Source organism: Phragmites australis, chromosome 17 (assembly GCF_958298935.1).
Source record: "Phragmites australis chromosome 17, lpPhrAust1.1, whole genome shotgun sequence".
In the NCBI taxonomy this organism is placed as follows: Eukaryota; Viridiplantae; Streptophyta; class Magnoliopsida; order Poales; family Poaceae; genus Phragmites; species Phragmites australis.
The window spans coordinates 28,378,699-28,519,320 of NC_084937.1; the positions used below are offsets into that span (position 1 = coordinate 28,378,699).

General features: G+C 45.8%; 13 protein-coding genes, 1 non-coding gene and 2 pseudogenes across 16 annotated transcripts; 9 read left to right on the top strand and 7 right to left on the bottom strand.

Annotated features, from left to right (window-relative positions):
- Nucleotides 1–12,490: 12,490 nt before the first annotated feature.
- On the bottom strand, nt 12,491–13,430 carry LOC133897861 (ethylene-responsive transcription factor 4-like). The gene has a single exon (XM_062338690.1). The coding sequence runs from the start codon at nt 13,361–13,363 to the stop codon at nt 12,683–12,685; it is 681 nt and encodes a 226-aa protein (XP_062194674.1). The 5' UTR covers nt 13,364–13,430; the 3' UTR covers nt 12,491–12,682.
- A 3,523-nt stretch (nt 13,431–16,953) lies between these two features.
- LOC133897704 (flap endonuclease GEN-like 1) lies at nt 16,954–20,822 on the bottom strand. 2 transcript variants are annotated; one of them, XM_062338512.1, is made up of 8 exons: nt 20,450–20,822; nt 19,964–20,164; nt 19,403–19,573; nt 19,130–19,311; nt 18,781–19,027; nt 18,373–18,484; nt 17,736–18,247; nt 16,954–17,386 (listed from the first exon to the last, which is right to left on the bottom strand). In XM_062338512.1, exons 1-8 carry the CDS (start codon nt 20,651–20,653, stop codon nt 17,120–17,122), a joined length of 1,896 nt encoding a protein of 631 aa, XP_062194496.1. In that variant the 5' UTR covers nt 20,654–20,822; the 3' UTR covers nt 16,954–17,119. The 2 variants fall into 2 exon arrangements, with proteins under 2 accessions (XP_062194496.1, XP_062194494.1); XM_062338510.1 differs by having other exon boundaries at nt 18,373–18,490.
- A 7,814-nt stretch (nt 20,823–28,636) lies between these two features.
- LOC133896780 (ATPase GET3A-like) lies at nt 28,637–32,336 on the top strand. Its single transcript, XM_062337408.1, has 7 exons — nt 28,637–29,015; nt 29,899–30,020; nt 30,233–30,383; nt 30,863–30,973; nt 31,474–31,612; nt 31,876–31,991; nt 32,070–32,336. Exons 1-7 carry the CDS (start codon nt 28,740–28,742, stop codon nt 32,244–32,246), a joined length of 1,092 nt encoding a protein of 363 aa, XP_062193392.1. The 5' UTR covers nt 28,637–28,739; the 3' UTR covers nt 32,247–32,336.
- Nucleotides 32,337–32,883: 547 nt separating this feature from the next.
- LOC133896779 (hydroxymethylglutaryl-CoA synthase-like) lies at nt 32,884–36,649 on the bottom strand. Its single transcript, XM_062337406.1, has 12 exons — nt 36,325–36,649; nt 35,628–35,734; nt 35,295–35,427; nt 35,021–35,164; nt 34,746–34,904; nt 34,510–34,583; nt 34,334–34,409; nt 34,127–34,182; nt 33,844–33,931; nt 33,624–33,764; nt 33,388–33,537; nt 32,884–33,279 (listed from the first exon to the last, which is right to left on the bottom strand). Exons 1-12 carry the CDS (start codon nt 36,388–36,390, stop codon nt 33,061–33,063), a joined length of 1,413 nt encoding a protein of 470 aa, XP_062193390.1. The 5' UTR covers nt 36,391–36,649; the 3' UTR covers nt 32,884–33,060.
- Nucleotides 36,650–43,376: 6,727 nt separating this feature from the next.
- LOC133897059 (uncharacterized) lies at nt 43,377–44,697 on the top strand (annotated as a pseudogene).
- Nucleotides 44,698–44,888: 191 nt separating this feature from the next.
- Nucleotides 44,889–46,216, top strand: LOC133896781 (transcription factor PCF2-like). Its single transcript, XM_062337409.1, has one exon. The coding sequence runs from the start codon at nt 44,971–44,973 to the stop codon at nt 45,940–45,942; it is 972 nt and encodes a 323-aa protein (XP_062193393.1). The 5' UTR covers nt 44,889–44,970; the 3' UTR covers nt 45,943–46,216.
- A 4,861-nt stretch (nt 46,217–51,077) lies between these two features.
- LOC133896707 (3-ketoacyl-CoA synthase 4-like) lies at nt 51,078–52,607 on the bottom strand. Its single transcript, XM_062337304.1, has one exon. It carries the CDS (start codon nt 52,605–52,607, stop codon nt 51,168–51,170), a length of 1,440 nt encoding a protein of 479 aa, XP_062193288.1. The 3' UTR covers nt 51,078–51,167.
- A 1,571-nt stretch (nt 52,608–54,178) lies between these two features.
- Nucleotides 54,179–65,511, top strand: LOC133897060 (alpha-L-fucosidase 1-like; annotated as a pseudogene).
- Nucleotides 65,512–74,459: 8,948 nt separating this feature from the next.
- LOC133897198 (DEAD-box ATP-dependent RNA helicase 7-like) lies at nt 74,460–78,881 on the bottom strand. The gene is made up of 14 exons (XM_062337837.1): nt 78,307–78,881; nt 77,690–77,824; nt 77,471–77,611; nt 77,267–77,378; nt 77,005–77,075; nt 76,751–76,905; nt 76,555–76,666; nt 76,109–76,210; nt 75,968–76,028; nt 75,718–75,889; nt 75,535–75,631; nt 75,360–75,454; nt 75,149–75,282; nt 74,460–74,926 (listed from the first exon to the last, which is right to left on the bottom strand). Exons 1-14 carry the CDS (start codon nt 78,796–78,798, stop codon nt 74,697–74,699), a joined length of 2,109 nt encoding a protein of 702 aa, XP_062193821.1. The 5' UTR covers nt 78,799–78,881; the 3' UTR covers nt 74,460–74,696.
- A 7,667-nt stretch (nt 78,882–86,548) lies between these two features.
- LOC133897916 (probable sodium/metabolite cotransporter BASS5, chloroplastic) lies at nt 86,549–90,242 on the top strand. The gene is made up of 8 exons (XM_062338745.1): nt 86,549–86,824; nt 87,033–87,133; nt 87,240–87,370; nt 88,016–88,209; nt 88,297–88,549; nt 88,717–88,970; nt 89,046–89,128; nt 89,470–90,242. The coding sequence occupies exons 1-8, from the start codon at nt 86,686–86,688 to the stop codon at nt 89,533–89,535; spliced, it is 1,221 nt and encodes a 406-aa protein (XP_062194729.1). The 5' UTR covers nt 86,549–86,685; the 3' UTR covers nt 89,536–90,242.
- A 155-nt stretch (nt 90,243–90,397) lies between these two features.
- Nucleotides 90,398–101,537, top strand: LOC133897917 (uncharacterized). Its single transcript, XM_062338746.1, has 5 exons — nt 90,398–90,705; nt 90,797–90,875; nt 92,541–92,609; nt 92,858–93,010; nt 100,210–101,537. The coding sequence occupies exons 1-4, from the start codon at nt 90,476–90,478 to the stop codon at nt 92,963–92,965; spliced, it is 486 nt and encodes a 161-aa protein (XP_062194730.1). The 5' UTR covers nt 90,398–90,475; the 3' UTR covers nt 92,966–93,010; nt 100,210–101,537.
- Nucleotides 101,538–102,013: 476 nt separating this feature from the next.
- On the top strand, nt 102,014–102,755 carry LOC133897918 (protein LITTLE ZIPPER 1-like). Its single transcript, XM_062338747.1, has 2 exons — nt 102,014–102,204; nt 102,330–102,755. Exons 1-2 carry the CDS (start codon nt 102,095–102,097, stop codon nt 102,535–102,537), a joined length of 318 nt encoding a protein of 105 aa, XP_062194731.1. The 5' UTR covers nt 102,014–102,094; the 3' UTR covers nt 102,538–102,755.
- A 504-nt stretch (nt 102,756–103,259) lies between these two features.
- LOC133897915 (bZIP transcription factor 29-like) lies at nt 103,260–106,473 on the bottom strand. Its single transcript, XM_062338744.1, has 4 exons — nt 105,220–106,473; nt 104,996–105,128; nt 104,829–104,913; nt 103,260–103,924 (listed from the first exon to the last, which is right to left on the bottom strand). Exons 1-4 carry the CDS (start codon nt 106,218–106,220, stop codon nt 103,683–103,685), a joined length of 1,461 nt encoding a protein of 486 aa, XP_062194728.1. The 5' UTR covers nt 106,221–106,473; the 3' UTR covers nt 103,260–103,682.
- Nucleotides 106,474–117,466: 10,993 nt separating this feature from the next.
- LOC133897703 (probable 1-acylglycerol-3-phosphate O-acyltransferase) lies at nt 117,467–125,543 on the top strand. 2 transcript variants are annotated; one of them, XM_062338508.1, is made up of 9 exons: nt 117,479–117,795; nt 118,721–118,957; nt 119,430–119,476; nt 119,813–119,931; nt 120,010–120,170; nt 124,279–124,388; nt 124,478–124,577; nt 124,937–125,060; nt 125,155–125,543. In XM_062338508.1, the coding sequence occupies exons 1-9, from the start codon at nt 117,608–117,610 to the stop codon at nt 125,281–125,283; spliced, it is 1,215 nt and encodes a 404-aa protein (XP_062194492.1). In that variant the 5' UTR covers nt 117,479–117,607; the 3' UTR covers nt 125,284–125,543. The 2 variants fall into 2 exon arrangements, with proteins under 2 accessions (XP_062194493.1, XP_062194492.1); XM_062338509.1 differs by lacking the exons at nt 124,279–124,388; nt 124,478–124,577 and having other exon boundaries at nt 117,467–117,795.
- LOC133898027 (small nucleolar RNA Z107/R87) lies at nt 122,522–122,622 on the bottom strand. The gene has a single exon (XR_009906046.1). It is a non-coding gene; the product is annotated as a small nucleolar RNA Z107/R87 (small nucleolar RNA).
- A 5,156-nt stretch (nt 125,544–130,699) lies between the features above and the next one.
- LOC133897959 (pentatricopeptide repeat-containing protein At2g36980, mitochondrial-like) lies at nt 130,700–132,789 on the top strand. Its single transcript, XM_062338793.1, has one exon. It carries the CDS (start codon nt 130,833–130,835, stop codon nt 132,699–132,701), a length of 1,869 nt encoding a protein of 622 aa, XP_062194777.1. The 5' UTR covers nt 130,700–130,832; the 3' UTR covers nt 132,702–132,789.
- The last annotated feature ends 7,833 nt before the right edge of the window (nt 132,790–140,622 follow it).

Here is a 140,622-nt window from a genome sequence, read left to right on the forward strand (position 1 = left end):
CCATAATCATTATGCTCAAATAAAATCTCAAATCAATTCAAATCACATCAAAACTCATGCAAAACTGAAGATCATCAAACCAAATAAATGACAATATCAATCACTCATCACAAGAAAACCAATGCATATTTCAACTTGGTTTCTCAGGTTCACTACTCGTTCTCAACACCGGTGAGGACGCCAGAGAGGCCAGGAGGCGGCAACGGAAGAAACCCTAGGTGAGCAGTGCCCATGCTTAAATTTTCACTGAGATTACTAGGCTGGTTTACATTTTTAACTAAAATCTAGTATTTTTATAAGGAGGTAAAAATCAAGAATATATAGAGTAGTTGGTTACCTAAGAGGGCAACGCTTAGAAACGTTTCTCTAATGAACATAGTTATTTGCATTCTTCCATTATTAAGAAATCAATAATATATAGACTCGTTGGTTACCTAAGAGGGCATCGCTTAGAAAAAGTTTGTATTGGCAAAATTAACCGGTACACAATTAACTTCAATGTCTTTGAATTTACATGGATAGTAAAGCAGGCGAATTTACGGGTTCGTTTCGTTGCCTGTATATGGTCCAGCCTGGCACGTGAGATGTAGAGAGCAGATGTTTAGTTGCTTGCATGCACTCTTGGACCTAGCTCACGAGATGCAAAAATGGCTTTTGAGCCTGACTGAGTGAAAACGTAGAAATTGACCGTTTCTCTGGTGCCAGACTAGCAGAATGCAGACATACACTTAGCTAATGATGGTATTAGAATATGATTAGTGAGTATTAATTTACATTAGTATATTTAAAAATAGATTAAGGTTTAATATGATAAATTAAGTACTATATAGTGTATTTATGTAAAATAACATCATATTAACACTTGCTTTTTTTATTTTAATATCATGCAATCAAACATAATTTCTTTTTAACCAAATTGAATACATAAAGTCAATCAAACAAAATTACACTGTATACACGTAACCTAACTCAAATGATCCTAGCTCATTAATAGGAGCCATGCACCATGCTAGGGGCATGCGGTCAATACACGAGGGACATCGTGCATTCCAAGAGCTTCGTATTTCACAGGCATTTGCTTCGGCCAGCCAAGAGTATGTACTCTGTCGATAGAAGAAGCTCATGTACGAGACTCTGCCGTGTGGGCCAATTGCTGACACACAGCTCGCACTTATTGTGCGTCTCCTAACTTTGTCGGTGTCGTCGAGCTCGATCGATCGCCCGGCCGGCCCACATGCCCCGTATTCACTTCGCTAGCCGCGAGCCCTGCGCCCCTGGCTGCCTGCCCGCGCGCGTCAGCTCAGCCGCATCATCATCATCGCCTGCGCCGGCAAGTACACACCGCTGGAGCTCCATTTCCGAGATGAAAAGTAACATGTCCCAGCACAGAAAAGAATGGCCGCGCCGACGAGGGCAGGGCGTGCGTGTGCATGCTGTAGCTGGAGTGGCAGCATGCATGCAGTGTGCGCTTGCTCGCTAGCTTGGCCCAGGATTCACGTGCACCCGGCCCGGATCAATTCCCCTCCCCATCATTGCCGATCCCGCACGTGTTGCCGGCACGTACGCGCCAGGTCAGGCGGCGCGGCGCCCTTTCCCCCCGCCCCGGCGACAGCTCGGAGAGCTGCCGTGCCACCACTTCTCTTTCATGCCATCGTCTCCGTTTGCTGATCGAGCCTGATGCTTCGACTGCCCGAGCTAAAGTTTTTTTTTTCATTTCATTTTTCTTCTTCCTGAAACGCCTGGGGAAGTTGGACCTTCGCATTCATGCTCCGGACATGTCACGTTTCAGCGAACACCGAAAGAAACACGACCGTCACAGCCCATGTGTTTGGCTTTGATCTGGCACGGCACGGCATAGTACAATCGCAGCTGGTGCAGCTGCGCTACGTACTTGAGCAACGATTGGAGTAGCGAATCACGCATGTCTTGATGGGCTTTGGCATGCAAAGTTCATCATCTACCCCGCCAAGCCATGAGATTGAGGACACTGCATTATTGCACTCCTGTTTCTGAATCACGAAGCAATCGTGAGCCCAAATCCAAAGATATTAAGCGATAACATGACGTATCACCAGTGCCTGCGTTTTTAGGATCTGGCATTTGATTTCGTCGACAGAGCACCTATGAACTTAAAATCGATGCAAATTAAGTATGAAACACTTACGAGTTCACAACTGATCCCGATACGGGAAAGGTTACTGTATTTTGATCTGAACTGCAGTCGCAAAGGCTGCTTGCTTGCCAACACGAGGCACCTGTGAACACGTCCTATTCATGCTTCCGCTTTCAAGTATTCGCCCCACATGTGAGTACTAGGTGCGTGAGCAACGATTTTTCAATCCCCTAAATTAAGTACGTACGAGTATCTGATGAAGCAGCCATGATTAAAGAAAAAACATAGGAGCGTCTGATTAGCCCCTAGTAGCTAGCCTTTGCACCACATGAGCCATGAGACTATCAGTGCCTTCTAATTTTCTGATAACCCCAAGGGCCGTTTTAACGCAGAAATTCCCTTGATTATGAAGCTCTGGCTCGTACGAATGACGGTCCTTGGTCGATGGAGGATTCAGGGGCCATCAGCGGCGGATCCAAGAAGAGAAGAAGATGAGGAGTAGAGGAAGAATAAGAGCGAGCGCCTCTAATTTCTTGGTTTTGGATCTGTCACTGGGCGTCATCATTGGCTGTAAAGACCAAAGGAATAAAGACTGGAGGCGATTGATTAGTTCATCTTTTTAATGGAACCTAGCTTAACTAAGGACACACATGAGCGACCCAGAGCGCCGCAGATTAATCTAATGCCTGCCATGTCAGCACTGAACTGGCAGCCAAAAAGAATATATCTACATATACATGTATATATATACACACTATGTGCCTAGTCACACTGTAGTTCACTCTTATGTCACCCTTAATTATAATTAAAAACAATATAATTATGATCCACGACATAAATCAGTTACTACAAATATATATAGTTATAACTTAGTAACTTCTATAATCGCAATTATGTAATTTTTGTTATATGATCGTAACTTATTTACCTATACGCTCATCATCAGTTACGATCCTAAAAACAATATAGTGTGATCCACAAAATAAGTCGGATACTATAAATATATATGATCTTAACTATACTATTTTTAAGATCACAACTATATTATTTTTGGGATCATAACTAACCCAAAAACAGTATAGTTGCGATCTACAAGATAGTTCAATTATTGCAAAAGCAGTATCATGTTGTAACTGTATAACGATTCTAAAACTTTAATAAAATATAGTCTTCATAGATCTTATTTTGTTAAGCGTATTTTTTTCAACAATATACTTCAAACGGATCAAAAATTGGATTTGTGGTTCTAGAGATATTGTATTTTAACGATTCGAATCAACAAAAAGAATATTTGTTGCAAGCTTTGGTGGGTGGAGTTTGACATCAGCGGATTAGCTCTCTTGGTTTGTTGACTCATAGAAAGAAGGCTCAGTTGGCTTAATCGGTCATAGTGGCGCAACGTAAGTCTGTTATACGCTTAAACACAAAATAGACTTATCGTGTGTGTATATATATTGTAGTGCTATTATATATATATATATGGTGTAGCGTATTATTCTACGCATACTGAACAAAATTTCAGCTAGTAACTAGGATGACAATCGGGTACGAATAGTGCTCACCTATACATGTACCTGCCAGTTTTTTAACCCTCCCACAGGTATACCACGAACGTCCACGGGTAAAGAGCCAGCCCCAAACCCATTACCCACAGGTATACCCGTTTACCCGTGGGGTGGCGCAGCGACGTGACGTGACAAGGCGGCGACGAGATAGGCAGTGGGGTGGGCCGGGTCGGGGTAGGGTGACACGACATGCTGCCGTGGGGAGGCACGGGGCGACAGCGGCGAGATAGGGCAGGCTGGGGCGGTGCGACGCGGGGCGGCAGCAGTACGACAGAGTATTTATATGATGTAGAACGTTAGGTTTGGAGGTGAGATATTTATATAACGGGTATATAGGTTTCACGGGTATGGGTATGCCTTACCATACTCGTACCTGTTTATCCGTCTGGTAATATTTTTTACCCATGAATATACATGTGGGTATCATTTGCTACACATACCTTACCCTATTTGGGTATTTACCCACGAGTAATTAGGATAAATTATCATCCCTAGTAGTAACTACTGAATCATATTTTACTACTGAAATTTTATTCGATAGTACTGAAATTTTGTTCAATAGATATAGAATAATATGTTACACCCCTCTCTCTATGTTTGTTTCGGCTCAAGATTATAATAAACGGCTTATGGATAGTGGATTATAATAAGTTAGATTATGATAAGTTGGAGGGAAATAAACTGTGAACTGTTTGGTAATCTAGATTACTGAAGTTTGTATTATTGGTAAAAGTCTGCAATGATCTTAATAGGGGGCGGGGGATTCGGGCGTAGGATAGAGGGAGTGTGTAGTATAATAAAAGACCAAAATAAATTGAAATAAGCTCTTTCTATAACTTATGAGATTATTTTAATCTAAACTTCAGCTTATAATAATCTGGATATGTAACTAGCTGTTTATTTCAGTTTAAAATAAATAAGTTAGTTTATTATAATTTTAAGCTAAAACAAACAGGATCTTAATTAACATATTAATTAGCCCAGCAACTTGCAGATAAACTAGTCTAAAAGAGCCCCTTAATTACTCTTTAATTTCCTGTTAACGGCGCTTGTACGAGACGATGAGCCATGCATGCACGGGTCGCTGCGTACGACGAACGAAAGATCTCCAGCCTAGCTCGCAGAAATGCATGATTTGAGCACGCAGGTGCCCTTCACTCTCACTGCTCCTACGTCTGTTGGTTGGTCGGTTAGTTCGTTGCGACGGGCTGGACGCATCGTGGATTAGCGCCATGATTAATGAGCTAGCTAGCCTGCCCACGTGCAGCGCATGCACGCACCTGGCTCGTTAATTTCGATCGTTAGCATAGCGCGCGCTAAGCTGGAACCCAACTCGACCGGCTGGCCGCGGTTAGCTAGCCCATCCCTGTCGTCATCCCGCTGTGCCCTCGCGCGGGGCGCGCATGGTCCAGCCGTGCCGTGCGGCCGGCGCCGAAAGCTTGCATGCGCGCGGGGAGTCCGTGCCCTGCCCACGGCACAGCACAACCGCACAGCTCACCCGGCCGTCTGCCGATCGCGCGCGGGCGCGGCCGAGCAGGCTAGCTACACCAGCGGCCAAGGACCAAGATCGAACGTGCGCCTCGGCGCTCGCTCGCGCCTGCCTGTCGTGGCCTGCGTGAGTGCGTGGGGGCGGAGCGAGCAGCTCAAAGGGCGCTACTATACGGCGGGCAGGACCATCGATCGCATGCACGCCCGCACGGGCGCGGCGCGGCGCGGTGTTTTGGGCCAATGGTGCGGCACACACTAACGGACCACGGGCTAATAAATGCATGGGTTATGTGGGCAAATTTTATAGGATCTAATACATGTTCACTCTCTCTCCTCTTCAACTCAACTATTATATCACGAGATAAATAATATAAATAAAATCTCACAAATATCTTTCTAGATTGAGCCTACATGCATGGGTTTGCATGCCCGGCCAGTTGGGATTTTTTTTTAAGATAGGAGGTGCCACAGTCCCGCTTATATTAAAAGTGACAGAACAATTGGAGCATCTATATGACTGAGGATACCAGTTTAACCAAGTACATCTAAAACCAAAGTTCAAAACAAGAGCTAAATGAACATGCCCGGCCGGTTGGGATTCAGACAGGGATGTGCACATGCACGAAAAGATTGTGTAGGGAGGGAGGGGGCTCCCTCAACCAAGGACACGGCTTCCCCAGCCTTGGAGAGTGACACGGCATCTAACACATGCGCGCGCGGCCCCTGCTCGTCTTGTTGGTGGTCTGCGGTCTTTCGACACCCTGGAATAGTACGCGCTACTCAAGCTCAGTCCGCGTTGCACTCTTCAACTTGCAGCCGGTCCAGAATCGGATTCGTCTCCAGCATTGTTTTCTACTGCCTCGACAAGATCATGTAACACAGGTACGTAGGAGTTAGGACTCGATCGTCTGGTTGGTCGTTCGCATCTCCATCGGTCTGCCGCGTTCACAACTTGCAGCACAAGAGGGATCGGAGCAGTAAGCAGCGAGTACAGAATTGTCACCCAATGACCAGGCCGGCCGTGCGATGCGATGGCATCAATGCGGCAGGTGAGCACGAACGGTGGGCCGGCCGCGCGAGCTCTGTTGGTGTCGGCACCCGGCAGATTGACCGCAGGGGGGAGGGGAGGGGCGCACCGCGCACGGGGTTTCGCCCACTTATTTTTCATCGCATCCGCGCGCCGCACGCGCGCAGGGGCGGGGCGCAGATCTATCCATCCCTCCACGCACTCGTCACCAACCAGCAGCGATCATGCATGCAAGTTGGGAGACGGCCCAATGGGACGGGGAGCTGCCTTAACTTCCTCTCGGCTCCATCCACCATCGTCCGACCGGTTCCTGCACGGCTTCTGAACTACTCGTAGTAGTAGTAGTAGTATCCAGGGACCATGTCATGACGCGACGCGTCAGTGGCGGTGGTTGATTAAGGGGCCGATTTGGAGTTAATGGCAGGCTAAGTGGGATAGGCAAGTAGCCATGTCTTGCCGGCGAGGAGCAGGGGGTGATTTGACCGGGAGCCGTGTCACCTGCCGCCCCGGCTGCATCAATAATACGGGGCCGTGCTTAATTTGCAAACGCCGTCACCCATCACAATTCACATTTAAACTTTCTAAACTTGATCATTTCGAAAAAGAAAAAAACTTTCAAATCTTGTTCACTTTCACTATTACACGGAAGAAATGGGTTTCACTGGATATATAGTTTCTCCACATTTTCAACGTAGTCCGATCCATTCAGTATATCTCTAACAACAACTATGAAAAGGTGACATACTGACATACAACCCGAGATTCGGGCAAACAATTATGAATTTTCTCAGCTATCTCTAATAACTATTAAAGAGCACCCACTAGAACTCAAGTCATCGCCTCCTCTAGGATCCTATGCAACAGTATGTCTTTCATGAGTTCTTTACCTTGAAAGATCTGACGATTTCTTTCTTTCCACCACTCCCAGAGTGTCAAGATGATCAATGTTTTGACGCCTTTCTGCGAGCTTCTTGGTTGGTGGACACACCCAACCCACCAAGCCTCCATCGAGCCCATGTTGATCCACAATCTGGATGCAAGAAAGGCAGATGTAGCCACTCGGCTATACGCGACAAAAGGCGTTCAGTGGCTAGACAGTTGACGAAAAGATGGATGACGGTCTCTAGGTTACAATACACACTGGGTAGAAATATTGTTTCTTGCAATGCCGAAGCTGCAAGCGTTATGTTATCCATACCCGGTCCTGGATGAGGAGCCATGCAATTTTTTTTATTTTTATTTTTTGCATTTTGGTGGTGCCCAAACCTTCCAAATTAGTTTCTTGTACCCCTTGTTCGGCAAGCCTGCGAATTGAGCTTTATATGCCAATCGCGCAGTGTAAGATCCATGTGGCGTAAGTGTCTAGGTTATTGTGTCCACCGCTTGGCTTAAGTGCACTTCACTGATCCTATCCCATATCTGCACAAATTCATCGATTAAATGTGTGGTCCGATTGTGGTGGAGATCGCAAATCCAGTTGTTGTCTTCTAAGGCATTTGCAACCATGATTCTTTCTTATTGAGTGCAAGTGCAACGCTAGGGCTATATCTTTTGGGGCCTCCTTGTCCAGCCATCTAGCACACCAGAAGATGTTTTTCTGCTGTTACCAAGGGTGATCTTAGTGCATGAATGGAATAAAGCCATGTCTCTCGAGTCAGCATGGCACCGGGTATCCTATCCAAGGGCTCTTCAGCTTGTCCCACTCAAACCACATACACCATTGAAGTGCTTGACTTAATTTTTTTTGGTCTAGAATTCCTAGACCCCCTTCTCTATCGTCTGACAGACTTTGTTCCATGCAACCTTACATGCTACCCCACTGCACTCCTCATTTACAACCCATAAGAAACCACATCAATATTTTTCTAGCACTTTGTAGAACTTTTTTGGTGGCTTGATGGATGTGAGGAGATAAGTTGGCAGGGAGGAGAGAACTGAATTCACTAAGGTCTGTCTCCCAGCTGAGGTTAGGAGTTTCGGCTTCCAGCCGGATAGGTGATAAACATCCTTGTCTAGTATGGTTTGTAGCTGCACTAGGTGCAGACGTCCTAAAGTAAGTGGAAAACCAAGGTATTGTATTGGTAAGCTTGCCACTATCCCTGAAAAAATTTGGAGGATCTCATCTAGGTCTATGCGTTTGAAGCTAATAGTAGCAATAGAGCTCTTCTGAAGGTTAACCTGCAACCCTGTGGAGTCTCCAAAATCACATAAGATAGCAAGTAGGGTTGCAAGCTCGCGCCGCACCATGTTGAGAAAAAGGGAAACTTCGTCTGCATATAAGGATAGGTGTATGCAGTCGATCATCCTTGCAAGCAGGACAATCTTCCCATCTCAGTAGCTAAGTCCAAGATGCGTTGTAGTAGGTTAATTGCCAGGATGAAGAGGTATGTCGATAGCGGATCGCCTTGTCGTAGACCACGCCTATGCAGTAGCTATTTCCCTAGGGCACCATTAAGTAGTATGAAGGACGAGAAGGAGGCTAGTGTGATGGCAATTCAGTAATGCCATCGCACACAAAGCCCTCTCCTGTAGGACCTCAAGGAGGTACTCCGTGGAGACCGAATCAAAGGCTTTTGCAATGTCCAGCTTTACAATTAAGGATGGGTTTCTGCTACAATGATAAGCCCTAGCTCGATTCCGCACCAGCATAAAGTGGTCCTGAATACACCTACCCTTAATGCATGTGCTCTGTGTGAGCGGGAAATGAGGTAATCAATAGTCTTAGATAATCTGAGGACCAATACTTTTTCTAGTAGTTTTGCGAAGGAGTGAATCAAACTAATTGCCCTAAAGTCATTTGCAGTGTCAGGGGTCTCCTTGTTTGGTATCAAGGTGATTATGGCAGTGTTTAGAATTCCAAAGGCATGCGCTAAGAAATTGTGTATGCACTGGAAGACCACCATCACGTCATCCTTTATGATTAGCCAGCAAATTTTGTAGAAAGTTCCGGTGAACCCATCTGGCCTAGGTGCCTTTTCTACCGGCATTGCAAGTATAGCGTGCTAGACTTCTTCCTCTGTGAAAGTGCCTCTAGGTCTAGGTTGTCAACTTGAGGTAACTAGAGGAGATCCCAGTTGATAGAGCGCATTCAACGCTTCTTTGTGCCTATGAGCTCCTCGTAGTGGTGGTAGAGAGTTGCTTCCATCTCCTCATGAGACGAGGCGATTTCTTGTTGAGTTTGCAACGAGTGGATGAAATTCTTTTGCCATCGCCCATTCATTTTTAAATGGCAGGTAGGTAATCCAAGAAGCTTGCCTCTTTCACGTCTTTTCTATGGCTGCTAGGCCTAGGGCTTGTAGCTTCATGTTGTTGCGGAGGGAAACCTCCTCCGTCGTGAGCATCCTAATCTCTTGAGTTATGTCTAACTGGAGTATCATATGGTTTCCTATAGTTAGTTGTAGCCGCACATCACTAATGAGTTGCTTGCTCCAAGCTTGAAGTACCTTTGTCGTTGCACGTAGTTTGGCAGCCAAATGACGCATTGGGTTTGTCTGTTGCTGTTGAGATCCCCAAGCCGCTTGAACGACATCCATAAAACCTAGGATGCTTGGCCAAGTTTTTTCAAACCTAAAGGATGGCTGTTTACAAAGCCTTTACCTCCCTGTTCCATGCCTCCGGAGGCCTCTACCTCGGGATGATCGGGCTACCTTCCCGAAGGCAGCGGGGTGAGTCAGCAGACCCTAGGAAGATCTGCCGAAAGGGGAGTGCCAGTCATGCTTTGCCTGCAAGGAAGTGATCAGTATTAAAGGCCTAGGCTAATGGACGCTACTCTGACACGCCGGCGTGATGAGGGCTATCCTGACACCCCTGACAGTGCGGCATCGGGCCACAATTGGCGACCAGCTCGCCCCTTCAGGGGGCAGGCACTACGATAATTACCACGGTGGATATTTATCTCCCAACAGGATAGAAGGTAGTTATCCGAAATAAGTCTCAGTAATTTGATCAGATCCCGGATATTTTTACATTATAATAACTTGTATGTCAAGCTATACATGACCCTATAAATAGGAGGCCATGCTCCTCTGGGCAAAGGAGGGGCACAGCGGAAAAGAATACACATCACAATGAACGTTGTGATACTCCTCTCAGAATGATACATTTTTCTATCATCAATATACTCATGGTGTTACTTCCTCTCAAACTTCGTCTCCAAGCTTAAGTCTCCTCTTTAGAAGAAACTCTCGTTATACTTGCTGGGGCAAGACGAATTCTTGCTCTAATATAAATGTTAGAAGAAATTATTTTAGATGATCTCTACATGTAAAATGCTTTTCTTAGTAGTCTATATATTATAATTTTAATTTTTTAATATATCACCGTTAGAGGTAACACATTTTTAGTACCAAAATATTGTATCTGCAAGTAATATATAAATATTTTAAAATTTATGTTTAATAAGATCTATTTTTAGTTTCGCTCTGAACCATTAAAATATAAGACTGGCACTGGCAGATGGTGGATTAGGAATGAGAGCAGCGGCAACAGCGGGAGGAGGCTAGCCGGCGGAGTCTCGTCGAGACCGGATAGTCTCAGCGAGCACAGCTGGGGTCGCCGGGGCTAGAACGGCCATGGTGCGGAGGGGGTGGGGCGCTTCTGCGGGGAAAGTAAGGTGCGGGAGCGGCCATCAGTGTGGGCTTCACACACTAACTGTCCTCCTTTCCAAATGCTTTTTTTAAAACTAAATGTGGAGTGTTACAGAACGGAAGAGTGAACATTGTGCTCAACAAATGCCTACAATTATTAACCTTCATTATTATGGCACTGAGATTTGGCCCTTCAAGAGCTCTAAACCCACATTACCCTCATCACAATTCTAGGTTTTGAAGGCGCTCGAGCAGTACTCATCTCAACATCTTGACTCTTGAATATATTGATACAACTTGTTCTCGACTATATTAATACAACTCAACTGTAACCTCCTATAGCGTTGTACACCAACCTGCCCTTTCTAGTTCTTGATAAGTCGCATAAAGTCCAAGAAGATTATTTGTAGGGCAATAGTTGACCTAGGTAGGTACTTTACACGACCACTATATTGTGCGAATCGAAGTCACTGATCGCCTGCAATTTAGCTTCTCGGCTTGACTTCTCTCGACACATCTGAAGATGATCTCACGGGTCCCAGAAATATTCCAGCTCCTGCCAATGAGCGGCTCGCATCGCAGTCATGATTGATCCCATGATCTCGTAATTAAGTGCCTGTTTCATAGAAAAACTCGTCCACGATCTTGTAAACAAGTGTTGTTGAAAAGAGAAAACTAGACCGTCTCAGAATCGGATACTTCTGAATTCAGGGTGTGACTACCGATGATAATGACTCTACGACGATGCATATGGCTATGACAGCGAATCGGATTTGGACGCTTGCTAATGAAACAAAGGCTGGGTGCATGCAGTTTTGTAAGACAACTAGGCTGGCTGCTGGTCTCCTGTCATTGTTAATCAACACAGAGCAGAGATCATCTCAACGACGAGTGCACCGCACTCCTTAACACAGCCCAGCATCACATTGTTTCACTCAAGCTCGCTCGGTTATAACGCTGCAGATTGCAACCACATGCCGCCCGCGATTCTTCTTAGTTCTTGGCGTTTCGTAAAGCGAGTAACTGTTCGTCCCGCAGATTGGCATCTCGCTGCAGGATACTCATGCACAGATCGCAGATTGGGCGTGATCTTGCAGGCGGTTCCAGGGACACGGTGGTGACAGGTGACGGCGACTGCAGCTTCACGCCGTATATTCTTCCACGTTGTGGAGGCCCTGGGACAGCGATTGATGCCGGAGATGTTTTCGTGGATACACCGCTTCGTTCTTACCGTGAATGTGTTGAGTTCTCCAAGTGTTTTTCTTTTTTTGAGACTAGAAGTTTTTCTGGCTGAATGTCAGAGAGTTCGGTTATCACTTTAATCTGATCACCATCCTGAACCATATTGCGGAGTATGAACCATATGTGTCGCTTTTTTAGAGAGAGAGAGAGAGAGGGGGGGGGGGGGTTGTAAAAAAATTTGAAGGTCTAATTTACGTGAGCCGGTCTTGGGACGAAAAATAAACATGGGCCGTTTAAGGCTGGCAGCAGATATGTCCAGTCAGCCCAGATGAGCCCAGTCGATCTTAATATGCTGGAGAACGGAAGCGGCCTGCTGCATATTTTCTTTTGAAAGCCACAGCCCACATGTGGACGATTACATCAGAAAGAAGAGAGTAGGTGCTATCCAAAGTTCAGTTACAGGCATGCCATGCGTTCCTTTGCTAGTTTGTATTTTGATTTTTAGTACATGTGAGCGAGATAATGATGCTATATATCTGATTAATTGAACTTGATCATCGTGCTTTAATTTGTTCCACTGAGCCTGAACATCTCTTCCTTGGGAAGTACAGCATGCAACACAGCCACACAGGGCACAGGCAGCACGTCGTCTGCGCAATATCTACACGAACGAACCAAGACGGTGCAAGAGACGTTTCTTCTACAGTTCCAGTTCCACTAGCTACAAGTCCTCGAGGCTGAAAGACTCCGACGAAGCTGCGCTAAACGAGGGCGGCACGATCACAGACGAGGACACATTGAAAGACCCCTCCTGGACGCCCGTCTCCACGGCCTCGTCGACGTCGTCAGCGCCCCAAATAATGTCTCCAGCTTCAAGCACCGATGGCGACGGCGGCGCCTCCGTCCGCCTCGGCACGACGAAGCTCGGCTGCACCGCGCGCTTCACGTGCATGGTCTCGGCCTCAGCGCCGCCGCACTGCTGAGGCGGCGCGAGGGTCGGCTGCTGCCAGTGCCGGAACACCGCGGCGAGTGCGAACTGTTCGCCCACCGCGGCGCATGCCGATGCCGTGGCCCTGCCCGCGGCGGCCGCCCGCGCCATGACATGCTGCAGGTTCTTGCTCAGCCTGGCCCTGGCCACCCCGGCTGATCCATGCCGGCCGCGGTCCGCGAAGTTGGTGCGCGTGTTCTCCCCGCGCAGCGCACGGGCCGCCTCGTCGTAGGCGCGCGCCGCCTCCTCGGCCGTGTCGAACGTGCCGAGCCACAGGCGGCCGTGCTGCGCCGAATCTTTGATCTCCGCGACCCACCGCCCCGACGGCCGCTGCCGGACGCCAACGAAGCGGCGCTCGCGGCACGCTGCCGCGGCGGTCGCAGTGGCTGTCCTGCCGCTCTCCTGTGCCGCCATGCGCGCGTCCTCGTCGGATATATAGCGATCTAGCTAGGTGGAGCTACCTCGAGAGCGCCTAGCGATATTGTCTCGATCGAGTTCACACTCCTGCTATCTTTTCTCACCTCGTGCGTATATATACAGCTGAAGGAAAACATGTGTGCAAGTCCACCAAAGAGTGGGAAGGTATCTACAACTTAGCTCAATTTCCTTCGATGACTTTGTCGTTTCCCTGGTTCGTTTGCGCATGACGCCTTGCGACGAGCTACTAGCTCCTGGTCGGATTGGCGTGACATGGACATGCCGCTTCTCGATTAACAAGTTAACCGCATGCAATTATTGGCCATTTGGATGCGAACAGAATGTTGTTTAGTGAGTTCAAATCTTCGTGTTTATTGCCCACATGATTGCCCACCCGTGTTCTGCGGTTTTTTTATAGCACCACACTAGCTTGTCGTGCACTTGTGCTCGATGAAGTGAAGCCTTGTCATCTTCCGGTGTTAGAGGCTCAACAAATTTGTGCGCATGTACTCAACAAATGACTCCAAATGATCTTCATAATTTTCAAGCTGTGGCAATTTGTCATAGTCTCCAGATTCAATAATTTTAGCTTGTTCAACATGTGGATGTTTGTCCTTAGCTTCCTTCTCCACATTCTTGCTTTTAAACCTGAACACATCAACAATCATCGAGTTTTGTGAACGCATCTCTCCTCTGATCCATCCAACAATGTCACACTGCTCCCGCAAGGCTATTTTGAATACCGCAACATCATCTCCTAAGTCATACGACTGGCAAGCATTGTGTATGCCTGATAACACAGTCACCCTTAACTATGGGAGGTTTTAGGAACCGATGGTGCCCTATTCAATCATGGAAACTCTCTGCCAACTCATTGTTTTCTATATTTCTCAACAACTCATCAAACTCTCGAAGATAGGGAACCTCGCAGCCATGGGAAGAAAACTTTGACGGGACTCAATCTGCAATAGTGATAAAATCTCTCTCCAAAGACTTTCTCAACTTATATGAACCTGACCGGCCTATTGTAAACTGTTGTGAAGGTTTTTTATGATGAAAACGTCCCATTAAATATCTTAATATCATAAGTAGTGAAACTGTCATTCTATGATAAATCAATCTTGTGTTTCCCAATCTTATGCCATAGAATCTCTCCTGCAACAGAAGGGTACACTCGGTGTACGTACGATTTTTAATGATACCCCTGGCATTCCATAGACTTTCATTGCTTAAAGAGTAGAAATATGACTTAGATATTGTTTCAACATTTCGTGGCTGCAAGCATACAAATTTTGTCAAGACATTTCCCTATCATGCTAGTTGAGCTAAACAGGTTTGTGCACTTACCTCAATGGAAGTTCAAGGAATTTCAAAGTAAGCTTAGGATTTAATTCGGTTGGGCATGACTGCTTCATGAATGCTCTCGCGGCTGCTGCCAACCTCTTCTAACCTATTGCGTGAGAAATACAGTCTTGAGCATCCAATGGAATAAATTGGCTAAAAGAAATCAATTAAAAAAATCACCTCTTGTAGCCATGACACACTGACATATCAAGGTTTCTTTAGTATTGTCGAATGTGTGAATAGGGCATATGCAGTACATAAGAAGATGAACCACTACTGAGAATGCCCTTCAACTGGTAGTGATAATATGCTTTGCTTTCTCCATGACATACGAACCTAATCATATTTGTAATGACAATGAGAATTATGCGACATATGTGTTAGGGAATGGTCTCACAAGCCCCTTTTGGAATGTGAGTTAAAGATCCCGGGTAAACATTATTTACTAACAAAGTATACATTTGTGTTATTTCAGAAAATGCTTGATGACAAATGGACCCTTTGGGCAAGCGACTAAGTCCTCCAGAGTCCGATTGAAGGCCTCCCCACGTCGCCGCGAGGAAATCCCCCGAAGAGAGCGCCAAAGCTATCATCACAGGCGAAGCCTCTAGTGGGCCTTCGGAAGGTCAACCGAAAGCCAATTCGTGACGCCACGATGAAGCCAACTAAAGGTACGTACATCGAAGGTCCCATCTGCAATAGACACTCGGAAGCTCGGGCGAAGGGGCGGGTTCGCTGGAATCCAAGGATAGTGAAGGGTACAGTTGTAAATGTGCTAATGTATTTAGGATTGTACTAAAATACCCTCGAATATGCCGGAAATATGACAGATAGAGGAGTAAAGTTATAAATTATAACTAGAAGTGATTGAGTACGGGCTATAAATAGGTAGATTCTATAACTGAAAAGACAAATGATATTAACGATGTTGCATAATTTTCCATAAGCGTGTGCCACATTAGAAAGCCTTTGGTTCTCTCTAAGAAGCCAAAGGTCTGTCCTCGTGTTCTGTAACCCTAGTTCCTAACAGTTGGTGCCATCCGTGAGGACCGAACATTCCGAAGTCATGCCACCCAAAAACAAGTCGAATCCACTTGGTACATCAACAACATTGCCGGAGCAACTGATTCTAGTGGGGGCTTTGGACGAAACACACCCTTCGGTGGTGTCGGAGCCGGTCAACACTTCGATTAGTGGAGCTAACGGCAACCAACAGGGACATGATGGTGTGAATGTGGTGGTCTCAGGCGATGGCGAAGCTCATCACAAAGAAGCTCTCTAGGAAGATGCAAATGCAACAATACGAAGGGTAGAAGCTAACCCTTGTGCCTGCTTTGAAGCTTCGGCAGAAGAAAGGGGAAGACACATCTTGTTGAAGAGCTTGATGACTTCGATAGCTTGGGAGAGTACGAAGACGAAAAAGAAGAAACTGAGGAAGAAAGGGCGGCTAGGCTAGAAACCAAAGAATTGGAGAGACAAATTGCGTAGAAAAAGCGTACGCTGGATGGCTCGATAGTGAGTCGGAAGGCCACTGAGTATCACCGTCAATCTGACAAGGCCAGAAGAACTTTGGACAAAATACAAGAAGAAATCAACAAGTTGCAGCCGAGGGGCGAGCAGACCCTCATGATCACTCCGTCAGCATTTACAGTATGGCTAGTGCAAGACCTCCAGCATAGGCCAGGCACTGGAGATCTAGAATCATCACTCTCCGTCAGCTTACAAAACCAGCCATACCCTTCAGGCTTCAAGATACCGAGGGTGATGATGTTTGATGGGGAGTCATATCTAAAGGAATTCATTATGAGTTTCAAGGCAGCAGTTGAATCCATTGGGGGAGATGACACAACGCTGACGAAGACCTTTGTTTTGGCGGTCAAGGGGATAGCAAGGTTGTGGTACTCCACTTTACCTCTAAGATCCATTTACTCATGAGAGCAGTTGCGTAATGCCCTTTATAGTAATTTTTAAGGCAATCGAGTAGAGAAGATCACAATCGGTGACCTCTTCGTAGTCAAGCAATAGCCAGCAGACACGCTGCAGAACTATATGCATCGATTTGTGCATGATCACTGGCAGACGAAGGGTTTGAGCGAAGATACTATCATCGATGTCGCTATCCAGGGTATCATAGGCTTCTTACTATGTGTTCAGGCAATCAGGCTTCGGCAAATAGAAGATAAACATAATAGAAGAGAAACATAAAAACTCTAGCTAAGCCCCGAAGCGGCAACAATCCTGAATCAATTTGAAAAACATCTGTTTCATTTCCTCAGATAAAAAACATGATGTTGTTCTCTGTACAAAAATGGCCACATAATTTACGCCGGCCAAAAGATTAAGACATTCACTATATCATGTACAACAGTGGCAGAAATATTGCGAGGCTGACCACAGGCCGGCTTTCTGTCAGTCGAAAAGGAGGCGGCGTCGAACAGACTTGGGCAGCTTCTCGTTGAGGTCTCTATCTGAGGATTTTCGTGAGGCTTCCTTCGATGTGTGGCCTTCTCCAACCGTCTCCTTCCCAGATTCGATGTTCAGGCCTTTCTTCGAGCGGTAGAAGTCCTTGATGCTAAGCTGAGCTCCGCTAGGTCTTGGGCCTTTAGGTGTTTCGCACACGCTATTTGCTAAGTTCAATTTGGATTTTCGTGCTCTTGATTCTGCTTCTTTCAGCCTCTGCAACAATTAAGCGTGTGTTAGCTGCAGTGAACCCAAATTAGACATAAACATGGCAATCAGGGCCTAAATTAGAAGCCATCTACATGCATTGTTAACCTAAATACATGTATGCTTACATTTCATATGGCATCACTACTGTCTAACCTACCCAGATAGCTCGGAACGCTCTAACAAGACCAAATGCACAAAGACATAACTAAAACTTGGGTCTACGTTTTAAGATAAACAAATTGCAGACCCAGACCCTTTTACAAGAAAATGATTTCTGGAACAAAGAGTTAAAAGTGTCCTGGAAGTGTAATGCATATTTTAAATCATCATAGTGAAGAAAACAACCAATGCCCACCTGTTCTTCCTGAAATCTTGCTGTTTCCCTAGGAAATGCAGCACTGACAAGTTGAATGTCTTCATCAGTCAATAAAAAGGAGCAGTTATTATCAGTTAGCACTTGTGGAGCATCTGGCTCGTCTAACAACTCAGGAGATTCATTAACTACTGTAGCATCCTCGTCGTCATCATCGTCCAACACCACTACCTCGCTACTCACCTCCCCTTCCATTTCTGGCTTCTTGGTGGATACATTTGAAATCATACCATGAGTAGCTCTCATCCATCTGACCAAGTAATAAGGGTAACCATGCCTTATTTTAATCCGTTGAATTGAATGGAACTCATATTGGTCATAAAGAAGCAAAGGTTTAGATGGCGATGACGCCACCTCACGTAAATATATGGTCGATAACATAGGAAGCATCATTTGCCGAATATAAGATGGCTCCCAGTTCTGCTTATAAGTTAAGAAGTCAATCAAAGCTTCGACATCAGGCTTATTCCAACTAAGCAAGGGAACACCATTTTCTGCAAACAGGACAATGAGTTTCACTTAGAAGATATCAACAAGGTCAAACTATTAAGACCACCGTTAAAAGAAAACATGAATAAGCAGAATTCCTTATTTTAATGCTTTGCCATACTGACTTTACCTTTATCCAAATTGTTATCACTTAAATACAATTTAATGATCTCCTCATTCGGAAAATTTGTCTCAGCAGCTATTCTTTTGCAGACCTTGATTTGCCAATTTTCATGTCTTCTCTGCTCCTTTAGATTGCATGCATAACATTCATATTTCATGACAAAGTTACTGTTAATATTGAGATAAAATCCAACATAAACCATTAAAGGGAATTGAACAGGTAAAACATATAATATCTTATGAACAGAAGGCATCAGAATCCTCAAAGTTTGGTTAAATAAATTAATACAAAAGCCGGTGGGTACAAGAACAAGAGTACGAATTTGAAATAAATATTAAGAAACTTCGGTAGCTCACAGGATCTCTGACAAAAACTACCACAAAAAATGCTATACTATAGAAAAAGTTAGACTACCTCGTCACAACTAGGACATTCACATTTGAACCCAGCTGGTTTTTCTATGCAATTCTCTAATGCTTCCACTAAGCAATAATTGCACCCAACCTTGCTATGATTTTTCTTGCTGCCTGGGTGACCACAATGTGAGCAGTGCGGTGATCTCACAATTGGGCTTTTTGTGGACGGTGATGGAAGATCATCAATATGTGGCTTGTCAAATCCTTCAAGGAATGGATAAACCCCTCTACCAATTTCATATAACCTGCAGAATAATAGATAAGATGATAAACTTATGAAATGCAATACCAGGGAAGATCATTCTGCTAAAAAGTACAAGAATTTCACACTGCAGTAGGATACATACTTTTCTAAAATGCAATCTTCATCAAATAACTGCACAAACCGAAGTGCAGTCTCAACACCAAAACCAGGCACCCCATGCAAATCATGGTCACTGCCAATAAGAAGGGCCATGGCTATCATTTGTTTCCTCTTCAATCCAAGACCAGATTCAATGTCTGCTATGTTGTAGCACTCAAAAGGTTCCTGCAGAAAAGTTGCTGATCATGACACCATAGTGCAGGGGTAATGAAGCAAATCATTTGCTGGGGTTACAGATCTACGGTAGGTTACTTACCTTACAATTAGATTGGAGGACCTTTATGACAGTCTTAGCACCAAAGAGGAAAGCATCACTGTCTGCAGTGATGCATGCATCTACATGACCTTCGTTATTCAACAGAGCGCAAAGGGCTTCAGCTTCACCATTTGCCCGCAGTACAGGCATTCCAAGATATTCAAGCAGTTCCTAAAAATTACAGAAAATTAACCGACTTACAGACAAGGCATATATTTACATGAGGTGGAGTCATCTCTATTTAAACCATTGCTTCTTTATGACCCATATGAATTCCGTTCAATTCAACCGAATTAAGATAAGGGCATCATAAGGCATGGTCACCCTTATTACTTGGTCAAATGGAAGAGAGCCACTACTGGAAAGATTTCTGGTGTATCTAGCAAGAAGCCAGAAATGGAGGGAAGCGAGGTTCTGGTGTTGGATTTGGATTAGGATGTTACAGTGGTTTGTGAATCTCCTGAGCTATTTGACCAACCAGATGTTCCGCAAGACCTAATAACCAAATTAAACCCTAGATTGCACAAAGGATCACAACATTGCCAACATACGGGAACTCACCACGCACTCCTCCACGTATCGCGTGACAGCAGCATTCCGCCCTTTAACCGGTGCCGTGGCCGCACTGGACTCCGCCTCCGTCCCTGTGCTCGGCAATGCGGCCAGGTCCATCCCAGAGCCTCGGAAGAAGCGCGCAGCCCTCGCCTGCGACTTGAGCGGCGACGGCTCGCCATCCACCACGAACACCGGGAAAGCACCCATCTGCAGCATTTTTGTAGATTCAAAGCAACGGAATGGGTGAATCCAACTTGCAAGACAGAGCCCGGGCACTAAAGAAATCGAGCACATAACAGTAACTAATCCCAACAAGATTAAATCTTTGGGAACACAAAGTAGTAACTGCACAGTGCAGAATCGCATAAGGCCAGGCCAGGACACCACACACCAATTCAAATCGAGAAACGGGCGGCAGTCAGAAACAAGAAGGGGGGAGGGGAACCGAGGGAAGGAGGCGGAGGGAGGGGAAGCGGGGGCAACCAACCGAACCTTGGCGAAGAGGGAGAGGGTGCGGAAAAAGGTGTTGCGGAGGTGGGGCTTCCGCGCCCGCGGCGAGCGCGCCAGGATGGCGGTGCTGTGGGAGACGACCCAGAAGGAGAGATCGACGGCGACGCGGCGGCCGCGGAGGTACCCCGCGCCCTCGTGGCGCGCGTAGGGCTTCAGGAGGTCCCAGAAGCTGCCCCCCACGCCCATCTCTCTTCTCCCGCCGGCGGCGAGGCAGCGACGGGCTCGGTCGGCCGCGGCGTTGGTCGTGGCAGAAGGTTTAGGGGTGGGACCGTGGGAGCGCTGCTCCGGCGCTCGTAGGCGGTGCCGTGGTGCTGGCCTTGGCAACTCGCGTGCCTCGCGGTGGCTAATGGGCTGCCTCGTGCAGTCGTGGGTTGGGTCTCCCGTTAAACTCGCGGGCCCGTCGTGCCATTGCAGGTGGGCCTGGCCGTTTTCGTCCCTCCTCTCCTTTTCCTTTTTGAAGGAGAGACAGAGAAGCGCTATTGCCTTCAGTATTTCGCGGCCCAAAATCTAAAATTTAATAACATATGTGATCATATTTATTAAAATAGATAATATATTATCATATTTATAATTTTAGTATTCGTATTTGACATCTTATTTATTAAAAACTGACTTACAGTATTTCGTACGTCGAATAAACGCGAGCCTGACCATATTCAACACACGATGTGCCAAATATGATATAACCTCATATATCGAAAATTAGGCGTATTCAGTAAATGAACTGCCGAATATAGGCTACGTGCCGTATTCGGCACCTTGTATGCCAAATGTAGCATATACCGACTACGGGCACTTTTATGTTGTCATTTTATGTCGGGAACCTCATGTGCCGGTACATGCCATATTCGATATATGAGATCTCAAATATGGGCTACAGTGCCATATTCAGCACATCGTATACTAAATACACCTGATTTTCGATATATGATGTGCCAAATATGGTTGGATCTGTGTTTTTTCGGTGTATGGTGTACCGAAAGTCAGTTTTTGGTAAATGAGGTGCCGAATATTAATGCTAAAATTGTAAAGACAACGATATGTTGTCTATTTCGGTAAATATAATCACGTATATTGTCTAATTTTGGATTTTAGCCATATTTCATGCGAACATCTGTTATATAAAATCTCAAAAATTCAAATAATTTATTCACTTTTACCATATATCCTTGTCCTCTAACCACAACGTCTTATTACCGTCTACATATATGTGATATGTTTACCAATATAAATAAATAAAGAAGTTAGGAGGAAAATTAATAGATAACTTATGTGACGATGACTATTGCATAACTGTCATATCTGAACACCTTAGGAGGAAAATTAATAGATAGCTCGTTCGATAACTGAAAAACTAAAGCGGCCCGCGTCACTGTCGCATCTGTTCGCTGCAAAAATTGAAGCTTTTCTTGGCGCTGATGCAGCGTGCTATGCTGTTACTGAAACATTCAGTTTGCGTCGTACTACGATCTTATCGTTATGAGATTGACATTTATTTCAGAGAAGTGTAATGCCGTGGAACCACTGGTACCTTCGCCCTCGTGTTCTGACTTTTGCAGCTGGACTTCGCTGAATTGGAATGTATTTTTCTAGGTAATGGCAGTTGCGTGCCTACTAAAATACTCAGTTCGTGCCACTCAAACCCAGAAATCTTTGGAACCAGCTGGTCATTGAATGGATCACCGATCCGGGGAGTGTAATCTAAAGAAGACATATGCCACAAATCCTTGATGGTTGTGAACTTTGTGTTGGATGTGAATTCATTGATGTCGTGTGAGATATGGAGGGTGATGTGTAAAAATGGGTGAAAACTATTTTAGTAGGGGCAGGTGGGGTAGTACTTTAGATGAGGATACTTCTGGGGGCTTGAGTCACCTCTGTGGTGTTCAGTGTCAAAAGATACATGTCATGGCTACTTAAGGACCAAGTCTTGCGCCGTCATGCTTAGCCACCCAATGCAACTATGCATTATGAATGAGTATGAGTTGACTTTTCTTCACCGGATTGAATTGGGCATCACACTAGGAGGCTGAGAGCAACGAGCAGTCAAGTGGTCATCTGTCCCTCTGTTTGGAGGTTTCTAGAACCGTCCTAGGCTTAAAAAGGGGCTGAACTTTGGTACATGGACTCTAGCGCTTAGGGGTAAATCTCGTAGAAAAGTCTAGTTGGAAAGGTGATTGAAGTGTCTCGGTTTGATTCACTCTTCTGCTTGCAACGATTGGAGGCTGAATATATCGTGTGGATACAATATACAGCCTCTGCAGAGTGTAAACTTATTCGAATAGTCGTGTCCACGGTCATAGACATGTGAAGCATCAACGTCACTTGATTAGGTGGACTAGATGTTCGTGTGATGAGGTTACATGCTCAATCCGCTAGGAGTTTGTGCATCAGATGTGATGATAGGAACTACGGAGCAAGCTGTGTCCCCTCTCAGGACCAAAAAAATCCTAGATATAGCTTATTAGCTGGCTTTGAACTATTAAAACTTTTTTTAAGGCTATAGTAGATGACATAACTGAATATTTGCATAAATTGTTTTACGCTTAAAACTAAATCGTAAAACTTTATCCTTGATTTACCCCTTTATGCATCTATCAACACCATGGAGTAGTATAGGGCTTGCTGAATACCTTCTGTACTCACTCTTGCTGTCATTTAAATGAGCAAGCTGATGCTGACTTTGCCGGAGGTGAAGGCAATGATGAAGAGTAGTCTTAGAAGTCATGATCGCACCCTAGCTACTAGTGACTTTGGGTCTTGCTTCCCGCTGTGTTTTGTTGGCCGCTAGGCTAGGTTTATAATATACAATATGGTTTGTAACCTTTTGTACTCTGAACCTTAATATGTACATACGAAGTCTGACTGTGGTACTACAACTTCTATACCGTGCATATTAGCTGCTTGATCCAGAAATTGATACAGAAGGTACATGAGATCTCGTGATTGGGGCCTTACAGAAGGAGTCAGCTATCACCGGGTAGACCACGTGTGCTGCCATGACAAGGAGCACCTTCGTCTCTTGGTGCTTTCCTGATTTGACGTCCCCAACCACTCTGGCATCTAGCTCACCGGACGCGGCATCTCCAACTCCAACCCCCTGAAGCTAGGTACACCCCCTCTCTTTCTCATGCTATAGCGGGGAGGACTACTACCTCCCCAGCGCACATGCTCCTCCAAACCCCGGTCCTTGCATGTGTTCACATGAGAATGATGAGGCAATTATACTGGGAGTTAGAGGTGTGCAAATGCGAAGTAGCGACACACAGGAGGTTGCTGGGGCACAACTAATGGTGCACAAATGTACATGAACTGTGATTGTCCAAAAGACCATCGCTAATAGCACAAGAGGTCCATTAATGACATCATATTCATATGCTTTCATGTGCTCATATCCACATGTTTTAGCACCAATTGTACTGCCACTACTTCATGAGTAATTCTTGAGATTGGTTGTTGTAGCCAATCAATAGATCTTTTGGTCCACATAATTGCAATGGTAGCTGTGCCTTTTTCATTTATCCAGGGATTGGAAAAACTAGCCCAATTTGACGCATCTCTTTTTGACATGTACTACTACTCTATAACTAGAATAGATCGCTCATATGCCTATTTCAGTGTAGTCTTCAGGTCAATAAAAAAATTGCGCTCCCACATATATCAATATTTTTTATAATGGTTTTTTTTGTTAATGACTATGGCCATACTGAGAGCACTATGTGCCAGACCTATGATGTTATTTGCCTACCCAAAATCAAGAGATCTCATGCCTTCCTCTCATGGCATTATATAGTGTGTTACAACAAGATGTAAGTATATAGCTTGTGTAGATTAGCAATTAGAATCAAGATCCAACTATATCTTCTGTAGGCTAGCAATTTCAAGTATTTCATGGATCTTAATTATTTAACACTCTTGTTGAGTGTAGTTGTAACAATATTACTTGTGCAATTTTGCTACAAAACTCTCATTTTGTGATGTACTGAGTTTGCTTCTAATTTTATGTTCTCTATATTCTACAGAGCATAGTATTAGTTGAAAACGTTGGATCTTGAAGCCCTTCTGTCGGTGACATGGGAACCAGGGGTCCCCGAGTCCCGAGACCAGGACAACAGAATGCCACGTGGCGTTTTCCCTCGGGGATTATCTCCCCGAGGTCCGAGAAGATCCAGTTCCGGGAGAGGGCGCTCGGGGCCATGAATAGTGGTCCCCGATTACCCGAGTTCCTCGAGGACCCGAGAAGACACAGTTCCGAGAGAGGGCGCTCGGGGCCATGAACAGTGGTCTCCGAGGACCAAGAAGGGACATATCCAGGAGGAGGCACTCGGGGCTATGAACAGTAGTCCCCGAGCACCCAGAGTTCCTCGAGGACTTGAGGAGCCCCTTGCCAGTGGACCCCACAAGGGCTCAGCGGTGAGGTGTCAGTTGGTGAAAAGCCCGATGCTGCCTGACACTTCCAACCACTCCCCCACGCCTGTTGTCAGTCCCTGCCAACTCCCGTCAGGGAGGCATGGGGGCATTTAATGCAACGGGTTCCATCGCGCGTCATACGACGCGGCTCGGAGATATCGTCACTGGGCTCGAGGCTTATCGCCTGCCCCCCTGCTGTGTCAGGCCTGCTCTGACCGAGAGGGCATGCGGGGTGGTTCGGCAGTTGCCCGGTGGGCCCCCCTCCTGCGAATGGCTAAAGCCGTGCGTAATAGACAACAAGACCGGACGGGGGCGCATTTTTAACCCCCGTAACATCAAGCTACAGCCCATAATGGTTGCTTTCCATTTATGACTCATGGGGACTCGTGCCTTCCTTTCTAGGCACGCCAAGCTCCCCCCCTGACGGTATAAAAGCAGGGGGTGCACCCCGACGATAAGGACGAAGTTTTTCAGAACCACAGGCTGAGAAGTTTTAGAAGACCAAGGCAAGTTCAAGAAGTTCAACAGACGCAGACAAGCTAACGAAGACATGACACACGAAGCTCTAGACTTAGACAAAAATTATTGTAACATAAGAGATCCTCAGAGAAGCATTCACAGAGCATTTATAGCATACATATAGGAGTAGGGTATTACGCTCTGTGCGGCCCGAACCTGTCTAAATCCCTCGAGCATTTACTTCACTAGCATCCGATCACCCGTCCCGCCTGCATCTCCCATATACTCTCATTTAATTAGAGGTAGATTCAGAATCATCCCCCGATCGAATCTCAAAGGGGGTCCCTCCGGATCCCCGCTTGAGGAGTTCATCCTCCGACACATTCCATATACAAAATTCTTCCAAAGGTAAGCTCCGTATTTTCTCTCTAATTTGTTTGTTTTTCTTTCTTTGTGCCCTTTGTCTTTGATAACCATTAGAGATTAGTATTATGGAATTCAATTGGATTAAGATTACTTAGAATATCTATAAGGTTGCAGCTTAATTCTTATGTTAGTATGTAGGTTTTTTTTGCTTAATACAGATTGTGTGGTCCTATATTATATTCCATACAGTTTAACCTTTTGTCTTTAGAATGAATTTTGTCCCTAAAGATGTACATCCATCAAAACTTTACTGGTACTGCCTGCCAATTGTTTGACTAAATGCCTATGTCGATGTCGTGGTAGTGTGTCACCCGTACTTGTTGAAACTCTCTGACTAGACCACTGCGACGAGGCACGCTCTGGGTCCTGGGACCACTTTTGCCTTCATATGCATCTGCGTCCTCTACCATGACCATCTCTCGAGTTCTTCCTCCATGAGTTTCAAGTAGAAGTTGACAATAATAATTCTAAGAGCATAGCTGAAAGTTGACAATAATTCAAGCAAAAGTAAATGTTTCGACAAGTTTTGTTTTGCCTTTGAATATTGGATTATTGTTTTTTTTCATGTGGACTTATCCTCTTGGAAGGTTGTATATGTGTACTTGTACTGAGTCCTGACTACTGAAGCTACTATATTGTCTAGGCAAGGTTTTTGCATTGGCACAATGTGCAAACATGTGATGCATAGTTTTCATGTTTATGGTTCTCTTTTGGTCTTAGAAGGAATTATCAACAAGACATCTTGCAATTGATAATGACAATAGTTCTGTGGCATGTCCACTTCTACGAGCCAAACTATCATTAATCTATTAGCTAATGTCTATACTATTTGCAATCAAACTATTTAACTTATTTACTTTTGCTAGATCCAGAGAGCTGCATTAGAACATTACATTGTTCTTTATGTATCAATTTTTTTATAGATACATGTGCACATTATCAATTAGCTTGAATTGGATGACAAATCAGAAATTTGCAATGGCAAATATGATTTATTCCTAATCTAGGATCATTCATATTCAAATATAAATGCACTAAATACCTAATGGTCTGTCACTTATTGTCATATTGAAACTATATATCATTTATGGCAATTGATTGACTATTTTTATTATCTTTATGATCATCATGCCCTGCTACAAAACCGAGTTGATATACTATGATGGTGTTAGAATGAATTGATCAATGAAGGCCGAGCTGCTGTTGCACGCATCCAAGCTCTAGGCCGCATTGCTTGCCAAGCTCAAGCTGGTGCACATATACTGAGCTAAATGTGTGCAGTATAGGTGAATACAACCAGACAAGGGCTAGCAAGTGACATAATATATTGTTTAATTCTTTTTATGCCTTTGTAATACGATCTCCATTGATGCTTGATTCTAGCTGCTCATCTGGTATATGTGCTTGTCGACAAAGGGTATGTTTGAATCTTTCGCGCACCTTGGCTCGTCAAACAAGAAGAGGCAAATCAAGAGAGGCAAAGCTGTTTGGTTGGTTTCCTTGCCATCTCCTCTGCTTTTGTCCTTGATCACTTGTCAACATAGCAAAGAAATGAAGGCATAGCAAAGCCATACAATAGAAACAAGTACACGAACTGAGCGAAAAATTGATCAAAACCTGGTGCTAAACTATTGAAACCACTACCAATTGCATCAAGTAAGCAGGGAATCCAATAACGGTTCAGTGTCCTAGCAAATTGTCATCTTATACTTGACAGAAGTACGATTGTGTTATCCGTGTCTTAGTAGGCTTCGGGGACAGCAGCTAGCTTCTCCAATTGAATAAAGATTGTTGCAATATCATGATGTATGTCGTCGTGGAATTTTTGAAAACCAAGCTGACATAAGCAAAATTGTGTTTAAACATTATATCATAAGCAAGTCATTTAAATACTTTTTTATATTCCTTCAATATTGGTTTTATGCTGTTTAACTTACATGAATTTTATGCTATTTAACTTACATGAGCACTTTATGAGAGCAACGAGAAGACATATATGAGTATAAGGTTTCCAATTATGCCACATCATTTTTATTACCTTTTCGATTTTGTTTGAAATGCAACACACGAGTACTCTGTTAGTCTAAATATAGATTAATGATTAGTCTAGTGTTTTGTTCACTGAACACACCTACATATACTATTTCTACTGAGAATTTAATATAAAAAAAGATAAGCACATGTGCTGAGCATGAGACTCGAAGCACATGTCAGCATAGCCTGACAAGATCTACCACTAGAATCCTAACCACGTGAGCTATGCTTAGCCAGGTGCCTTATTTCTTAAAAACACGTTACTCATTACACTTCTGATTAGGTATGCCAGCGACAGTAACTTTGGATAAACTGGACTGGTTCCAACGGATTAGTAAACTATCGTGTAAAACCCCCCATCTAAACTGATATTTGGTCTGACATATAATTTGTATCTTTCCCACACCATCTGTCTAAAAGGATTCACGTGTTTCAAACAATACGTAAACTGGTTAAATGCCGTGGAAATTATGCCCAAATTACAATGATACAGACTATTTGCAACGCAGGAATTTACACTAACCACCAACAAATAATTCGGTTCCTTAAAAAATAAAAATTATTTTTCCGTATTTTAAGCAAGACATTACATACCACGATACTCTTGAGGGAATTTCAAATGAGATTTTTTTAGTGGATTAAAGAGTTGTTTGGTTGTAAGCTCTAGAGTGTCAAGCTAAATATTGGTCATGGCCAAAGTCAGAATAATATTAAAATTTGATAAAAAAAATAGCAATTTGATTTATAATCGAGCTAAAATTTAGCAGCCTCGCTAAAACGCGGGTAGCCAAATTAATCGTTCAAAATTCGTCACTGCTACTACTAGTCGTCTAGGTATTTTCCACCTAGACGACTCCCGTACCACCTGCCCCACGCCACTCGACCCCCAGATCGCATCGCATCGCATCGCCCTCGCCCGCCGATTACCCCGCGGGACCGGAGCATGGCGTCCGCGGCGGTGGTGGACGCCGGCGACGCGCCGGACCCGACGGTGCGGAACCTCCTCGAGCAGGAGAGCCTCAAGTGGGTCTTCGTCGGCGGCAAGGGCGGCGTCGGCAAGACCACCTGCAGCTCCATCCTCTCCGTCCTCCTCGCCTCCGTCCGCCAGTCCGTCCTCGTCATCTCCACCGACCCCGCCCACAACCTCAGCGACGCCTTCCAGCAGCGCTTCACCAAGTTCCCCACCCTCGTCCGCGGATTCTCCAACCTCTACGCCATGGTAAACCAAACAAAAACAAATTCTCCTCTTCCCGTCGCACCGGCTCCAATCCACACTTCTCGCTGGAGTATCTCTTGATTCGGCTCCATTTCGGGGGTATATGCGAGGATTGGATGGGCAGACTGCCTGGCCTGGTGATTGGCTAGGATCGTAGCTTTATCGAATTTTCAGGAGGGGAGCGTGGTGTGGTACCGTACTGCAGTGCAAGAGGAGGGGCAGCATGCAAGTAGAAATGTCGCACGTTGCCCTTAAGTTTCTAAATGTTAGACAATATATACCATAGGGGCTTGTCCAGGCTATTCGAACCGGAAAGTTTCCAGTTCTGGTAGTTTGGGTTTGTGCTGTTACTTTGTGTTATGTGGGTCACTGGGTTGTTGCTCAGTGATGGAACCTGTATGTTCATGAATCTTTCCAAACGCGGATTCCTCTTCTGCTTGAATAACATAGTGCTGATTTCCTCATTATTTTTTTCGTTGAGGATGGAAGTTGAAGATTTGGTGGGTGACCTGTAGATAACAAGTACCTGGTCTTTAGTAGTTTTCTTTTGTATATGTTCTGCTGAGATTAACAAGAAATAAGGTGGCTGGCTTATAGAGGAAAAATACCCATTCTCTAACAATTTCATTTAAAATATGTTCCACTTGGTAGGTAGAAAATAAGTGTTTGACTAGGTGCCTGATCCTAGCATTATTCCTCCTTTTCTTTTCTGTTATATTTTTATCCATGTTGAACATGATACTGTTACAAAATCTTTCAACAAGGCGCCTCAATTCCTTCGTATGTTACTTTCATTATTCTGACTCTTTCTTTGAAAGAGGGTTTGGCTCATTTTATTAGAACCAATTTTTGGCTCAGCGACCTCATTTCAACAATTAATTTGCAGGAAATTGATCCAAAGGTAGAAAATGATGATTTATCCAACGAAGGAATGGAGGGATTCCTTTCAGAACTAACAAATGCAATTCCAGGAGTAGATGAAGCTATGAGTTTTGCTGAAATGCTAAAGTAATGACCAATTACTTCCATTAGCATCCATTTTGTAGTTCAGCTGCTACCTTTTTCTTCCACCTTTTCAATGTGTGTCCAAGAAATCCAGGAAGTTAAGATTATGATTGTATCGTTGTTCTTCTAAACAGTGGTTATAACTAGCTATGCACTGCCTGTGTACTTCTTGATTTCTGGCAACTATTTAAATATGATTCCCCCCCTTACTGCAGATTAGTCCAAACAATGGATTACTCTGTTGTGGTTTTTGATACTGCTCCCACAGGGCATACTTTACGTCTGCTGCAGTTCCCAGCAACCCTAGAGAAAGGTCTCGAGAAAATGATGGAGTTGAAAAATAGATTTGGCGGTCTTTTGAATCAGGTATTCTTTATATATTTCAAGCTACCGGAAAACTATAATTGCTGGCAAGTCATTAGGGCATGTATTTCAGATGTCTTTTGCTTTTTGACTGATGTTATTTTGCTTTTCTAGGAAAAAAATGTTATCTTATCAATACTTTAATCATGGTTGTACTTCTATAAATTATGACAAAATAACAATCACAAATAGAAGAAGCCTGTGCTCAACTCAATAGAACCTGAGCACCAAGCTTTAAATGGACTTTGATTTTCCAAGAAATGTTGGTGTTTCAATATTTAAAAATGATATGATAGGATGAGTTCTCTTTGGACCCCCCCAAAAAAAAGGAAGATTGACTTGACGACATAGTACCTCTGTTCATATTGAAGCTCAATGGTAATATGTACATGATGCGAGCTTCCTCATGTACAAATGTTTCATTGGACCTACTTAGATGGAAACAAGCAAGTAGCTAATACAATAATAATATCATTTGGCAGGCCAGTCAATTGTTTGGTCTTGGTGATGATCTGAACGAGGATGCAATGCTTGGGAGACTCGAGGGTATGAAGGACGTGATCGAGCAAGTGAACAAGCAATTTAAAGATCCAGTAAGACTACCAACCTTGTAAACAAGCCGATATGTTCCTTTATCTACTAATAAAACAATCTATTTATTATGTGATTTTCAACAATTCTTGTGAGTTAAAAGATATAGTCCCATCTTGTGAACACATGGGAAACTCATGATTGTGAAATTTGGAATTTATAATGGTGTGTTATTGCTCTTAAATTTGATCAAATTTGTTAATGTAAAGTGCAAGTGATAGAACTGTATCTTGATTCACAGTGCATGCTCAGAACAAACAATTTGTATGGTTACTGTACAGAGCAACTTTTAACAGCACATTAGCTGCTTGCTGTGTAAGTCACTCTGGAATAGCTTCTTCACTTGTCCAATTTAAGCACACGAGAGCACTACTGGGTAAACATAATATGACCAACCATGCTGGATTATCTGATCATTTCTACTCTTGATTGTCTTTTCAGTGCATCTTTACATTATTGAAACTCCTAATGTTCTGTCTAATTTTTCTTTTCATTTTCTCAGGACTTGACAACTTTTGTATGTGTTTGTATCCCGGAATTTCTTTCATTATATGAAACAGAGAGATTGGTGCAAGAGTTAGCAAAGTTTGAGATTGACTCACACAATATTATTATCAATCAAGTTATTTTCGATGAGGAAGGTTAGTACAAAATCACCTTATGTATCAAATTTACTGGCTTGAAGCTTTCTTGGAAATATAAATATGCCACATTCACTTTAGAATTTCACAAGGATCTATCTTCAAGCAAAGAATCATGTTCTCATGAACTCTGGCTAAAAGACCTAGAGATTCTGTATTTCAGAAGAAGCTTTCTGAACACAGGACAGAACACATAATTATTCATTTTGGCTATTTGCAGTCCCTGTATTGTTTCAGTAATACTCAATTTTCATTGCTTGCAGCTGTTGAGTCAAAATTGCTAAAGGCACGGATAAAAATGCAACAAAAATACGTTGATCAGTTCCATATGTTATATGATGACTTCAACATCACCAAGCTGCCCTTGCTTCCAGAAGAGGTAAGTAATCCACCAGATCACCCCATCACTTGTTGCAGCTTATGATATTTGTCAGTGCCTGAATATACGTTCCTTCAGGTATGTGGTGTTCAAGCTCTGCAGAACTTTTCCCAGCACTTCATTAGACCATACAAGCCTGCTCTGAAAAGGGGCACCATCGAGGAGCTGGAGCAGAGAATATCTATACTGAAATCGGCACTGCAAGAAGCTGAGTCAGAACTAGATAGAGTTAGGAAGGGGAAGCAGGCAGCATGATCCTTGTTCACACGTCAAGGTGTGTGGAACTTGACAGAAACCATCAAGGAAATGGAATTGGAGAGAAACACTCGAATTTTTGTGTCATTACACATACTCTGGTTAATTAGCACGAGATAGATGTGCTCTTTCGCCAGTTATTTGGGTGCCTGAGGATCGGTACCAGAATCCATTATCCTGATTCCTGATACTGTTTGGGCAAGGGATGGATTTTTTAGAGGTACTCTGGGTTTGGTTGGTGCTGGTTTCATTTAAATGATTCCAAGCAACAGTTTGCAAGTTGAGTTGTCCACTTATCCTCTTGGGTGGCTGTTTGATTTTGGCAGGTGGACCCTACTGAACTGTAAACTTGAGCTGCATTGCTAGCTCCTGAAGCCTCACAGTCACACTCTCACCGGCATCCGATAGCCGATAGAAAGTACAGAGAGCACCCATGCAATGTTCAAGTTCAACACGCCGGCGTGCGTGAGCAGCCCCAACAATTGTCCACAGCAACTTTGTTTCGCTCGGCCTGGCCATGGTTAGCTCAGGCGGCGTCCGGGAGGTGTCGCCGCCTCACGGGGCAGCCTCCGTTGCAGAACTATATTATTTTTCAAACTAATCTCTGGGAAGTCTAACCAATGAACAAAATACGAACTAAAAGAAACGACTTTGAATTTCACTGGTCACTGTTCAGATGAATACAAAACAAATATCCGCAGCAGAAAACAATTATTTCAGAAACAAACTAGGCTGGAAATTCTAACCATAACAGTATCAAAGTACAGAGCACGACGAGCAACAGCGCAGCGAACTAGGAGTTCATGGCATGCCACTAATGGCCATTTGCGAAGCCGTTGCAGCACTTAGCTTTGCCTGCGACAGTTTCCTCGGCCGCCTTCTGATCATAGAACCTTCGGTACATGGAATCAACCCTGGTGAGATAGAACGCCCCTGGCGGCAACATGCTCGCGTCTTTGCTCGTCTCGAAATCCTTAGCGCCGTATCGGTGCTCCATCAGCTTCAGCGTCTCAATAAATTTCTCAGGTAAGGTCTGTTTGCAGGGGTTAGGAGAAAATAAGTCAGCGTAGTGTAAAGACGAATACTGAAGGAGCATAAGCTTATAATGAGTGAATGATTATGCAGGAATCCAAGGGCTTACCTCATGTCTCGACTGAAGCTTCTCTGTGACATCAAGCACTGATGCAATGTTTGATAAACTGAAGGGGTGCTGGCCATTGTTTAGCCTCAACGAAAACATAGTGGATGTCAAGCCACTGCCGTAAGAGAACATGACAATTCTTTGGCCATCCTGTAATAGCACAAGTAGCTAGTTATCAGGATCCATGAATGACAGATACAAAATAGTATGACAAAGAATTAAGATACAAGGCTCACCAGGCTACCATGCTCGTTATACAGTACAGATGCCAGTGCAGCATAAAGGGATGCTGTATACATGTTGCCAATTTGTTTTGGAAGCAGAGTCGACGGCTGAACTTTGATATCATACAAGTGCTTCGCAACTTGTTGTGCGGCCTGGAAATTTGGCAGAAAAAAAACTTCGTCAGATCATAAATTTATCACATGACAGCATTTATGTATAATGATAAAATACCTTTTCCAATTCGCGACTCTGGTAGCTCTCTTCACCAGTCAAATTTGAAAAAGGCTGGAGCTTCTCTTTAGCATCACCATCAACAGAGCTAGCAATTAAGTATTAAAAAAATAGTTAAAAAATCATCTTGGACTTAATGCGTCAAATAAATAAGAGTAACCTGCATCAGAAATTTGAAAATTCTCTGGGAACTGATACCTATAGATTGTTTGGCTTAAGAAAAATCTGAAAGTGGATCTCAACTTCTCTCATAAAGGGGGGAAATTTCAAGAAGGGTGCAAACCTGCAGTTGCGCATGAAGTCATTGTAGTAAAGTCGAGCAAAACTCTTCTGCACAAGCTGTAACAACAGAAGAAGGGAATTAGCAAATCTCACAAGGTCATGAAACTAGAAACAGCAAAAAGGTAGATTTTCGGAGCAATTATGTATCTTCATTTGCTCGATTTTTTTTTGTACCTTCATCAAAAGCAATCTGTAATTTGTATCGTACCTTGTTGTATGGAGAGTGGAACACAAAATATTCCGCATCAGAAATTGAAAATTGTTTCCCCACAATCTTCTCGTACCTAGTTTCAGAAATTACAGTGGGGCATAGTGGAAATTTTATTTGGTGAAAGCAAATATGATTAACATTAAAAGGGAAGGAACAAAGGTGCAGCAGCTCACTTGCTGCAGAACTGTCTGTAGCACGAGTCTAGAGCCATCAAATAGCATGTTTGGGATAGTTTACCATCAACAACCTGCAGTGAATCTGCTGTTATAAGAAAAGAAAAAAATGAACTCTAATATGGATATCCAGAAACATGCCATTCATTAGGGGAAAAGAACCCCTCCCATTATGTGAAGGGCTTGACATGTATATGAAAATTAAGTATAAATGGTTTGGGAATCCAAAAACTAACCGGATATTCACTTGCAAGATCAGGCTTGTAGAAATCATAAACATGAGCCATGTGAGAAGCTCTAAATTTACTCTCGAATGAAATAGGAGCATTAGGACCAATGAGCATTGCAATAGCAGCAGCGCCCCCTGTTGGACGAGCTGGCCCTTCCGCGTAAACCTGAACATCACAATAATCAATAGCACAAAATGGCAGAAGTGATTGCATGTTCCACCAGAAACTAAAGATCAACCAATTAGGGAACTTATGCTTAAAGGGAAGGTTGGATGACAAACCGCGCTGTCCGTGCAAACAACAAGACCATAGCGTCCATCCCAGGAGTTACTTTCGACCCAATTCACGCAATTTAACAGGGCTGCAGTCCCACCATAGCACGCATTGCTGGAGTCAACTCCTTCAATGTCGGTATTACCACTTTCCTGCGTTTTGGGAACATATGCTGACAAGAATTAACTTTTGGGAAAATAGAAGAATTTTGGTAATGAAACTTCATTTCATAGACTTAATTAGCACATTCTTGTGCGCTTTTTACAAGATTGAATCAACAACCTCGAAGATTTGCATCAGCCAAGTCTTGATGGATTTGCTTTTGTCTATTACTGTCTCACTGCCAACCTCCAAGCGACCAATCAGCTTCGGATCAATCTTGTACTTTTTCAGTATGGAAGTGACGACAGTTAAACTGCATGAAAAGTAACTCTTTCTTGAGTATTGAAATCACAAACGGTAAATTATATCCATAAAAGCAAATGCATATTGCAACGATTGAGCAACTCCTTAGAAAACTGAATGTATGCATCTACCTTACAACACAATAAAGGCATCGGAAAAGGAATACCGTGACATATAAACAAAAAGCTAACGGTTAAAAAAAGATCATACCTCATTGAGATGACATCCTCCACCTCGCTGCAAAAGGCCATGCAATCTTGCCCAAGACCAATGGTGTACTTCCCTTTGCTAGCTCCGTCATGAGCCTCAAGTACTTCCTGCATTCAAGTCATCAACAGTGAGATTATTGAATCAAAACGCAATTTCTAATTATTGTTAAACACCAGCTACCCGGTTCTTCTCCTGTGTTACTTGAAATTTCATCCTTTCCCATTTTTACTAGAACTTCCCAGGACAAACTTGTCAAGTTCATTAGGTTAGGGTACCCCTTATGCCAACAATCTTAGCCACATTTCTCACCATGCTTTGACACATCAAGCGGCATCATTGCACTGCACTGCAGTCACGAAAGATTTAACCTTTCCACAATAGTTACAGCACTGGCGGCACCACGGACCACCTCGATCCGAAATTCTAACCATGTGGCTACAGACTCCCGTCAATTCCTGGAGAAGCCTAATCCTCCATCACAAACCTCCCAAGATCTCTCGTGATCGCAGCGCATCGTCACGAAAAACCCATCATCCCCCACGCCGCAATGCCGGGGGGTCCCGGAGCCGCGGATCAGACTCACACAGTCACACTAACCTAGCCGCCGTCCTTGCGGTCTATCTCTCCACCCAGCCGAAGGAAACAGCAGACCAGGAAGGAAGCACAGGCATGGATTGAAGGTGGGGAGGAATTTCACCTGCTGCACGCAGGTGGGCGGGAAGTAGATGTCCATGGCGAGGATCCCGACATCCTTGCGGTCCATCTCTCTCTCTCCACTCAGCCGAGGCGCCTCGATCAACTCCCACCCTGGCCGCCGGTCGTCGCTCGTGCGCTCCACTCAGACGGAGCACGTCGACGCGTGGGCTCTTCTCTGGCCGGGAGCTGAGCTGCGCGCCGGCGCCCTCGTTCGTGGCGGAGGAACCTGTCTTCGTGGACTACACGCGGCTCTGGCTGGCTGCGGGTTGGGGAGGGGGCCGGGTGGATCTATATATTTCTCGAAATTTTCTGCGGCGTCAGCGTCAGCATCAGCTCTGCTCGGCGTGGCGGCACATCTGTTGGATCGCTGCGAGATTCCGGCACAGCACGTGACGGGGGCGAGCCGGACACGACAACGGCTCGATGCGGGCCGGGTCGAGGGCCAGCTGGACTGGACGGCCGGGCCGGGGCCAGCCCCGGGCAGGCGGCGTGCGCTGCTGAGATTTTTTGAGTTTTTTTTTTATTTTCATAGGAGGATAGGGTAATTTTCTATGTGCCATCCTATAAAATGAAATTTTTTATTTATTACTGTATCTAATTTTCATTCTTTTAAAAAAAAATATATTTACCTTTAGAGAGGAGGACGACGAGAATAACAATAAGGTCGTAGTGCCTACGTGGATGCTTGTGATGGGGATATAGTCCCCTGCTTACTCGTCCTCCTCGCCCTCAGTGCTTTTTCATTCGGCCCGCTCTTGCTTTCAGGAAAGGTTTAGGCTCAAGCCCCACCGTTCTTTGCCGCCAACAACTGTATCAGATGCCTTCGTCCTTTTTCTAAAGGGTTAATATGTCTTTTCTATATATCATATGAACGGACGTGATGAGTAAGAAATAAAAATTAAAAATAATAATAAATAAGAAAGTTCGTTTGATAAAATGATACAGAGAAACTTACCTTATCTTTGAACAACAAATAAGGAATTTTGTCACCTATTTTGCCTGGTCAAGTGGTCAGCGCGCTGGCGGGCGGTAACGCTAACGCCTCCTCGCGACACCGTTTTCTGCCCGGCAGGCAGTTCGTGCACGGCCAAGACGTGCAAAGGCGCTCTACTCCTGGAACGTCGTTGATGCTTCGATGATGATGGCCGGCGTTGACGCTGTGATCGCAGCCGATATGTTGTGACCGAGTGGTGACGGGCCAAGATGGCTTTGTTGCCCTATTTCACACGATCTGGACCCGAACAAGCCACGAACTCGCGGCTAGGATTTTTCTTCGGTTCTGCATTTGTTACTTTGCATCGGCTCTTGCGTTTGCCCAGCTAGCTACGAGCTTGTCCAAACGACACTGCTGGACCTGTCCCTGGGCACACATTTCTCTCTCTTTTTTTCAAGAAAGGTTGAGATATATTAATCAAACAGGCTTACAATCAGCCATCACAAGATGTGAGGCAAAGGGAGGAGCTCGTCGAAGCCAAACAGTGACTGACATATCTACACAAGCATTTCTAGCTAACAAATGAGCAACCCTATTCTGATCTCGATAGCAATGTGTAATCTCAGCCTCTCGGAGCTCTCGAGCGAGCGCCTTGATCGACTTCCTTCAGCAGCAACGCCATCAGAGGTCTATTTTCAGCAGGGGAATTCAGTGCCAGGCACACGGCCAGACAGTCCGTTTCCAATATGACCGGTAAAGATATCCATTGGAGTGCTAGGTTTAAGCCCTCTTGGCAGGACAAAAGTTCTACCTCCTCCGCGTCTGCACAGTCAAACAGAGAACCCGCCCGGAGGATAGCAGAACCTCTCCTTGATCATCAGTAATATCTCAGCTCATTAGTATTTTTAGTTTTGACCTATGTAACCTAAGTATTTTGGTGTACTAGATTTAATATCATTTTGATAGTTTAAATAGATTCGGACTAGCTTATAAATCTTCATACTCCAAATATCATCACAAAGTTAACCCTTTTATATAAAGCGAGAACAAACATATAGAGATGTTATACGTATGCTAGCCCGCCTTACAGGTGAATTGAATTGTAAGCAATTTTTGGAAATAAGATGTTAAACAGGTATCACAACTTCTGCTGCAGCACACCCGAAAATGGATTGTAGGCCGCATCAACATTACTTTTTTCCCTGCCCAGCCTCTGTAATAGCTTGTCGGAGGGTTAACTCCTGTCGCAGGGATCCTGAGGGGACCCCTTTTTAGAGATTCGGTCGGGGAATGATTCTGAATAAGTTCGCTGAAGAAATAAATGATATGAATGCGATGGCTGGTGGGTGGAATGATCTAGCGCGGAATGAAGTAAATACACTGGAGGTTTAGACAGGTTCGGACCGCACGGAGGCGTAACACCTTACTTCTGTGTGGATACTATAAATGTCCTAAGAATGTCTCTCAGGAATATGCTGGTTACAAGAATGTTCGTCTATCCTAGAGCATGGGGCTCCTTGTTCTTCGATCTGTGCTCGTACGAAGGTGTTCTTCGTACTGTGTGTATCTACTGGCTTTGGGTGCTCTTGCTTCTCGATCTTCTCTACTTCCTTAACTTCTTCAGCCGTGCAGAGCTTGCCAGGCTTTTTCAGCTTGAGCGCTTGGAGCTTCTTTTCGCTTGTCGAGAGATTGTCTTTGTCCGTGCTGCCGGCCGCTTTAAATACCCGCCGGCTGTAGCATGCCCCGAATGGGAGGGCACGAGCTTCAAGACACCATAAATGGAAAGGGAGTTATCATAGCCTCTGTGCGAAGTGACGGGGGTTGAAAACGCGCCCCGCGCCCGGTCATCAGTCGTCATGATGGCATTGGCAACTGGCGCCATGGAGGGGGCCCACCGGGCAGCCACAGAGCGGCCCGGCGTGCTCGCCCTGTCTTGTTCGCCTGCCACAGCAGCGCAGTAGACGGAACGTCTTGGGCCTTGCGACGCTATCCCGAGACGCGCCGGATGGCACGGGATGGGACCCGTACATTTAATGTCCCCACGCCCTTCTGCCAGAATATGGCAGGAACTGACACCGGGTGTGACGGGAGCAGTTGGAGGTGACAGGCCACGCGCGCTCTTAAATACGGCCTCGGGCCTTTCACCAGCTGACACCTCATCACCGGATCCCTGTGGGGGCCACCGACGGAGGGGCTTCCTGGTCATCGGGGAACCGAGTGCTCGGGGGTCACTGTTCACCTCCCCGAGCACTCTCTCCCGGGCATACTTGTACGGATCCTCGGGGAACCGAGTGCTCAGGAGCTGCTGCTCGTAGCCCCGAGCACTCTCTCCCGGAACTTCCTTCAGTGGGTCCTCGGGGTACTCGGGTGCCCGGAGGGCCACTGCTCGCGGCCCCAGGCACACCTCTCTCGGTACTTAGTTCTTCTGGTCGTCGGAGGACTTGGGTGCTCGGGGGTCACTGTTTGCCTCTGCAAGCACCTTCTTCCCGGCACTTAGTCTTAGCAGATCATCGGGGAACCCGGGTACTCGGGGACCACTGACTGTGACCCCGAGCACCTTCTCCCGGGACTTAGTCTTTTTTCCCTCGCGAAGGTGACCCCGCGGGATGGCGCTACGTGGCGGACTGCTGGCCTAGCCTCGAGATTCAGAGACCCTGGTTCCTGATTCACCGACACAGCTGTTGTTAAAATGTGATAATAAGATTATGGACACAATCCCACGTATAAAAATAAAATAGTACAACAGCTCATATTTAATGAACATGATCTTACATGAAAGTGCCAAATAGTTCAGAAGCCAAGAGACTATTCATCATGTAAAATAATGAACTGAACAAAAAATAGTTGTTACAAAAATTACTCTCAGATGGTTCTTAACACCAGGCTCTAGAACAACTAAAGTCCTACTCCCAAGCTATTCATTGGACACATAAAAAACTGGGCAAGAATCTGAGATCTCATCTAGATGAAGAATTTGAAAATGGGTTCTCTGAATTTACCAAATCTTCCAGGACAGAGCTGTTGTATAAGTTCTTAATTACTGAAGAGAAGGAAACTAGTTCCTGCAGAAATCGAAAACTAACAGAGTAGCAGACCATCGGGGCAAGAATGGCCATTACTGAACCATCAAGTTCTACTGCTCTTTCAGATATCAATCAAAATAGGATTAACCTGAACCAAAGATTACAACAACACTAGTCCAAGGATCAAAGCTAATAGGCAGTGTACTGAGAACAACAGAGTCCCAAAAATCGGAATACATGGACTGATCAGAGGGGACCAAACCACAACCTTCAATAACTGCCTATGCCAATCAAGCTATCAGAGAACTACATAAGTCTACATCTACTGTACTCAGATAACAAACCATGTTTCAATGCATTTAATCATCACCAAGCATTAAATCACATACAACTATACTGTTTAGAACAAGAGATGAGGTAAAAGACTCACAGAGAAACTTGTTGAAGCAAGCTAACATCAAGGCTACGCACCACTTAGAAGTTACGGACCAGAAATTCTATCGTCCGCCGTTGCCACGACGAGAAAGAGAATAGAGATACAAAGTCTCACCACACATGCGATTGCTCGTGTGGGCGAGCCTGAACTGTGTAGCTCCGGTCACCAACAACTTTTTCTTCCAGGCACCAAGTGCACCGATAGCACGAGACGACCTCGGGCTTAATCTTGCCGTTGTGAACCAAGAAGGAACAGAGGGGAAAGGAAAATATGATTCAATCTCTACCCACCGATGAGAGGAGGGGATGTAGATAAAGAGGAAGCTCCCTCACACACGCACATCAAGGCTGATGATTTTTGCATCCGAATTACATGCGCCATCCCCTCCAATCGAGCGGCCTAGGGCAGATCTGGCGGCTAGCAGCGACTCCAGTCGCGCTACAGAGCCCCCCACAAACGCACAAAGGACCCGGGCATGACTATTTCGCAGCCGCCACTGAGCTTCCGACTCAGGCGCTCCCAATCCCCATCCTCAATTGGTGCCCAAGCTCCAAACCCTAGCAGTTGGCTACTATTTTTGCTAGGCCACCGCGGGCCTGAGCCAAGTAAAGGAAGAAAAAGGACCAGCCAAACTGCTAGGATTCGACCCACAAATGAAATTTTCTCACATTAAATTTTTTAAAATATACAACAACACCCATCTCTAAGACCATGGTTTTCAATTTTCATCAAGTTTCTGAATTCCCAGACTGGCGTTCAAGTTGCATTTACCTTTCCCCTCCTGAACACCGGTCTAGCGCACATTAATTTCTCGACGTGAGAAGTGTGTGAGGCAATAGCCATAAAGATTGGACGAAATATGGTATGTGTTGTATAGAGTCATAGATAAGCTTAAAAACAGTGCATTGTAGAGATCATCTCTTATGTTACCAAAAAATATTTGTATGCTTGCGATTTGCTAGGATAAAAAATATCATCTTAACTTGGTGTATCGAGCCTCAACCGCAAAGCTTGGCCCATTCCATGCCATTGGCTCCGCAATGGCATCTAATCGAGCTTTTGCTTTGATTTTTTTATCACACCTTCGTTGGCCGTTGTTTGTGCTTGCATAAGCGACGCACCTGGCTACTATGCTAGTCCAATCAAACTATTCTAAGTATAAGATCTTGTTTGGTAGAACTTCGACTCCTAAATTTACATTAGATTTTGTATTTGTATTTAGAGTCCACTTCTCTCAACATCGCTAACAAACATGGTCGGAACAACTAAATAGGAAAGTAATTTTAGCTTAATCTACAAACACCAAATAATAAAAAGTTCAGGAACTGAGCTCTCCCAAATAAACTATAAAAAGTAAGATGAAAGGTGTCTAACAGTCTAAGGACAGGAATATATGAGACTGAGTGGTCTGTCGAGGTAATATTACAAGTTGCTAGAAAATAGTCAATTTATTTGGTGGTATTTAGCCATCCCATCAATTGCCAAATTGGTAACCGAAATTTGCAGTGTTATTTGGCAAGTTTTTAGGCCAATTTGACAAGGTTTGATGGAGCAAATTTTAGCATCAAACCCAAGAAAACAAGGCCCCACGTGTCAGATCTTTTCCTTGGAGGGAGAAGCCCACATGACAGGTTGACAGCTAGCTTGGAACCTTAAAAGCCGTTACAGAAAGGAGTAAGCTATTCATTAAGCACCCTTCTTTATCCATTAATACTTGCTAAAGGAGATTCTAGAAATAATGTTCTCGTCACACTAATCTCTCTACTACTTAAAAAATATAAAGTATTTGCCACACCTAGTCAGGACATCCTACCCTCTCTCTCTCTTGTCTTATTTACCCTTGAACTTTGCTGATATTTACCTACTTATGCCACTGCACCAAAACCCCATCCCAATTGCATTCGCGCATCTAGGGTTCACGAAGCCTGTCGCTCCCTTCCCTTCCCTCTCCTGATTCTCTCCCAATTGTGATTTTAGGATTTGCATTGTGCATCACTGGATAATCGCGCCACCACTCGTTGCCCCTCTCCGCGAAGATCCTCTCGGTGCCAAGAACCAACGCTGCCCCAGCCCCCTTCTCGTCGCCCCAATGCGTCCACTCCCTTCGCCGGATACATAATAGAAGCCATCGCCTCTGGACGCATTCTCCTCCTCCTGCTCTCGCTCCTCTTCCTTGCTGTTCTGCTCATCGGCACGTTGCTCATCGGCGTCGTCATCTTCGATGGCGACGGGTGGGGGTAGGAAGCTGCGGTGGGCTGGGTTCGACTACTATGTGATGGCACTGTAGTGGCCGGTCCCACCCTCACCACCTCCATTCCCCCTCCCCCTCCCCGCTATGAGAGCCTACGTGTTTGCCACCTCAAGGACGCGGCTCCCGGCCCCCAAAGCCGATGCAGGAGAAAGCGAGAGGAGGGGAGCGGGGTTCGCAGAACCTGCAGTAGCATAGGAGGAGCCCGAGGTCGCTGAGAGCTTCGAGGAGTTGGGGCTCGAGGAGGAGGTGATGGCCACGCTGGGGAGATGGGCATCTCCAAGCCCACTGAATTCTCTATCCCCCTCACCATCATGCATTCCCTCAAATTCGTCCACCAACAAAATCGCCAAATCCGTCTTCCCGAATCGACTGGATCTGATCGTTGGAGAGGAGAGAGCAGCCACCAACCATGTGGGCAGCTTCGTGCCTGGCGTCGTGCTATGCGACATGCACGTGTGAGGCATGTGGGACAACATTGGGCAGCATCGGCCGTCGCTCTGTCGCATCACCTACTGTGGCCTCTCCATGCTCTCTCTCTTCGCCTCCTAAGCGCCCTGTGAGGTCGCCGCGTCCCTCCTCCAGTCCATCTCATGTGCGTGTCGTGAACCCCCCCCCCCCTCTCGATCAGTTCGATTTGACGCTTCTATTGATCCAAATTTTCATAAGGATTTTATTCCTTTCTCTCTGTTTCTGCAGGGATTAACCACTTTCATAAGACGTCGGATCATGAGTGGTTCAAGATCGACACAGAGCTCAGGATCAGCCTCGGCAACTTCCTCTTCTTCACCATCCTCACTGTCATCATGGCCGAGATAATGGACCAGAAGGAGCCCTGCGACAAGATCCACCGTGGAGGCTAGATGCCAAGATCTTCTATTGGGCCGTCATCGTTTTCCTCATGTTCTTCGTGGCCAACAGCGTCATCAGTTTCTATGGCGAGCCAAGGTCATTCCTAGTTCCCACCAGTTTAGCATATTTTATTTCTCAGACTGTTTGAAATATGTTCTACATGGGTGATTGATTTGCGGACATATTAGGATGACAATTGATTAGGAGATGGCGCTAATCTATTCTGCCAGTCATCTACGTTATGTCCATTATGTTATCAGCTTTATTTGAGCAGAGTGATCATCACCATGAAGTTTGGATTCTTACCATGACTGTACTATTGCGAAATCAATATCCAAGTTCGGATCTGGGCTGTTCCTTCTCGTTCAGGTTGTTCTTCTGTTGGACTTTGTGCATGAATGGAATTAGAACTGAGTCGCCAAAGATGAGCAGTTCTGGTTGGTTAGTTGCTTGCTTGTTGTTGCTCTCGTTTACTAGGAGCTTTGATTTCTCAAAATATATTATTTATACTTCTTCTTTATCACTGTAGGTACATGGCTCTATTGGTTGTCTTAGTTGTCTATTACATCGTCACATTCTCTTTTTCAAGTCTTCTATTTCACTGATTCACTCTACTCGAACATGACTGTGGACTAAACCTGTTCTTCATCGTCTTCACATTAATTCTTGTTTTTGTGTTTGCTATTGTTTCCCTCCATTCAAAGGTATTATCCTACTTTACTTGTACTAATTTTGTCCATATTTACTATTTGATTAATCCAAAATGTGCTACCTATGGTTGAACCATCATAAATTGAACACAGATATGCTTGTGCATTATTATTTTTTCTACTCTAGATGTTTTTTTATTTATGTTAGAATTGTACCTATGCTAGTTTTAAAAGAGTCAACAATATTATCGAGTCTAAATTTTAGACTTCTGTTACACATGTCAAAGTTTACATGCCGCTGGTCTCGAGTCTGTCGTGGGCCGAATCTTCCCGTCCCAGCTCGGGCCGGTTGGGCGGCGGCCCCTTAACCCTGTCCTTCGGGACCCACCGTCCGGGAGGCAGGACGGCGCAGCCAAATCAAAACGGAGGCGCCGAATCGAAGCAGCAGAGGGGAAGAAGGGCGAGCCCAGGCCGCAAAAGGGCGACTCGCCAATCCGATCTCTCATGGAGTCGCACGCGCCGGATGGGGCCGGGGAGGGCGCGGAGGCGCTCTACCAAGCGGCCGGCAATGGTACGGCGGCGGCGGCGGCGGCGGCTGTGGGGATGGATGCGATGGGCTCGGTCGAGGCGCACGGGTCCGTCGTGCCGAAGCCGGAGCCCGTGCCAGTGGAGTTCCTGGGCGGGAACTACGTCGCCAAACCGCGTCCAACGCCGCGGTACCGCGACCGGCACATCAAGGTGGAGGGCCGCGGGCGGCGCATCCGCATGGCGGCGGCGTGCGCGGAGAGGGTCGCCCGGCTCACGCGCGACCTAGGGCACAAGTCCGACGGAGAGACCATCCGCTGGCTGCTGCAGCAGTCGGAGCCGGCCATCGTCGCCGCCACGGGGATCGGCACGGTCCCCGCGATTGCCACCACGAGCGCCGACGGCGTGCTCCGCCTCCCCGCCTCCTCGGACGCCGACGGCGATCAGCAGCAGGCGCCCAAGCGGCAGCGCAAGCTCCAGCCGACGCGCGCGTCGGCGAGCCCCGCGGAGCCGCTGGCCACGGCTGCCCCCGCGGCCTACTACCCCGTCGTCGCCGACCCCCTGGTCCAAGGCAACGGCGGGTGCGCGATCTCGATGTCCAGCGGCCTCGCCCCCGCCTCTGCCACCGCGGCGCCCGCAGGCGCCATCCCTTTCATCGCCATACCGGCACCTGGCGCAGGCGCGACCGGCGACGGCAAGCAGATGATCCCGCCGGCAGCTGTGTGGATGGTCCCGCAGCAGGCCGGCGCCGGTGGCGCGGCCAACCAGCCGACTCACTATTGGGCATTCTCAACCAATCCTGAACTCTTCAATGTCGCCAACTTCCCGCAGCAAGCAGTCTACGACGCGGAGCTCGCCAGTGGGGAGCCACAGGAGCAGGAGCCCGGCGGTCACCAGCATGGGGAGGGCGAGGACGAAGGCATCGCCGTGACGGATTCCAGTTCTGAATAGTAGCAGCACAGCGATTTGAAGTGAGCCTCCAAATTTCAATCCAAAGATCAGGTCAAAACTACAATTGTCTAACTTTCTTCTCTCATACGCAAGTGTGCATTGAATAATGTTACGCGTGTACAGATGTTCCGGTACTCCCACGATTTCAAATTCAAATTCAAAACCCACCCAAATCCTGACCCTACATTCCCAAACAACATTCGGAACCATAACCCTCCTATTCGATGGGCTTTCAAGATCCCATGATCCCGCTTTCCTTGTGCCATGGGCACCGTTGCCAGCATCTCTCGGGTAAGTTGCGTCGCCGGCAAGCCCTAAGGTCTTTGCTATCATGCGCTTCTCGCATATCTCTTCTTTAGATCATCTCCAACCATATTTGTCGGTGTATCAAGAACCGGGGGTCCCTGAGTTTCGAAGCCAGGCCAGCCATCCACCACATGGCGTCATCCCGCGAGGTCCCTCCTGCAGAGTGAGGAAAATTCAAGTCCCGGGAGAAGGTGCTCGGGGCCACAGTCACTGGTCCCTGAGCACCCCGGTTCCCCGATGATCCGTGAAGTCTAAGTACCAGGAAGAAAGTGCTCGGGGAGGTGCCCGGTCACCCCCGAGCGCCCTAGTCCCCCGACGATCAGAAGAGCCAAGTTCCGGGAGAGAGTGCTCGGGACTGCATGTGGTAGCTCTCGAGCGCTCGGTTCCCCGAGGATCCGTGCAAGAGTGCTCAGGAGAGAGTGCTCGGGGTTGTACGTGGCAGCTCCCGAGCACTCGGTTCCCCGAAGGTTTGTGCAAGAGTGCTCGGGAGAGAGTGCTCGGGGAGGTGAACAGTACCCCCGAGCACCTGGTACCCCGAGGACAAGGATAGGCATTCTCGGGAGAGAGTGCTCGGGGATGTGAACAGTACCCCCAAGCACTCGGTGCCCCGACGACCCAGAAAGACCCCCGAGGCACCCGTCGATGAGGTGTCAATCAGTCAGAGGTCCGAAGCCGTATTTAATGAGCGTGCGTGGCATGACATCCCCAACTGCTCCCGCTGCAGTGTCAGTTCCTGCCATGTTTTGGCAGAGAGGCGTGGGGCTATTAATTGCACGGGTCCCGTCCCGTATCATCCGGCGTGTCTCGGGATAACATCGCCAGGATCAAGGCGTTCCGTCTGCCGCCCTGCTGTGGCAGAGGAACAAGACAGGGCGGGCACGCCGGGTTGCTTTGCGGCTGCCTGGTGGGCCCTCTCTACGGCACCCGTTGCCAGGACGTTTATGGTGACTGGTGACCGGGCGTGCGGCGTTTTTTCCACCCCCGGTCACTTCACCCAGAAGAAATGATGACGCCCTTCCCAGTCGCGGCGTCTTGGAACTTGTGCCCCCCTCCTTCCCGTTCGGGGCATGTCTCAGCCGGCGAGTACAAAAAGAGCCGGCACACAGAAGAGAAGGCGGAGGAGGGAATTCGAGCAAGCCAACAATCCAAGCATCGAACACAGAAGCACCAAGAACCGAACCATAGACCAACTCAAAGCACAGTCCTTGCCCAAGAACAAGGAGCCTCAAGCTCTTAGTTAGACAAATATTCTTGTAACCAGTAACATCCTTGAGGGACTTCCTCAGAACAGTTATTACATCCATACAGGAGTAGGGTATTACTCCCCCGTGCGGCCCGAACCTGTCTAAATTTCGGTGCATTTATTTCTCTTTGCACCAGATCATCACCCCCACCACCGGCCGTTGCATTTACTCTCATTCATTTCTCCGACGAACTTATTCAGGATCATCCCCCTGGCCGAATCTCTAAAAAGGGGTCTCTCAGGATCCCTGCGACAGGAGTTAATCCTCTGACAATATTTCTTTTATTTCATTCTCTTTCGGATTCCCTTCTCCATTTTCATTTACTTTATTTTTTTTCATCTTCAACAGCTTCTATTCGTAAAGAATCGCGAAAGAAAAGGAGAGAGAATCCCGTCCTGACGGGAATGACCTTAGAAATCCCTTTGTGACGGGAACTATGAAGGAAAACCGTTGAAGCGCTGAAGGGAACGAAAATCCCTTCACGACGGAATTTTATCTCCAAAAGAAAACCGTTGGCTTTAGTCTTACTCTCATCCTCACCATAGCTACCTCGAGGATGTGACATGTTCGATGCCTCATTGACAAACAGTTGACTAAGCTTTGGCCTTTGGCAACTAATCTACAATTGGCTCACCAACCAGTTCGGTGCTCCCCGTTGTCGCAACCCACCACTTGGCATCTCACATCTGAAAGTAGGGTTTGTGGCTTTGCGAGTGGAAGCTCTAGATCTTAATGTATTCATAGGAACTTTGGTAGGCTTAACGCTGACATGAACTTTCATTAAGATATGCAAGTGCTACATACAAGTTTTGTGAAACACAGGGGGAGGGGGGAGAGAGGACCTAAATCTCGATGAAAGTCAACGTTTTCTAATTTGAAGTTTCAAATTTGCCTTACCGAGAGTTTCAACCAGGGGCGAAACTAGGCCATGGTAGCTTGGGCTTTAGCCTAGACCTTGAATCTAAATTTTTATTAGATTTTACTGTACAAATGATAGATTTTTTAGGTCCAACCACGTTCTGCCCCTGGTTTCAACCTCTTTAAAAGTTGCCATATCTAATTGTTTTTGGATTGGAGGTCAGAGTTGCTCTCTTGTTCAGTAGGAAGCTTGAATGTTCTAAAATGGAACTGACCGTTTCCAACTTCTTACTCTTGAGAAGTGCCCTTTACTAACTTGTTTTTTTAGCTAATCCCTTTACTAACTTAAGAAGGGCCACCCCTGAATTAGATGATCCCGATTTCAGTTTAGTGCCATTGAGCATTGACTATGTTTTATTTTTGAGTGGCTATTTTGAAAATTTGTAAAAAATAGGCTCTTCTTATCTGTTAAGTGGGTAATAAGGGCTTCCCGCCCATCAAACTAGCTGAGAGGTTTAAAAATAAAAAATATCATGTTCTAATGCTCTTAATCTTCAAAATATTATCATATGCGGTAGTTACCATAATGTCAATTGTTATGACACCGTGCTATTTAACCATGACGCTAAATATCACGATGTTATAAAAATGATCTATTTTTTATATTATTTCCCTATAAATCTATTAGTAGAAAAAGTTTTTAAAAATAACCAAAATCTCTCACCCCTGAAAAAGCCAAGCCACGCATATACAAGTTGTTTCTACTTCCAAGGTGGATCTACTACTATCTTCATTTTTAAATAACTGTCACCATTGACTTCAAGCATCAATGGTTGATCATCAATTTTTCATAAATACACACGTAAATCATTCTAAATATACAACATATTTAAACCATTTTTTAGACAAATATAACGATACTATTTTCATTTTACTTACTTAAATATTTTAAAAATTATTATTAGTCAAAATTATTAATTGCTACAGTACCAGTTTCAATTATTTAAAAACAGAGGCAGTACTATAAATTGGACAGTGAAGTACTGCAATGGACACAAGCTAGTCCTTTTTCTAGAATCATCAGTCCATTCTGAAGCTCGCAGGGTAAAGTACAGCATCGTATGGCATGAGACAAACACTTGTCAGCATCGGATGCAAGGTCCTCCTCGTTTGAGAAACAAACTGTTGTCGTAAAGGTGGCTTTTACTTACTGGGATTAAATTTTATGTTTATTTTTTAGGTTTTAAACAAATTTTTCTTTCAGTAATAAATAATATATTTATGGGAAAACTGCAAAAACCCCCCAAAAGTCACTTGGATTTTGACTTTCCCCCCCAAAAGTTGTTTTGTTGCAAAAAGCCCCCCAAAAGTTTGACTTTGTTGAAAAAACCCCCTAAAAATTCAAAAAATAAAAAAATTATTAAAAAAATTCTAAAAAAAACTAGAGACAATTCTAAGACCTTCTGTGAAATTTGTTTTCAAAAATAATATCCTTTGCATCATATTTCATGGAGAGGAAGTTTGGAAAAAAAAGAAAAATGTGCAGCTCATTTATTAACTCATGTTATTTTAACTTTGTCATGTCTACCATTATTTTTCCTACACAAATAATTATTTAAGTAAACTAATAAAAGTGGTTTCACTAATTTTGGGGGTGTTATGGATTAGTTATGAATTAATCTATCTGCAACCCATTTACTGAATCCTGCACGTTACAATAACTATTTCAAGATTTCATGTATTTTTACAAGATAGAGGATCATGTAAGAAGACTAAAAAAATTTGTTTCATGATTTTTGGATTAGTAAATAATTAACTATGCATTTAACTCGAATTAATAAATGAGTTGCACATTTTTCTTTTTTTTCAAACTTACTCTCCATGAAATATGATGCAAAGTATATTATTTTTGAAAACAAATTTCACAAAAGGTCTTATAATTGTCTCTAGTTTTTTTTTAGATTTTTTTGTGATTTGTTTTAAATTTTTTTGAATTTTTGGGGGTGTTTTTGCAACAAAATCAAACCTTTGGGGGTTTTTTTTTTGCAACAAAACAACTTTTGGGGGGAAAGTCAAAATCCAAGTGACTTTTGGGGGGTTTTTGCATTTATCCCTATATTTATTGATATCGAGACGTTTATTATAATTTTGTCAATATTTAAATATTATATATCTAATCTTCACTGGTCACTTTGTGAGTGTGGTTTCGTAAAAAAGTCGTCCTTTCCCTTCCCTGGACGCCTAGCTAGGACCCCGTTTCCCTTCCACAGAGAAGCCAGAGCGAGGCGCAGTTCTTGAGTTATTGCTCGAACAAGCGGAACAGTGCAGGCGCTGCCGCTTCGCATTGAAGCATCTGTGCCGTCACATCAGGGGCTGTACTTACGACGGGTCCTTCCGTTCCTCGGAAGCCATTGCTGCAACGCCGTTGCCTCTGTGCTCCGGCCAATGCGTGGCCGCAGTCCGCACATGCAGGTCATTAGTTTTGCTGAAACGCTATGGCCATTGAGTTCTGATTCTGTGCAGTGCGGGAAGAAATAGTACACGAATGGCTACTTCTGAAACGCAAGAACATCAAGCCGGCCGGCCAGACCAATTCGTTTCCTTTCCTTTATGATCGATGATCTTGCTTCCATTTAGTCAATTTCATCGATGGAAGTCTAGTGAGAAGGATCAAATTGAAGCATTATTGAAGAAGCATCTATGCATGCAACGGTAAAGATGCAGTAGTTTATTGCGTCGATGTCAATCACGGGTAAGCATCTCCGTCAAATTCGGACAATTTGCACGTAACTTAGCTATGGCAAATGAACAATGCCGCTACGGTTCCCCGACGGGGAACCGGTGGATGCAGTCGGCCCAGGGGCTCTCGTCCGCGGCCGCCGGGTTTGGGTCTCCGCGGACGCGCTCCCACACCGCGCTGTTGGCCTTCGGCCCGCTCCCCATGCCGAGCTGCCACACCCGGTCGCCGCGCAGGACCCTCCCCTTCGCTTCGTGGTACGCGAGCTGGTACCACAGCGACGCCGCCGACTGGTTCCCGAACCGGTGGAACGTCATCAGCGCCGCCTCCGCCTCCCGCTCCCCGAGCCCGAGCCCCTCAGCGAGCCTCCGGATCATCGGCTTCCCCGACGACGGCAGACAGAAGTGACTTGCCGCAGTTAAAAAGTTTGGCTTTGGGATGTCGGCGTTGCCGTCGCCATCGGCGAGTTTTTTGGAGCGCTGGTAGCGTTGGAACAGCAGCAGTGCCGTGGCGTAGCTCAGTTTCTCGCGCCACGGGAGGATGGCGGGGCCGAGCGCGAGGAGGTGGGCGCGCAGGAGGTCGCGAGCCACGCCGCCGAGCCCGCGGCCAATGGAGAACCCGGTGATGCCCTCGCCGTCCTCCTCCCTCACCGCCGACACGTAGCTGCGGTCGTCGGCCGTCCGGTTCGTGCGCGTCAGCGTGACCAGCCGGTACTTGGGTAGCATCGAGACGGAGCCGGTGTTCGACAGCAGCGCAGCGGCGCAGCCGGTGCGGAAGAAGCAGTTGAGGAGGAGCTTGCAGCGGTCTCTCCCGCTGTACCAGCCGACCGTGACGATCTCGGCGCTGACGACGACGGCGTATCTGATGGCGTGCGCCCTCAGCACGCCCTGCGCGACGTCCACGCCGACGACGCCCGCGGCGCAGCCCATGCCGGAGAGGTTGAACGTCCTGACGTCGGCGCGCATGCGGTAGTGGCCCGCGATGACCGCGGCGAGCGACGGCGCCGGGCAGAACCCGCTGCAGTTGACGACGAGCGCGCCCACCGCGTACGGCGGCACGCCCGTCCTGGCGAAAAGCGCGTCGAGCGTGGAGAGGAACATCGCGCGAGCCTCGTCCATGGCGTCGGCGTGCGTCGCCGACGGCGGGATGTAGTGCAGGGACGGCGGGAAGTAGGTCTCGTCTCCCATCCCGCACGCCTCGATGACCCGGGACATGAACTTAACGCTTTCCTCGTCGAAGCAGCCGATGAGCCGGAGGTGCTCGAGGAGCCCCGGTATCGGAATCCGCAGCCGCCGGGGCGGCCTCAGGCACGCGAAGTCGACGAGGCCAATGTCCGCCGTCGCGGCGCGTCTGTTGAAGCGCCACAGCAGCAGCATCACGCAGACAGGGACGAGGTACAAAGCCGCATGTCGGCGCAACGCGAAGACGAGGAGCTCGCCGAGGAGGCAGAGGAGGAGGGTGGCGACCCCGAGTGCGCGGCGCGCGGCGACGAGCAGGTGGTCCCTGTGTGCCACGTCCATCCCGTTCCTGTGTCGCTCGCCGGTGGCGCCGAGCGAACTGCGGAAGCACAAGCCTTTGAGGCGGTGGATTTATAGGGGGTTTTAGGCTGAAGACGAGACGAAACAGACTCGACTGCTGTACCCGGGTAGCCCTCGTGCCATGCATCGGCGTCGGCATCGGCCATTTGGCAAGGACAGAGCATGCGTCCGCTCCCGCCGGTGGGCACCGGAGGCCTACTCGTCCCACACAGTGACGCTACGGACGTACTAGAGCAATAGCATTACGTGGATTGGTTGGTGAAGGAGTTAAAGCTTCGCCACCTTTCAGGCTCGATCGGCTGGTTCGGAGCTCAGCCTGACACGACGACGACGTACACGCAGTACCATTTTGCAAAGGAAAAGAGAAGGCATACGGTGTCCTCGTGGTGCAGTCACATCAACTCCTGCTCGCCCACTTTCGTGTATCCAAGTATTGATGGCCTGTGATCGAGTTGTGAGTTGCACTGTTGCAGAAATGGCTTCGAGTCCCCAGTTCACATCGTACCAGAGTGCTGAGCCGTCGACATCAGTGTGTAGGACACGAAGGAAAAAATTGTATAAAGTGGTGTACATTTTGATGGTCTCTTTACCCAAACGCAAAAATGCACTGCCAAATGTCTGGCAATTTCAGCTGGTAAAACAGTATGTTCGGTCGGAATCAAATGACAACCACTGCACTGGAAAGTCTGGAACACGAGATGTCTGGCCTTTGCTGAAAGTACGTGGTAAACAAGGAAGACGGGAGGAAAAATTTCAGTACAAACAAATAATCCAGTACATAGATGTAAATATGGATTTTTGTCTATCCAATCCTGATCTGGAGACAACTCTTTTTTCCACCATCTCACTTAGATCATTTTATAGCAAACCCCCGTAGCCTGCAAGTTCAAGCAGCAGCAACATCCAAAGGCAACAGCTTCTGATCTATGCAGCTGGCATGCTGCTCTGCACAAGAACTAAACTAGCCTCGCTCGATCTGATCGGTGGATCGGGCGATGAGCCGATGGGTCTCTCGAGGGAATCGAGCGAGCTCCAAGAACAAACTGTCATGACCTCTAGGTGTAGCTGGGCCCTAGGTAGGAATGTTTGGCTGGATGCAGCCGTGTGTGCGTCTTGCTTGGGGGCGCTATGGCATGGTGTTGCGTGCATACTTTTAACATCCAACAACGATGTGTTATAAGCTAGGGCCGCTCTTTGTTTTGATCATCGAAGAACAGAACGAACTAACGGGGAACATGCTCCTCGGTTGGCACCTTCTTTCTCAAGTATTTCTCTCTCTCTCTTGCTCTAGATTGTTATTGATTTCAATGCGTCTATTACATCTAGTATCAGAGTCGCTGCCACCTTCACCGTTATCGATCTTCCTCCAGCGCCCCTTCACTACTTGTTAGACACTTTGCCTCTCCTAGTTCTTTGATCTGATGCCTTCCAAACCGGTCGACGAGAATCCCTACCACAAGTCACGCTACCTATCTCGGCAACAACAGCATATCATGACCTAGGAGGATCACTTCGCAGAGTTCCTTTGGCGGTATGCCGAGGATCGTGAGCGCATGGAAATGGACCACGTGAAGGCTGAGGTCGATCGCGTTGAGAAGCGTCTGGCGCTCAAGAAGCTTCAACGGGTTGTGGACGCATGGCAACCCTTGGAGGAGCAGGTCGAGCATCTTCACCGCGCCATGGATGATCTTCAACAGCAAGTTAAGCAAATCTAGGACCATCCTGGTCTGCTACCACCAGGATCTGCCTCTCACAACTCCTACATGGTGACGACCCAACGAGACACCGCTCTAGCATCTCTGATGGGAGTGCCATCGACTGATATGCACTCCAAGCCTGATGGCCATCACCATACTGATGATCATCGGGCATCGATGTATGGGTCGGTCATGACCTTCATGCCAACCCCGGTCGTAGGTACGCCACTGTCGCTCCCCACGTCAGTTCCATGGTCCCTTCCTCCTGACAAGATGCAATACTCGCCACACTAGAATTTGTCTGCATACATCGGAAATCCCATGATTAAACTTGATTTTTCGTGCTTTGATGGCGAGGGGCCCCAATTTTGGAAGCGCAAATGTGGGGACTATTTCACTGTGTATTTCATCCTGTATGAGCTCTGGGTGTGGCTGGCCACCTACCACTTCTCCGGCCAGGCGCCCTTGTGGATCCAAGCATAGCCGGCATTTATGTCATGGGTAGATCTGTGCACCTGACTGATTGAGCGATTTAGGCGCGACCAACACCAAGAGCTCATTTGGCAACTCTTCAAAGTGAAGCAGGTCGGCTCTGTCACTGGTTACGTGACTCGATTCGAAGCTCTTATGCAACAAGTCCTCGCTCACAATGAATCTTATCATCATGTTTTCTTCAGAACCCACTTTGTGGATGGCTTGAGAGATGACATCCGCTCTATGATCATCATGCACCATCCCAAGGATCTAGACACCGCGTACTCGCTGGCGTCATTGCAAGAAGGGGTGCACGACACATCACATGGTAGACCCGAGTGCATGGAGGGAACCATGGGTGTGCAAGGCACGTGGCACATTTCAGGACCCTCCTAGAGACAACTCCACAACTAATCATCACGGCATGGAAAGCGCACGGGAGTCAGAGCAACGTCCACTGGAGGGTCAGTTTATGACTCTGCGTGCCTACAAACGAGCACATGGTCTTTGCTTCAAGTGCGGAGAGTGATGGAGCATGGGTCATCATTGCACCCCAACTATGCAACTCCATGTTGTTGAGGAGCTTCTGGACATTTTGCAGCACCCGGACTCAAATTCAGAACCTCAACCATAAGATTATGATGAAGACACTCTTATGTCCATATCTCAGACTGTGTTATCAGGCACAGAAGGGCCAAAGACGATGCATCTCTGTGGGTTTATTGATAGTAAAGAGGTGTTGATCTTGGTTGACTCAGGGAGCTGTCACAATCTTCTCAGTGCTGCTACAATTGATAGACTTGCTCGCAATAGAACTCTAATTCCTGCTATCAAGGTCCGATTGGCAAATGGGGGACTTCTCACCTGTCATCAGCAACTATCTGAGTGTGATTGGTGGGTGCAGGGTTAGTCTTTCCAAATAGACCTTAGAATCTTGGACATCAGTTGCTATGACATGGTTCTCGGTATGGATTGGTTGGAGTTATATAGCCCAATGGTGCATAAATGGGACAAGAAACATATCTCTTTTGTCTACAAAGGGAAGGTAATTTATCTGCAAGGTGTGTATCCCAACTTGTCCTCTTGCACACTTTTGTCCATATCGCATTTACAAAATTGTTGCACCATAATTCTATTTAGCATGTTATTCATCTGTGTGCACAAGAGACTGTAGATGAGGATAATGTTCCACTCTCTATTCAACATCATATTCAAGAGCATGCTGATATCTTTGGGGAACCCAAAACCTTACCCCCCCCCCCATAGGCCTTGGGACCATAGCATACCACTCATGGCAGGAACTTCACCTGTTTGCACTAGACCATATAGATACACACCATCTCAGAAAAGTGAAATTGAACAACAAGTTAAAGAGATGCTTCAATCTGGATTAATCAAGCCAAGTGTTAGCCCTTTTTCTTCTCTAGTTCTTCTAGTTAAAAAGAAAGATGTAACTTGGCGCTTCTACATTGATTATAGACATCTCAATACCATAACAATGAAAAACAAGTATCCTCTTCCCATTATAGATGAGCTATTAGATGAACTTATGGGGGTTGAATGGTTTACAAAACTAGACCTGAGAGTTGAAAGTGCATCTAGGCCCCTGTTGTAGGTTTTGATGATTGACGACAAGCAATTAAGGGACTAATGCATAGAATTGAGCATGTGAATAGGTGAAAGTCCCAATAATGTAAAGGCAATGAAATTGGCGACCCTCAATAATGAAGAAAGAAGACAAGGCGTGAATATTTTGTATGATGCACTCTTATATTTATAATTGAGTTTAAGAAAACATCGAACTATTAAGAGGGTGCATTGCGACATTGCTTAGTCATGACTCAGTGATCAAAGTGCTCATATCTTGTGGCTAGATGAGAGACCACAAGCACAAAACAAACACTAAGCTAAAAAGACTCTATCATATCGAAAGTTCCGATTGAGCTAGAATGTCTGATTTTTAGGAATTTGGAGCTCTCGAATTCTCTTCTCTAGTCGAATCGAAAGTTCCAATTGGTAGATTGGAAGTTCCGATATGGTCATAATATCCATTTTTTTAGGAATCCGGGGCTCTCAGTTTTTCATTCTATTGAATCGGAAGTTCCGATGTGGTCAGACTATTCGATTTTCTCAAACCTAGGGTTCTCGGTTAGTACTATGTATTGAATCGGAAGTTTCGATTGGTTGAATTGAAAGTTCCAATCGGGGATATCAGAAGTTTCGATGTGGGATGAATCTAAGCATAATGGCTAGTTTTTGGGGGTTCCCTATTTATAACCCCCTCACCCTCTCAATTCGGACTGCTAGTTCCTTGCACAAGAAAAACATCTCTAGAGTCCCAAAGAGCACCTCTCCTCTCCCTAACTTTGTGATTCACCTTGTGAAAGGGATTTGACTGAGAGATCGAGTTAAAGTGAAATTAAGTCAATCTTTGAGTACTTGAGTTCATCTCCAAGCCTTGTTTCGTATGCATTCGTTACTATTAGAGATTGAGGCCTCCTAGACGGCTAGGAGTCACTCACGAGCCCTAATTGATTGTGGTGTGTCGTGATAAGTATGTGAATGCTAGATTTTGCCTTCGAAAGGGAAGTGTTGGAGGAATGCCCCAGCCTGGAGATATTTTAGATAGTGTACTGTGGTATTACTATAGCTGTCATAGTATCTTAGCCACCATGTGGTATGTGAAGAGGTGAAATACCAAAAGTACCCTTTTAGGCATGTGATTGTAACATAATATCTTAGGGACAGGCTGGTAATTTTCCTTGCCCCTTCTCTCTAAAAATATGCTCTCCAAGGGCAGGAGAGGGAGGACCCTAGTGGTTTTTTTCCCATTACACAAACAATATTTCTCTCTCTCTCCTTTCCACTCACATTCTCCGTCTTCAAGCTTAAGCCTCCTCTTATGAGTGGAGCTCTCGCCGTATCTATTGGGGCTTGCCTTCCATGTTCCAACAATGAGCCGTCAGTGAGGATGCGAACAAAGAGCCTTGCTGGAAGGAGAAAATAAGAGAAAGCACGTCCGGGACAAAGATCCTCTCGGGCCCCTCCAAACACATCCAGAATAAAGGGGATACAGCTGTGAGCGTCACCCCGTGAGCACGACCCCATTGGCGTCTTGCAAGTGAAGAGCTCGCACTTGCATCGGCCCGGGCTTACGTGAACGATGACTGTGGCGTCCTGCGAGCCGCTCCCGATACGGTCCAGAGGAAAAGCACATACGAGTGTAACTCCACATGCCCCTCTGACCTCGAGCGAAGGCTAACCCATGTGAGAGCAAAAGCAAAGGTAAAACACATGCGAACCTCCACGCACAAGGTAAGTGCATGCACCCATTTATTGTGCAGCAGTTAGATATATAATGTTTATTACTAGTGTTAGCTGGTGGTCAGTTGGACCTACAAATGGACTAGCTAGTACTCCTGCTACTATTTTCATTGTTACATGCTATTCTCTAGGCAAGCGTCCACTGCACCTAGTCACTATCAGCTTTGGGGCATTGGAAACCTTCGTTTATTAACACTAAAGATCTATGTCCAAGCTAGAAAGATAATGGTGAAAAATAGAGTAGACCCATTTAAATACCACGAGATAAGATTATAAATGCTCCACTATGCATGTAGTGGCAGAGATAGAGCAAGTAGCCAGTAAAAAATAGACTATCCCACCTGAAGCACACACTATCTATAGCAGAGCATGGTGCCGCAACACTTGACAAAAACTTTTGCGTTCACACTATGACCCAGGGATATTTACTCTCGTGATGTAAGAAATAGTACTATATTTTATTTACTATACGCAAAAGAGATAGTAGCATGCATGTGAACGGTACTAGAGGATGGCTCTTAACTTTTGTGGTACACGCGTTCTCTTGCCGCTAGCAAGCTTATCTTGTGTCAGTGTGCCAGAACATTTAATGCACCTTTGTTGTGGGCACTAGCTCCTATGGGTTATCATGCTACCATACACATATTCTAACAAATGTATGCAGCTAGCCGAGGGTGACCTCGAGCGTGTGCTTAGCTTTGACAGGTCCTTGAGTCACGTCAGCATGCCGTTCGTTCGGCCGCTCCGAAGGTTGAGCGCTCCGCACCATCTCCAGAGACCACACATGAGTACGAGCGCTCCGAGATACCTCTATGCTCCATGATGCCTCCATGATCTCCACTTCTCTGCACCTCCACGCGTGAAGCCATTGAACGGGAGCCTCCCTGAGCCACCATGCTAGAGCCTGGTTCAAAGCCTGACCAGACTGGAGCCTCCCTGAGCCACCATGCTAGAGCCTGGTTCAGACCCTGGTCCAGAAAAAAATCTTCTGCCAACTGGTATAGGTTGGTGTGGGCCCTAAGAACGAGGGACACCCTTATTCTATACACCGACAGTAGCCCCCAAGCTCCCCCGCGGATGTGATGGTTTGAGTGGTTTGTTGTATAGTCACGGGTGGACCTGGTCGTACCACCTGGGCCCTAGGTCAACCTGAGTTCACCCTTGGAGTGGCCATCAATGCAGACCACTTTCATGACGGGCCCATAAAACCGCATCCTAAGAGGAGGTTTTAAACTTCTAGAGAGAGAGAGAAACATTGTGGGAGAGAGACATTGATTTCTGCCAGATCTGAGAGAATTTCAGTCCCCAAAGCGCGGCCTTACAAATTTTAAGATGGCTGAGCCCCGCGTGACAGTTGGGATATTACGCTAACCCTATAAATTGGAAATCCAAAGCTTTCCAACGAAGCCTTTCATAATCCCCCACAGCCTCCAAGCCCTTGCGCACATAGTCCATCATCTCCATCTCCACTTGTGTCCCTACAGCACCACTGTTGCCTCCAAATGGCGCCGCACACTGTTAAAGAGATAGATTTTCCCAAATCCAGGTGCACTGAGGTGAAGCTAAAGCAGATGTGTGACAATCATCTGCTCCCTCGCCACCTTTCTTCGGGGTACCGCCCGGCAGAGAATGTGCCTGCTCCCCATGAGGAGGAGATCGTGATGTTTTCCTCTTTCTTTTTGGCCAGCCTCGTGCCATCCTTTTTTGAATTCTTCACCACCATCATCTCCTTCTACGATATCTGTCACCTCCACTCAATCCCAATTCCATCATCATGTTGGGCGTCTTAGCTCACATGTGCGAGAACTTCATCATGGTCGAGCTATGCCTCAATCTCTTTAGGTATCTTTTCACGGTCAGGTTGCAGACCAAGCCAGCCACCGGGAGTTGTGGATTTTGCCTTCACGATGTCATCGTGGGCTCCTACCTTGAGATGGGCCTTAAGTCATCGTAGTCGGGCTGGAGGGAAGAATGGTTCTATCTCAAGATGAAGAATTTCTTGGACAATATCCGCATGTCGAACAGACCGGCATAGGCCTTCGAGAGTTGGGGAACTCTCCAGCGACCACAACAGAGCTGTTGAGCCTCACAACCCGGGTCAAGAACCTTGCAAAAATCGGGCTGACGGGATTAGATGTTGCCCGTGACTTCATCAAGCGCTGATTGTGCTCTTTGCATAAAAGAGCACATTCAACATATATGTACACCGGCAGTGATGGTATCACCATGGAGAGATCTTTAGGTAATATCGCAACCGTTTCCATGGCACTCTTTGTTTATTCGTGCGGTGTCTTAAGTATACCTCTTATGCAAATCTCTCTAACGAGGCCATCGAGTCATGGGTCAAATTCCTCATGGCGGCAGCCTCGAAGGATGCCCCCCGCGAGGCGCTCCTCCATTGTGCAACCTCTCCCCGTCGGAGAGGGCTCGACTCAGATTGGTATGTTCGGCCTTTTCTTGAAACTTCCATCTTCAAGCTTTCCTCGGTCAGGGTTTGATAGTTTGCGTCGCCACAGGATCTTCTTCAGGTCGATGTCCTACGTCTGATAATCGATGAGATCACAGAGACCGCCCGGGAAGTTGATCTTGCTGCCAGCATGCCTTCTCCGCCGCTCAGCGCCACTTCGGTCGGCCACCCATCCAGTCATGATATCGGCCCAGTTGGTTACAGAGGTGACCAGATTGCTCAGAGTCGGGTAGCGACCGCAGGCGGAGGTTCTGTGACCAGCCACCCCGACCAGACTCGCTCCAACCAGGCCGCACCGACCAAACCAGGAGTGGTCAAGCTACCGCCGGCCAAGCACCGATGCAAGGGGGGAGACTGGCAGAGGGCCCGTCTATCGCAGAGGCATCCAAACGTGCTCGCGAGACGCTGAGCACCGGCGGCTCGATTGCTGGACTGTCCTTCCCGACCAGTCAACCCAGCAGCTTTACGAGGTCTAGGCTTATGCTCAGCACTCCACCGCCGCGGTAAGATTTTCGGTTAGGCGCAGATACCTAGAGTTTTCTCTTTTTTTTTTATTTAGAAAATCTGATGTCGCCGCATGTCCTCGACCCCCTTCACTGCTCCGGTTGTAACTCTTCCACTAGTACCTAAGCAACATGTTCCAGTAGGCAACCGAGAGACTTTGGTATTATGCAGCTATCTGATTGCACAGTCCCTGAGGTGAAGACTTGGCACAAAGAAAGGGAGGTGATGAAATAACTTGTGCATCGGCAACTAGCAAGAGCTCAACACCGTATGAAGCAATAGGCAGATAAATGCCGAACTGAGCGCCATTTTGCAGTAGGAGATCAAGTATACCTCAAGCTGCAGTCATACATTCAGACTTTGGTGGCCAACAGGTCCAATCAAAATCTTGCATACAGATACTATGGACCATATCCGATTGTGGCCAAAGTGGGCTCAGTAGCATATACACTTCAGTTACCACTGACAACCAACTTCACCCGGTGATACACTCTTCTCAGTTGAAGTGGGCAGTTTGTCCTTCTACCATCGTAAGTGACACCCTTCACCCTTCCATATCTGTTCTGCAGGCTGCCGCTGTTCCTGAAGAGATCCTGGATCACAAGCTCGTCAAACATGGTTCCCGAGTTCTTCCTCAAGTTCTTGTGCAATGGAAAGGCCTTCCCAAGCATCTGGCAACATGGATAGATCATCAAGATCTTCACATGCATCCTAAGGCTTCAACGGCTTGAGGAAAATCCGGTCTTGAAGCGGAGGGGAGTGTCATGACCTCTAGGTGTAGCTGGGTTCTGAGCTGGATGTAGGCACGCATGCGTCGTGCGTGGGTCGCTGTGGTGTGTGGTTGCGTGCGTACTGTGAACATCCGACAAGGGCGTGTTATAAGCCAGGGTCGCTCCCTGTTTTGATCATGGAAGAACAGAACGAACGAAACGGTGTTCCTGGGCTGGCACCTTCTCCCCCAAGTATTCCTCTCTCACTTGCTTTAGGTTTCTCTTGATTCCTTACGGGTCTGTTACACAAACCAACTTTGGAATCCATCGCGATCAATCCAACGCGCCGGCCGCGTCGGATCGGATGTGCAAACGCCGCGAGGGGCAAGTGTCGGTGAATCAGGAACTGGGGGTCCCCGAATCCCGAGGCCAGGCCAGCAATCCGCCACGTGGCGCCACAGTCCCGGGAGAGGGCGCTTGGGGCCACAGTCAGTGGTCCCCGAGTACCCAAGTTCCCCGATGATCTGCGAAGTCTAAGTACCGGGAAGAAAGTGCTCAGGGAGGTATACGGTGACCCCCAAGCACCCGAGTTCCCCGACGATCAGGAAAGCTAAGTCTGGGAGAAATGTGCCCGGGGCCGCGAGCGGTGGCCCCCTGGGCACCCAAGTATCCCGAGGACCCACTGAAGGAAGTTCCGGGAAAGAGTGCTCGGGGCTACGTGCAGCAGCCCCCGAGCACTCGGTCCCCCGAGGATCCGTACAAGCGTACCCGGGAGGGAGTGCTCGGGGAGGTGAACAGTACCCCCGAGTACTTGGTTCCCCGAGGATCAAGAAAGGGCATTCTTGGGAGAGAGTTCTCGGGGAGGTGAACAATGACCCCCGAGCATTCGGTTCGCCGACGACTCAGAGAGCCCCCTGACAGTGGCCCCCGAGAGGCCCACTGATGATGTGTCAGCCAGTCAAAGGCCCAAGGCCGCATTTAAAGAGCGCGCTGGCTTGTCACCTCCAACTGCTCCCGCCATGCTCGGTGTCAGTTCCTGCCACATTCTGCCAGAAGGGCGTGGGGTCATTAAATGCAAGGGTCCCATCCCGTGCCATCCGGCCTGTCTCGGGATAACATCGTAAGGGCCGAGGCGTTCCGTCTGCCGCACTGCTGTGGCAGGAGAACAAGATAGGGCAGGCATGCCGGGCCGCTCTGCGGCTGCCCGGTGGGCCCTCTCCACGGCGCCCGTTGCCAGTGCATTTATGGTGACGGATGACCGGGCGTGGGACGCATTTTTCACCCCCGGTTACTTCGCACAAAGGCTATGATGGCGCCCTTTCCATTTATGGTGTCTCGGAACTCGTGCCCCCCTCCCGTTCGGAGCACGCTACTGCCGGCGGGTATTTAAAGCTGCCGGCAGCATGGACAGAAATGAGGCTTGGAAAAGTTTTTCGAGGTAGCGAAGAGAAGAGAAGATCGAGAGCACCCAAAGCCAGCAGATACACGCAGACCGAAGAACAAGGAGCCTCAGGCTCTAAGATAGACAAACATTCTTGTAACCAGCAACATCCTTTTGGGACATTCTCAAGTCATTTATAGTATCCATACAGGAGTAGGGTGTTACGCCTCCGTGCGGCCCGAACCTGTCTAAACACTAGCGTATTTACTCTGTTCTGCACTAGATCATATCACCCCACCGGCCATCACATTCATACCCATTTATTTCTCCAGCGAACATATTCAAGATCATCCCCCGGCCGAATCTCTAAAAAGGGGTCCCTCAGGATCCCTGCGACAGGAGTTAACCCTCCGACAGCAAGGCAAGCCAAAGCGACAGCATCACATGCCTCCGTGACCACCTTGGGAACACGCTCGTCACGTTTCTGATCGACAGCATCACATTCCCGTCGCCAAGCACCACGACGGGTTCTGCCTCTGGCCATCCGCGTACACTGCACACTCCGTGCGTGCCAGCCCCTGGCGCGGGGGGCGCGGCGACGTGGTGCGGGAGTTCGCGGACGCCGCACGGGCGCGCGAGTCGACGCCGGGCTGTACCTCTCACCGTGGGACCGACATGACGAGAGGTACGGCAAGGAGGTCGCATACAATGAGTACTACGAGGCTCATCTCCATGAGCTCCTCACTGGGTTAGTGCCCATGGCAATGCACATAAACAATTCAAACAGAGCATGATAGAGCAATTGTTAATTGCGAAGTTTCAGCTTTGCAATTGCAGGTACGGGAGTGTGTCGGAGATATGGTTCGACGGCGCCAAGGGCAAGAACGCGACCAATATGACGTACCACTTCCAGGAGTGGTTCCAGACGGTGAAGCAGCTTCAGACCTCCATCAACATCTTCTACGACGACGGGCCTGACGCCCGGTGGGTTGGCGACGAAAAGGGATTCGCCGGAACCACCTGCTGGTCCACCGTCAACCGCTCCATGATCACCATCGGTGAGGCCGGCATCGAGAAGTACGTGCAGACATGCATGCACCTGCCTGGCACGGCCAAAACGTTCTTTGTTCATGGAGTCCACCGGCTAACAGATCATGCATGCGCCACTGTTGTGTGTCTCCAGGTACCTCAACGAGGGCGACCCGCGGGGGAGTGACTGGGTGCCGCTGGAGTGCGACGTGTCGATCCGAACGGGCTGGTTCTGGCACAAGAACAAGACGGCCAAGCCGCTGAGCCAGCTCCTCGAGATTAGGGATGTCAACGGGGCCCCGATCCCCGTTCCCCGACGGGGAATTCCCCTATTAGGGGACGAGGATGGGGCCAATTTTCTCCCCGCGGGGGGTTTAATGGGGAAAATTCTCCCCCGTCGGGTATGGCGGGGGCGGGGACGGTTCCCTGTCCCCCGTCCCTGTTTCCCCGCGGGGATAATTCCCCGAAATATTTAAACTCTCCATGGCCCATATATGCAAGAAACGGCCCAACTAAAGCCCAACCCACCAAAGCCCGTCAGCCAGCAGGCCTTTTATCGTGCTAACGTAGCGGGGACGGGTTCCCCGTCGGGTATATTTCCCCGCGCGGGGACGGGGATGGGAGAATTTTCGTCCCCGCGAGCGGGGACGGGGACGGGGACGGGGAAAATTTCCCCCAATCGGGGCGGGGATGGTTACCCATTCCCCGCGGGGAATTTCCCCGTTGACATCCCTACTCGAGATATACTACAAGTCGGTCGGCCGCAACTGCGTGCTCCTGCTCAACGCGCCACCCAACACCACCAGCCTGGTCAAGGACGCTGACATCGCACGCCTGCAGGAGTTCGGGACCGCCGTCATGACCATCTTCGGCACGGACCTCTCGGCGGGCAGCGCGGCCAGGGCCAGCAGCGAGCACGACGGGCGGGTCGGTGGGTTTGCGGCCCATAACGTGTTGGACGGTCGGGAGGACACGTATTGGACGCCGACGACTGAGGATGGGCGCCAGAACGGGTACTGGATCGAGCTGCGACGGCCGGCCTGCGCCGCGCAGGCGCAGCTGTTCAACGTGGTCAGGATCCAGGATCGCGCTGGGGCAGCGCGAGGAGCGTCACGAGGTGTACGTGGACGGTGCGACCATGGCCAACGGCACGATAGTGGGGCACAAGCGGCTGCACCGGCTGGCCCGCCCCGTCGCCGGGCGGACGGTGAGGATCTGGATCACGGCGAGGCGGGGCCCACCTCTTCTATCGGCGGTGGGCCTCCACCTCGACCCCTTCGTCGCAGCGGACACGATGTGACAAGCGCGGGAATGGTTGGTGTTACGTGGTCAGTCGACGTCGTCGTCCGAACCCAAAGCGAAAACCGCGACGTGCGCCGCCACCAACAGCGAACCGGCGAGAAAGCGGCGTTCGTTTTGGATTGATCTGGTTTCGTGATGAAGTTCGCAGAATAATTTGTTGGTGCAAGTGCAATGGCAACTTTTTTAGCGCCGTGCTGTTCGTGCTGTTTCCTCTGCAACTCGACAACTCGAGCCATTTACACGCGCACTCAACTTTGAGGATACGCGAAGCATTTCCTTCTCGAAACTGCACCAAAAATAGACGAGTGATGTGCTGCACTGTCAATTAATTGTACTACTACTAACCAGAGCGATTAGGAGTGTGTATATATATACATATACATACACACACACACATATATATATATATATATATATATATATATATATATATATATATATATATATATATATATATATATATTGTCACGCTATTTAACGCATTGCGCGTTAAATATTATTTCATGCATTGGCGCCCAAACCAATCCGATCCGGCCGAAGCGACCAAACATGTGGGAAAAATAGGAAATAGTCTATTAAAAAATAAAAAAACACCTATTAAGAAACCAAAAAGATAGAAAATATATATTATAAAACAGAAAAAAAAAACTCATTATAAACAAGAAATCAGCTATTAAGAAACCCAAAAACCAGAAAACACATATTATAAAACACAAAAACATACATTATAAAACATGAAAAAACCTATAAAAAACAGAAAGTAGTTATTGGCAGCAGCGCCATATACGGAGAACAAAGGAATAATAGCCTGCAAGATTTTCTCTCTAAATAAGAAAATTAATCATGTAATTAGAAAACAATCTTCAGCTAATTAAGTAAAAGGATACCGGCATATGAGATTTTCTCTCTAAATAGAAAGCTAATCACATATTCAGTCAATTAAAGAAAGGGATAACAGCATATGAGATTTCCTCTCTAAATTAGGAAACTAGTCGTGTAATCAAGAAAATAAAAAAATAGGTAAAATGATCAAGTAACCATATATGTGATGCTTTCCTCGTGATGTTTATTTTTAATATTGTGGTCATATATGTGATACGTGAAATCATTTATTTTATTATTTTAATCTTGTAAAATCACTTATTTCTCTGTTTTGATGATTATTTTTCATCATTTTCTGGTTTTTGGTTTTGATGATTATCTTTTCCGGTTGAGTAAAAGATGATTTTCGTGTTCCACCGAAATATTTCATCTTTTCCTTGATATTTTTCTGGTTCTACAATTATCATTTCATGTTTCCAATTGTCATCTTTTACTTATAGTTTTTTCGGTTCTGATGATTATGGTTTTCGCTTGAGTAAAGAACACGAAGATAAAAAGCACAGAGAGAACACGAACTGAATGATCTGTCCACTCAAAATTGAACCAAACAAAAGTGAAAAAAAAATATCACAATATATGATTCAACATATTTCTTTCTGTACTAGAAAAGATTTCAGAAAAAATCCGTTAACACATCACGTTAACTCAAGAACAAAATTGTACACAAAATATACCCAACGATTGGATTGAAGGGAATGGTGAGGGGATGACAACCACTGTGCCGCCGCTTGTACCAGTGATGGACCTTGATGCCCGGCAAGCACTATAAGAATTGTGGGTGGTGCCGTCACGGTAGTGCCTGCCGAGGTCCAGGAGCGCAAACACGGCCGAGTAACGTATGCACCCGCCACGGTGTTGCCGTCGAGTATGTCAATTGGGTCGATGCTTGCACCGATGGATGAGATCTCGTCTTATCGGTGAACGTCGAGGAGCGAGCACAGCGAGACGGTATTGGCTAAAAAACGGATATGAGAGATCTACAACGGTTTATAGGGGAGTAGAAGGAAGAGAAGAAAACAACTGCTATTTAAAGGCTAGCAGGATGATCCACTTTCTGATTTGGTACGCACAGGAGATTGTAGTTCTTGTGCGGTAGTGGGATTAAAAAAATTCTATTTTTCGGTAGAGTAAAATCCGCGGGATTGGAGTTCATGCTTTTGCCGTAACGGGAAAGAAATTTTCCTGTTTTTGCTGCAAGCGGTCATTTTGGGTTGCTCTGGTGGGGTCGGAAATGGGCTAAGCCGCATGTTGAATACTTATTTAACGAAGTTATATAGAGAGAGAGAGAGAGAGTTTTCAACATAGAAATGCTTCAAGCTGTTAGACTGATCTCTCACTAATTAAGCCCAACGGCTTAATTAGAACCTTGACCCGCGCCCTGATCGGGGGCGTCCAGCCCATTTTGGCTGGTGGGCCCCCGTCGCCAGCGCTATAAAAAGAGGTGGGGGGCCGGGGCGCTCGGTACGAGGTTCACCGCGCCGCTAGTCACCCCACCGACACCTAAACCCTAACCGATCTAGAGGAGAGGGCGCTGTGCCGACGGGAAGCTCCACCTGGCCCTCTACGTCACGCCCTGGACTACGTGCGCCTACGTCACCATCGTCGCACGCCGGCGAGCCCTTCTGCCCCGACCGTCGCTGCCCTAGCGCAGAGCTCCACCGACGAAGCAGAGATGGCGGGTTCTAGCAACCCTACTCCAACCACTGGAGTCTCAGGTATGAACCCATCCATCTCCCCCCTCTCTCCCTTCTACTCTCGGTAGTGCGGTCATCAGATTGTTGAAGATGAACATCCCATAGCTAACAATGGCATCAGAGCCCACAACCAAACCCTAACCCTAACAGTTCATCTTCGACTAGAAAGGGGGGGGGGGATCTCTCACCTCTTCTGGCCGTAGATCACCGCCGTGGGCGGCAGAGTACTCGCATCGTCGCTCGACGGCGTGCGGCACAGAGCCGAGCCCCGAGCGCCTCCTCCGCGGGCTCAAGGGGTCAGGCACCACCGTGAAGCCACTCGACGGCGGCGCGCTCACCCCTAGGGGAGCGCGCACGCCGGCGAGGAGCCTCGCGGCGGCACCGTCTCTCCTCTCCGGCGCCGGTCGCCGCGGATCGCCTCGGTCGCCACCGTGTCGCCGCTCGGTCTCGCGAGAGAGAGAGGAGATCGAATGGGTTAGGGTTAGGGCGAGGGGCGCGGCGACGTCGGGTTTTGTTCGGCCGAGATCGCCGCTGCGCCGTCCGATCCAAATGAATGGCTGAGATCGACGCGGGCGGGCGCGGGGGCGCGCTGACGGGCCGAATTGGCGACCCAGGCCCAGGTTGCGGCCTGGGCGCGCGTCGGCCGTCGCGGGCGCGTCCGCCGCGGGCTGCTAGCGGGCCAAATCTCCGACCGGGCCGTCAAACAGTAAAGGTTTTCGACCAAAAAAATAATAATAATAATAATAATTAAGCTGGGCCCAACAGTAACGGGCCGAAAGTGAAATGGATGGGTTGTCAAGGCCGAAATGGCGTTTTCAACAGTATAAAAGTATCTATACTGTTTAGTATTTTCCAGAAAGTATTTAAAATTGTTTTCCGCTGCGTATTTTCATTATTAAATTCAAACCAACGGGAGAATTTAATTCTGGAAATGAAAATGATGATTATTATTATAATTTTGTTATTATTCTGACCAACGTTGATTAATAGCAAAATTATAATAATATTAATGTATAATCTCATGTATTAATTCTATTTCTGCCCAACGGTGATATAGAATTAGTGCAGGGAACAGTTGTATGTTTTGATTTTAACCAACGTTGCAATCAAGGCATGCAATTGTGGTGTCATTTCATGTTCTCACATTATTTGAATTGTATTTTCAGGAGGGTACAACTTGATGGGTTGTATCAATGAGATTCCAACTCTGAAAGGTGACAACTATTCAGAATGGAAAAAGAAGATCGACCTAGCCTTCATCTTGGCTGAGGTTGATTGGGTAGTCGCCACACCGTGTCCTACAGATCCTGTGGCACCGGTGAGGGAGACAAACGAGGCTGATGCCGCTTGGGCAACCAGAGATAGGGATTATCAATCCCAAAAGATGGCCTATGACCTTGAGCATAGGAAGTGGGTCACTGCCAACAAGAAATGTTTGGCAGTGATAAAGAACACGATTGAGCCTGCTATTGTGGGTTCGATCCCAGAGTGTGACACTGCCACTGAGTACCTGAACAGAATAAAGAGTCAGTTTACTGGCTCTTCAAAGACTTATGCTACCCAGCTGATAAAGCAGCTGGTAACAGAAAGATACTCAGGTGGAGGCAGTGGCATAAGAGAGCACATACTGAGGATGAGCAACTTGGCATCCAAGCTCAAACCAATGGATCTGGCTCTAAAGGATGAGTTCCTTATCCATTTGATTTTTGCTTCTTTGCCAAAAGAGTTTGATACATTTGTTGTGAACTGCAACATACAGCCCGAGAAGTGGGATTTAGAGAAGCTCATTGCTATGTGTGTGCAAGAAGAGGAAAGGATAAAAGCTTCACATGGTGGTTCCATCAACTATGTGAAAGAGAATAACAAGAAAAAGAATTTCGATGCCAACTCTCCAAAGGGCAAGGGCAAAGGCCCCATGCAGCATCAACAAAAGAAATTCACAGTGGAGAAAGATCAGTGTCTTCATTGCAAGAAGACGGGGCATTACAAGAAAGACTGTCCCGAATTCTTGAAAATGATAATGGCAAAGAAAGGTGAGAACATTATTACGTTCATAAATGAAATCCTGTATGTGAGTTATTCGAAATCTACATGGTGGATTGACTCAGGAGCAACTATTCATGTTGCAAACTCATTACAGGGATTCCGTTCGACGAGGACTACGCAAAGAAGCGAAAGACACGTTAAAGTCGCAAATGGAGTCCAAGCAGATGTTGAAGCCGTTGGCGACCTTCCTCTGGAGCTTGCTGATGGATTCACATTAATTCTTAGAGATGTGCTTTATGTTCCCTCTTTACAGAGGAATTTGATTAGTGTTTCATGTTTGGACAATGATGGATATGATTGCCATTTTGGAAATGGCAAATGTAAGATAACATTCAATAATGCATGTGTTGGGATTGCTATCTTACAAAATGAGTTATATTTGTTATCACTACGTGATGAAGTAAATGTTATATGTGATAGTGAAAACGTATCCTCGTCTGCGGATGTAAACAGAAAACGAAAGCGAACTCAAGATGCGTCGTCGAAATTATGGCACTGTCGTTTAGGCCATATTTCGAGGGGGAGAATAGAGAGACTAGTAAAGAATGATATTCTTCCTCCATTAGAGTTCGCAGACTTAGAGCAATGCAGAGATTGCATAAAAGGAAAATATGTAAAGAAAATTAAGAAAAATGCCAAACGAAGCACAGGAATATTAGAAATAATCCACACAGACATATGTGGTCCATTTCCTGTGAAAAGTGTGGATGGTTTTGACTCGTTCATAACATTCACAGATGATTACTCCCGTTTTGGCTATATTTATCCAATTAAAGAAAGAACAGAAGCATTGGATAAATTTAAGATATTCAAAGCAGAAGTTGAGAACCAACACAGTTTAAAGATTAAGATAGTCAGATCTGACCGTGGAGGGGAGTACTACGGTCGTCATACCCCGTATGGACAGATTCCTGGACCTTTTGCAAGGTTCTTACAAGAAAATGGAATAGTAGCCCAGTATTCTACACCGGGCGAGCCTCAGCAAAATGGAGTAGCTGAAAGGCGTAACCGTACCCTGATGGATATGGTGCGTAGTATGATGAGTTACTCATCCCTACCATTGGGTCTATGGATAGAAGCATTAAAGACAGCAATCCATATTCTCAATAGAGTACCAAGTAAATCGGTGCCCAAGACACCGTATGAGTTGTGGACAGGGAGAGTACCCTCACTAAAGCATTTACGTGTGTGGGGGAGCCCAGCTGAGGCCAAGGTGTTTAACCCAAACATTGGGAAGCTAGATCCCAAAACAGTTAGTTGCCATTTCATTGGCTATCCTGAAAGATCGAAAGGTTATCGTTTCTACTGCCCTGATAGACATACAAAGTTTGTGGAAACGAGACACGCAATCTTCCTAGAAGATGAGATGATGAGGGGGAGCGTGGTAGCTCGAGAGTTTGACCTTGAGGAGAAGCGGGAATATGTGCCCACTCCGTTGACTCATGAGCCATTCTTCTCACTACCCGTTGTAGCTGCACCGACAGTGGAAGACACTGTGATGCAAGCACCTGTGGTTGTCCCTCCTGTGGCAACAACGAATGAAGATGTGGAACCTGTGCTTCAGGAACCCATGGAAGCTATTGCCACAGATCAAGGGGAGCAACAACAGCCTCAACTTGAAAATGTTCCAAATGTGGAGGCTCCTAGAAGGTCTCAAAGAGTGAGAAGATCAGCTATCCCTGACGATTATAAAGTGTATAACATCGAAGAGTTTCAAATGGAAGGTGATCCTACCTCGTTTGAAGAAGCCATGAGAAGCGAACACTCATCCAAGTGGCTTGAGGCCATGGAAGATGAGATAAGATCAATGAGTGCCAACGAGGTTTGGGACTTAGAGGAAATTCCTAAAGGAGCCAAAACAGTGGGCTGCAAATGGGTCTACAAAATAAAATATGACTCCCAAGGGAATATAGAAAAGTATAAAGCGCGACTTGTGGCAAAAGGCTTTACGCAAAGAGAAGGGATTGATTACAATGAGACCTTTTCTCCAGTCTCATGTAAAGATTCCTTCAGAATCATAATGGCGCTGGTAGCCCACTATGATTTAGACTTGCATCAAATGGATGTAAAGACAGCATTCCTTAACGGGGATTTAGACGAGAGTGTCTATATGGCACAACCGAAAGGCTTTGTCGTAAAAGGAAAAGAACGTCTGGGATGCCGCTTAAAGAAATCCATTTATGGGTTGAAACAGGCTTCAAGGCAGTGGTACTTGAAGTTTGATAAGACAATAAGACAGTTTGGGTTCAAAGAAAATGTAGAGGACAATTGTGTATATTCAAAGTTTAAAAGTGGAAATTATATCTTTCTGATCTTATATGTAGATGACATCTTGCTTGCGAGTAGTGATGTCAGCCTAATGAAAGAAACAAAGAAGTTCTTGTCCTCGAACTTTGATATGAAAGATCTCGGTGAAGCTACATATGTTCTGGGAATTGAGATACACCGAGATAGAAGCAAAGGGGTATTAGGACTGTCACAAAAGGCATACATAGAAAAGGTCTTGAAAAAGTTCAGTATGCATAAGTGTAGTGCCTCACCTGCACCCATAGTCAAGGGCGATAGATATGGGGATTTTCAATGCCCAAAGAATCAATACGAGATCGATCAAATGAAAGTGGTACCATATGCTTCAGCTGTCGGGAGCTTACAGTATGCGCAAGTTTGTACACGCCCTGACATAGCTTTTGTCACCGGGTTACTTGGCAGATTTCAAAGTAATCCAGGACCAGAACACTGAAAATTGGTAAAGAAGGTCTTGCGTTACTTGCAAGGCACAAAAGGCCTCATGCTAACGTACAGAAAATCAGATTCCTTGCACATAGTAGGGTACTCGGATTCTGATTATGCGGGAGATGATAGAAAGTCCACGTCAGGGTACGTGTTTACTCTCGCAGGAGGAGCAATATCATGGAAAAGCTCCAAACAAACCGTCACTACATCGTCCACAATGTATGCCGAGTTTGTAGCATGTTACGAGGCAACGGGGCAGGTGAACTGGCTAAAGAAGTTTGTACCCGGTTTAAAGGTGGTTGACGGCATCTATAGACCACTAAAGTTATACTGCGATAATTATCCGGCAGTACAGTACGCTCACAACAATAAGTCAAGTGGTGCTGCCAAACACATTGACATAAAGTATTACGTTGTGAAGGATAAAGTCCGGGATCAAATCATAAGTCTCGAGCATATAAGTACAGCAAGGATGCTCGCGGATCCGCTAACGAAAGGCTTACCACCCAACGTGTTCAAGGAACATGTAGCCGGCATGGGGTTAAGGGATAGCCTGTGATTCCTGGACTACTAGGGCCCAAAAGTCAAAGAATCTGTTTCAAAACAGAGACGTGCTTGTAGCTACCAAATCTATCGGCGATTGACCGTGACGATGAAGTATGCTCTATGCAACTATCTGTGATGGAATGGGATAAAAGTAAAAGTTTAAAAGTAAAAGTGTAGAGTGAGATCAAGGGGGAGAATGTTAGACTGATCTCTCACTAATTAAGCCCAACGGCTTAATTAGAACCTTGACCCGCGCCCTGATCGGGGGCGTCCAGCCCATTTTGGCTGGTGGGCCCCCGTCGCCAGCGCTATAAAAAGAGGTGGGGGGCCGGGGCGCTCGGTACGAGGTTCACCGCGCCGCTAGTCACCCCACCGACACCTAAACCCTAACCGATCTAGAGGAGAGGGCGCTGTGCCGACGGGAAGCTCCACCTGGCCCTCTACGTCACGCCCTGGACTACGTGCGCCTACGTCACCATCGTCGCACGCCGGCGAGCCCTTCTGCCCCGACCGTCGCTGCCCTAGCGCAGAGCTCCACCGACGAAGCAGAGATGGCGGGTTCTAGCAACCCTACTCCAACCACTGGAGTCTCAGGTATGAACCCATCCATCTCCCCCCTCTCTCCCTTCTACTCTCGGTAGTGCGGTCATCAGATTGTTGAAGATGAACATCCCATAGCTAACACAAGCTTGATTCCCTCCTCAAAATTACATCGAAATAAATTAGTGATGTGTTGATTTTTTTGTGGAAACAAACAAACGTTGATTTTTTTGTGGAAACAAACAAACGTTGATTTTAATAGTACAAACAAGCGATTAATTTTGTAGCTACACATCACCATTCCAGAGACCCAAAAAAATCTCATCATTTGGCCGTAGAAAAGCAGTCATCTGGACGCAGGCAAGAGGGAGACCGGCAGCAATTGCAATAAGCAGGTGCGCAAGACTTCCAGCAAACGAGAGGGACACGAAACGCAGAATTGATCCAGCGTAGATAAGCAGTTAAAAAACAGTTGCTATGGAGTGGCATGCAGTTAAACGCAGAATTAAGCACTCAAAATCCTGACAACTTCAAACGTCGCAAAACAATACATACGGAGTGTCAGATGAGAATTTTACACTTGCGTTGGCAAAATTGATCGTCATAATCTTGGTAACAAACACTTGACAAATAAATAAAAGCCGATACATTCGGGGAAAAAAGAGCCGCCATTCCCTCCCGTTCATCAACTACAGCAAAAATGGCATACCACCTTCAAATGTCCATCAACCCTGCAACAGCTCTAATTTCTCCTATTAAACCTATTGCCGCTCCCTTTGCCAGAAAACCCTCTACTGCCTCCACCTCTGCCTCTGCCACCGCCGCCACCTCCACGGCCACCACCAGAAAATCTCCCGCCACCTCCACGGCCAAATCTTCCACCGCCAGAGTTGCCTCTTGACTGATCCTTATCTTGCAAGGGTGGCAGTTGTTTCACTTCATCAATTGTCACCATGGCAGCGCTCTCGGAACCTGCAGGAGGATCATGCAGCGAGTTTAGAGTAGTGCAATTGTACACCTCAAATACAGATGGGGTAAGACGTTTGGATTTTGGAAGAATAAGAGTTCAACCGCCTTAATTTGAATCCCAAAACAAGAGGAAAAATATCTCTGGGCATTTTACATACACAACAGTAACACAATCTAAATTATACCACCTATTCATTATACATACAAAGAAATGAAAAGGTATACCTTGAATATAGTCTTCAACATCTGCTGCAGGAACATCAAATACAACACCGGTCCCATCAGCAGTGAGGGTCGCACCCTTTACATCTGCAAGTTTCTCCTCTGGCATGAACCTTTTCAATATGGTAAAAGCAAACCTGCAGGCAGAAATCCAATCAATCGAAGATCAGAGGCTGCTCATGACACAAAAGTAGATTATGTCATAGTCACTTACCCCGGTGCCCACATAGGCCTGCCAGTTTGAAGATGTAATGTAGTGTAACCCTCCATAGAAGAAAGCAATGATCTTTTCTTTATGTCCGTGTAACCCTAAGAAATAAATTGCTGTCAATTACAACAGCCAATATAGCAGCAGAAAACTAGAAATATAAAACGAGAAACCAACTTACAACTGCTTTTGCAAGTGCTTTGGCTAGTAAGTCAACTGCGGACATACTGGAAGAGCTTAACAGTTGCTCTGCTTGCTGCCGGAAAACAGGAATAACACTGCATCGCACGCATCCACACAGTTAATGACACAAACCAATCAGCAAAGAAGCATGCTTATACCAATGGTCATGGAAATATCTTACCTGTCTGACACAGTCGCAATGGCATCAGCTGCTTCACTGCCAGCAGATTGTGCCACATCAGTAGGCTGTGGCGCAGAGATGTGCTCAAACTGAACCCCAGACTCCCTTTCTAGTCTGGTCACGCTGTGCTTATATCTGGGTTCAAAAAGCATGACAGCAATACCAGTATTACCTGAAAATCAACATGCATTGCCTCAACAGGTTGCCATTATAAACAATACTGCAGAAATGAGCATCCTATTTAACATACCTGCTCTCCCTGTCCGACCTGACCGGTGTATGTAAGCTTCAACATCACGTGGAGGTTCACACTGGAAGTTTTGAATGCGATCAAATACGGAAGCAAAAGCCTAGTTATTACAGAATTAATCAACTGCAAAATAAGCCATACCTGTATGATAAGCTGCACATCATTAATGTCCAGGCCACGAGCTGCCACATTTGTAGCAACCAAAACTTGGAACTTCCCACTCCGGAAACCAGCAAGAATGACCTGAAAAATCAACCAACACACATCAAATATCTGCACTTTACAACTATTAGAACATCCCAAATGGGTGGACATCCCATTAAAACAAAATTTAAAATCAAGTATCACAGTTGATAATATAAAGTTATAAAGAATGGGGTCCAGCTGTGTCAGGAGAAGAACAATATTCCAGCATTATTTAAATCAGTAAATTACATGTCTGTACTTTATAATACACATTAGTAACACAGCATATACATGGCAACAAAATTCAGAAAAAGCATGAAGACAGGATTACAGATTAGTCAACTGGGAGCATTGGATTGAGATACTAAAAGATCATATATGGTCCATGAAGAACCGCTTACTTCACGCTGAGCTTGCGCAACATCTCCATGCAAGGCACGGGATCCAGCAATCAAACCAGAAAGCTCCGATGCAGAGTCCTTTGTCTCGGTGAAAATAATTGTTCGGCCACCACTGAACCAAGGAGATGTTTAGCAAAATTGATGGAAATCAACAGTAGAGTTAAGGATATGAAGACCATCTGTGCGAAGTACATACTGGCTGTAGCATCTGATAATGTCTGGGATAACCTGAGCCCTTGCTGCCTTGTTACAAGGAAGAGCAAGATGTTTAACAGATGCACTAGCTTTCAGCTTCTCATTGCCAACAAGATCAACTGTTCTTCTGTCTACTTTCAGAAACCTCATGGAGAGCTACAATGATATTCCAGAATAGCGAGTACCAATACATTGTCAGTTCACAAAAATATGAGAAGTTCTTAACAATAGAAACATCCTACAAAGATAATTTACCTTATTCACCCAATCTGGCAGAGTAGCACTGAACAGAAGTGTTTGTACTTTGGTAGCATCTTCAACCTTGCCTGTTCATATAGTAAAGAGTCTGATTAGTGATTACATCATAAGTTAAGCTACATTTTAATTGTTCCATTTATAAATCCTGAAAGAAGTGAATAGGAAAAGCTATGAGGAGAATAGTTGTCTCAATGAAAGACAAAAGAAGCATCATAGCTACACCAAACTCAGAAACATTAGTACATAGATGTGGCCATACCAAGAATGAGCTCAACGTCATCAACAAAGCCCATGTTAAGCATCTCATCAGCTTCATCAAGGACACGGAATTTCAAAGACTTCAAATTAAGAGTTCCCTTTACAATGAAATCCTGTGCAAGGAAGTAATGCAGCAAACCAAAAGAAAATTTGTAAGAGTTTTTGGTCCTGTGAACAAAGATATCAACAAAGAAGGAACAATTACCTTGATACGACCAGGAGTTCCAACAACAATGTCAATCCCCTTTCGCAATGCCATTTCTTGCGGACGATAAGGAGAACCCCCATATACACAGCACGTAGAAAGCCCGAATGTTGCACCGTAAAACTCAAAGTCTGCGTGCACCTGAAATTCATCGTGATGAGATCAAAACATGTATGGAAGTTCTTCTTTCTCAGGAAACAGGTATTCGTACAATTTTACCTGGTTTGCTAGCTCTCTGGTTGGTAGCAGAACCAAAACACTTGGAGGCCTGCCATAGTCGGTGCGTCTGGATGCCTTGTGCACCCCATTCACCAAGGACTCCAATATGGGCAGCACAAAAGCCAACGTTTTGCCCTATAGTAAATAACACCAGCGGTCATTACAAGTTTTCAGCAAAAATTTACTACTAGAAGAGCAGTGCTGTTCCTCGTATCCACTTGTCCAGTCCTCCATAATGAGAAATTCAGGGTAATTTCCACAGCACTCCCCTCCAGTAACTACATAATCGTAATCCTATACCGAAGAGAAGAGTTAACTGACCGACAGAAACAGCCACTCTCCTCCAAGCTAACTTATGCCTGATCATGGACCATGACCTAACTCATGTTCAAGCAGAGCAATAAGCACAGCAAGGCAACAACCCGTAGCCCGAATTCAACAGGTACCATAATTTTACTGGAATTCCTACCAAAATAGTTCACATATGCTCCCCAGGCATTGCAATCAAGCGTACAGCACAGCACAGTCTAGCAATTCAAAGAGCTACAGATGCTACGTATTAAGAACTACGCCCTGCAAATCTATCAAATGAATCACAATTTGAAAGGACCTCTCACCTGGCCAGTGCGCGCGCGGCCGACCAAGTCGCTGCCGTCGAGGAGGAGGCCGAAGGTGGTGGCCTGGATGGGGAACAGCGCCTTGATGCCCTTGGACCTGAGCCTCTGCCTCAGCGGCTCCGAAATCCGGAAGTTCGTCAGCGCGTTAGGATCGGCGGGGTCCTCGTCGCTGCTGGCCGTGAGCTCGCCGTCGTCCTCCGCAGAGCTCGAGCTGGTCCTCTCCTCAGCCGTCTTCTTATCCTTCTTATTTTTCGCCTTCTTCGCGGCGGGGACGGGCTCCTCAGAGCTCGTGCTGCTCCTCTCCTCGTCGGAGGCCGCCAGGGGTGGGGACGGCTCCTTCGCCTTGCGCTTCTTCTCCTTCTTCTCCTTCTTCCTCGAGACGGCGGCCTCCGCCTCGGCCTCCGCGGCGGCCTTGAGCTGCTTGCGCTTGGCCTTCTTGGAGGCGGAGTCATCGACGGCCATGGGCTCCGCGGCGGCGAGGGCGGGAGACATCACGGGGTAAGTGGCGGCGGGTGAGGGGTTGAGGCCTGGCGGCTGCGAGAGTGAGGCGCAGCCGGGGAAGAGGGGGAGAGCGGTCGGGGTTTCGAGTACTTGTAGGTATGCGGCGGAAACCCTAGCGCGTGAGGGGGCACGTGACCGAGGTGGGGCAACTGCGTGCTGACGTGGCGCTTGATATTTTGGCGGCGGACGGGTGGTCCACCGTGTAAAGGACAGACCTGCGTTGCATGCCCTGGACACGCTGGACTGTCTTTGCCTGCGTGGACGGCCTGGGCCAAGCAAGCCGAACGGCAGCACTAGAAAAAGGAGTTTTTATATTTTTATATTTCGAAAATAAAATAATTACAACAATAAACATTTTTTTGAAAAAATTATAAAAGTAGGCTAGTGTCGCTGTTGGAAAGGCGGTCTATAGTTCGTTTTATATTTTTGTATTTTTTTCAAATGAATATCTATTTTTGTACCTTTTTTAAATTTTGAAATAAAAAAATAAAAAAATCATAGAAAAAGAGTCACTCTTCCCTGATCGTGGTCGTCTTCATGTTTAGCTCTTGGAGCCGTTAGACTCTAATATTATACCTTTTGTGTTAATCAATATATATATATATATATATATATATATATATATATATATGCTTTGTTTGCACTATATATCTACTGTGTGCTAGCTACATGAACGCAATACTATCTATTGTAGTTTTCTCTTCTTCGAGGAAGGGTTATCGTCAATCGATAACAGTTGAAACTAATGTGGGTTGTTAGGCTTCTCCCAACTAATGTGGGTTGTTAGGCTTCTCCTCAGGGTCCTCCTCCTAGGATTCCTCCTCGTTGTTCTCATCATCATCTCCCTTAGGCTCTTTTTGTCCTCATCGTTGTCGTCATCACCCTCCTCCTTTGGCTCCTCGTCATCGTAGTCACCACCGTACTCGCTGGTGATCTTGTTGTTGCATATTCGTCATTGTGGCTCGACTCTTCCTCATGATTGGGCTCATACTCATCTTCCTCAAACCTGGACCCCACCTCGGTGCTAGGCTCGCCATCTGAAGCCCCGGGTCATCCTCTTAATGATGCATGAATGACTTTTCTAGCCATTTCTTTTATTTGACTCGAAAACTAATTTTATTCCTAGTTGTATATAAATTGGCTCGGTCCTGGGTCACCCCAAGTTTAAACAAATTACCTAGTTGTATATAAATTGGCTCACACAGGATGATGATGATTAAACCTTGATCCTCAGCCTTGGTGCGAGAGCCTCCTCATACGCAACACCTTGTACTAGGCTAATTTTGTCATAGCTCTCAGGTTGGATGCTACGGTCATGTCCACATACTTTGATTCATGAGTGCCACCTAGAGAAGTACTCGACTTCTCTACGATGGCGACCACACAATCACACTCACATAGGTGAATTCTCCTAGATATTCTTAGGACGACATCTATTGCCATACGACATTGAATTCATTAAGAGCTAACGACTCACCCTCTCCTACAGAAGAGCAAAGCAACAAATAGGATTGATTTGCTCTTATATCCACACAACTTGTTATCCTAGAGTTTAGTTCACAGGATCCCTGATCTCCTAAGATAGGTTACTATATGTACGAACCTTATTAGTGGGTAATAATCACATTCCTCTTGATGATGCCGAATGACTTTTCTAGCCATTTCTGTTGTGAAAGGATCTGCAAGATCATTTTCAGACTGAATATAATCCACAGTGATTATACCCGTCTCTAATGCATGCCTTAACGACTTGAGTCATCATTTTATATGCTTCGGAGTCTTCATGTTGTCATTCCTACTCTTCAACTTAACCAGAATGGTTTGGTTATCGCAGTAGGTGAGAATAGCCGGAATTGACTTATCCAATATCAGCAGGTCAGAAATGAGTTGTGGGATCCATTCTACCTCTATGGCTGCTGAATCTAACGATACTAGCTCAGCCTCCGTCATGGAGCGAGTAAGGTTGGTTTGTTTAGATGAACTTCACGACACAGCTCCACCTGCTAGAGTGAAATATATCCATTCGTAGCTCTCATATCATCCAAGTCACTGATCCATTTGGAATCACTGAATCCCTCTGTAACTCCGGGATGACCAGAGTAATGGATTCCTAATTTCTTTGTCCCATTCTGATACTTAAGTATCCTCTCCAATGCTATCCAGTGATCATCTCATGGGTTAGACGTATAATGACTCAACCTGCATACTGCATACGAGATGTTTGACCTAGTTGTACTAGCTAAGTACATGAGGGAACATATCACCTATGAATATTTTAACTGGTCTTTTCCATAGCCTATATTTTTCTTCAGCTTAGTATTTGGATCATAGGGAGTGGCTACATACTTGTAGTCTATCATACCAAAACGTGTAAGCATCTGGTCCACATAATGATATTGACTTAATGTTATCTCATTCTCGCCCTTTAGCAACTTGATGTTCAGAATTACATCAGCCTCTCCCAAATACTTCATATCGAAGTTATGTGATAGGAAAGACTTGGGCCGGTTAATCATTTTTCAGGTCCATCCCAAACAGTAATATGTCATCCATGTATAAACATAGAATGACACCTCATCCCCCATCATAGCGATAATACAAACACTTTTTTGGATTCATTAACACAAAAATCGACTGAAGTCAATGTAGTATCGAATTTTTCGTGCCACCGCTCAGGGGCCTGTTTAAGACCATATAGAGATTTGATTAGCTTGCATACTTTACTCTCATATCCTGTTACCACGAATCCATATGGCTACTACATGTAAATCTCTTCATCCAACTCTCCATTAAGAAAAGCGGTCTTGACATCCATCTGATGCACAATGAGATTATGCGAAGCTGCTAATGCTAGAAGCACGCATATTGTAACATCCTGAGTTAAACATGTTTATTTAGTTGCAAATTTAGCTCCAAATTAAATATTTTTTGGGTTGATTAATATAACTAAAGTTAAGAAAATAAGTCTATGGATGTATATATATACCTTCATGTACGTTAAATGTGCTAAGTTGAATAAGTGTTCTAAATAGCACAAGAGTTAATTCCAAAGTAATCTCTACATTAGGATGGTTCATATGCTTTGGTTGAGATTTTTATGGTTCTTTGTGTGATGGTTTGAATTGGGATGTCTCTCAAATTCAAAACTTACTCTTAAATTTGGTTCAGCTCAAATCCAATCCGAATTCAAATTCTTGGATTCAAATCATCTCCAAAAGGTCTTGAGATCCAAAGATCATATATTCTAAAAGAAGTTGATCTAAATTCAAAATCAAATCCAAATTTGAATACCTCAATTTGAATTTAAACCTTATTCTTCTCCCAATTATTAGTTTTCCTCTTCTCGGGGCGAATTCCATTTCTTCTCACTTTCTCAGCCCACTCCTTCTCCCCTTTCCCCCACCCCTCTTCTCCCGCGTTATCGGCCCATTCACTCGCGCGCGCCAGCACTCGACCCATGCCACCGCGCTCCCGGCCCAGCCGCACGCTCACACGCACGCCAGCGCTCGCCCGCGCCTCGCCCTCGCTGCGTCGTCCACACATCGCCCATCCACCGGCTCACTCCTTCTCCCTCTCCTTCCTTCTCCCTTCCAGCATGACGACGACTTCGCCGACCGTCGTCTCTCTAGGAAATATCCCTCGCGCGCGCCAACCAACCTCTGCTTCCTCGCTCTCTCTTACGTGCTCTCTCTCCCCTCCCATGCCCTGCTCGCACGACTTCCACAACCCGCCCATGCTTGGCCAGCGCAGTCAGCCCATGCCTTGGAGAAAAAGGTGGGCGCCGGCCACCACCTCACCGCCGACGTCCCCCGTGATGCCAGCCCGCGCGTATCGCCTCCGTGCTTCCTCTCCTCTCTATAAATAGAAGGCCCGCATCTCTCTCTCTCTCCCTCTTTCTCCATTTGCCTCGCCACAGCACTGCAGTCGTCGCCATTGTCGCTGCTGCGACCTCTTCGTCGCCCATCTGCCATCGACGTGCTGCCAAAGAGCACCGGGGAGCCTTCACCGTCCTTGTGCCACCGTCCAATCGCTGAGAGCCCGACGGGAGCCCGTCCGCGCCAATAGCCAAGTAGCGTCGCCGCCACCTCTTTGACGAGTCACCGGCCACCGTCCCGCTTCTCATCGTTTTTTAGCACGGTGAGCACCCCAAGCCCCTAGCACCCCCTCCTAGATAGCGTGTAGGTGTCCCCGTGATCTCCCTTAGCTGTTTGCCGCGTGACGCCGTGCTTGCACTTGCCACCGGTGTATTTCTGCTCGGTATTGTGGTTCAGCCATCGTGCCGTGATGCTTAGAGGCACCGTGCTCTCCCTTAGCTGTTTGCCGCGTGACGCCGTGCTTGCACTTGCCACCGGCGTATTTCTGCTCGGTATTGTGGTTCAGCCATCGTGCCGTGATGCTTAGAGGCACCGTGACCTCTTTTCTTTGTAGGATTGGCCCCTCCCCGTGCAAGGGAGGCGTTGTCCAATTGCGCTGCGCTGCTGTCTCTTCTTCGGCGGCGATCAGGCATCGTTCTCGTCGCCGGCCGCCATCGAGATGCTCCCTGCCGAGTTGCCGTATCACGTAGAAGGCTGGCATCTTCTCGTCGTCGTGAAGCTCCGACGAAAACCAAACCCCGGCGACCTTCCGGCGACGCCCTGCCAAAATTCCTCGCCGTCGACCGATTTCCCCCCTTCTACGCCGCACACCCCGGTGACCTTCCGGCGACGCCATGCCAAAATTCCTCGCCGCCAACCAATTTCCCCCCTTCTCCGCCGCACACCCGCGCGAGCTTGCAGCTGGGCCATCGCCCGCGCACGCGTGGAAATCATCCTTGGGCCGTGGCTCAGCCTGGCTCGGCCCAGTGGCCGGCCTCACTGACCCAGCCGCCAGACGGGCCGATTAGTAGGCCGGCCTGCCTGCCTCTTTGGCCCGTTAGCCAGCCAGCTCAAAACCCGAGCGGGCTTGCACACTATTACTTCATTGTTGACATGACAAAACGAGAATGCCAAATATCAATGTTCTTATTAGAATATGAAAAATAGAAAATATTTGTGGAATTATCAAGAATAGAAATACAGAATATGCCTTTACAATCATAGTATTTTTCCTACAAATGACCTGCACCTGGTCATCATTACTTTTTTTGACTTGAAGACTAACTTTATTCCTTTCCAGCACATCATTGATCCGCTAAGTAGATTACGGGTCATCACAGGCACAAACAGCACGTCCAACAAGACAAGAGTCTTGTCAGAAGTTAACTTCAGGCTCACTTATCCTACTCTACGTACTGTTGCAGAGACCCTGTTTCCCATCATTACGGATCCACGGTCTGCACCTTGAAGAGAGGTAAAACACGTCTAATTAGCACAAAATATGCCTTGTAGCACATATATCAATCCACCAACTTACTAGTAAATTCATCATAAAGGCCTCAGATACGTACCCACTAGTAGAGTCACTTTTGTCGGTATCATTAGCCGTTGCAACTGCCACATGTACTTGGGCTTTGGCTGCTTAGGTGTTGATCCCTTATCTTTACGATCGTGACATCTGTTGGCTTTGTGGTGCAACCCGCCGTAGACGTAGTAGATAATCTCGAGCTTCTTTTTCTTCTTTATAGCATTAGCCTTCGGTCCTAGAGGTTTAGGCTTGGTCTTCTCTTTCTTCACATTCCTTACAGGCTGGTTCTTGTGCTCGACAGGCTGATTCTTGTGCTCGACGATGAGCTCATTAAGAGTCAAATGTTGCTTTAAGTGCCGACGCGTAGTGGCAAAGTCACGTCAAAAAGTGGGCAGCTTGGCCAGGATGGCATTAACCTAAAAAATATTAGGGATGACACAACCATACTGGCCTAAGTCTCGCACGATTTACTGTAACTTATGGATCTATTCCATGACTGATCGTCTATCTCCCATACGAAAGTTCAAATAGCTAGCCACCATAAAGGACTCATTGTCGTTGTCGCTTTCAACATACTTGTCATTTAGCTCTATCCATACCTTCTGTGCTTCCACGAGCCCCACATAGACATCGAAAAGCATGTTCGACGGGACAACTAAGAGGCGTGCTAGGGCTGAAGCATTAGGCTTCTCCCAACGGGCCCTTAACGCGTCGAGACACGTTATTTTGACCTCGTCTTGCACGACTTCCCCTGGAGGGGTGGATGGCTCTTTGGTGAGGACTAAAAAAGTCCGAGCTTCATCAACCATAGTCTTATCTGGGCCTGCCAACGCTTAAAGCCAGTTTCATCAAAGCTTTCAGGTTTAATCGTGTCCGAAGACGATGGTGATATGGCTGAAAAGCTAGAACTAGCCATCACATAAGCAATTGGATTATTGTATTAAATGCGATAAAGTGCGCATGGACACCATTCCAAAAATGAAAAAAATAAACAACAGAACAAACACATCCTTTAAATATGATCTTGCATGACAGCAACATCATTCCACATAAACAAATATATGTCGTCACGTTTAAAGCATCAAAAGAAAAGCAAGTGTCTACTTTAAGTAAAATTGATCTTAGAAGATGAAAAACAACTGCCCCAGGACTATTATTGTCCCGTTCCCTACTTATTCCGTTGGACACATCATTAACCATGCTAAACATACAAATATCAAATCTTATAATAGTAAAACTACCTCTGTATCAAAATACTTGCACTTATATTGCTGTTGTTCCACAAAACAAAGAGTATGTGCAGATATATCAGATTCAATACTGATCTAGTCCATCAACTTAGCAGAGCTATCGGAGAGAATTGAAAAAAAAAAGCAGCATTTTAGTGCAAATATTCAGATTCAAATAGTGCATAGACTTAACAGTATGATCTAAATAACAAAAGAAGGCACTAATAGACATGTACTTAGAGGCAGTTTGATAAAAAAAAAAAAAAAACAGAGTCCAACATAAACTTAGACTAAGCTACTGTATCAAGTGCAACCTAGTTTCAATACTCAAATTTCATCATCAAACATTAAGCCACATACAACCTTTCTGTTTAGATCAACAAAGAGATGGAGATAGAGGCGTTAAACTTCAACACTCACAGTGTAATAGAAGCAAACGAATCAATAACCGAGGATAGGCATGACAAGTAACCCCTGTCCCAAAAATCCAATTCGCCTTCGTTGTCGCCGGCGAGGAAAACGGAGATACAAATCCTCACCGCACTATGTTGGTGCGTGCGGACGAGTCTCGATGTTCACAGCTCCAATAAGCACCAACATAGAAACTCCACCACAAAATCATTTGCGTACCGAAGCACCAAAGCCAGGATAAGAGCCTCTTTCCAATCAAGCTCAGAGATGACAACCGAAATAGGGAGAAAAACAATGGAAAACCAAAAGGAAAGAGGATATTTTCTGTCTGTTTTTCTGAGAGAAGTAGCCGACCCTCTAATACCGTGACCTCACCCTCTAGCCCCCTATCCCCGAAAGAATCAGAGAGGACGGTTGTGCCGCTGCTACTCTCCTAGAGCCGCTGCCAACCCCCTCCCTCTCTCATTTTCTCAATTTCTCCAACCCTATTCGAGCTACAGCTGCCCTTTTTATCAACCCGTTATGGGCTTAGGCCACACATCCAAGAGCCACAAAGCCAAAGAGAACGAGCCCAAGAAGAAAACATTAAAATTCATATTTTCTTCAACATAACTAAGATTAATTTTGGCACCATTAGGTATGAACCCTAAATTTAGCCGGGTAACTCCAAATTAGAAGGGCCGAATCACAGTATAATCCCCCAATTAATCATTTCCATCTTTGTCCTTGTCCGAGCTCCCAACAATGTCTTGCGCTCCCCTCATACGTCACCCGCACAACTCACAAATCAGAAGCACACACCCGCATCTCTCCTCTTCCTCAGCTGCTGCTTCAGCGCCCCACTCCATCGCGGTCAATGGCCCACTCCGCCGTCGCTGCCGTCCTGAGGCGGGCCCACCTCGCCGGCGTCAGCTCTTTGGCCGGCGGGCGACCGCACAGGGCGGATCGCGTCTCGTTGCTTCCTCTAGCAATCTCGCCGCCGCACGTTTCGTGGCGTAGGTGCTCGACTCTGATCTAGAAGCACTACGAATCGTACTGTATGAATTAATAGCGGCTGGAATTCTTTGGCGTAGCGATTTCAGAAACTTCTCGCTCGATGATTTAGTCCTTTTTCCTAATTGATCGGTGACATCGACGTCAGCACAAAGTTCAAATTTTTACCACTTTAATTAGAAAAATCTGCTGTTTCTTATGCGGAAGCAGAGCAGGGATCTGGAGTGGCTGCTAGGAGGCGCGTCTGGGCGAGTGCGAGTGGTTCCTTCGAGCAGGATAGCATTGGGGAGGACGCGGTATTGCCTTCTCAGGTGCCGTTCTGATGCAATTTCTTTATGCCTCAGCTAGTGAGCTTTTGTACTCTATCAGTACTGGATGGTCACTTAGTGTTTGCTTTACACTGGATTAAATTTACAGGTAGTGGAGGAGAGTAAAGTAGATTTGCTGAAGATTCTAAAGAGTGCCAACTCCATTATTCCCCATATAGTGTTGGGGAGCACAATTCTTGCTCTGGTGTATCCGCCTTCATTTACATGGTTCACAACCAGGTCTGTCTTGCAATGTTTCTGCTGTTTTACTTTGGTTCAGTTGTTGAACTGTGTAGCAGGGTTTACATCTTGCTGGCTCAACAGAGAGCTGAACTAACATTTTAGATATACTTTTAGGCTTTTAGCAGTATTTGAGGCATAATGCAGCCCGGTTCCTTTATTAGGGCGTTTAACTCAGTGGTGGCCACCTGATGACTTAGACTCATAGACCATTTAGTTAGATTCAGCTACGGAAGTTGTCGTTGTTCTGAATCGTTCATTCAGCCCCATAAATGTTAGTGTCAATGTTTTTCCAGAAGTGTGCTTAATGTTAGTGTCTATGTTTTCCATAAGTGCTTTTCATCATCATCTTTCCATTCATGGGGCATTTGTAAATAGAACCCTGATAATTCATATTTGCTGATAAATATGAATATCATCTGATATGTGATCATGATATATGATGGGTTTTGTCTACTGATTACCAATGAGAGGCCTTCTTCTCACTTATAAGCAGGCCTTTATATATGCAATGAGACAGTTAGTAGGAGCTTGAACAAGTTAGTTTCATGCTTGATGTCATTTACCATTCTTGTGTTACTGGTACAATGTTCTACTTTGCTCTTGTTATTTACATTTTCAGTGTGTTTGTCAATATTCTTGCAGGTACTACGCACCAGCTTTGGGATTCTTGATGTTTGCTGTAGGTGTAAACTCAAGCCTGACGGATTTTATTGAAGCAATAAAAAGGCCAGATGCTATCGCTGCAGGCTACATCGGACAGTTCATTATCAAACCTTTGCTTGGATTCCTTTTTGGCACTGTTGCAGTTACACTTTTTAACCTTCCAACTGCTCTAGGTAAGGAATTCAGTTTATACATTCAATATGCTTTAAAAGGAACATCACAAGAGTACGCAATGAAGTCTGACTTCGCTTTGTAATTAGGTGCTGGTATCATGTTGGTTTCATGTGTGAGCGGAGCACAGCTTTCAAACTATGCAACTTTCTTGACAGATCCACATATGGCTCCTCTCAGCATTGTTATGACATCATTGTCAACAGCTACTGCAGTTTTTGTCACCCCAACATTATCTTACATGCTTATTGGCAAGAAATTGCCTGTGGATGTCAAAGGGATGATGTCCAGCATTGTTCAAATAGTTGTTGCTCCAATTGCAGCTGGTTTGCTTCTGAATAGGTATTCCCTTCATTGCTCTGAAGCACAGGGGACAACTGTGGTGGATTGGACAGTTCTTTTAGACTCATACTGTATCTTTTTTCTTTTATCTTGGGCTGTCCACTTTGAGATGCATTTTAAAGAGTTTGTGTCATGTGCCTAACTTCATTCTTCTCGATGCTATGCAGATTCCTTCCAAGGCTCTGTGCGTCTATTCAGCCATTCCTCCCTCCTTTATCGGTGTTTGTGACTGCTTTGTGTGTTGGTTCACCATTGGCGATAAATATTAAGGCTGTTTTGTCTCCGTTCGGATTAGCCATTGTGCTTCTCCTTTTTGCATTCCATACCTCATCTTTTGTAGCTGGTTATCTTCTTGCTGGTACTTGGTTTCGCAAGTCAGTTGATGTAAAGGCACTACAAAGAACAATATCCTTCGAGACAGGTAAATGTGGTTTCCAGTTACATGAGGATATTTTCTTTATAAGTTGTTTTGTTGTCTCACCAATATCTCTTGCAGGAATGCAAAGTAGCCTTCTTGCTCTTGCTTTAGCAAACAAGTTCTTCCCAGACCCACTAGTGGGTGTGCCTCCAGCCGTATCAGTATGTGAACTTTTCCCTATCCACTAGCCTCTTACGGATTTATCTCTTTCAAATGCCACTTTCCTGACTTTATTTAGAGAGCACATTTTTATACAGATCCACGGGATAACATCTGTTTGGCAAATCATAAACTTATTATTTTGACCTGGATAATTCAGATGAAACTTTGCCTCTGGACCTATAAATCAATAAAAACTATGTAATTCTTCTCACGATGAAGTTACTTCTGACTCCAAAAATATTTGAAGCTCAGGGAAAGGGGAAAATTTTCTGATTATGTGTTGCACAGAGATTAATGAGGGCTTATTTTTTGTTGATTCGATTCATACTCCTGTCTGCAGGTTGTGCTGATGTCCTTGATGGGCTTTGCTCTTGTCATGGTATGGTCCAAGAGAACAGAAGTATAAGCCATCTTGAAGCCACTAAGCTTCGATAATCAGATGCGACATAATTATCTGTCAAAAATTAGTTAGTCTAACCGATTGCAATGTTCATCAGAGGTGAAGATTGCAGCCAAGTGATTATCATGGCATGATAGTGCTCATGTTTCTTCCCCTTTTTTCCACATTCAGAGCAGATCCTACTTCTGCACCTTGTGACAAACCAAGATTTCAAGTGGCTCCAGGGCTGTCAGGATTGCAAAAACTTATGCGAAAGAACCTCTGTAAACTTTTGTTGGATGCAAGAAGAGCGCCGCCCCCCCCCCCCCCCCTGGATTGGAAAGAAACAAATGAGCTTGCCCTTGATTCTTTGTTGGTTAACTAGTTTTCCTGAATTCATCTACTGCTGTTGTTTCTGTTTCTATTTATCTAGAGAACGGGTTCATATGGAAAGAAAAAAATGACGATCCTCAAAGAAAGGTGAGAAACGATGGTTCTATGTGGCGATGGATTATTTGAAGTTGAAAAGCTTACGATGTTTCTTACCTGGGATACCTGACTGTTAGCTAAACCCAGTAGACCCGAAGCTGAAGTTCTGACCGACTTGTCAGTTGTCACAGGGCAGATTGTCCCATTTGTTGTCCATGCAGATGCAGACGCCGTTTTAACCGCTGCTGGTTCTTACTTAAAAAACAAAAACCGCTACTGGTTAAATGCTCATGGCATGTTGGCAACGCAGGCAAAACAAAAAACCGCTGGAATTTGGCTAGATTTTCATAGGTAACAGTTCAGTTCTGGCATGATTTGTGATAATTCTCACGTTCCAAACGCAAACGGACCTTAGATCCTAAAGATGTACGGTGAGTGATCGTACAAATACGAATACAGATATATACAGATAAACACGGCGAGTAATCCTCAGCGACTCGCGGGTTCAGGTTCTGTGAACGCCAAGCTCCCGCCTCACATGGCGTCCCTCCGGCTCGTGGCAGCGCTAGCACCCTCTTCTCCTCCACCGCCGCCAGGACGGGAGCCCCGGAGACCGCCGTCCGCGGTTCGCCTGGCGAGCGGCGTGGCCTTGGCGGCGGCCGCCGTGGCCGCGGCCGCCTCGCCGCCGGCGCTCGCCGCGCTGTCCGAGCCGGCGAACGCGCTCTCGCTGCCCACCTGGGCCGTCCACGTCTCAAGCGTCGCCGAGTGGTACTGACTCTGCCACTGTTACCCCAAAGTAATTGGTGCTGTTCTTGCTCTGCGCCTGTAAAGATCGAATCTTAGAGGAACTGTGTTGCAGGGTAACGGCGATGTGGCTGGTTTGGGACTACGGGGAGAGGACGGGGTTGAGGGGCTGGAAGGGCCTTTCTTGGGGAATGGTGAGTGTACATTTCGATAAAGATTTGATCATTCCCTAAAAAGAAGATTTGATATGTGCTATGATATGGTTTTGCTGAAGGAATTTGTGGTGGTTAGCCCTAATGCCTATTATGTAAAATATAGTTGTTAAACTACACATAACTTTCTAATATCTGAATTTCATTGGGGACTTACGGTCATTCCGTTGCTATGTGTAGTTTAATCCCAATGATTGAACATGATGCACCCCATTCAGTTACTGCACACACGTGTATTAAGTGGGAAAGTGCATGACTACACCCCATAAGACCACGGAATCCCTGCAAAATTCGTAGCATGTGTTGTGATAGGCACGGGGTAATTCATAAACTATTCTTTTTAGATGCATTATCTACATTCTATTAATCACCATAAGTCGATCTAGAAGCACCGTCTTTCTCTTTTTCCTCTAATCAACAACCTAAACTTTGGCCTTTAGAGTGAACATGCATGGTGGCTTCTATTATCCCACACAACTTCACAGGTTGGTCTGAATAGTATTAGATATTTCTTTTATAAAGTACATACTTCAACTTAATCTTACTGAGCCTGTATTGTTGACACAATATTAAATATTTCACAGATTGGTGCTCTGAAATAGTATTAAATATTTCACAGGCTTCTATCGTAATAGTTTTTCTTCTTTGGTTCAAAAGAAGGAATATGTGTAAGACTTCTCTTAAACAACGAGATCTAATAGAGCAGGGCAAATAGTAGCGTATTAATTACCTTATCCTGTTCATTCTGATTGTAGACATGTATGCGTACTCTTTTTTTTTTTTTTTTTGACACAGATGCATATGCTTCATCAAGACAGTAACACCTTGGCATCCTACAATTGTTTCCTTTTCCAATAGAGCATCAACACAGTTAGTTATGCCAATCACGTATATCGGTTGCATACTCATATCTGCAATATCGCCTCTTATGATTGGTGGCCAAGAAGAACTTGTTTTATCTATCAGCAAGTTTGGAATTAACACAACCTTGTTAGTGCTTATATCCACATATACATCTCAATTAGGATCTTTTGTTTGCAAGGAATCTTAATTAGGATCTTAGTTCAACTTTAAATCAAAGCGAAAGCATGGATGTGAATACTGGCCTGTGCCTGCAGTTGTGCTGAAGCCTGCGATCCCGCTACACTTGTGGTACCTAAAGGCGGCGACACCCAAGGAGGCAGATGCCATCTTGGTGTTGTCAAGGACGTAAGGCCACAGTACTTAGGAAGGGTCTTGGCACTGCCCGTACGTGAGCAAGGTTTTTTCTTTAATACGACGTGAGGAAAGGCTAGTCCATTAGTTGATTGGATCAGATTCGTTTCCTTAAATTTGTATTCATATTACTTCAAGTAAGAGAGAATCACAAGATCTACGGCAGATATACTCCTTTGTAATTAGGGCTCATCTCATTAAGGGCTAGATGTTTTGCTTTTTGTGAGAATTTCTAGATTTTCTCTTTTTCTCAGATTTTCTTGATTTTAGGATTTTTGTCGTGCCTTGGACACCACATGTTGTTTTTGTTATATAGGATAGTCATGTTGAGACGGTTCATATGTTCACAAATATTCAACTGTTTTGTCACACCAGTCTTTATGCTTGCCCAGTTTATGTTTGTTGGCTAACAACTTTGCATCTCACCAATAGGTTCCACTTCTTGGCGGAGCAATGTGCGCCTGCACATGGCATTTCTTCTACAATTCAGAGTCTCTTGAAGTAAGCTACCCCCCCCCCCCCAAGTTAAAAATGTTGTTTCATTTTTTGTTGAATTCAGATATAACTAACATTTATATGTCCCAAGTTTTGTAAGTGTTCTCATTTGTGAAATGCCATTGTGCACCTGGCCTTGCCCGAAACGAAACTTAGATATTATACTATTCTCCGCATTTTTTATGAAGTCTTTATGAGTTCTTCTGCTTATATTGTTTGCTTTCGTGATGATGTTTTCCTTACTTGGTCCATAGGTCCTTGTAGCACTTCAAGGTGCTCTGACAGTGATTGGTAACATAACAATGTACATAGCTGCATACCGCATCTTTAAAGCGTCCCAGGAAGGCTCACAAAGTTCATAGGTTGCAAGCTTGTATGCTTATGTTCTTATAACCGGTTGTGGCAAGGTAAATGCGACATGCTCTTGCTTTTAGCTGACAGAGATGAAAATGGAGGATTTTTTGACATCTGAGGTAGCTATTAGATGAAAACTTCTTAAAAATGAGAACCTTCAAGGATATTTCTGTTTGATATATATATATTGCTCTATGTAATATCCCCAGTCTATAAAGGGTTTCTTGCATATTGTCACATATACATGTGTATATATACTTGCACAGGGTGTCGGTGAATCAGGAACCGGGGGTCCCCGAATCCCGAGGCCGGGCCAGCAATCCGTCACGTGGCGCCATCCCGCGGGATCTCCTCCGAGAGGCAAAAAGATTAAGTCCCGGGAGAGGGCGCTCGGGGCCACAGTCAGTGGTCCCCGAATACCCAAGTTCCCCGATGATCTGTAAAGTCTAAGTGCCGGGAAGAGAGAGCTCGGGGAGGTATACGGTGACCCCCGAGCACCCGAATCCCCCGACGACCAAGAAAGCTAAGTACCGGGAGAAATGTGCCAGGGGCCGAGAGCGGTGGCCCCTTGGGCACCCAAATACCCCGATGACCCACTGAAGGAAGTTTCGGGAGAGAGTGCTCGGGGCTGCGTGCAGCGGTCCCCGAGCACTCGGTCCCCTGAGAATCCGTACGAGCGTGCCCGGGAGAGAGTGCTCGGGGAGGTGAACAGTAGCCCCCGAGCACTCGGTTCCCTGAGGACCAAGGAAGGGCATTCTCGGGAGAGAGTGCTCGGGGAGGTGAACAGTGACCCCCGAGCACTCGGTTCCCCGACGACTCAGAAAGCCCCCTAACAGTGGCCCCCACAGGGACCCACTGATGAGGTGTCAGCCAGTCAAAGGCCCAAAGCCGCATTTAAGAGCGCGCGTGGCCTGTCACCTCCAACTGCTCCCGCCACGCTCGGTGTCAGTTCCCGCCACATTCTGGCAGAAGGGTGGTGTCATTAAATGCACGGGTCCCATCTCGTGCTATCCGGCCCGTCTCGGGATAACGTCGTGAGGGTTGAGGCATTTCGTCTACCGCGCTGCTGTGGCAGGAGAACAAGACAGGGCGGGCACGCTGGGCCGCTCTGCGACTGCCCGGTGGGCCTGGGCCCTCTCCACGGCGCCCGTTGCCAGTGCATTTATGATGACGGATGACCGAGCGTGGGGTGCATTTTCCACCCCCGGTCACTTCGCACATAGGCTATGATGACGCCCTTAACATTTATGGTGCCTTGGAGCTCGTGCCCTCCCGTTCGGGGCACGCTACTGCCGGCGGGTATTTAAAGCCGCCGGCAGCACGGACAAAGAGAGGCGCTGAGGTGAATCAATCGCTCACAAGTAGACAAGCTGGAAAATTTCTGAGCAAGCTCGACAAGTTAGACAATCTCTAAAGGGTTGGAAAATCCCAGAGGAAGTAAGTAGCGAAGAGAAGAGAAGATCGAGAGCACCCAAAGCCAACAGATACACGTAGATCGAAGAACAAGGAGCCTCAGGCTCTAGGATAGACAAACATTCTTGTAACCAGCAACATCCTTGAGGGACATTCTCAGGGCATTTATAGTGTCCATACAGGAGTAGGGTGTTACGCCTTCGTGCGGCCCGAACCTGTCTAAACACCAGCGTATTTACTTCGTTCCGCACTAGATCGTTCCACCCCGCCGACCATCGCATTTATACCCATTTATTTTTCCAGCGAACATATTCAGGATCATCCCCCCGGTCGAATCTCTAAAAAGGGGTCCCTCAGGATCCTTGCGACAGGAGTTAACCCTCCGGCACAGGGCTTCCAGGGAATACAAGTTGATATTCCTAACATTGTATACATAGCTAAAATTAAGATTAGGGTTCCTCCTCTCCCTGTGTGTTGCAACTTCACGCATCTACAAAAAATTCGTCTCTTCCCTTCGGATCTTCGCGCGTCTCGTTGTTGGCCACAACATCGGCGGCCTATTCATCCTTATCGATCGGTGCGCGCCGTAGATCTGATCCACCATTGGCTTCTCTCATGTTGGCTCCTTCTCTCTCCATCGTCGGTTCTCTCTTCCGGCTCTCTCTCGTCACGAGCGCCTTGCGTGCGGCCGAATCTCTTGTCGAGCTTGCCCCTACTCGTCAGGCTTGGTCTCTTGCACTCCCGCGCCCCCTCCTCTCCGCTAGCCATGCCAGTTGCCTCCACCCTGGCTGCCTGCGCATTGGTCGCTCTCGGTGTTTGCCAACCCGGAACCTCGCGTCCCGATCGGACTCCCGCTGGGCCACCGCTCCCGTCGCCCGGAACCTCGTGCCCTGGTCAAACTCCCGCTGCTCGCACTGCCTCTCGGTCATCTCTATGCTGATCTGGTCGATCCGTCGTCGCCTTGTCCTCCTTCCTCTCACTGGATCCTCCCGCCGCAGCCTCTCGCCCCTGTTCGCTCGGTTGTGCCTTGGGTGGTTCTAAAACAGAGCTGTCCTTCGTAACACAACCCGAGCCAGAAAAAAAAAAGCAAAAAAAAACAAACGTAGCATCTCACCGCTTTTTTTGCGCTCTCGCCGTCGCTTGCCGCTTTTCTTTGTGCTCACGCCGTTGTTTGTTGCTACTTGTTGTTTGCTGCTACATTTGCGCTCTCACCATCAACTACCGCTTCTCCTTTGCGCTCTTGTTGTCACTCGTCACCTCTTCATGATGTCGTCGAGTACCGTTTCAGTTCCTTGGTGCTCGGTGCTCTTTGATGGTGCCAACTACTGGAACTTTGAGCAGCATATGCGTGTTCACATGCGCGGCTTTTGTCTTTGGGGTGTTCTCTATGGCGATATTCCTTGTCCGCCTTCCCTGTTGCTTCTGATAGAGCCCGTGCAGCCGACTGTTGACACATGAGACAAGGCAGTTATTGACATCATCACATCTGCTTATGAGAAGGTTATCTTCGCCTATTTGAAAGCTTTTGAGCTATAACGTGATTGGTTGTTTGACTGTGCTCAGTGGATGGATGATGATGCTCGTGCGACATCTATTCTGATTGCTAGTGTAATGCATAGGTTTTCTTCTGAGATTGTTGGGTTCTCTACTGCCTTTCAGAAGTGGACTCATCTTCGTCAGACCTATGAGCTGTCAGGGGATGCTCTTTATCTATCTGTTGTTCAACAGGAGCAGTCTCTTCAGCAGGGTGATGCCTCAGTTGATGCTTTCTATGCTCAGATATCATGTGTGGCATCAATTGGACTTTCTTTCTATTTTTGGTTGCCACTCTTGTCAATGTTGCTTGGATCTGCGTGCTGAGCGTGACTTTCAACGCCTCTACGAGTTCCTGACTCGTCTTCATCCGGAGTTTGAGCAGCGTCGGGCTCAGCTACTTGCTCGATATCCTCGTGTCACACTTGTGGAGGCTCTTACGGAGCTGCGCTAAGAGGAGACTCGTTTGTGTGGTTCTAGATCCCTGCCACTTCCTTCAGTATTGGCTGCCCGTCCACCTGTTGCACCTACGTCTTGGACTACATCGTCGTCACCTCCTCGCGTGCCTTCTTCATCACCTGCAGCCTCTTCAGGTGGTGGTCGTCCGCGTTGCGCCTACTGCAGCAAGGAGGGCCATGTTGAGGCGAACTGCTACCGGAAGAAGAAGCATCTTCAACGTTCCTTTGGTGCTTCTACCTCGGCTACCTCCTCGATTACCTCTTTGATCAACACTCAGTAGGAGATTGTGATGCTGCTTCGTTGCCTGGTTGTGTAAGACCCCAACCTGGGATCATCTGTGTCACTTGTATCAGTCACTGGGTTATATAGTTGATACGCACAATGTTATAGTTTTAGTATCACAATCAAATTTCGTACGTAAATATTAAGCTTCAGAGAAAACAAAAGGTTACAAATCATACTGTATATTACAAATCTGGTCGAACGGTTAACAAAAAGTACAGCAGCAAAGACCCAAAGTCACAAGCAACTAGGGTGCGAACGCGACTTATAAGATTACTCTTCATCCTCGCCTTCATCTTTGTCGAAGTCGGCATCGACTTTCTCATCTGAATAACATCAAGAATGAGTATGCAATGTACTTAGCAAGCCCTATACTACTTCTAGGTGTTGATAGATGCATAAAAGGGGGTAATTCAAGGATAAGGCTTTACGGTTTAGTCTTAAGCGTAAATCAGTTTATGCAGGTATCCACTTGCATCATCTATGATTGACTTCAAAATAGTTTCAATAGTTCAAAACCACGGAACAAGCTATATTTGGGGGTTTTCGATCATAGGAGGGGCTACCCCTTACTCCGCAGTCATTATCATCACATCTGGTGTACCTCTAGTACCACACAGTTTCTGACGGATTGAGCCAGGAACCTCATCACACGGACACCTAGTCCACACACTCACTCATCAAAACATACGCACCCAGGTCTATTCAAGTGTGACCATGCCTTTGCATGTGCATGACCGTGGACACGGCTATTCGAATAGGTTTACATTCTGTAGAGGTTGTACAACTTTACTCATACGATATGCTCAGCCTCCAACCGTTGCAAGCAGAAGAATGAATCATATCGAGACACTCCAACCATCTTTCCTGCTGGGTTTTTCTACGAGATTTACTCCCAAACGCTAGAGTCTATCTATTGAAGGTCAGTCTTCTTTTTAAGCCTAGGCCGGTACTAGCAACCTTCAAACAAAGGCACATATGGACACTTGACTGCTCACTGCTCTTAGCCTCCTGGTATGATGCTCAACTCAGTCCGGTGAAAAAAGTCAAGTCCTACCCATTCAGGACGCATGGTTGCACGGAGGTGACTAAGCATGATGGCGTAAGACTCGTCCTTAAGCGGCTAAGGTAGGTATCTTCTGGCAATGAACACCACAAAGGTGATTTAAGCCCCTAGAAGCATCTTTATCCAGAGTACTACTCCACATACCTCCGTCAAATAATTTTCACCTATTTTTATACACCTCCCACCATATCTCACATGACATCAAGAATTTCACAACCATCAAGGATCCATGGTATATGAGTTTAACATTGACAATAGTGATTCTTATCTCCGAGATGATGTGTTTTAAAAGTGACGTCTCTAAGGAGACGTATTAATTCTTAAGCATGCTAGGTATCAAGACATTGTCTGTCATTAATATAGATAACAATAGGTAATTTTAGGGTGATATGCACTTTGGATGATAACTTTTATGATATGGCAATTGTTTAATAGGATTAACTATTACAAGTAATTTGTAAAAACGTAATACATAACACATGCGATATAAGTCTAGTTTTAGTTAATAATGTAGATTAGTTAAAAACATAGGTTAAATATGATCAAGAAGATATGACTTGCCTTCTCTGAGGTTTTCTTAAAAATTTTGGTTGTAGTTAGGATCTTCCTCGCTCTTGAGGCTTCCGGTGCAGCACTCGTAAAATTTTGGTGGTTCTGCAATTGTGACTACGATAAATAATGGTGACACTAGAGAAGAATCAAATAACACCAAATGAGCCCTAATGTATCACATTTTGATAGATAGGTAGATATCGAATTTAGATGAATTTCGGTGAAAGAATCGCCGAAATTAGAGTCAGAATAGAGAAGTTATGACTCCTGGAAGATTTAATCTAAAATTAAATCAAAAAATTATAAAATTGCACTATTCATAGTGAGGCCCACGGGTGGGACCCACATGAACAGTACTGGTTGGACCGAAGTGGGCTTAGATGGGTCGGGTCTCGACCTGGATGGGTCGGGCTGGGTTTGGGCTACACAGTAATAGGTCGTACAGTGTAGGCCCGCTCGAGCTTAAGCTAGTGGCTAACGGGTTGCGGTGCTGGGCTAGCCCATTGAGGCACGGCTAGCGGGCGGCTGGGTCGGCTTGGCGGCCAATCGTGACTGGGCCGAGTCATGGCCCACTTAGCCAGGTCGAGCCACGGCCTGTGGTCAGCCTGCGCGGGCACGTGAACGCGCGTGAGCGACCGGGGGGGGGGGGGGAGGGGGAAAGTGACCGGTTGCGAGGAATTGCAGTGGAGCCACGCTGAAATGCTTGCCGGTGACACTCCGGCTAGGGTTTCACGACGAGAAGTCCACACCGGGGATCTATACGCGACAGGGAATTCAGCTAGGGGCTCATCGACGGCGACCGACAGCGAGAGCGATACCAGACGACTGCCGGAGAGGGGGTAGCAGTGTGGGCAAAATCGGGGCAGCACCTCCCCTGCATTGAGAGGTGCCAACCTGCAAGGAAAAGGGGCCCTAGGCATCATGTCACGATGGCCGGTCACACACACGAAGTATCAGCACGCCGACAACAACCACCACACGGCGGCGGAAGTTAATAAGCACGGTGGCGCGTTTTCTGCCGCCACTGGGTGGCCGCTGGGGCGTGACTACGCGCTAATAGAGAGCTTGGGGCGATGACATGCTATCTACGCAGACACGAGGGGGGCTAGAAGGCTCGCCGAGCTCGGAGACAGGGAGAAGCTACGGCGGAACGATGGCGTCGAAGCAGCGAACAACTGGGCTTCGGCTTGGACGGCCTCTCGTTGGGCTTCCGGTGAATGGACGGCGACACGAGGACGATGACGTCTCCCTGGAGCTCCTCGGGGCTTATGGACGGCGGAGGTGCGGTGGCATGAATGGCGACGACAGCGAGGTGGCGTGGTGAAATGGAGAAAGATTGAGAGAGGGAGATCGGGGGCCCTATTTATAGAGGGGAGGGGCGCACAGAGAGGTCGTGCGCGTGTGATGTCGGGCGGACGTCGGTGGGCAGCGTAGCGGCGAGGTGGCGGGGCGGCGCCCACCGCTTTTCCCGCGGTACGGGCGCTCTGCGTCGTCCATGTGCGTGCGCGGGTGTGAAAGTCGCGCGGCGCAGAGGCATGGATGCACGAGCATGGGTGGAGAGAGAGAAGGGATAAGAGAGAAGAGAGGAGAGAGCGAAGCCGCGGGGGCTGGGCGGGGATATTTTTTCGGAGGGGAAAACGGCTGCCGGCGTGGTGTCACGCTGGAGGAAGGAGGAGGCCAGGTGGGCGGTCGACCGATGTGCGACGTGTGGACGGCCACGCTCAGCCCCAGTTTATATATATTGCTCTATGTATTATCCCTAGTTTATAAAGGGTTTCTCGTATATTGTCACATGTATATATTTATATATACTAGCCTTGGACCTCTGGGAATAAAAGTTGCTATTCTAATAATTTCTATTGCAATTTATTTTCCTGAGGCTAGATAAAATAACGTATGGAACCCGGTCACGTTTCTGCACTCAAATAATGTTCTTTTCATCTGTAGGGAAATGACACCTGATTTGAAAATTCAAATGATCAATGCGGACGAGGAGGGAGAAGAACCAGCTGGAAGGCTGATCCGCTTTACCTCGTGAAAAATGATTGTGACAAAGTTGAAGAAACGTGATTATGCATCTGTTCTGTATATGCCAGCGAAAAAGAACCCTGAGATTTGTTTACCGATTTAGCTAAAGAAGAAATTTATCCACTTAGATAAAAAGAAACGTCACTCGGTCTGCAACAGCCTTGAGCACTGAATGTTAGTATCAGCTCCACATGTGCAATGCTAATCTGTTGCTGCAAGCTTCATTTTCTCATGGACACCAACCATTTCTGTTCCAGAAAAGCACCAAAGTACATGTTTTTCATCTCGAGCTGTCCTTGGAATGTGGCCTCACAATCCTTATCTTGAAGCACCATTGCCGTCGCTGTCGCTGTTGCTGGACGATGATGGCACGTGTATGTGTTCATGAATCATGTCACACCGACTGATCTACCTAAATATGATCCATGATTCATATGCGCATTGTCATCGGCAACACTCGCACTGGTGAAGCAGGTTTATGCAAGGGCCAGCGTCAATGGCCAAAGTTGCAGCAATGATCAATGGTGCTTTTGTCAATGTGTGCAGGGAGGTCAAGCATCGGAATGAAACCTCCACTCGCGAAGATATGGATCGAATGAGTGGACGCAGGACTCTTGGATGCGAGCACAGGAACACGTGTCACGGATCGTGAGCGGGCGGGACGGCATGGGACGGCGCAGATCCAGAGCACAGGTGCTGCTGATCTTGAGGTTCTGAGTCCCCTGTGTTCCTCTTCCTGCTTGGCTACCGTGCGTGAGTAATGAGTGCAACTTTTGGCCAAAGCTGGGGCAGTGGCCCAAAGTGTCTTCCCGGCTCCAAACTTTCCCTCAAGAGATTCCCTCCTCCATGATGGTTTGTGACGGGGATGAATGGGCTGCTGCTTGGTATCTCTGGTCTCTGGTCTCTGTGAGCGAAAATGGCGCGCAAGGAAGGGCCTCTCTCATGGAAACTGCTTGGCCTCCCAAGTTGGCAGAAACTGTGGCGACCGCGGAACGCTTTCAGGCTTGCAGCAGCGGCAGATCACAGCGGATGGAATGGAGCTCCCAGTAGGCTGATAGCCACACTTGTTGTGTTGGAGCAGTGCAGCGAGAGTTCTGAGCTCAGACGGCATGCAGAACATTTGTCGACAGAGAAAGAGAGGGGTTGTAAAAAAGGCGCCTAGGTACATTTTGGTGAAGAAACTAAACTGCACGAGCAAAAAGAATGAGATGCTTGAAAGCAAATTTGACTTTCTTGTGTCTTGCTCTTGCATCGAGTACCAAGAATCTCTAAAGCTTCATCATGCAAGCACCCGGACCAAGAATCAATAATGCATAGCATCAACTCAATTCAGCAATTTGCTTTTATGTACATCTAGTGTGTCACCAACAAGATAACAGAGAGAACACAAGTATTCAGCCAATTTGAATTCTGGGTGCTTCCTACTGAACTCAAATGATTCCCTTCATTTGTAATCTTCTGCTCTCCAACCTACCCCTGTTAAAAGATTTTGCTGTCTCACTCATCTTTTTGATGAAATATGCTAGAAAATGATTAATTCCTGGAAGATCCATTGGGACATACCAAATACCATAGTCCATGCACCATGATGGAGGAGCTGCCTGCCGGACTACATCTCCTCAAGTCACATGCGTGATGTCAATGTGTGCATGCACCACCAAACAAAAACCTAAAGCTAGCACCACGATCCATGTACGGCACCAAAGCCATGAGGTGAGATCCTTCTTTATATAGCGTTACCCTTAAACACTTCATCTCAAAGTCCTTGAACTCCACAAACTACCAGCATACGCCATCCAGCAATATGTGCTCCAGCTCCTGGAACAGCAAGAAACACCCATTTTTTCTTGTCCTCAAGCAGCAGCAACAGCAGAAGAAGAAGCCTCATGTCTCGGTCAGTATCAGGAGGAAGAGGTAGTTGACATGCAAACTTGTTCTGTTGTAGTTGCAGCAGCAGCAGAGCAGCAGCAATCGTCGTCTGCTGCAACTGCTAGTCTTTTTTGGTGCATTCTTGAGCTTGTTTGTGCTGGCATACACAGGTTGAGGCTGGGGAGGAGAGCCGGAGCAGAGACCATGGAGTTGGTGAACCTGAAGCTCTACCTGGAGAACCGGTGCATCGTCGCCGAGAACGAGAGGCTCCGGGAGAAGGCCACCGCGCTCCTCCGCGAGAACCTCGCGCTGAGGGAGAACCTCTCCAAGGCGGCTGCCGAGGCCGGGCTGCCGGCGGCGGGAGCAGGAGCTGCGTGAGACTTCTTCCTCTGGCTGCTAAACATGGAGTAGCTAGCCTACCAGTGTTCTCTCCTTAGTGAGCACTTTTTGGCGCTTGTGCTAGTTCTTGTAGAATCCTAGGTATCTGCTTGGCTGCTCCACCATGTTTGTGCTCACAAATCACTAGGTTTTCGGAGCTCTCTTGTGTGTTCTGTAGCATGATGCTCTGTGCATTACAAGAGCAGGATTCAACTGGATTTTGTTTGCAACTGGCTCTTTTCAGAGAACAGCGAAAGGGAAATAAAAGCAGATATGATCAAAAGAACATCAAAGGCAAGTTAAACTTCCTTTTACTAGAATAGAAACTGAGAGGCAAAGATGACGGTTAACCACCTTGAGTTTGCCAAGTAGATAAACTCTGCCACTTCAAAGAGTTGGGCCAGCAAGAAATCTTTCCAGCCTTTTTCACTCTGCTGAAAAGCAGGCTCTAGCCTTCAGCATATCCAGGCAGAAGGACCACATATCCGGGAGATGCTTTCTTCATTATCCTCCCCTTTTTGTTTGGCAAAAGATTTAGACACCGATGATAAGTGCTACTATTTTGCAGTATCTGTGGCAATATGCACAAGCACACACTTATATCCAGAACTTGCACCAAACTTTCTCATGGCAGAAAAAATGTAACGCAGAAACTGCCTGAATCCGCCCTGCTTCAGAGGCGTCAGAACCTAAAAAACCACAGGAAAGACTAGCCCGAAGTTGCAACGCTGGGCAGAAGGATCCATATCAAGATAACATGTCTACATAATATGGATAATTCTATACTCGAGGCAAAACATTAAAGTTATTATGAATCGAATGAGTGCGGGTATAAGCTACAGGAACTCACGTCTACAGAATATGTCGTACTACATATTGCCCTTAAGTTACCCCTTTAAACACGAAGAACAAATGTACCTAAAAAGAATTTTGATAGTTCTAGCACAAATCTACAGATACTGGCAGTTTGTAGAGCACAAAATCAGCCCAGGTATTACCAACATTCAATAAAATAACGTCGGAGGAAAAAAAATATGGATTATCCAACCACTGTTGTCCTAAAACTAAGCAAAATATTATCCGGGACATATTTGGTATCCCCACTTGAATCGAAGTTCCCCTTCTATGTCCTCTGTGAAATCATTCTAATGGTTCCACTGCTGCTGCTGAGCCTTGAACTGTTTTGATTCTTGTGTCTGCTTCTGCTGCTGCTGCTGCTGCTGAGCCTGCTGGGGCTCTAATGGCTGCTTCTGTAGTTGCAGCAGCCGCTGCTGAATCATGTGGCGGTTCATACGTTGGTCTGAACCGTTCGGTGCACGAGGATCACTGGTCTCACCAGCAGCATGTTTCAGGCGCTGCACTTCATTACTCAGTGCTTCATTCAGAGCTGGATACAGAATAATGATGTACCAACGATAAATCAGTAACTGAATAAGCCAAAGAAACAAAATTGCAATGAAACATGGGAAAATAAGGTCCATCAAGCCTAATGAAAAAATTAACAGTGGGATCGTGACACATGAATCCTGAAAATAGGTATAACTCAGATTGTAGGCCAGAACATAAATATTCTAAACTATTTCGTTAGAACATTGACACTCTACATTCAGTTAGTTATTCAGATTAACAAAGCATACAAGATTCATGAAACATGAAGCAAATCAATGGAAAATTCTCAATGCCATGTCAGTGCATAAAGAAATCTACTATACAATCAATAAAGAGAACAATATGATGAGGTAAAGCAATAACATGTAATTCCTTCTTGAATTCAAAATCCTTAGGAAAGAAGTCCATCAAATAGGATGAACATGTGCCATGTTGCCAATGCTGCAGTGGCATTAAAAAATCAAAGGAAATGCATTCAGTATTATTTCCGATCACTAGCTTCTCATAACATTTGGTTTACTGAACTACATAACCGATGCCAATACTTTGGCTCTTCTACATTCCTCATCTATTTACCAGCTAATATAAATTCTCCTCCGCAGTTAAAAAATATTCGAATGTTGTGGTCTTGAAAATAAATCCCAGCATATATCAATTGTAGTGACTCTCATATTCCGAGACAATCGATTTCTATTGCCACACAGGAATTTATTTTCGAGAACATGTAAGAGAGCTGTGTATCTATTGCAAGAAGATAAAATAGACTTAAACATCCTTAAGCTGTGGTAAAAGAAAAAAACAAAAGAAAACGGCGTTTTACACTAGTGGTGTACATCCACAGCAAGACAAAAAACCAATGAATAATGGGACTGAAAATGCTGAGAAACAATGGATAAACGTACCATCTTTCAGCTGTGCTTGCTGCTCCAGTGCTTGCAGCCTGATCTTCATCTCATTGTTCTGAGTTTTAAGTGCATCAGATTCCCTCTGCAAAAATATACTACGACAGTAACTACAATTGTCAAAACTTGAGCCAAATCAAAATGCTCACCACCTTCGGAGAACAAACCTGCTCCTTTGCCACTTTTGCAGATAGTGTAGCAGTCTCCATCAGCAGCACCTGAACTCTACGCTCGAGCTCCCCCATGTACTTCACCTTGCGCTCCTTGGACTTTGCAGCAGAGACCCGATTAGCCAGAATCCTGGAAATTTTGCAAGAAAAAAAAAAGCTCAATTTCAGTAACCAAATCACTCCAGAATTAACCTCCCACATGAACTCCAAAAAGTTCGAACCTCTTGACTCTCTTAGGATCAGTCAGCGCGATCTCAGCGAGGCGATCGTTGGCCATGATTTTCTTCCTCTCAGCCTCATCGAACTCGCCTTTGGCAAGTTCAGTAGCAAAGAGTGCAGCGGCACCGCCCGAGGGCCCACTTCCAGTGCGCGAGAGGCCGCCGCCAGCACCTGCCGCCGGAGACGGCGGTGGCAGTCTCGACGACTCCTGCCCCAGGGCTCCAATGTTGAGGCTCCCCATGATGCTGTCCACCGACAAACTGCGGCAATGCCGAGGATGGCTTGCACCGCCGCGGCCACGGCCACCCGTCGCCCAGCTCTCGGCCTCGTTGTCGCTGCTTTCAGCGGGGCTCCACGCGCGCGGGCAGCCGTTCACTTGGCCGCCCAGGTAGTCGTGCCGCTCCTCGGCGCCGTCCCCAGATGAACCGAGCACGCCCATGCCCCTAAGGTCCCTGCTGAAGAGGTCGTCGAAGGCGGTTGCGTCCACCGACTTGCTGCACCCCTCGGCCGTCAGCGACGCCGTGGGTGGCACTGGCAGGGTCAGGCTCGGCCGCGAGAACCCGACGAGGAAATCGCTCTGCGACCGACGGTGCCCCGCCCCGCGCGGCGGCAGGGCGGATGGCCCCTGCTCGAAGCCCGGCGACGGCGGGGAGCGCAGGACGGCCGCCCCCGCACCCGCAGCCGGCTGGGCGTACGGGAGCGGAGCTAGCGAGTCCATCGGGAAGAACCGCGGCTGAGGAAGCGACCGAGCGAGATGCGATCCGCCGCCGCCCGCCGCGGGAGCGAGTGCCGGCGGACTCTGGTAGTAGCTGAAGGTCGAGTCGGAGCCGGACGCCACGGAGGGGAGTCGGGGAGCCACCGGCGAGAGGAAAAGCGACGACGAGAAGTGGCGATGGTATTGGGAGGAGAGGTCCATGGGAACAGCGGGGGCGCGCGGGGGCTGGGCACTCGGCGGCGAGAGGACAGGGGGGCGGCTCGAAGGATCGGCGCGGTCCTCTTCCATGGCGGCGGCTCGAGGGGAGACGGACGGAACCGCGGCTAGGGTTTCGGAGGAGGGTGTTGGGAGGGGGGACTGCGCAATGCCGGCGGCGAGGTGGGGGACGGCGAGAGGCGAAGACAGCGAGCAAAACGTGAAGAAATGGGGGGCGGGGCGCGGAAAAGGAAAGGCGCGTGGGACGAAAACGGCAGGTTTGCCTGCGTCTTTTCTCTACCGGTTTCGCCCACTGGGCTTGGACAGCGAGCCGGCTGAGATGGGCTCTCGCGGACGGCGGTAGCCAGTTAGCCACGCGCTTGGCAGGGAGTTATTTATTTTTATATTTTTTCTATTAAATATTTAAATAAAAAGATTTCTGATCGTAAAATTTATAGAAATAAACATCTACCGTGGCTGCAGGATGCCACGGTGACACCGTCACCCCTTACTGTCCTCTAGATAGCGAGTGGAGCCCACCTCAACGCTTACCGCCCTAATTGCCTTCTCAGAAGGCGAGTAGGGACCTCCCTATACCCGCCACCCTCATTGCCCTCGGAGAGGGTGATTAGCCCTGTTACGGCACTCTCAGGGGGCGGTTAGGGGCCGCCCCCATTCGCCCTCTACTCCTATATAATGACTAAAATTCAGGAAAAAGCCTTATTTTAATCAGAAAAAAGGGAAGATGAGAGGAGAGGAAAGGGAGGCAGCGTAACGAAACCCTACTGTTTTTGTTCTGCGGATTTTAGATCTCATTTTTCGGTAATTTTTTTATACTTATGTTTTTATTAGTAATTAAAGTACCACTAGATCTATGGTTTAGCGGTATAACAGAAGTTATATTAGATACGACCTAAGGTTTAGAAATTTAGGATATACTGTATTTTGTAGTATATTGTAAATATTAATTATGACATGGTAGGATAGTCATCAGATGCATAATAGTATTTAGAGTACAATAGTTTTGAATATCTAGATTTTACAGAATAATGATGTAAGTAATAATTATAGCTAATTAGAAACTTTATTAAATAGACGGATGGTTAATTAGTTTAATTAGTTTAGTTTGTTTAGTGGTAATATTAAATAAACCTATTGTTAGGTGATCATCGGTGTCGATAATTTTGTTAGAATTTCGATAATCAGAAATATAGTTTTTCGGTATTAACATTGGATATATTTTTTAATGTTTACAGGGATGTCAGATAAATTATATTTTCAGATATATTATGGTGAAGATCAAATTAGTTACGGTCCTAGCGGTGTAGATCTCTTTGGATTTCAGTAGGTCGTTAAGGGACTTAGTAGAGCCAATGAGAGGACCATAGTGGGCGTGTGTAAGTGGTTGATGCACCATTTTCAACTAGATCCTCAGCAATATGAGCTTAAACTGAGAGCTGCGCTAAGCTGTGCTAATCAGGGGTACTTTGAGGAGCTCATCCCGATTAATGCGATATCTACTTTGAGACAGTATGTAAATATATCATGTGAACGTGGTCTCCCTCTTGTGCTGTTAGTTGAGGCGTACCAGAAGGATCCAATAGAGATAATCTTTGCGGAAGCAGTAGCAGGAACAAGTCAGGTAGTGGTGGATGAAGTTGACCCGGCAAATGTCGGGGACGAGCAAGATGTTGGGGATGTGCGTGAGATGCAACCGATGGGTGTAGTCGATGAGGGGAGCATATTCCTAACATAATTGAAGAGATGGAGATGGGGGATTAAGAGCTGGAGGAAGCTATTGCCGGTGAGGATTTATCCGACGAGGAGCGAAATACTCATGTTCCTGCAAAGTAGAGAAATCAGGAATTTTCGAAGCTAGTGGTGAGTGAGGCTCATCGGACACCATGGGAATATCATGAGAACGAGGTGTCCCAGGGTGCTATGTACCCTAGTAAGGAGGTTGTTATTGATATAGTTAAATTCTGGTCACTGTCTCTTCAGAGGCAATTCAAGGTTGTGAAATCGAGTAAAAGGGAGTACGTCGTCAAGTAAAAGGGAGTAAAAGTTGAGTAATGGGTGACAATAAATTGTTGTATTCAATATATTCAATAGTATATCTAATATATTCCGTAGGTTACTACGGTGATGAAGCCGGGCCGTCTTCATTTGCATCTCGACCGGTCGCACATCCACCATTCGGAGCTCCACCGTTCGTACCCTACTACGGCACTCACATCTGGCCATTGCATCTGCATACCATACAGGTACAATATTGCATTTTATATAAATACTTTCATTTGCACATTTACCATATCTAATATATTCATCTATTCGTAGGCCCTCAAGTGAGTACACATGGACGACGATGAAACCTTTGCAGTTGTCATACCTGAGTCAGGAGGATAAGCCTGGGCCAGATCCCTCCTTCGACCTCGTGAGGGACTTCTTCAGGGCCACACTGGACTACGATATCGTCGCGCAATACCAGCTACCCAGTGCTCCACTTCGGACGCAACACACCTAGGAGGAGGCCTCGACACCTTTCATCCCTACTAGGCCTACCATGCAGGTTGGTCCACCGGACGCCCTGATCTATTCTAGGGGCCACGTGAGGGTGAACCAGCGGCAGCGGCTCTGAAACCATGATGGTGGGAACGGTCGATGGTAACGAGGGAGACATCAGTAGGATTATACCTTTTCTTTTGTAACTTATATGTCTGTTTCAGGATGCATCTTCGATTAGCAAACTTGTCTTACATATTCGGGCGTGTCTCCTTTCTATGGTCTACTTACCATATTATAACTATATTTCTTAATCCAACTTGACCGCATGCTAGTTGCATTTCTTAATCCAACGTGACCGCACACTACTTTCTATCGTCCTCGGTTTTGTATGAATTGCTCACGATATAGCTAGAAAAGTGTTTCTTACAAAGCTACTTACACACGAAGTGACCACACGACACCTCTGTCGGGAGTCTAGCTTTAGACACGAAGTGACCACACGACTCAGCTTTAACCATGAAATGACAACACCTCTATCCTGATGTAATCTGTAGACACAAAGTGACAACACAACTCAACTTTAACCATGAAATGACAACACCTCTGTCCTGACGCAGGCTGTAGACAAGAAGTGACCACACGGGAGAGCTTTAACTATAAATTAAATGACAACACATCTATCTTGACACATAGAATCTCTGCCTAGCATCAATACCACAAATTTTCCATTTATAACAGGGAATCCAATACTCCAGCCCCCCACCAAGCCCATGCATTCAATCCATGCACCAGTCCCCAGTCACCATAAATAACCTCACCATCATCCATAGATAGACCACTTATTCCTTAGCTCTCTCAACTGTAATGTCTTCTTCAGCTCCATCAAGCCCACCTAAGAAATATTGGGGGATTTTCATCCCCCACGGGGTCGAACCACCGATACGCTTCTGTGGCGACCTTTGTAGGCTTCACAAGTCCTGAGACATCTCCTACACCTATAGCCTACACTTCTTCATGTGTGTCAACTACCAATATGACAAGCCTCAACATGCACCGTATGAGTACCCACCGGTATAGCGATATAGATCAGTCATGTGATACTTTTCACATCTTGTTCCCGATTTCACGCACTGTTTTACTAATCTCATATCTTGTTTTGTTTGTTCAGTATCCTCCACCTATCTATGACTTCATTGAATGGCTCGACATGGAGCAAAATGAAAATCAGAAGCGGTGGGTCAATGTCACGTCCCAAATTCTGTAATCGTGTGATTAAGCTTAATTATGTGTCATTAGCGTCATAATTAAATTTGAGGGGAATTATTTTGACACATTAGAGCAATTCATTTTGGGTCATTTGGATAAGAGAAAGAAATTTGAGAGAGAAAAGAATAAAAATCGTATTGGAAATACCTCTTTTCTCCAACATGTGGGCCCCACAGGTGGCCCCACCATCCCTAACTACCAAATAGGGCAGCACCACCTGCTCCCTCTGTCCTCCCTCACCCCCCAAGCCCCACCCAGTGGCACAGCTGCTGCTGCATCACCTCACTCTCACTCCCCTCTCAAGCTCTCTCTCCCTTTCTTTCAAAATCCGGCCTCAAGAGAAGGATTTGAGGTATGCATGTGGTACCATTGTGATCCTTAGCTCATAAGCTATCCATCCATCCAATTCGTTTTCATTCGAGCCGGTTTTGACTCTTTTGGTGTTTAAGGTTGAAACGTGAGGAACACCAGATTTCTTCGTCTCCCTGGCGTTTTCCTCCATTTCCTCCATCACCCGATGGTCACCCAGCTCCACAATCATCTTGGATAAGTCCCTTAGGTTTCCTATGGAAAGAATGCATGATTTGGTTGGTCGATTTCGATTTTAGAGCTTAGGTTATGAAGTTATGGTGTTCTTGAGCTTTGGGGTGAATTAAAGGATTTGGATAAGTTTTGAGTTAGGAATCAAGTTGCTATATTGATGAGTGAATTCTAGACCCCATGAACTATCCCAAACATGTTCCTCTTTGGCTTGGAGAGGCTCCCAAATCAAACCGACCAATTTTTGCCCTCAAAATGGCTGTTCTGGAGCCACCTGGAGTATCCGGATCAACCCGGAGGATCCAGACGACCCCAGCTGAAAGTGACAGAGAACCCCCTCCCGGAGGATTACCCGGATTATCCTTCGTGGCTCATTGGTGATTACCCTGCCTATGTGGTTCTCTGGTGTATGTTGTTGCCTAATCCTTGGTCTCTCCGTGCCGATGATCATCTGATGCTGAAAGTTGGTGATTACCCAGTGCTTTTCATGGTCTCTTTGCTGTTGGCCCTGATGGTCTGTTTACAACTTTAGCCAGTTATGTTAGCCTAGCTTCTGGCCGATGGTTACCTGGTGTTTTCTAGATTATGCCTCATCATCTGTTGCCTGTTCTTAAAACTACCTGATGCATGTAGTGATCAGCCCTTTGGATCACTTAAGGATTGTGGCTTATGAGTACCTGTTGCCGGCTGGGAAATATTATCTGACATGCTTGTTGGTGGAAGAAGCTATTTGCCATCTCTTCACAATAGGATGATGTTAGCTATCTCCCTAATTGGTAGTGTGGGCTTGAGATATAATTTGCTGTCTCTTTATGGCTAATGCTGGTAGTTGTTTGAGACTTGGATGATGATTAGTTGTGGCTTGCTGTTACCTGCCCTCTACTGCCATTGTTTTGTGGTGTTTGCCTATGTTGCTTTCCGCCTTTGTGGCGTTTGCCTGTGTGGCTCGTTGCCTGTTGCCTTCGGAGACGACCGATGAGGACAAGTCCGAGGCTGAGGAGGAAGTTAGTGAGTCAAGCATGACATGGAGCTCCCGGGTGTGGCCTCGTTGCCTCTTCCGGTTGAAGCTACACGTCATGCCGCGCTCCTAGCTCACCTCTTCTCACATACATAATTCTGAGGCCTACGTGGCCGATGATGACCCGAGATACATAAACAGTCCAAAAAGCTCATGCTAGACTGTTATCCTATTTTTCGCTGCCTTTTAATTTATAACGCTTACTTTGTTTGGTCCTTGTTGCATGTGACTACAGCCTTGTAGACTCGGAGACGATCTCAGTATGACGACTATCATCGCAACTTAATCGGAGGTTGTCCAGGAAGCCGGACGTAATTAACCGGAGGTCTTGCGAGACCACGGGAAATAGGACAGATGATCGCTTGAAGACTTAGTCAGTAGCATGTGCGTTGTACGTGTGTGTGAGAAATCGTAATCAGATGAAACTGTACTTTATGATTTCGATAATGAATGAATAAAGTTATGTGTTTCTATTACAATTGTCTCTACTTCTTTCCATATATTGTATGTATACTGGCACTTCCGCAATACAGCGATATACATACATAACAATTCGAATACAAAAGTGCGTGTTTCGAGCAATTCGAATATAAAAGCGCGTGTTTCGAGCAATTCGAATACAAAAGAGTGTGTTCTGAATCCGCAAAACACTTAGCTTGTCATGATTTTTGCTTATAAACTGTAGTATATCTTCATCTATACAAGCACGTGTATCTACTATTATTTGTTTCAATAGATGTCCGTAGCATAGATATGGATTTCACTGGCCTTTTCTATAGTGCATGTGATATCTATAGTAATCTTGCATTGTTACCTTGTTTCGTTTTTGTATTTTTGGTTCTCCTGTACTATTATTATAGTAATAAACACCGAGCTAATAACCTCTTTCTCCATATGGAAATAGAAGAGGATATTGTAATGCCATTAATGCATGATATAATATAGAAATTCGTTGCAATCCTTCGCTTAGAATTTGAACGATAATATATCTCTTATAATTTTTTTAGAGATATCCCCTATTATAAGTAGAGCTAACTCGTCATTATTAGGCATTTCATATTGAATTGAGCCATCTTTTTTGCATCCTATTATTCGAATGCTCACATCTATGCCGTTATATTCTTCAAGCAGATCTCTTGCGTGTCTAAATTGTTTAACTATTGGGTTGTATTCATCTAACATTTCTATAAGTCCTTTTATAATATCACAGTCTAAATCTGTAGCATCAAGATCTTCTTTTTGTATAGCTCGTATTCTGTTATTTATTTCATTTTTGGTGTCATATATGTATAGTTGGGAAAATTGAGGTATATTATTTTTATTTGGCAATAAAGATCCTATACGATGTTGTATTTGGCCATTTATATGAAATACATATGGTCCATAGCTTCCATTTATTTTCTTGTCTATGTTAGCACCTATGGATGTGAAAGCAAATAAGCTGTGTTGTTGCCTGATTTTCCGTAGAAATCTCTTACAACGGTTATCACCGTTGTAGTCAATTAAGTTTGCAAGAAATTCTGGAGGTTCTTTAAATGGCGGAATACGTATTTTACCTCCTTTAACACAACGATGTTTGTTCTTCTGGATCTGGACTCGTGTTCAACTCTTTCTTCATACCAAATTATAGCATCGTAGTATTGGCATCAGTATTTTAGAGAACCATAATATGATCGATGTTCATAACTGTTTTTAAATACTGAATATACACAGAAGAGAATTGGACCATACCTTGATTTATATTTAGATATAATTTTTTTTTGATTTTGTATTTTTTTGTCGTTTGTTTTGATTTTCTTTGGCTATATCTTTTTCTGTAGATATATTACTAAATTCCAAATTTGATCTACTCCTTTTAGTAGCTTTCGTTTTTTTATAATTAATTTTCTGTAGATAAGCAGTCAAATATCACAGGTAAGCGCAAAAAAGTAAACATTTTAAATGTAGATAGACAAGTCTAATACTTACATATATTATTTCTATCGTTAATATAGTTAATAAAATTGCTATTGTAACCTCTTAATTCAATACTTTCAATACCTGACCAGATGACAAGAGTTTTGTTTCTTTTGACATGGTATAAGATTTTGTAAACTCACTAATCAAATTTTATCATTGGATGTTTCAGCTATATCTGTCTAGTAACGATGGATAAAATATTTTATTATGCACATAGTTATAACAATAGTGGCAGTTTGTACCTTTGTTGTAAAATAATGTTCTGATTTATTAATACGGTTGAAGTATGTTTGCTGAATCCTCCTTTGTAAAGTGCACCCGTCAAACAAAAAAGGTGTTATGGGCTACTGCCGCCTGTGTCATTGTATTTTTGGTAATATAATCCTGCAAAGTAAATTTTAGAATCTAGTTAGTTACATAAAATTATGAAAATAATGTAATATCTTAAGTGTACAGCTTCTCAAGTGAATTTCACATATGTTTGCTAAACTCACCTCGATGCAAAGGGCTTTTTTTTCGTGGCGGAGTATATGACGATGGCTTGCCTAGTATTATTAACGGCGTCACAACGTGCTGTTGAGACTTGAGACAAAAATACATACTACTATCTGCTTGCTCACAACTGAAACTACTAGCACACCAATTATTTAGCAGTTTTGAAGATGTTATGCAGCTTTTGATCACAAGGACAACATCAACTGAAAGTTATATGTACAGTGGACTGAGTATGTGGCAGTGTTTCTTTATGCATGTATGTGATCTCATAGCAGACTCATTTATGTGATCTCATAGCAGACTCATTAAGAACTTTTCTTTTTATATATCCAGGTAGAGAAAGGTAATGTGAACCAGTACTGCACCTGACAAAGAAATTATAATAATCCTTCGAAGGTGAAGTTATAGTTGCGTGCATGGAATGTAGCAGTATATGAGAAAACAATTTCCATGTATATATAGAAAAAAGATGAATTTTAATGAAACATGGAAAAGATAAAATATTGTAACGAAATTGGTATGATCAATAGACAAAGTGCTCGTTTCTATTTATGAGATGTGAACAAAGTGTTTCTTCTGGACAAAAGGTAGCAGACTAGCGGCAAAAAATCCACAAATTAGTGGAAAAGCATACCTCCTAGAAGATTGGCTCTATATAATGGTCAATGGTTTCAGTGGAAAGACAGCTTCAAGTTCTGGCAAGTCAGGAAACCACTTATTGACGCTGGGTGCCACCTTACTAACAATATCACCTATCGCTTCAGTATTCATCATATCAGACAATCCATATTCTATTGACACCTGTAAAATGGAAAAGGAAATGCAAACAAATTCAGATGTGTAAACATACCGAACTCAGATACGAGAAACTTAAATAGTTCAAGATAAAATGAATGTGCAGAAGAGTTTCAACCTTCAGCTTCAGCTTTCGCCTGAAGCGGCGGGCTGGAGTTTATTTTGTAATTTTTATAACTCATATCAGATATGCCAAGCTATATGTAAGTAGTACATCAGCTACAATTGGTATTGAGCAGCAGTAATAAGAAAATCACAAATTATGATTCGTGCACTGCAGGTACTACTTCTAGATCAGCTCAACTACATGCTAACCATAGTTCGCACCATGATAATCTCTGAAAAAGGCCGGAAAGCATGGTTACTGCAACAAGTGGAATATCTTTCTGGCAACATGCTCCTTGATCTTCTTTCAATCGCAATCGAACTTGAAAAAGCTCATGATTATTAATTCGTCCCTGCTCATCAACGATCACTTAATACTGTTAAAAGATTTGGTTCAATGTAATTTTTATAACTCATATCAGATATGCCAAGCTATATGTAAGTAGTACATCAGCTACAATTGGTATTGAGCAGCACTAATAAGAAAATCACAAATTATGATTCATGCACTGCAGGTACTACTTCTAGATCAGCTCAACTACATGCTAACCATAGTTCGCACCATGATAATCTCTGAAAAAGGCCGGAAAGCATGGTTACTGCAACAAGTGAAATATCTTTGTGGCAACATGCTCCTTGATCTTCTTTCAATCGCAATCGAACTTGAAAAGGCTCATGATTATTAATTCGTCCCTGCTCATCAACCATCACTTAATACTGTTAAAAGATTTGGTTCAATACAATTGTTGATCAGCGTGACTTTTGGGTCTTGGCTGATTACATGGACAACACATAATATGTCAAATTGAGATTGTTCTAGGATTGCTGCTTTATGCATTTCAATGGGATCCATGATGTATGTGTCTGGTTTGCATTCTTAAGTGCAGCTATTCCAACACAGTTTTAGTTCTTCAGAAGGACTAAAGTACCAACCTAACATTTGTCATAGTTTGGATTAATTGGAACAGATTATCCAAAAAGTATAATAATGTGTTTACATGAATAGTCACATCGACTTAATGTAAGTATTTCCTGTAGTTCAAATGTGCATGCACCGGGTTGCAGGGCTCACCGTGGGCTATTAGACCATCATCTACGGGCCATCAGTTCTTGGCGGCTTGCGCAAGCAGTTCATTGGGCCATCAGCCAGCCACCACCGGTTGCATAGCACTGCACCAACTGGGCCATCGGCCTCCTCACGGCTCACCCACAGAACCAGAGGCTCGCCCGTACGCTCGAAGTCTCGGACGGCTACGATCGCGAAGAGAACAGGGAAGGCGGGGGGGCGAGCGGCAGCCGGCCGGTGCTCGCCGCCGGTGCCATTGCCAGTCGCCGCGGCTAGCGGCGCGCCTCCTCGTCCTCGATCCCTCCACGTCCGTTCTCCCTTCGGCCTTGGCACTGGCATGGTCGCGCTCGCGCCTAGGAGGCTGCCGGGTAGGGCTCCCCTGAGCTCCGGCGCCGGCCAGCACATAGGAGCCCTCCGCCCATGGCATTCAGGCAAGACCACGTAACGGTGATTCTTTTGGTACGGCCTGGTCGAGTGATTCTTGGGTTCCAGTTCCTGAAGCAATCAAGCGACCATGGCTCCAAATTTTTTTGGTACATTAATTTCTTTCCAATTTTTTATGCAAGTCAATTACTTTCAAGCAAATAAAGTAGTGTTTCAATTAATTGGTTACCAACTCTTCTTTTTTCAATTAAATTATAAGGTTAGAGTTTGCAATTAGAGTTTTGCAAATTGCAAAGAAACGACTGAAGGCGAAGAAAGTATTAATTGAGACTTACACCATTGAGAACCGAGCTCAGATACAATTATATAAAAATGTCAAGTAAGTTATCTATTTAATGCTTATGGATGCTTGATTGATTTTAAATTTTATGTTCCTTCTCTTGATTCTCTAGCATAAACATATTACACATGAATATACGATACAATATGTAATTGAGTTTTTGAGTAATGTATGATGACATGTAAGCTTATGGAAAGATGGTTGTAAAAAAGGCCATATAATGTTGAGAATTCTCATCAACAAGATACCAATACTATGAATTCAATTATATAAGATATCAATTGGGAAGAGGAGATACAATTATACCTACCATCCATTTTAATAACAGAGAAATGATAAGAAGAAAATACTTAAAAAATGAACCTCGTTAACCTCACACTTTTAATTTTCCGTGGATTCAGATTGGGGAAAGAAATACCAAACACCTAATGCTCACCTCGACTCTGTGACGATTTTTTTGGCACGTACAAGGCTTCTCCATATATACGATATTTAAAGGAATACAAGCAGGAGATCGTGAGCGCGCGCCATAAGCTGTTGCGACATGCGTCATCCCGTACGTCCAGCTCGTGCGGAAAAGCTCGGAAGGATTCCAATTTATTGAACAGGGCATACGGCCATTGACCCATTGCCGTCGAGACGGCCGCACCGAAGGAACAGCTGGGACGCGTCGCGCGTTTCCTAGCACCGAGCCCGACCAGAAAGCTTCCGAGAAGGCGGCGCGCGGTCAAACGCCTCGCCTGGCCGGGCTCGCCGCTCCCTCGCTTTGCTTGCGCTCCAATCACAAGGCGCACGCAACCACGCACGCCCTTACGCAACGTGACGCGCGGTCGGCGGCGGGCGAGACCGAGACCGTCCGCTATAGAAACAGCAGGCCTCAACCGGCTCGATTCCGCTAACGAGCTGAGCTGAGCTGAGCCGCGCCGAAACTCCAACCAGCCGAGACCGTTCCAGAGCCGCCGCGTAGGATACCGACCGCAGAGGAGGGGGAACGAAGCCCGCGCCGCATGAACCGTGCTGCCCCCGCGACGAGGATGGCCGCCGAGGAGATGAGACGGGCCGCCACGGCCGAGACGACGGCCTCGCCGCCCGCGGGGTCGAGGTGGGCGCGGGTGTGGCCGCCCGCGCTCCGATGGATCCCCACCTCCACCGACCGCATCATCGCCGCCGAGAAGCGCCTCCTCTCCGTAGTCAAGTACCGCCTCCTCCCCACTTTGACCCCCCGTAACTTCAGGCTTTTGATCGGTACAGCTAGTTACTTAGCGCCGACTCTCCGTCGTGGAATTGGACCAGGCGTAGTTTTTCTTCGGAATAGGATTGGTACTAGATAAGTGATTAGTTGTTGCTGCATCTGCAATCAGCTCGAGAGGGTATTGATGTTTAGCCCAGAGTAGGGCAATTGCCTTTCCCTTCATGAAGACTGATTGAGCAGTGCTACAGTCTTACGGCAGCTAGATGTTGGGGACTAGAAATACCTTTGTCGATTTGGAATCATTTGGCCTCAAACTTTTAGCTACTTTATGTTGATTTTGATGGTTTTGTTATGTGTTGAGCATGGAATCGATCGGTAGTAATGTCTCTTCTCTTTGAGATCCTGTGGTAGTCTTTGTTTGGGACCAATGAGCAAATCCACTTAAATTATCAAGCGATGCAGCGATTCTGTAGCGTATTTGATGAGGTATTGTTACTGATGTATGTTTTGTCCTATGTTCCATTTGTGAATGAAACCATTTGGTCCATTGCTTGAATTTTGTCCATTTGGTCTTCCTAAACTGCAGAAAATATTCATGATGTCATGAACTGCACTTTCCAATTGAAGAGAGTTCTTTTCTTCATTTTGATCTAGTCATTGTGAATGCATATTGACCTTGATTATACTGAATTTTTATTTATGTAAGACGGCATACAAAAGCCATGTCGTCCCCTATCGTCTGTGTAATTCTGAGATTTAACCTGCTAATATGTTTTCTGGTTTTCTGATTGTGCCATAGGCATTCATGATCGTGTTTTTAAGACAGCTATCTTGTCGATAAAGGCTTTTGGTCTTTCTCCCGTTTCATTCTTCCGAATCTTTTTGCATTTTTCTGGTACATGATGCACCTTTCTTGGTACTTTTACAGAACTGGATATGTCCAGGAACAAGTTAACATTGGCTCTGCTCCTCCTGGGTCAAAAGTAAGATGGTTCAGGTCATCAAGTGACGAACCAAGGTTCATCAATACTGTAACATTTGATAGCAAGGAGAATGCCCCCACCCTTGTCATGGTCCATGGCTACGCTGCTTCACAAGGGTTCTTCTTTCGAAACTTCGATGCCCTTGCAGACCGTTTCAGGGTGATCGCCATTGATCAGCTTGGGTAAGTTTTGAGAAAACCCACACAAATTTTTAGTATCGACCACTATAGGTATTGCTGTTGATCACTCTAGTAAATTATCAATAGAAAGAAAGAAAAGATTTATTTTCAAGTAGTAAATATGGTAGATCTTTTAATTGAAGATGTCATGGAATATGGTTTGGAGGAATCAATTGCCTACATTTACTTTCCTCTAGATTTTCCTTTCTTTTATGCCTTTTTGGTATTTACAAACCTAGAGAATATATTACTACAATTTAAATTCTCATTCACAAGGAAACATTTAGCCTTCTCAAGAAGGAAAGCTAGCTCAGTTATATTGGAAAGTTAGCTCAGTTATCGGAAAGTATACCTCTGTAATTACAAAAATGTGCCATGTGTGTGTAACCATGCTTTATGCTGTTCTTTTTGTTACTTGACATTGTCTGTTGCATTCCATGGCACTATGGCATTTACTTTCTCCTCCCTTTTGCAGCTGGGGTGGATCAAGCAGACCTGACTTCACCTGTAAAAGTACCGAAGGTTATTATATATTGATACTTTCATACCTGCGCGATTTTGGAACATGATGTCATTTATTTTATTATGCACTGATAACCCTTGGCTGCCATTAGCTCTTTACTATGTCCAGCATTCAGCATGCCATGGACTCCTAATTTTATAGTGGGGAATTCTAAGATGTTCTTTTCTGTTGAATTTTAGTAATTTTAACCCTTTATTTTGTACATATTTGGAACCAAGAGACACCTAGATAGACTTTTCCTCTATCATATTCCCATATTAATTTAGTTCTTAGTAGATGCTTATTATGAATGCTACGGTAATGGCTGCCTTTCTTATGGCTGTGATTGTAAACAGAAACTGAGGCATGGTTCATTGATTCTCTTGAGGAATGGCGCAAGGCTAAGAACCTCAGTAATTTTATATTGCTTGGTCATTCTTTTGGAGGATATGTTGCGGCCAAGTATGCTCTACAGGTATGTTACTAAAAGGTTAGTGAGTGAATCATCTCTATTGATGCCTAATGGTTACTAACAAGTTCAGTCATATTTCAGCACCCTGAACACGTTCGGCACTTGATTTTGGTTGGTCCTGCTGGCTTCTCATCAGAAACAGAGCATAGATCGGAGTGGTTAACCAAGTTTCGAGCAACATGGAAAGGCATGATAGTGAATCATCTTTGGCAGTCTAATTTTACTCCTCAAAGAATTGTTAGGTAAGCTAAGCTTCTCCCCTGTAATTTAGAATCTCAATTAACTCTTTTTTGTTGCTTCGTTCATTTTATGTCTAACATGTAAAAAAACAAGGCAAAATTGCAACAGAAGCCTTCTACTTCAGTTCAAATGTTGGAGTAACTAGTACATGCCCGTACATTGTAACGGGAGCAAAAAAATCCACGAGATAAAATAGTTAACGAGTAAAACACATGCATTGCAATAAAACAACTATCAATTTGACAACACAAAGTTGATTGATACATAAGTTCCAGCAATGTAGAAAAGTAATCTAGATCTCACACGCAGACTGAACTTCACACTTTCTTCGGTGCAAAAATCTTCATGTTTCACAATTTTATCGGTTTTGTTTCCCTGCCTACCAGATCTTATAATAAAAAATAGAGAAATGCTATTTATCTGATGACAAATTTCTTGACAAGAAATCTGTCGAATTTCCGACCTCATGATCCACGAGGAGATTCATGCTCCAGCCGCCTTCTCTGTGCGAACTCTGGTGACATCTTCTTCTCCGAATAATCTGTCCGAAGAATCTTTAGTATGCTAAGTATTTGAACTCAAGTTTCTTACAAAATATAAGTTGGCTAAATGGACTTAGTAAGAACACTCGTTATAACTGCTTTTAGTTGCTATTATTTCCAGTACTTGAACTCTAGTATGTAATTTCGTTACGAAAAGGTGATGAAATTTGGGTGCACCCCCGTTATGGAAAAAAGAAACATAGCCCTGATGAATTAAGTTTCTCTTCTAAAAGAACATTTTCTGGATTTTTTTGGAAACAACAGTATCATAGAAAGCTTCTCTATGACTTATGATTTGGTATTGCTATTACCAAAAGGAAGATATACATATATCCAACACTGTGGCAAACAAATATGAATTTAACTGCCACCCAACAGAGCAAACTAACACTCATCAGCCCCATTGAGGATACTATTGTGTTCCTTCTCAATCACCCAAATGCTTTCCGTGTCAAATATCAAAGAAAATTAAAATCAAGAAAATATTTCTGAATATGTATGGGGCAATACTTAGAGGGATTCAGCAGTAACTTATCGAATGGTAGAGCTGGAATGCACGGCTGGATGCTTCAATGGCAACACTAACAGGTTGGCGCGCCACCGCCTTTTGCAATGCTCTCTCGTTGTTGATTGGCGCATCCTCGTGCGAATCAATGGGCACAACCTTTGCATTTTTCTGCATTGAACAAAATGCAAATCTCCATCAGCTTCAACACACAGACATACACACTCGCATACATATTGCAGTTAAGTGCAGAAACCTATGACACTGACCTGGGTGGGATCACACCTCCCGTCATGGCTGGTAAAAGGATAGTTGGCCTCACTGTCGGTTCCACCATTTTTGATCATGAACCGGAAGGCATTATCCATGAGTCCACGATTACAGCTTTGGTCTTGGAGCTTGTCATAGTCAATCAGCTCCTACTCCGACAACGATACGAGGCTACCTGTCACAATCTTGTTGATCCCCTCCACTGCTGCCAATGCTAAGAACGCCAAGCACCCACCTGCATCTCACCCCCCCCCCCCCCCGCCCCACCCCAAATCATCACATAATTAATTGCAATTTTTACAGAGGAACTTGCTATTTCTGCTCTATACTTGGCCTTGAAGCTTTACAACCACCTTAATGGTAAGGTGACTAATTTAATTCAAAGATAGAAAGGTGTTGCAATAAGGTGACTAATTTAATTCAAAGATAGAAAGGTGTTGCAATCTTGTAAAACCACTATAAATTCCACTGATCCATGCCCATTTTTAGTGGTTACAAAAATATTCCCAAGAACGGCTTGTTCAGATAAGGTTAGGAAAACTCATGGTTCAGTACCCTGACGACAAGAAGGCTTTGCCGATTTTGCGGCGAGGAGCGGCCAACCACAATGCAAATATCCAATCAATCGACATTAAATCGTGATAGAAAAAAAGGAGAAAAAATGGAGATTTTTCCAAAGTATGAGATCTATGTGCAGACAAAAGCTACCAAATAATTGAGTAAATGAAGTACGAGCAGCACGAAGGAGGGAACCAAGCAAAAACACGACATGGAATTCCACAGGTGGCGAAAATGCGCCCACATTGACCATCAACAACTTGGGTCGCACACCCCCCCCCCCCACACCTAGCACGCAAGATTTCACAGCGCCGACGGCTGAGCAATCGGATCCGCACCACTCATCGGTGACGAGTTGCGGCCGGAACGAACTGCATCATCATTAGAGGGGATCGAGGAGTGTACCGTGGTGGGAGTAGGTGTCGCCTCCATGTGTAGATGTGGTGGGCTCGAGCTCCTTAGCGCACTGCACCTTCTTGACCTCTCCCGGGATAATCGGCATACAGGTCAACCTCACGTATGGAGAGAGATGTGATTTGGTCTGTTGAGCTTGAATATTACCGAGTCGTCACTGCCATCACCCTAGAGAAAGAACCAATCGAGAGGAAAACGAAGAACCGATCGAATGACGCATCTACTTGAGACAGATCTGGATGTGGGGTGGCGGAGTTGGGAGGAACATACATTCGCAGGCTGCACGGGGACGGGGATCGGAGGAGGAGGATGGATGCCAATGAGGACGCAGCGTCGCGAGCGCAACGAAGGGAGAGGAGGTGGTCCAGCAGCGGTGTGACGAGCGGGAGTGGAGAGGGGTGGACTGGGTGGTGGCAGAGTGCGGTGAGGAGCGTGAAGGCCGGGGAGAGGGTCGGGAGGGGGAGGCGAGGTGGATGGCGAGGGAGGGGAGATGGAGGTGCTCTAAGGAGTCCGGGAGGAGGAGCACGGCGGAGAGGAAGCGGCCGGCGGCGGGGACTTGGCCTACGGAGAGGAAGCGCGAGAGGAGCGCAACGATGGTGTCGAGGTTGGACAGGGAGAGTTGTTCCAACGGGGGCTTGGATGGTGCAGCGGTGGTAGATGGACCACCTATTAGAATAAAGGGGACGAGGGGGCAGGATGTCCTGTCTATCTTGAAACGATCACTGCGTATTTTTTAAGTGGTAGAGATCTAGCCTTCTAGTTAATTTTAAATAGTATAAGTGTTTTAGAAGTGTGGTGTTTTAAGTCATTCTTGACTTCCACATCAGACCAAACCTGCACACATGGATTGGTAGATTTTTTTTTTTCTCAGACACACAGGAGTCCTGCACATCACTGCATTAAGAAAAGAGATTTGACAGTACAAACTCTGGTTTTGTGGTTTACATGCTACCCACAAGAGCTACCACAGCTTAGCTGTGGTAGCTTAATCCTCGTGCTAATCCTCTTAATGCAGTGAGCTAAGAGCTGGCTTAATCCTCGTGCTCCTGCAGCCACCCACAGCTCTGCTTCTTGTCAGATGATGAGCAGTAAATGTTGAACCTCCTGATTTGCCCCATTGAAGACACAATCATTGTGATTCTTCCAATTCACAAAATGAGCTGAAAGTAGCCTTCAATTTTGGAAACACCTGCCAAGTTCTACTCCAGAGAAAGCCCAAATTAACAAAAGTCAGCCCCAATTTTGTGATGACAACCTAAAGTTGGACCACTGCATGCTCCGAGATAGTCAAGGAACAGATCCTCAGGAACACGGAAGGCGCCGTGTGAGATTCAAAGTGGTACTGAATCCATGTTGCGTGGTGTCGACCACAACTTTGAGCCACCTTACAAATTGTTGCGACCTTTTACGATGTAAAGTGGGGACAGCATCAATTGGAATGGAAAGAATGGGATTGCCGATACTTCCGATGAGAATTGAGGACTTCCATGGTGAGTGGGGACTAGATAGCTAGTGGTAAGAGTAGGATCTTTTCTTTTTATTTCTTATAAACCCACATATACAGACATCGTGTGTGGCTGTTACACCTGCCAGCTGCTGCAAATATGGCCATGTTAAAATCATCAGAAGGCATGGGTTACTCCATTTCTGTAAAGTAGAGGGGTCCTTAAATTCAAATTAAACTAGAGGGGCCTCATTGCTCCAATGTGCAAAGTGAAGGAGCTTCTTCTGCAATTTAGCTGTAAAAATAATCAACAATACTATTCTTTATTGAGTACTCCTTACCTTTTGCAATAATATCTATTTTTTTCCCTCAAACAGAGGATTGGGTCCTTGGGGTCCAAATTTGGTGCGAAGATATACCAGTGCGAGGTTCGGTTCACATTCAACTGGTGAATTACTAACAGATCATGAATCCACATTGCTGACAGGTATTTGTTTTGGTTACCTAATCCAGTAAATGCATTATTTCAAATAACACTTGCACCTGACCCTTATTGTTGCTTCGTCATGTATGAAGATTATATTTACCATACCTTAGCCGCCAAAGCTAGTGGGGAGCTGTGCTTGAAATACATATTTTCCTTTGGGGCATTTGCAAGGAAGCCTCTTCTGCAGTGGTCAGCTCCTTGTACTTTTCTACTTTCAGTTAACTGTTCTGCAGTGGTGATCATGTACAATACAGTGGCTGGTTTATCAAATTCATGGCATTGGCTCTTTTAGTCAATCATATCTAAGAGCAGAGATGTGAGCAGCTGAGGGCATGCATGATTGCACTATATCTGTCTTTCCATAGTTTTTCACATCTGGCAATGAAATCATGATTTCATTTGGTATAGTAAATTTCAGATGCAACGAGTTATCCAAAAAAAGAAAAAGAAAAAAGAAACAGATGGCAACGTAATCATCATTTCATTTGGTACAATAAATGGACTGTGTGATGTTTCATGATGTCTCACTATTCTCTAATTTGTGACAGTGCATCTGATTGGACGGTACCCACTACCTTCATATATGGGCAGCAAGACTGGATGAACTACCAAGGGGCGCAGCAAGCACGGAAGGAGATGGAAGTTCCTTGTGAAATAATCAGAGTCCCACAGGTCAGTCTTCCTCTCTGGCAATATCGCATGGTCACAAACCACAAATTTACAATATTGGTTCAATGACTTAAACCATAGTGGTTATATACTGCAGGGAGGTCATTTTGTGTTTATAGATAACCCTTCGGGGTTCCACTCGGCTATCTTCTACGCATGCCGTAAAATTTTATCAGGCGATGGAGAGGAGGGTCTCACTCTTCCTGATGGCCTCATATCTGCATAAGGTGGCATCTTGAACTGTCTCATGCTCAACAGTAGTTTACATAAAGCAAGCTATACGATGGTGGAAGTATCTGTGCCATAATACGGATTGTGCCAATTCCATGCATATATTATGTAATAATTGAGTGGAACAAAATGGTATGTAATGTATGATTTTTTAGTCGATTTTCGGGTCACAATATGCGGATCATGTCCTTTCTGTTGTAAAACCTGCAAGAAACTGATCAATATCATAAGGAAACAATAATTCAAGCGTGGAAACAGAGAGACAAACTTAGTTCCCAGATCCTTCTTGTTTTATTCATCTCAACTGGTACAAGTATAATAGGGCTCCTCACTCCTTGATTATATAAGCGGGTGGGGAGTGTTGGACTTGGATATGAAGGGCATGTTTGGATTGCTGCGAATGGTAGCCTGACCAAAATATTGGTCATGCCCAAGCTTTTTGCCATGTGTTTGGATGGGGAATAAAAATTTGCTCGCCCAATCCAGATTTGGCACACATATCTCATTTTTCATCCAAATGGATGAAAACATGGGCGCCGAATTCGTCCGCCTATGAATTGGCAGCCAACTCGCGCATCGTTCCCCTTATCTGGTCACCACCTATAAAAGCATCTTTCACACCCATCTCCTCACCTTGCTCACGATTGAGCAGCGTGTTACTCTTCCTCTCCTTAGTCTCAGGTGGATTGGAGGAGAAAAGCAAGACGTCAGTAAAAAATATTTCCTCATGCGATTCTATCTCAATCCCCTTCCTAAATTTGTTCTTAAAGTACTGTTCTAGCTCTTTTAGATGGACTTGTAGCTGATTCTTTCCAGATCTGTGGATTGGAAGAGAAAAACAAGAGGTTAGTAAAAAAATATTTACCCCATGCGATTCCATCTCAACCCTCTTCCCAAATTTATTCTTACCTACTATCCTTTCTCTTGCTAACTAATTGTAAATTTAATTGATCTACTCTCTGATTAGAACTATTGGTTGTCTTTTTAGCTGAAATTTTGTTTCATTTGCCTAGATGGACATGGATCAGCATCAGTATTATTATTATTATATGTGTTACATGATGTGGATGCAAAAAGCTTTAGTTGTGTTAGTTCTTCTATTATCTCTATGGTGGAGAAACAATGATGGTACGAGGAGTAGGGGTAGAGGTGCAAAGTATGGTCCACCGGTTGATATGGATATTAGTAGGACTAACGCACTTGTTAGGTTGATTGATACCTCAGGTTCAACATGCATTAAACAATTAAGGATGTCTCAAGCTATATTCTATAAGCTCTGTACCAGGCTTAAACACAAGGGCCTTTTGGTCGACATGTTTCATGTTCCAGTAGCGGAATAAGTGGCAATGTTTCTATACATGGTGGGACAACATCACATAAATGTATCTATAGGGTTTTTATTTTGGCGATCTGGTGAGACAGTGAGTAGGTACTTCAATGTTGTCTTGCATGCATTGGGCGAGTTAGCATGCAATCTCATTTATGTTAATCAACAAATATGCACACAAAGATTAGCAGCAGACCAAACAGATTCTATCCCTACTTTGAGGTAACCCTACATTAAGCAATAGTTTTTTAGAGCCTCCCTTTGCTTAAGTTTGATGTGGATTATGTTTTATTTTACATAGGGATGTATAGGAGCGCTGGAGGGCACACATGTTAGGGCATGTGTGCCAGCTCACATGGTGGACATACCCCTCTCAAAATGTGCTAGCAGCCATTGACTTTGACCTTCGGCTTACTTATGTCCTAGCAAGGTGGGAGGGCTTTGCATATGATTCTCCTATATCAATACCTGAAGGTGCAGAGAAAATAACAATTTAAGTTGGCCTTCCTCCTATATCAATTTGATCTTAACTCATCATTGCAACATGGTTGTAGGAAAATTGTATTTGGCTGATGTTGGGTATGTTGCAAGGCCAGGGATATTGCCTCCCTACCGCGGCGTACGCTACCACCTAAATGAGTTTGCTGGATCTCATGAACCAAATACACCTAAAGAGTTATTCAATCATCGCCATTCACCACTTAGGGCCTCAGTTGAACGAGCATTTGGGATTCTTAAAAATCGCTTCAAGATTCTTGGTTATAAACCATTCATACCTTTAAAATCCCAGTTTAAGGTGGTGGTTGCTTGCTGCTTTTGCACAATTGGATATTGCAAATGGGGCAGATGAATATGTTTGGGATGAGGCAACATGGTATTCCTACCTATCTAGGAGCAGTGGACAGGTCCATGATTGGGATGCTGACATATGTGAGTGGGCTGTCAAGCCTGACTACATAGCTCAACAAATGTGGGAGGATAGAGAGAGTGAATATAACAGTGATGCTAGTAATAGCGGATATATAATTGTGTTCTTTGCTCTTTGGAACATTTCTATTATGATCATGCCTAAGTGCTTGATTGTTTGGTGTATCAGATTAATGTGCCTTATGACAGATTGATAAACCTTATGGCATTGTAATATTTAATTTCATTTTCCAATTGAAACTTGTTGAATTCTATTATTGTGTTTTTGGTGTCTAATTTTGTTTTACAAGATAATTCATTTTGATAAATGGTTCTGCTTTTTTCCCTTTAACTCATGCCATCTGTAGGTATGGGGAAGCATAAGACCATTCTCAAGAGTGAGGATGACTCTAGCTCTCGTGATAAATACATAACATGGACTGAGGATGCGACAAAGTACATGCTTGAGTGGTATATCATCCTTCATAAGGACAAACATGCAACTTTAAGGTTCAAGAAACAACATCATCTTCAGTGTGCAGATGCTTTAAGGGCTTGTTTGGTTGGTAACTAAGGCTGTCACGCATAAGGTTAGTCAGCCATAGTTTTCTTAGTCAGTGTTTAGCTACTGCCACAATTCCAGCTTGCTTAACTTCTTAGCTTCTTGGCCCACTCGTCATAGGAACAATTTTTTGCCAAAGCTTATCTAAGGTTAGTCGGACATTTTTCTTGCCACAAAAGTGTGGCAAGACTAACCTTAGACAAAGTTTTATGGCAAAGGTAGTTACCAACCAAACGGTCCCTAAATGCCCAGTTTATTCTTGGTGCCACACAAAACCAAGTGGATCGCACTACCGATCATGCAAGGAGAAGTGGGGCTAGGTGCGCCGGGCTATGGGAAACAGTGGCAATGGTTTTGATACCACAATATGCAAGTTCACTCTTTCTAAGTCAAACAAGACAAATCTAAGTGTAAGTATCTAATACTACCTTTTTAGCAAGTCATTTTTTTAAATCCTGATGGTTACAAGTATATGTGTCCTCACTTTTGGTTCCTTTGTGTAACAGAAAACAACAATCAACTCCTTACTAGGCCTATCGGGTTCTTTCATTTGTTGGAGGAGTTGTTCTCTAACCAGTCCCAGGCTGATGGTTCACTTGCAGCAAACCACACCACTATCAATGTTACTGATAACAGTGATGACAATGAGGGTGTAAAGGAAATTGAGGGCTATACACTTGGTGATAGTGATGAAGATGCTGACTCCGACACCATTGCTCGTTGCAGCCCTAAGACTGACTTGGATGGAAAGCCCTCAAGCAAGAAGCTTAAGCGCGAGAAATCACCTCGTAAGAAGTCAATCGGGGGCAAAGTATCCAATAGTGACATGGTATCAAGTATTGTGATGTTGATGAACTCTCTTGCAAAGATCCCTCCTATTCCCCCACAACCTGTTGTGCAACCTGTTGAGCCTACATATCCTTATGCAAATCTCTGAAAGAAGATAAATGCTCTTACATTCACAGCTAAGGACAAGCTTCAAATTGTGATCCATCAATACAAGCCAAATCAAGATGTTTTATGCATTTACCTCAACAGTGTGCCTGATGCAATACTAAATGAGTTTGTCATTTAGGATCAACATACTACAAATTGTAACTAAGCACTACTATAGAATAGGTTTATATGTCGGTCCATCACTGCCGGTTTCTTATGAGCCTACAGTGATGAAATAACACTGTCGGTTTGTATCATAGACTGTCACTAAAAGGCCATTCAAAAATAACCAGTAGTGAAAATCCACTATCACTGCCGGCTCGTGGCTAGAGCCGGCAGTGATAGTGGATGATAGCTTATTTTAAAAAATTCGTAACTTTTTCATACAAAGTTGGATGGGGATAAACTTTATATCAAAACTGTAGCTCTTGACGAGATCTACAACTTTTTAGTTGAATTTTTTTTTCATTTGATATTATTTAGATATCCAAATAATCGTTTGAAATTTCAGACGGAAGATGTCAAAAGTATTACATATGCTAATGGTATCACTAGTAATTCTTTGGTAGGATGCTAAGGACGTATCGCGCGAGTTTAGAGGTTCTGAGTTCGAGTGCTACAAACCACACGTGCGCGTATTTCGCGCAAAAAATTGCATGACTTGTGACGGCATGGGCGTGGGGGTTCCTTAGGTGTATTTTTTTTTTCAATTTTTCCAGCCCCCAAAAGATCAATTCGGCGCCCGAATCACTGCCGACTGAAGCCTTCAGCCGACAGTGATAACCCCTTGAGTGCCGGTCCCCGGATCAGCAGTGATAGTTAGGGACTATCACTGTCCGTTACCACTACCGGCTCCAAAACTAACAGTGAAACTTTTTTATGGGCCGACGGTGAAGGAGTTTTTTTTATAGTGAAGCCAAACACCAGCCAAAGAATGTTACCAAAGGTTGGTAGGTGACTAAACCAAATGTAGGCCAAACTATTTTGCCAAAGTTTTGGCAACTACCGTGACTACAGTCCAAACACATATTTCCTACCGAATTTTTGGTCATGCATCTAATTTGGTGACACTAAAGTTTTGGTGGGACTAGCTGAGGCTCAAACCAAACAAGCCCGAATTCCTTAGGTTGGATGGCAGTTTCTTCATGGACTTTAAATACGAAATACATATTACTCGTTGGGTCTTTCGGATCCATGTATATGCTAATGCCTAATTTCACATCATGTTCAAGAAAAACTTTTTTCATAGTACTATCTACTAGCAAGGCAGAATGCATCTTTCGTCACATTAGACCAGAAAGGTAATAGTGAGATAGCCATGTTTGTCTCTGAAGGGCTATCTGGATTATGCCTATATTAGTATTGACAAACCTAGGCTCGTCAAAATTTTAACGTAGTTTTTCACCGATGCAGTTTTGCCCGTGTGTTGACAAGAAAATAGCTAGCTAGGAAAGCACGGAGTGGACAAGTCAAAACTTGGGCATCAATACAAACGATAACGAATGAAACAAGACAACGTCAAAAAATTTTGCATGACAATCCAGGGATACAATCCAAACACGCTTAAAGTGAATTTGTTTATCAAAGCTTTAGTATTTTCACGTATGTGTTCCCTTTTTAGTGTGAATTATACAGTTTCCTATAAATTTGCCTTGAAATTACTGTTCCGGCTAGAAAGCAAGCAAAGGAACTTGCAGGTCAACTCACGTCAGTCAACGCAAACCAGCCAATCTCTCCCTTCGCCTACTCAGACTGCCTCTGATGAGCCTAAACCCACAAGCCGCTGGTCGCGCCGCTGCACGGGTAGCCGAGCATGGGGGCGGGGCCCGGCCTCGCCGCCGCCACCTCCCGGATCGCCGCCCTCGGCCGCGCGGGCGACGCGGCCGCCGCGCGCGCCGTGTTCGACGCTATGCCCCGGCGCGACGCCGTAGCCTGGAACGCCATCCTCACCGCCTACGCGCGCGCCGGCCTCCCGCGCGATGCCCTCGCGCTTTTTGGCCGCGCTCCCGCGCCCGACGCGTTCTCCGCGACCGCCGCGCTCACCGCGGCGGCGGACCTCCGCTGCCGCGCCGCCGGCTCGCAGCTCCACGCCCGACTCCTCCGCCTCGGTCTGCAGGCGCCGCTCCCCGTGGGCAACGCGCTCGTCGCCATGTACGCCAAGTGCGCCTGCTCTGACGACGCCGCTCGCGTTTTCCGGGAGATGCGCGAGCGCAATGTGCTGTCCTGGTGCTCGCTCCTGCATGCCTATGTTGTTTCAGGACACATGAGGCTCGCGCAAGAGCTGTTTGATGAAATGCCCACAAGAAGCAACGTCGGCTGGAACACATTGCTTATGGGATATTCACGCAGTGGCAATGCAAACCATTGCTTGCTTCTGTTCAACAAGATGCGGATGTCAGGGCTGACCTGTGATGATGCAACACTCTGCATTCTTGTTGATGCTTGCACGGAGCTGCCCAACCCGTCTACCGGCTTTGCAATTCACAAGATTGTAGTGCAGAGTGGATGGAATGCCATCGCCGAGGTCAGTAACTCTCTGATTACCTTGTACACTAAGTTCAACTTGCTCGATGATGCCGTGTGGATCTTTGAGTTCATGGAGGTACGGACCACTGCGTCGTGGAATTCGTTGATCGATGCTCACATGAAGCTTGGCTACATAGAACAAGCTTATTCACTCTTTCAAAATGTACCTGAGACCAATATCATCTCATGGACTGCAATGATCGGAGGATTTGCAAGGAACGGTTGTGCTGATGAAGCACTTTCGCTATTTGTCAAGATGTTGGCACATGGACATATCCATCCGGATGATTTCACGTTTGGGGCTGTGCTGCATGCTTGTGCTACTGCAGCGTCTCTAGCAAGTGGAAGGATGATCCACGGTTGTGTGTTCCAAAGTGGGTTTGCATCCTACTTGTACGTGGCCAACAGCTTGATGGACATGTATGCCAAGTGTGGGGATGTGGAGGGCGCAAACAATGTCTTCAATGCCATCGTCAACAAGGACCTGATCTCATGGAACACGATGTTGTTTGGATTCGCAATAAATGGATGGGCAAATGAAGCATTGGTGGTATACAATAGCATGTCATCCAATGATGTCTGCCCCGATGGGGTGACATTTGCAGGCTTGCTCACAGCTTGCAGCCATGCCGGCCTTCTGGAGCAGGGAAAAACCTTCTTTGAGTCAATGGTATATGTTCATGGACTTCAACCAAAGCCAGAGCACCTGGCTTGCGTTCTAGACATGTACGCAAGATCAGGGAACATCGCGAAGGCCACTGAGATACTGGACCACTACTCCGAAACAATTCAGACCCATAGCAGCGACATACATGAAGCTCTGCTAAGCGTATGCTCATCGCAGCACCTGGACGTCAGGGTTGGCAAGAAGGTAGGGAAAGACATGGTGGCGGCCAAGCCTGCAAGAGATGCCGGCTATGTCATGTTGTCCAACTTGTTGTGCGCCAGTGGGCAGTGGAACGAGGCTGAGAAGGTGAGAAGAGCAATGGCTGAACACGGTGTCAGGAAGTCTCCCGGGTGTAGCTGGATCGAGGTGAAGGGTGCAGTTAAGGTATGTGTGTCAGGTGGGCAAGATCTTGATCGGACAGGTTTTGTATGCGATGTTATTCGCGTATTGGATGATGAAATGAGAAATAGCATGCATTGTGATTTGTAGAGGTCATCAGGGCCACACATCGACATTGTTGTTTGTATTCAAATAGGAGTTTCCGTATATATAATTTTGAGAATAGTATAGGAGTTTCCGTATGTGGCCCACGGCAAAGAAGTTCTCTGGACTTGGCCAGGATTGCCCCTTGATTACCTTCTTACAATTTGTTTGCAGCCCGTTACACCTATAAAATCCTTCTGGGTTATGGAAGACAAGAGGGGAAAAGGACAGAAGGGAAATTTTCACAAGGGTATGCGGACACAATGTCACAACGCTTATTAGAACCGTTCGTTTGCATTGAGATTGGTGTTAAAGTGGTAGGTGAAAAAAATTATAGTACATGTGAAAGAATTAACAAATATATAAGTATTAGATGGAAGGGATGGATGGCTGAGATGGGTTGTGCCTGCGTAACACATTGCGGAGTTGCATTTCCCTCTTAGAGCTTCGGTTCTAGTTTGGTCATCGCAAACTTAGTGAAAGCGTGGAATATACGAGATAGTCACGCGATGATTTTGTATTGCAGCCATCGCTATACATATATAGTACAAGGAATCGGCTAGAAAAGGTAAGCTACAATCAGTTAGGATAGCTAAGCCAAAGATAGAAGTAAATCTCCTGGCCAGTGGCGCATATTAATCTTGACAGAGTCCTGCGCGTATATGGGATAGCTGCGCGTATACGGGATAGCTGCATGGTCCTGTTCGGTTGCATGCATCTATGCGTATACAACCTAGCTATCACTACCCTGCAGTCAGAATGATAGAAGGATGAACATTCAGACTGGATCTAAATTCAATGAACATAGTTATTGGCAAGCCTTTGGTGAAGATGCCCGCGAACTGTGTGGTCATCGAAACATGGAGCACGTGCACCTCGCCAAGGGCGACACGCTTGCAAACAAAGTGCAAGTCGATCTCTACATGCTTGGTGTGTTGATGCTGAACCGGGTTGGTGGAAAGGTAGACTGCTCTAACTTTGTTGCAATAGACCACAATAGCCTGCTAAAGTGGACTGTGTAGCTTTAAAAGAAACTTTCGCAACCAACATGCCTCAGCAACATCATTAGCCACAACACATTACTCTACATCTGCACTGGACAGAGAAATAGTATGCTGACAGTTCGAGGACCAGGAGATGACATTATCACCGAGGAAAACTCCATAGCCCGAAGTTGATTTGCGAGTGTCGAGACAACCAGCCCAATCAGCATCAGTGTAGACAAATAGCTTGGTTGCGGAGGTCCAATGGAGGTACAAGCTATGATCAAGTGTGCCTTGAAGATACCGGAGGATGCACTTAATCAAAGCAATATGTGTCTCACGGGGATCATGCATGTAAAGACACACCCGCTACACAACATAGGCAATATATGGACGAGTGAAGGCCATGTACTGAAGAGCACCAGTCAAACTGCGATAGTATGTCGATCAGCAACCAGAGGACCCTCACTAGAAAGCTTGGAGTGAGTATCAATGGGTGTACGACAAGGCTTGCAATTAGACATACCAGCATGCTATAAAATATCCAAGATATACTTTCACTAAGAGAGAAAGAGAGTGCCACCTCGTTGGTTGACCGTCATGCCTAGAAAATGATGAAGCTGGCCAAGATCCTTCACGGTAAATTCTCACTAAAGAGCGGAGATCGAGCGATGAAGGAGATCCAATGAGGAAGTAGTCAAAACTATGTCATCAACATAAAGCAACAAGTAGACTATGTCGGCACCATGATGAAAGACAAAGAGGAAAGTGTCGGACTTGGCCTTCACAAAAACGAGGGATGGTAGATGGGAGGCGAGGCGATTGTACCATGCCGGAGGTGCTTCTTTCAGATCATAAAGGGACTTGTTGAGACGACAAGCATAGTCTGGCCAAGCAGAATCAACAAAGCATGAAGGTTGAACGCAGTTAACTATCTCAGAGAGCGTATCATTCAAGAAGGCATTCTTAACATCCAACTGATGAATAGGCCAATCCTGAGAGAGAGCCAGGGTGAGAACTGTGTGGATAGTAGCAGGCTTCACCATAGGACTGAAGGTCTCATCAAAATCAATGCCAGATCGCAGTGTAAAATCGCAAAGAATCCAACGAGCCTTGTACCAATCAAGAGAACCACCCGAAAGAAACTCATGACGAAAAACCCATTTGTTGATCACAAGATTGACTCCCAGCAGGCGGGGAACAAGATCCCAAGTGTTGTTGGCTTGAAGAGCGTCAAATTCTTCAATCATAGCATGTCGCCAGTATGGATCGATCAAGGCACCCTGATAGGAGGAGGGCACGAGCGATACTGCTGCAGTTGTAGCCTAGAGATTAAGCCACTGGACTGGAACATGGAACCCATACTTGCCTCGTGTGGTCATACGATGGTCATTGACCACCGGCTAGATGGAGATCATCGAGGGTAGTCAGTCAACGCAACTGGCACTGCTAGCAACTACCTGTGGTAGAAGACCAGCAAGGGCAGCAGAGCTGCCATGCGGTTCGTTTGAGCTGGCGTGAGATAGTGGTGGCAGAGCCAGCGGTCCAGGCAGCCTGGAGTTGGACGGCAGGCCAGAAGAGGCAGCGGGCATGAACAGCCCAACGCCCGGTGTAACACCCTGAATTTTAGCATATAAAAATATAGCAAAATTTGCTCCAAATAGAAACTTTTTTCTAATTATTAAACTAGTATAAAATCAAGGAAATATATATTTGATGTATATATACTCGTATGTGTGTATTCAAATACATTATTCTAGCTAAGTATTCCAGAAAGCACCAAGTTAGTTTCTAAATTAATCGTTGCAATGAATTAATCATATGCATTTTGGTTTTTTGGTTCTTATGGTTTTTTGCGTGATGATTCAAATTGAGTGCCTCTCAATTCGAATATGTTCTAGTTCCTTTCAATAATTCTCCCTGATCCCAAATATCTCAAATTCCAACTCATTCAAATCATCATCAATTTCGTATTCAAATGCAATTTCGATCATCCGAGATATATTCAATTCTTCCAGTTCAATCGCTTACAACTCAATTTAGTCGGTTTGAATCTTGGTTCAAGTTTGAATCTCGTATTTCGAAACCTCATTCTAAATCAATTCGAATCCAAGCCATTCATTGATTTATCCATTCTAAGATCAATTCCTAATTTAAATCATTCCATTGAATCACCCAATTCAATTCAAATACATTCATTCGAATATTTTCCAAATACAATTACCAATTCAAATTATTCAATCGGTCTTGACAGGCAAGAAATGAGCGGACTTCGTCAATCGATCCACAATCACCCATATAGAGTCGTACCCATTCGAGGTCTTCGGCAAGCCGGTAATGAAATCCATTCCAATTTTCTCCCACTTCCAGGAAGGAATGGGCAAGGGCTGAAGTGTACCGGCTGGCTTGAGATGCTCGGCCTTCACTCTTCAGCAGACATCACACTCAGCCACATATCGAGCGATCTCTCGTTTCATGCGAGTCCACCAAAATCTCGGTTTGAGGTCTTGATACATTTTTGTGCTTCCCGGATGAATAGACAACAATGAATCATGAGCCTCGTCAAGGATCTTCTTCCTCAGCGCTTCGACCCTTGGAACCACTAGTCGATTCCCAAACCATAGAACGCCCTGATCATCTTCAGAAAAGCATACGGCCTGACCGATCTTCATCTTCTCTCGGTCAGGCCATGCCTTTGTCATCCTTCTGAGCTGCCTTGATCTCATCCAGAAGAGTGGATTTGATCTCCAAGTTGGCAATGAATCCATCCGTGACCATCTTGAGCCCAAGCCGACGGAACTCATCACAAAGTGTGGAATTCTCGGGCTCGACCCTAAGACAATGGCAATGAGCTTTCCGGCTCAAGGCATTGGCGACCACATTTGCCTTGCCGGGATGATAATGAACCTCTAGTTCATAATCTTTGATCAACTCGAGCCATCTTCGCTGCCTCATGTTCAGATCGGCTTGAGTGAAAATGTACTTCAAACTCTTGTGATCCGTATAGATACGATACAAGTTCCCAAGATAATGACGCCAGATCTTCAGAGCGTGCACGACTGCAGCCAGCTCTAAATCATGTGTCGGATAATTCTCCTCGTGGCGCTTCAACTGTCGTGAGGCGTAAGCGATAGCCCTGCCTTCTTGCATAAGGATACATCCGAGGCCCATGTGAGAAGCATCCCAATAGACATCGAAGCCCTTGTTCACATCAAGCTGAGCAAGGACTGGAGCGGTCGTGAGCAATTTCTTCAAAGTCTGGAAAGTTGTCTCACAGTCACTCGACCACTCAAAAGCATTGTCTTGCTTCAACAACTCGGTCATCGGCTTGGCAATCTTGGAGAAATTCTCGATGAACCGACGGTAGTAGCCCGCGAGTCCGAGAAAACTCCGGATATCAATGATATTCTTGGGATGAACCCAATTGAGCACATCCTGCACCTTGCTTAGGTCCACTGCAACACCATTCTCTGACAGAACCCAAAAATACCACCTCCCTGAGCCAGAACTCACACTTGCTGAACTTGACATAGAGTTGATGATCTCTGAGCCGGCCAAGAACAATATGGAGGTGCTCTACATGCTCTGCATCAATCTTGGAGTATATGAGAATGTCGTCAATGAAAACCACGATAAACTTATCCAATTCCTCCATGAACACCGTGTTCATCAAATACATGAAGAAGCCGGCGCATTCGTCAATCCGAAGGACATGACGGTAAATTCATATAGCCCGTAGCGAGTCGAGAAAGCCGTCTTTGGGATATCCTCCGGTCGGACCTTGATTTGATGATAGCCCAGTCTCAAGTCGATCTTCGAGAAGACTCGGGCTCCGGTCATTTGATCAAATAGAATATCAATCCTAGGGAAAGGATATTTGTTCTTGATAGTGACCTCATTCAACGGACGGTAATCAACACACATCCGCAGGGTACCATCCTTCTTTTTCACAAAGAGTGCCGAATATCTCCAGGGTGAGGAGCTCGGACGAATGAATCCCTTGGATAGCAATTCCTGAAGCTGCTTCTTCAGCTCAACTAGCTCAACTAACAACATCTTGTAAGATTTCTTGGAAATTGGAGCCGCTCCAGGAATGAGATCAGTTGAGAACTCAACTGCTTGGTCGGGCGGTATTCCTAGCAATTCATCCGGAAAGACATCCGGGAATTCTCACACCACAAGAATACTCAATAGGTCTACAGTGGGGACAACCTTCAAAGCAAAGAGACAAGAACCGACACCCTCAAGTTTCAACTGAATCCTAGTGTCGGACAGTCCATTTAGGGTGATGGTTCGCCAAGCACAATCCATGACAGCTTCATTTTTGGTGAGCCAGTTCAATCTCAAAATGACATCTATCCCCTTTGAGTCCATCACCAGCAAGTTTGCACCATAATGCGTCTCATTGATAATGACCGACGCTTTGGGTACACACTGACTCACTAGAATCTTGGTCCCGGGTGCATCGATGACATATGGTGAAGTGGTGGCACTGATTTTCAGCCCGTGCCACCAGGTATATCTCGTAGCTATGAAGGAGTGAGAGGCCCCAGAATCAAATAGAACCAATGCAGGAATGACGACAGAATTGAAACTCATACTTAACATACCCATCAGGATGGTATCACCCTCCTGAACCTCGTCGACATTTGTGTGGCGTGCTCGGCCACGCTTGGGGGTGTGGGTCACGTGAGAGGACAGTGGCGCAGACTGAGCCGGTGGTAGCCTTGGGGCTGTCACTGCGGCCCCCGGCTTCGGATACAGGCAATCTAGCGCATAGTGGCCGACACGGCCGCAGTTGTAGCACGGGCCACTGGAACCACCTGTCACGCTCACTTGGGAGCCGACGGGTCTCATAGGCTGTCCTTATGGAGCGGAGAAGGACGGACGCCGCACTAGCCACATCGGCCGTGGAGCTGTCGAGGCCGACATGTGAGATGGTGGAGATGGATTCTCCGTGCGGGCGCGTTGAGAGCCCCCGCCCATAGAAGGCGACGGACCCCTCTTGCGCTTCTTCTCCTCTTGGTGGTTCTTGAGCTTGAACTCCACCGTGAGCGAGGTGCTCATAAGTTTGTTGAAATGGACGAACTCGTGCACCGACAACCGGTCTTAAATCTTTGAATTGAGACCGTTAATGAAGTGGTATTGTTTTCGCTCGTCGGTGCTCACTTCATCTTGAGCATATTGTGCAAGGTGGTTGAACACCTGCACATATTCCATCACCGATCGGCCTCCCTACTTGAGGTCCATGAACTCCCGTCGCTTGATCTCCATAAGACCCTTGGGAATGTGAAAATCCCGGAATACCTGGCGGAACTCCACCCAAGACACCAGATGATTGGCAGGGTGCATAGCCAAGTAGTTGGACTACCACGCGCCTGCCGAACCTTGATGCTGATGAGCGGCGAAGAGCGCCCTCTCATGGTCCTCGCATCAAAGGAGAGCGAGCTTCTGCTCGATAGTCTGGAGCCAGTGGTCGGCGTCGAGTGGATCCTCAGCACTCGTGAAGGTAGGCGGCTGAGTCCGCAAGAAATCCGAGAAATCAACTTGGCACCCGGCCCCACCTCCTCCATGAGGAGTCATGTTGCGCACGAGGGTCTCAAGGAGCGCCGTCTGAGCTTGACGGTTTTGCTCGATTTGTATTAGGACATCCGCCATGCTCGGCGGTGGAGGTGGTGGAGGGTTGTTCTCATTAGAACCCTCGGAAAGATCTCCCAAACTGCCACGGGTTCTCATCCTATTGTGATGATGAGAAGAAAAAGAGGCGAAGGTTAATTTCCGACATAGGTGAAAAAAAAATCAAACTCCAACTAATTCTATTTTGCTATGTCGGATCTCGCTTACTTGAATCCATACACTATATATTTATGAAAATGCATGTTCAAAGGCATGATGCAAAATGAGCAATAAAACATGAAAATATGCTCGTTTCTGAACTACACGTATCTTTCTCAAATGCATCTCACCCCATCAAGCATCACAACCACATACGTTATACTTAGGGGCATAATATAGCAGATTCATACATATTGATAGGAAAATGCATAAGTAAACTTTAGTTGGTTGCTTAGTGAGTTCGACACACTTACTAAATAATATTCTAATTATGTTTAGGCTACTTAATTAAACCAAGCTCTGATACCACACTGTGAGGAACCATCTAAATAATATTCTAATTAATCATCAGGAGGATCATTATTTATAATCACAACCTCGATGATTAACCAGAATATCATCCCAGTATTCCCGACACGTGTTTTGTGCCCAAGATCAGAACGCATGCCCTTTCAACATGTACATCACAACAAAGCTTAAGAAAGAGCGAATAATTAACATTATATTACAAGTTCTTAAGCAGGCAACAAGTTATCACAATTTACAACAAAAGAGAGCTAGGAGGAGATTAAAACCTGCTCAACTCCTAACCAACAAAAGAACTAATCAGCGGAAGACTAAAAGCTATACAACAAAAGGATATGGAGCTATATGCCCTTAGGCTCCATACCAAAACACTGAGTTCGACGTAGAGTGTGCTACTCCTGCCCGCCACCTTGATCTGCAGGCACAAAATAGCCAAACAGCGTCTCTTCCTCGCCGACTTGTGAACCTGCATCAACTTAAGGGCAGCACCCTGAGTACGAAGGTACTCGCAAGTCTTACATAATATGGGTATATAATATCATGACTCCAAGGATTATGCATTGAGCTGTTAGCAAGAATAGACCACAAGGTTAAGTAAAACATATGCGGTAAGCAACCTAGACATATGTGTGAGCAACTAACTTAACCAACATATATGAAATTACCCTGCAACTACCAACTAATCATATGAAACTGAAGCCACATTAGTATCAATGTATAACAAGTGCCATCTCGACCACCTCCCACATGTTCGAACCACAAACCACATATCCGAACCATACAACTGAACCAACCACGAGAAC

Coding starts and splice junctions, on each gene's coding strand:
- LOC133897861 (XM_062338690.1), bottom strand. CDS start 13,363: ATGGCGGCACAGGAGAGCGGCAGGACAGCCACTGCGACCGCCGCGGCA.
- LOC133897704 (XM_062338510.1), bottom strand. CDS start 20,653: ATGGGCGTGGGGGGCAGCTTCTGGGACCTCCTGAAGCCCTACGCGCGC. Junction 19,574..19,963: donor GATACGTGGAGGAGTGCGTG/GTGAGTTCCCGT, acceptor TGTAATTTTTAG/GAACTGCTTGAATATCTTGG. Junction 19,028..19,129: donor GAAGATTGCATTTTAGAAAA/GTATGTATCCTA, acceptor ATTATTCTGCAG/GTTATATGAAATTGGTAGAG.
- LOC133896780 (XM_062337408.1), top strand. CDS start 28,740: ATGGCGTCCGCGGCGGTGGTGGACGCCGGCGACGCGCCGGACCCGACG. Junction 31,613..31,875: donor AGTTATTTTCGATGAGGAAG/GTTAGTACAAAA, acceptor CATTGCTTGCAG/CTGTTGAGTCAAAATTGCTA. Junction 31,992..32,069: donor TGCCCTTGCTTCCAGAAGAG/GTAAGTAATCCA, acceptor ACGTTCCTTCAG/GTATGTGGTGTTCAAGCTCT.
- LOC133896779 (XM_062337406.1), bottom strand. CDS start 36,390: ATGGACCGCAAGGATGTCGGGATCCTCGCCATGGACATCTACTTCCCG. Junction 34,584..34,745: donor ATCTTGCAAGTGAATATCCG/GTTAGTTTTTGG, acceptor GATTCACTGCAG/GTTGTTGATGGTAAACTATC. Junction 33,280..33,387: donor AGCTTCAGTCGAGACATGAG/GTAAGCCCTTGG, acceptor CCCTGCAAACAG/ACCTTACCTGAGAAATTTAT.
- LOC133896781 (XM_062337409.1), top strand. CDS start 44,971: ATGGAGTCGCACGCGCCGGATGGGGCCGGGGAGGGCGCGGAGGCGCTC.
- LOC133896707 (XM_062337304.1), bottom strand. CDS start 52,607: ATGGACGTGGCACACAGGGACCACCTGCTCGTCGCCGCGCGCCGCGCA.
- LOC133897198 (XM_062337837.1), bottom strand. CDS start 78,798: ATGTCTCCCGCCCTCGCCGCCGCGGAGCCCATGGCCGTCGATGACTCC. Junction 77,379..77,470: donor GAACTCCTGGTCGTATCAAG/GTAATTGTTCCT, acceptor TTCCTTGCACAG/GATTTCATTGTAAAGGGAAC. Junction 75,632..75,717: donor ATTGCGACTGTGTCAGACAG/GTAAGATATTTC, acceptor CGTGCGATGCAG/TGTTATTCCTGTTTTCCGGC.
- LOC133897916 (XM_062338745.1), top strand. CDS start 86,686: ATGGCCCACTCCGCCGTCGCTGCCGTCCTGAGGCGGGCCCACCTCGCC. Junction 88,210..88,296: donor TAACCTTCCAACTGCTCTAG/GTAAGGAATTCA, acceptor CTTTGTAATTAG/GTGCTGGTATCATGTTGGTT. Junction 88,550..88,716: donor GCTGGTTTGCTTCTGAATAG/GTATTCCCTTCA, acceptor GATGCTATGCAG/ATTCCTTCCAAGGCTCTGTG.
- LOC133897917 (XM_062338746.1), top strand. CDS start 90,476: ATGGCGTCCCTCCGGCTCGTGGCAGCGCTAGCACCCTCTTCTCCTCCA. Junction 90,706..90,796: donor GTCTCAAGCGTCGCCGAGTG/GTACTGACTCTG, acceptor ACTGTGTTGCAG/GGTAACGGCGATGTGGCTGG. Junction 90,876..92,540: donor AGGGCCTTTCTTGGGGAATG/GTGAGTGTACAT, acceptor TCTCACCAATAG/GTTCCACTTCTTGGCGGAGC.
- LOC133897918 (XM_062338747.1), top strand. CDS start 102,095: ATGTGCTCCAGCTCCTGGAACAGCAAGAAACACCCATTTTTTCTTGTC. Junction 102,205..102,329: donor GTCAGTATCAGGAGGAAGAG/GTAGTTGACATG, acceptor TGGCATACACAG/GTTGAGGCTGGGGAGGAGAG.
- LOC133897915 (XM_062338744.1), bottom strand. CDS start 106,220: ATGGAAGAGGACCGCGCCGATCCTTCGAGCCGCCCCCCTGTCCTCTCG. Junction 105,129..105,219: donor GATCCTAAGAGAGTCAAGAG/GTTCGAACTTTT, acceptor CAAAATTTCCAG/GATTCTGGCTAATCGGGTCT. Junction 103,925..104,828: donor GCAAGCACAGCTGAAAGATG/GTACGTTTATCC, acceptor TTCTGTATCCAG/CTCTGAATGAAGCACTGAGT.
- LOC133897703 (XM_062338508.1), top strand. CDS start 117,608: ATGAACCGTGCTGCCCCCGCGACGAGGATGGCCGCCGAGGAGATGAGA. Junction 124,389..124,477: donor TGAATCCACATTGCTGACAG/GTATTTGTTTTG, acceptor TCATGTATGAAG/ATTATATTTACCATACCTTA. Junction 124,578..124,936: donor AGGAAGCCTCTTCTGCAGTG/GTCAGCTCCTTG, acceptor AATTTGTGACAG/TGCATCTGATTGGACGGTAC.
- LOC133897959 (XM_062338793.1), top strand. CDS start 130,833: ATGGGGGCGGGGCCCGGCCTCGCCGCCGCCACCTCCCGGATCGCCGCC.